The 117,037-nt window shown below is 43.0% G+C and overlaps 2 protein-coding genes across 4 annotated transcripts; both read left to right on the top strand.

The window, feature by feature from the left end:
- Nucleotides 1-9,416: 9,416 nt before the first annotated feature.
- NARS1 (asparaginyl-tRNA synthetase 1) lies at nucleotides 9,417-23,720 on the top strand. Its single transcript, XM_079717570.1, has 15 exons — nucleotides 9,417-9,463; nucleotides 10,514-10,596; nucleotides 12,823-12,888; nucleotides 12,989-13,081; nucleotides 13,167-13,256; nucleotides 14,175-14,253; nucleotides 15,106-15,176; nucleotides 16,582-16,668; nucleotides 18,110-18,331; nucleotides 18,437-18,636; nucleotides 19,065-19,200; nucleotides 19,799-19,912; nucleotides 21,999-22,130; nucleotides 22,436-22,567; nucleotides 23,371-23,720. Exons 1-15 carry the CDS (start codon nucleotides 9,421-9,423, stop codon nucleotides 23,500-23,502), a joined length of 1,680 nt encoding a protein of 559 aa, XP_079573696.1. The 5' UTR covers nucleotides 9,417-9,420; the 3' UTR covers nucleotides 23,503-23,720.
- An 11,893-nt stretch (nucleotides 23,721-35,613) lies between these two features.
- Nucleotides 35,614-68,709, top strand: FECH (ferrochelatase; the record flags this gene model as incomplete). 3 transcript variants are annotated; one of them, XM_079717385.1, is made up of 11 exons in its annotated part: nucleotides 35,614-35,680; nucleotides 40,536-40,662; nucleotides 45,181-45,300; nucleotides 46,845-46,993; nucleotides 52,966-53,100; nucleotides 55,703-55,809; nucleotides 59,712-59,810; nucleotides 63,198-63,305; nucleotides 63,726-63,890; nucleotides 68,041-68,100; nucleotides 68,575-68,709. In XM_079717385.1, the coding sequence occupies 11 exons, from the start codon at nucleotides 35,614-35,616 to the stop codon at nucleotides 68,707-68,709; spliced, it is 1,272 nt and encodes a 423-aa protein (XP_079573511.1). The 3 variants fall into 3 exon arrangements, with proteins under 3 accessions (XP_079573511.1, XP_079573513.1, XP_079573512.1); XM_079717387.1 differs by lacking the exons at nucleotides 35,614-35,680; nucleotides 40,536-40,662; nucleotides 59,712-59,810 and having other exon boundaries at nucleotides 45,188-45,300; XM_079717386.1 differs by lacking the exons at nucleotides 35,614-35,680; nucleotides 40,536-40,662; nucleotides 68,041-68,100 and having other exon boundaries at nucleotides 45,188-45,300.
- Between the last annotated feature and the right edge of the window lie 48,328 nt (nucleotides 68,710-117,037).

Raw genomic sequence — 117,037 nt, 5'->3', positions numbered from 1 at the left:
TGGAAGTGAACTTGTCCAAGGTCACACGTGCAGGAAGCAACAGAGGCAGGCCTTCTTTGCACCTTCAGCCCCTGGCATCCAGTCCCCTCCGTGCACACACACATCCTTTCCTCCTCCATACCAGCCCCCACTTCCCAACACAGATCTTGTCAGCTCCTCCTCTGCCCAAAAAGGTTAGTGGTTTCCCACCACATATCAACTGTCCTCCAAACAGCTCACCTGAGAGGTCTAATTCTTCCCACTTCGCTCCCTGCCAGCCTTTCCCACCATTACATGCCTCCCCCCACCCCCGCCCACATTCACGCATACAGACCCCTGCATTCCCCATCTGTTTGTCCTTCTCCAAAGATGCCCTGCCTTTTCTTACCTCGGAGCCTTTGCTCAGGCTGTGCTCAGATCTCAGCCGCCCTCCCTCCATCTGCGTCTTGCCCTACCCCACCCCAACTGCTCAAACCACACTGCCTCTAAAAATCTGTCCCCACGCCCCCAGCCAGAATCCAAAGTTGCTCCAAGGTTCCAGGAATGCTTTGCTTAACCTTGATCACAATGTTGCTCTCTGCCCGCGTGAGTTATTTATGTGCCTGTCTCCCTGCTAGAGTGCAAACACTGTGTCTGATCATCTCTGAAATCCCTGCCACACCCTCACCCAGTACCCTGTTCGACTGAGCCAGTTTCCATAAAAATCACAACAGCCACAGTGATCAACTCACTACGTTCTTGGGCAGTTTCTTCCACAGAATGCTCTGACACAGATGATCTCCATTAATGAATCCAATTTGTTAACTTAGTAAGTGTATTTGCTGCACTGCACTTCATTAAATATAAGAAAAACAGAACACCATCCATCCCCAAATATCTTCCCTATTAATGTTTTGTACTTGAAATTCTATTGAACAGTACACAGAAGGAGATTAAATACTGCAAAGGGTCAACCTTGTAAGGCACGAGCAGCCATTAAAACTTTAGCAAGGGGCTTCCCTGGTGGCACATTGGTTAAGAATCCACCTGGCAATGCAGGGGACACGGGTTCGAGCCCTGCTCCGGGAAGATCCCACATGCCGCGGAGCAACTAAGCCCGTGCACCACAACTGCTGAGCCTGTGCTCTAGAGCCCGCGAGCCACAACTACTGAAGCCCTTGTGCCTAGACCCCGTGCTCTGCAACAGGAGAAGCCACCGCAATGAGAAGCCCGCGCACCGCAATGAAGAGTAGCCCCTGCTCGCCGCAACTAGAGAAAGCCCGCGCACAGCAACAAAGACCCAATGCAGCCAAAAATTTAAAAAATTAAAAAAAAAAGACACTTTAGCAAGGACCAGCTTCTCAGATTATCCCTGGAAAAGTAAGCATCAAGACCTGGGCATAGTCAGGGACATTTTGAAAGGAATGAGAAAAGGCGGTGGGGGGTGGGGGGTAGAAGCTGCTCATAGTAAGAGTCCCCCAGTTGTGGAGGTGGGTGACACCTCCAGGAGGATGCAACCCATCACCAAAAGAGAGAAGGGTCAGGCACTTTACAGGTTACACTTATTTTTTCAGTTGAACACTGGGGAAGGGCAGGCAGGCATTGAAACCTGAACCTTGAAAACATTTTGCTAAGTAAAAGAAGCCAGTCACAAAGGACCACATACTGTAGGATTCCATTTATATGAAATGATGTCCAGAATAGACAAATCCATAGAGAGAGAGAGGAGACTAGCGGTTGCTTAAGGCTGGGGGAGGGTGGGGTGGGAGGAAATGGAGGAGAGGGACTGCTGAAGGTTATGGGATTTCTTTGGGGGATGATGAAAATGTTCTAAAATGGACTATGGTGATAGTTGCACAACCCTGTGAATATATTCTCACTGAATTTTACACTTTGAGTAAGTTGTGTGGCACATGAATTCCAATAAAGCTGTTGTTAAAATTAAAAAAATTTTAAAAGTTAAAAAAAGAGGTGGAGAAGGGTGGGAGAAGTTGGATGAAGGTGGTCAAAAGGCACAAACTTCCAGTTATAAGATGAATAAGTACTAGGGATGCATGATGACTATATGCATGATATATATGTAAGTTGTATGATAAATATATATAAGTTGTTAAGAGCATAAATCCTAAGGGTTCTCATCACAAGGAAAAAAAATTTTTCTTTATTTTATATTGATATGAGATGATGGATGTTAACTAAACTTAATGTGGTAATCATTTCACTATATATTTAAGTCAAATCATGCTGTACACCTTAAACTTACACAGTACTGTATGTCAATTACACCTCAATAATACCGGGGCGGAAAATGATAACACATATGGCAAAACAGCACATGAACAGATGCTCAACATCATTAGTCCTTAGGGAAATGCATGAGGAAGGATTAAAAGAGGCACGAGAAAACTTTTGGGGGTGACGAATCTGTTTACTCTCTTGATTGTGGTGATGGTTTAATAGGTATATGACATGTTAAAAAATATAAAATTGCACTTTAAATACAGTAAGTCCCCTACATACGAACCTTCAAGTTGTGACCTTTCAAAGATGCAAACGTGCGGTCCATCAGAGTCAGGCGTGAGTGAAACTGCAGCTCACCCTCCGTCTCCTATTGCTGATGATCCTTCAGCTCTACCACCTCCCACCTCCTCTCCCTCCTCCAGTCAGTAACTCTTCTTGCCTGTTCACTCGATGTCAGCCACTGTGTGCGAGCTGTTGTACTGTACTACTGTACTTTTCAAGGTACTGTACTGTAAGACTCAAAATGTTTTATTTTTTGTGTTTGTTTTTTATGTATCATTTCTGTGAAAAGTATTATAAACCTATTACAATACACTACTATTAACATATAGCCGATTGTGTTAGTTGTGTACCTAGGCTAACTTTGTTGGACTTACGAACAAACTGGACTTATGAACACGCTCTCGGAACGGAACTCGTTGGTATGTAGGGGGCTTACTGTATGTGTACCTCAAAAGAAGCTGTTTTAAAGAAAGAAAAAAAAAGCAAAGAAGTGGGGAGTGAGACTTTTTTTTTTTTTTTTTTTGTGGTACGCAGGCCTCTCACTGTTGTGGCCTCTCCCATTGCGGAGCACAGGCTCCGGACGCGCAGGCTCAGCGGCCATGGCTCACGGGCCCAGCCGCTCCGCGGCATGTGGGATCTTCCCGGACCGGGGCACGAACCCGTGTTCCCTGCATCAGCAGGCGTCCGGGAGAGGCCACAACAGTGAGAGGCCCGCGTTCCGCAAAAAAACCCACCACCAACAAAAAACAAACTTGAATCAAATCATAATGCAGCTGTTTACAATAAACATAGGAGGAAGGGAATTCTAACATGGAGAGAAATCCAAACCTCCCAACCAACTATGGTGGTTAAAATCCCAGGGTGCTCCTGCCAAATTCAGGATATGTTACTCACTCCAGATAACCTGCCTATGATCTCCAATTGGAGAGACGATCAATGTTCCTTTGGCCCCTGATGCTGTTCAACAACAGCAATCATTCTCGCGGTGCTGTCACAAGCCATGGAATGTTTCTGTTTCTTTCCACCAAGGGATTAAAGATATTGGATCTGGATTGTGAAGCCAAGGAGGGAAGGTTCCACTGTCTACCATTTCTCCTCAGGAATCAATTCTCCCAAGTGATAAGAATCAACCTTTAGATTAGAGGTCAATTAGCCAAATGGGAGTCATCTTGCAGGTTCATTACAAAATGGATGCTGAGCCATGTTGTATAATGAGTGAGCCAGTCTATGGAAATCCTACAGGAGGCTTCCAGGTACCACTCACTTTGGAATGCTCACCTACTTTCAGCTTCCTCATTTAAATTTTGTGTGACTGACATAAAAGTGCGTGCTTATTGAAGAATTTAATAGAGGTAACACTAAGGATTATTGATAAAAGTAGAGTTACAGTTCAAGTTTTTGGAGAATTTGCATCAGAATTTCACCATTGTAAACATCTTGAGTAAATGTGGACCAGAAGAGCTCTTTTCAGTTTACTGGGTTTATCCAAGACTGGGATATTTCTTAGGATTTGGTGGCTTTGGGTGAACATACCTTCACTTTGATCTGCTCCAACAGCAAACAACAACAAAACACCCCATAAACCAAGATATCATTAGCTGGGCCTCTAGAAGCCTCAACTCCTGCTAAACTGATACCATGATTGCTCTTCAAAATCACCTGGAGGAGGTCTCCCTCATTGCTTTCCGAGAACACAATTCACTCTGCTTTGAAAGTTTCCCCAGCTCCTTTCATTGAACTCTGCCTTCACCTTTCTTTAAGGCTACCCCAAATCCCACACTGTACCCAGGACAATTCAAAGAAACTACCCCCTGGCTACTGTGAATTGTGCTTTCAGAAAGCAACAACCAGCCAGAGCACACGCAGCCCGGTGAGCCTGCAGGGGGACTGGGGTGGATCCTGAGAAGAAACGAAGTCAGGGAAGGTCGCCAGCTGGAGAATGAGATGATGGAATTTATGTTTCTAAGTGTTGACCCTGGTTGAAGTGTAGAAATTAGAATGGAGAACTAAGGAGGATCCAGAACACAGGAGGGATGATACCACAGCTGAGCCCTGAACACCTTGGTTGGGGCGGGGGAGGTGTGTCAGGAGCACCCACTCGGCAGAAAATCCAAATACAACCTTATAATCAACCATCTGCAGATTCAACTAACCTCAGATGTGTAGTACTGCAGTATCTATTTATTGAAAAAAATCCACCTATCAGTTCAAACTCGTGTTGTTCAAGGGTCAACTGTACTTACATGGTACTAGAAGGTAAGGACGGGTGTTGAGGCTGAAAAGTTTGAGTTTTGAGGAAGGGCCTTCAGAAGGCTCCTATTTAATGGCTTGAAGCAAGAGATGGGTCATTTCCTGAGAAGTGGGGCAGTGGAAAGGATCTCCAGGGTCTGAGATACTTTGAATTCACTGGGGGTGAAGGAGGGCGGGGCAGGGGATGGGGCGGGCCCACCAGAAGCCCTCAGCAGCTTGAAGGCTTCAAAGTGTGATTATGCAGGATCGTGAAACAAAAGAACCATGATTAACTATCGGTATCATCTGTGCCCTAATTCAGAAGGCTCACTAGATGCCAAGCACACACTAGGTATTTCTATATAACTTGACCTCATACCAACCTCACAAAGGCAACCTTTCCAGAGGATGATTAGCATTTTACAGTCGAAAATTCTGTGGCTCAGAGAAGTTAAGGAACCCGACCAGGGTCACCGAGGCAGAACTTAAGAGCCCTGTGTCCTAGGGTATCTGGCTTCAGAGCCCCATTATTCACCCTCCTTAAAGGACGGCAGGACTTTAAAATAATTTCACTCACTTTTTAAGGGAGAAATTATAGATAAAGCTAGCAGTTGACGAACATGAAGGAGCCTGAGAATCACTGAAATAAATTAACAAGCAAACCTAAGTGTTTACATTTAACTCTGCAAGTTACGTTTTCAGTTCCTTAAATTAACAGTTTCACCGTAATGATAACCCACTCTTTTTGTCTGCAATTTCAAACCGGTTTTAAATATTACTGAGATTTTTTTTTTTGATTGCTTGACCAATTTGCTAATTAAGCAAACACTGGGCCTCCCCTCCCAGTACCCATTCCCCCCACCCCCGTTCCCGGCCCCGGGATGGGGAAAGGTGCCCGAGAGGCGCTTACAGTGATTTCTGCCTCTTCTCTCTTCGAAACTGTTTTCAGGAGCAAATAACTGAGCGCCTGAGAAAGCTCTAAAGACGCCTGTGAGGTTGCTCGGAGATGAAACGCTGAAAGCATCGCCCGAGGTCCGGCCCGCCCACACCTGAGAGATGCGCGCGCAGCCGGAAAAGCAGGACTAGCTGCGCACACGCGGAAGTGCCCGGAGACAAAATGGCGCCGCCGCCGGCGCGGGCCCTTAAGCGCTACGGTGGCCCTCGGGGGCCATTACAGTTTTAGGACCGCGACTCGCTTGTGGTTCCTGGTGGAGCGAAGGGGACGTTCGCCGAGAGACTAGAACAACCCTGACTGGGCGTGGGGCCGAAACATCGAGGACCGCTAGATGAGGGTGCCCCCAGCAGGCCACAGTCAGATGAGGAGAGAAGAGCAATGCCATTCACTGAATTCATTCATTTATTCATGCACTCATGAGCACCGACAAACTTCCGTTTGTTCTTGGAAATGACCCCTTCCGCGATGCTGTAAGGGAAGTTCTGCTTCCGGAGGGAGGCTGGACTAAACGAGATTGTCCCCCCAACAGAATGATACCAATCACTTACTGAGAGCAAGGCTCTGTGCTAAGTGCCCTGGAAGGATGCCAGGATGGCCTCTTACCTACAATCTGGTGGTGACATGTACGGGCCACCTACGAGACACAGAGCAGAGGCAAGTTCAATGCCGGCTGTGGGTAGATGAGGAGAGAACCGCCCTGGGAAAGAGGAGGTGCGACCCGAGCACTTTGTTTTTATTACTGGGGTAGAGGCTGAGGGTAGTGGGCAGAGGGGCTGGCCTGCAGTAGCCCTGGAGCAAATAACTTCCACATACTTCCCCACCAGACGGCCATACCTAATCTCTAGTCGTGTTCTTTCCAAGTCTCTGATCAACTGGTCAACCCTTTAGCCAGTGTCCCTCAGTCCCTCGGGCCATCTCTACTCATATAAGAAGTGGAAAACCAGTCATCCACTCAGCGTTCTAGCATCTGAGATGATTTCCCTTCGCCACTGTCTTTTCAGAGCTGCACCCAAGTGAGGCTGTAATACAATAGCTGCTCACGTCTGGCTCACGCCAGCATATTATGCGGGTGTCACGGACTGGACACGGGGAAATCCCCTGAGTCTGTACGTGTGGGTGGAGGAGTGGTCGAAGCAGGTGTTATGGGAATCTGTCATTTTCAGGCCCAGTCCTGTAGACCCACTTTCCTCTTTACAGTGGAATGTTTCTGTGTACATCCAATTTTATGGATCAGATGAAACTAAATTCATGAAGGGTAGTTCAGATGACTGTTAGTGCCACCTGACAGGTCCTGTGGCCTTCAGTTGAAGGCGCAGCCAGCCTGCAATGCGGGAGCTAGGGGAATACGTACCCCTACCTCACTCCTTCCTTGCCAGTGCTCCCCATTGGCTGCATCTGACCAGAAGCCAGAGAGCTCATTGATGTGTCCACATAAGCCAGCCTCTGGGGGCTCAGAGCAGGATGAAGGGGAGAAATTCATTGGTTGGGCTGTGGTGTCAGCCTCTAGTATGGCCCCCAGTGACCTCCACCCCCTGGAATTCACCCCCCGTGTAGTCCTCTCCCATATTATACTAGGGTTGGTCTGTGTGATCAGTAACATATAGCAGAAATGATGAAATGTCATCCATCGGTTAGGTTATGAAAAGGCACTACAGCTCGGGGTTTAGTTGTTGTGGCAGATAGCTTCCTAAGATGGCCCCATGATTCCTGCCGCCTGGTAGTCGTGCCCTGGTGTAAAACCCTTTCTTTGAGTGTAGGCTGGACCAAGTGACTCGAATCTAATGAACAGAATATGGCAAAAGTGATGGGATACAAAGGACCGTGGCTTCCATCTTGCCTGCATGCTCTCCTTCCTGCTCGCTTGCTCTGATGAAGCAAGCGGCCCACCGGAGAGGCCCACGTGGTAAGGAGCTGAGGGAGACCTCTGGCCAAGAGCCAGCGAAGAACTGAGGCCCTCAGTCCAACAGCCTGTGAGGAACTGAATCCTGACAACACCCACAGGAGTGTGTGGGAAAGTATCACCCAGGTGAGATTTACAAATCTTAGGCTGTGCTCACTTCAGCAGCACATATACTAAAATTGGAAGGATACAGAGATTAGCATGGCCCCCATGCAAAGATGGCACACAAATGTGTGAAGCATTCCGTATTTTTGAGTAATCTTACATACAACTTTCAAAACAAACTGCTAAAAAAAAATCTTAAATTAGCCCCAGCTGACACCTCGATTGCAGTCTTTTGAGAGACGCAGAGCCTGAGGTCCCACCTAGGCCTTGCCCAGATTCCTGGTCCACAGGCAATGTGAGAAAATGACTGTTGCTTGGAGTTTGGGGGCAATTTATTATACAACATAGGCAACCAATACAGCCTCTCTCCCTCTCTCTCCATCTCTCTCTCTCTCCATCTCTCTCTCTCATTATCACTTGCTTCTGTGGGAAGTCAGCTGCCCCGTCATTGGCAGCCCTCTGGGGAGCCCACCTGACGTGAAACCACAGCCGTCTGCCAAGAGCCACGAGTGCGCCTTGCAGCAGATCCTCACCTAGTCAAGGCATCAGGTGACTGCAGCCCCTGCCCACAGCTTGATTACGGAGAGACCCTGTGTCAGAACCCCCGAAGGCCTGACCCTCAGAAACTATGTGAGGTAATGAATTTGCCTTGCAGCAATAGATAACTAACACATGAGCAAAGAGAAACCATTCAGCAAAGAGGGAAAGAGGAAAGTCCGTGAAACTGGGGGAAATATTCTTCAAGAAAAGTATCTGGTTCATATTTTTGATAGATTCTGAACCTATGCACAGAATTATTTTTAGAGTTTCTTTCATAACAAGAGTATGTTTTCCTTTGATTCAGGGACAAACTCTGGTATTCCACTAAGCTGAGAATGATGATGTTACCTACCCTTTACTTAGTACCTATGACTGCTGGGCAGTGAACTTAATCACAACCTTCACAAGTAGGGAAATTGAAGCTCAGACGAGTTAGCTCATTTATCCCACGGCACACAGCAAAAGGCAGAACCAGAATTCCAACCAGCTTTGAAGCCCTAGTTCTTTTCACGTTATCACGGTCTCCATAATAGTGATTCTTGCAACTTAAAATAAAAACACACCCTATAGTCCGAGTGACAAATACAGAAATACATTCATTCGTTCATTGAAGTTAGAAAGTTAAAACATCTTCATATTTCAAATCAGTTAGTGAATGGGAGACAGGACTACCCTTAGCTCTGTCCCTAACCCCTACCTCCACCCCCAGCTTGTGGCTGGAGCTCAATGTATTTGATGACGACATTAATTCCACAAGCATTCCACCATCTGGGGATGTGGAACGCAATGCAGGATCCGGCTTCCGGAAGGGCCCTACCGTGCCCACAACGGGAGGTGGGGGGTGGCGCGGAACTGGAAGATTCAGCGGGAAAGTTGGGGAGACGCAGGCCGGAGGGATCGGGACTGCAGCGCCACCCGGATGTCGCGGAGCCAAGGAGTCCCAGTTGGTGCCCCCGGAAGCCCCCAGCTCACGGGGAGGGAGCGAGGGGAGCGGGGCGGAGCCATACCCGGAAGTTGCTTAGGCCCGGACCAAAGATGGCGGCTGCGGCGCCGCTCGCCCACGCTCCGTAACCTCCTGTAACCAATGGAGCCGCGACGCTCGGGTGACTTACTGCGACGACTTCTGCACGACATTATCTGATGCAACCTTCGAGTTGAGGAAGTCGCCGGTGCACTTTGCGGGTGATAAGGCGGCGGCGTGTTGGAGGCGATGTCCTTGGAGGTGACCAGGGCGACCGCGGGGATGGTGCTAGGTGAGTGAGGCTCGGGGACCCCGGGGTGTGTAAGTGGCGCGGCGCAGCGCTCCTGCTTGGGGCAGCAGCCTTGTTCCGGCCGAATACAGCTCTTACTTACCCTGGTGCCTGGCGCAGAGTGGGCGCCCCGTCGCTGTTTCCGTGAATGGTGGGAGGGAGGAGGGGCCAGGACCCACCCTGGGTCCTGGCTCGCGGAGCAGGCCCGGCTCCCCTCGAGCCCTGGGTGCCCCGGCTGGGGTGGCGGCCGCTCCCGGCCCGGCCCCACTGCGAGAAATCCCGTGATTCAGCTGAGACGTAGGCAGAGCGAGGCATGGCCAGACCTCAGGGCAGACCCCAAATATGTGACTCTTCCAAGTGACCGGCAGGAAAGGACTTCAGAATGCGAATTCTTTTTCACATATCCTCACTTATATTGAGATTTCCTGGGAGACCATCTGGTGCAGTAGGAAAAGGAAGAGATTCAGGAGACCTGGGTTGATGTCTCTGCTCGCTTACTCCTTGTGAGGCCTTCTTCAGTTTAACCTCAGAGCTTTGGTTTCCTTTAAAGACCAGAGAAAACCGGTATTTATTTGATTTCTGTGCTCTAGCACCAGCATATCTGATTTATATATTTCATTCTCAGTACTTCAAGATGGGTATTGTTGTCCTCATTTTATAGGCTCAGAAACAAGCCCAGAAAGGTTAAGTGAATTCTCCAGGGTCACTCTGGCTTTTAAGGTACAACATCCAAGCTTCCAGTTTGGTCTGGCCAGCTGAAAAGCCATTGCTTTCTGTTGGGGATTCGAGTAGATAGAAGCAGCACCACGAATGAAAATGATCAAAGTTCCTTTTGAAAAGCTAAATTTAACTAATCCCTTTCTATGGGATGGATGTCCTTGGATAGGGGAGTGGGAAAATAATTATGATATAATTTCTTTCGGACCTTGATAATTTTTACCAATCAGATGCTTGTTCTGTTTACAAAGATAAAGAATGGATAAAGTAGCTGCAGTATGAGGTGACTGATAATTATTGGCCAAGTGAGTAACTTATTCTCTTTTTGTGAAACAGCAGAGCTGTATGTCTCAGACCGAGAGGGAAGTGATGCTACTGGTGATGGAACCAAGGAGAAACCTTTTAAAACAGGCCTTAAGGTAGAGCCTCTTTCTCATTAGGAAAACGACTTTGCATTTATTAATGACTCATGTCAGTTATTACGTGACTTGTCAGGAGTTTTATTTAAAGCACTAGGTTTGAAGAGAACTTTCCGAAAAGGGCAAGTAAGGGGTGTATACAGATATGTAGCTTTAAGGGTATTAGATGATCTACATCTAAACTTTTTTGAACTTTTTTTTTTTTTTTGGCCGCACCTCAGAGCTTGTGGGATCTTTAGTTCTCCGACCAGGGATTGAACCTGGGCCCTTGTCAGCGAAAGCGCCGAGTCCTAACCACTGGACCGTCAGGGAATTCCCCTTGAACATTTTTAATAGGTGTCTTCTTTTCTTCCTTACTATATGGTATCGCATCTCGGAATTTTTCTCTCCAGTGAGTCAGTTGGCCAGTTTTTTAATTCTTGTAGAACTAAAAATCATCTTCCCTTAGTCATCTGAGTTTATGCTCACATTTCGTCATCTGAGTTTATGCTCACATTTCTTCCAAACTGACTCCTAAGAGTTCTCTCGGTGAATTTACCACTCGAATCCAGATGTGATCTTGAGCCTTGAGACTCAAAGACCTGATTTTTATCAGTACCAAGAACAGAGCAGACACTCAGGAACTCATGAGTCTGGAGCCTAAAGCCAGAATGCTAATTTAATAATATATTATTATTTCTCAGGGTGTAGAATCCTCCAATGAGTTTAGCATATTCTCTTTAAGCAGACTTACGTGGAATGCCAAATACAGTTCAGATGGGTTCTTTGAGAGCTTCGACTCAGGATTGAGTAGGTACCTGATGGCATCGGGTTACAGTGTGGGCTGAGAAGACATCCCTCTGCAAGTAGCCGTGGGCTTGCCTGTAGACTGGAATGGCTACAGCTGCTACATAAGGAAGTTGATTAAAGCCCTCTCCCAGGACAGCACCAGGAAGCGCACTGCCCTGCCACTTCTTTCTGTGTATCTGTGTCTGGCCAATCCCCCTTTCTTGTGAGCTTTGTTACAGTATTCATTTAGGTTATTATCAAGTGTTCCTGTCCTGGGACCATTCTCTCCTCTTTTAGCTCATACTCTGGTTATGTTTTGGTGTGTCAACCATGGGTCTTAATTTTTTAACTCTTAGAGGGAAATCTTTCTCATTTTGGATTGTTGGGGTGATTCCTGTGGCTGCCCAGAACTGACAGTAGTGTTTAGATGAATGTTTGCAAAACGTCGCTGTCAGCAGAAGTGTGCCATTCTGATTTGGAGAATCACAGTTTGACTCTTTAAATATCAGTGATTAACAAAGGAGGGATCAGTACAGACGGTCAGGTAGTAAATGAATTCTTAGTGATTTACAAACATCCTTACAAAGTCTAATTGTTAAAAGGAGGAACTGAACTCTCCTGGATGTTTCCAAAAGATCCAGGTTTCCTCCTCCTGTGTAGCAATAATTGAGTTGAGACTAGCGTTAAATCAAGATGAAAGGTATTTTTCAGGTTTGGAAACTAGGTCTTAAGAAAAGGTCAGTTTTCATAAGCTTCACATCTTACACAAGAGACAGTCATTCATTGCATTTCTTGGTTGATGATAACTTAGGAGAAAATTTGAAGGAATATTTGAAGCAGTTAATAAAACACTTATCTTTTACATACTTTCAACTATCTACTTTTTTAAAGTATACAAACTATAAAATATTAAATGATAATATTGATGTCTGATATGTCCCAGTATTGGTGAAAAGAGGTACATACATTCTACACACAGGGATTTTTCCAATTAAATGAAACTTAGCCTTCTGTGTACCTAACCACTATGCTCTTGAGAGTTTCAGACATGACTTCCCTCGTTTCTTCGTGAGGATTAATCGTCTGGATGTGCCCTGTAGTTGGCCTTTGCCATCAGCTGTCTCTTCTGTTTTTGTCAGCGTACCTCCTGTCGGTCCCCATGGCCACTTAAAATCTGTTGCTTCTAGTCCATTAGTATGGGAAACTATATACTATGTCACCGAACTTGCTAGAATTGTTTGGGAAAGGACGTTCTACCTTAAGGAAAATGTTCTTTGAATGTTCCGCCATTCCTTCTGTTGACATTGACCTTTGGCTGGTGGGGTCTTATGCTTTCTTCTGGGCTCTCGATTATGTTCTAGGTAATCAAAGTTACCTCATAATTCAGGTGTTATTTTGATTTTAAACATTGTACAATGTTAAAGAAATGTCCTTTTTCTTTGTCCCTCCCTCCCCAAGGCTTTGATGACAGTTGGAAAAGAACCCTTTCCTACCATTTACGTAGATTCACAAAAAGAAAATGAGGTAGGGTGGACCCAAAGCTTTACAGAATTAGATTTTGTGAAGAAACTTTCATTAGAATACAGCGGTCTTGAAAACATTAAATATCTGTTTATCCCTCCAGAGGTGGGATGTCATTTCTAAATCACAGATGAAGAACATTAGAAAACTGTGGCACAGGGAACAGATGAAGAGTGAATCCCGGGAAAAGAAAGAGGTGAGCAGTAGATTTGCTCTGTGAACCTTTTTCAAGTTGGGACACCAGAAGCCATGTTAACAAATTGCCCGGTTATTAAAACTAGGCAGAAGACAATTTACGAAGAGAGAAGAACCTGGAAGAAGCAAAGAAGATTACCATTAAAAACGACCCAAGTCTTCCAGAGCCAAATTGCGTAAGTGTGATGTGTATCGTTTCAAATATCATGGACTCACGGAGTCAAACTATTATTTCTGTGTCTGAGGGGCATGCCACGTGCTTTGTTCCTTTGCACTGTTTGTCTCTTCTTTCAAAAGGGAGAGAGCACAATAATGTTTGAGAGTTATGAGGCTGGTCCTTGCGGGGCTCATTTTTTGATAAAATTTAGTAATTGCATGTTGAACGAATTATGTCCCGACTAAAAGCTAGCAGCCCTGGAATCCAGGCCTGGTGGGCTGTGTGGTCTCAGACAAGTGATTTTACCCTCCCGGGGTGTCAGTTTCCTCACAGTAAAAAGAAGAGGTTGAAATCCAATATTTTCATGATTTCTTAAATAAAGAAAAAGGTTTAGAAATTTGATTATGTCTATATTCTTTCTAGACCAGAATGCTGGACCGTGAATGGACATGGTTAGACTGCTGCTGGATTGTCATTTTTTCTTGCTTCCTTAGTGAGGAAGCTGTTTTCTTGGCCACACCCACCAACCCCTTCCTCCCCACCCCTCTCTCCTCCATCCCTCAGAGGGAAAGCCAGCCTCGGTAGCTTCCACCACCCAGAGTGGTGGGAGGGATGGTGAGGTCAGGGAGAGGGCTCTGCGTGGACTAGGCTTGTTGCTATTGTGAATTCATTGATTTTATATAACAATATCTGAAGTTCTGGTTGTTTCACTGACAGTTTTACACTAAGAGAAAGAAGACTTGGATTTTTTCTTTTTTTTTAACCCCTCCAGTGTGGTGAAATTTTTTGGCTCTGACCTGTAGTAGAGTGACTGTCAGAAGTCTTACACCACTCGTGAATTTTTAACACTTTTCTGCCATCTATCTAAAATTCGTGACAAAGTTGGTATGTGATAAATGACATGCTGGGTCAAATGTTTTTTATTTTAACTTGACAGGTGAAGATTCGTGAATTAGAAGGATATAGAGGCCAAAGAGTAAAGGTATTTGGCTGGGTCCACAGGCTGCGTAGGCAAGGTAACTGGCATGGCTGTCCTTTTCTCTCTTTAATTTTCGATATCCCTGCTCTTAGATGATGAAGAACATTAAAAAAAACATTTACTTGGGGGTATTTTTGTTTGAGAATGCTAGCTTTTTAAAGGAAGTACTAATTTGTATCCTAAATTGGCTCTTATTTAATATGACTATTGAAAGTTTAAAAGTTATTTAAATGGTACTTAACTGTAAGCAGTCACAGTGATCAGGAGGTATCTGGGAAATATTTGTCTAATTGAATTGAATTCTTTAAGGAAAGCAGGGGGTATATTACCGGAAGTGCAGAGTCAAATCTGAAACTTACTGATGGCAGTGATGTTGATTTTTATAATTAGTATATTTGTACTTGGCCTGATGTTTTGCTTTCTCTTTCTGATTTTATTATTTTATTATATGTCTTTTACTGTAAGTGGTTGTCAAATCCTTCGTAAAAAGAAAGGGGGCATAAAAAACCAAGAGTGCTTCTGTGCGGCAGTATATATCACCCCCCCCGCTGAATGCGCTTTGCTAGGTATTGCAGGGGACTCAACAGTGAATAAGACTTAATCCCTCGACTCCCATGCTTACTGTCTTGCTTTCCCATGATCATGCGGGTCAGGAGGCTCACATAGGGTTTAAAAGTATGAAGGATTTGAAAAATGAAGAAGGCAAAATACTTTCCAGATACTGAGTAGTGATATTACTGGTGAACCCTTCAGAGGAATGGGGCCATGTGGGAGGTTTGAACTTTCAACATTTAACCGTGGCGGTTCCTTTACATAAGATTAAATTATGAGAAAGTGCTTTCAAGTGCCTCTCGAACAATCTAGCTAAACTTCTCTTTCTCGTTTTTAGGAAAGAATTTAATGTTTCTGGTGTTGCGGGATGGTACGGGTTATCTCCAGTGTGTCTTGTCAGATGATTTGGTAAATATTTTGATATTTACAATGAAAAGTCAGTTTTTTTCAATAGGTTACTTTATTGTTAGTTTTGGGAATCTTAGGGTCCGTACTTATTTTAACTGTTATTGTGGAAAATTTCCAACATCTCAAAAATGGAACAGTAGGAGGAAACCTCACATGCTCATCACTCAGCTTCAGTAACGTCTTAGTTGAGCTGCCGTAACTAAGTACCATAAACTGGGTGGCTTGTGAACAACAGAAGTTTATTCCTCATGGTTCTCGTGGTTGGAAGTCCATATCAGGGTGCCGGCATGGTCAAGTTCTGGTGAGGGCCCTTTTCTGGGTTGCAGACTACCCACTTCCTGTAGTGTGCTCATCCTCACATAGCAGAGAGCAGAGAAGGGTTTCAACATATGAATTTGCAGCAGATACACGTTAAGTCCATAACGAGTAATGATTAATATTTGGCCAGTTCTGGTTCACTGCTCCCCCCTTTTACCTCCCAGACATCAGATTTCATACAAACATACTTGCATATGCATCACCAAGAAGAAATATTTTTAATATAACCACACTACCATTATCACACACCCCCAAAATTAGCACAACTCCTAAATATCTAGTCAGATTCTCCCAATTGATTCATGATGTCTTTTTTACAGTTGGTTGGTTTGAATGAGGATCCAAACAAGATCTACATGTTGCATTTAGTTGATATGTCTCTGAAAACACTCTTAATCTATAACAGATCTCCCTTTTCATTCTCTTTTCTCTACCCCACTCCCCCTTGCCATTTATTGGAAAAAGTCTGGTCATTGGTCCTGTGGGACTTCTCACATTCTGGATTTGGTTGATTGCATCATAAGGTGTCATTTAACATGTTCCTGTATCCTTTGTATTTCTTATAAGCTGGAGGTTAGGTCTGGTCAGATTCATGTTCTGCTTCTTTTTCTTCTTGATATAACTACTTCATGGACAAAGCTGTATTCTTCCAATGACATCACATCATGAAGCACATAATTCTGGTTGTCTTTATGATTAGTGGGTTCAGATGTTGATGGTCTGATCCCTCCTTTATAAAGTTTTCCATCACTTTTCTCCTAATGATTTTAGCAAGTATTGATTATCATAGTCTAAGTGAACTCTGTGTATTATTTTAATAGTCTAAATTTTAACGAAAAAGAGAAATGAACTTTCCAGATATTTTTGAGAGATATGGGCTAGTGTTATTTATTCATGTGTATGTATGTAAAATATGTATTTACATATATATACGTGTATCTGTGTAAAGATAAATGTTTGATGGCTGTCTTATTTTACTAGTTTTGGACGAGAGAACTTGTTTGTAAATAATTCCCTTTGCTTTCTATATGGTAGACTATTTTAATGTAAATGTGAGTAACTGAATTTGAACTTGATCTTCTTACAGTGTCTGTGTTACAATGGAGTAGTCTTGTCCACTGAGAGTAGTGTCGCAGTGTATGGAATGCTAAATCTTACCCCAAAGGGCAAGCAGGTGAGTGCGTTGAGTTCCTCACTGAGAGAGGAGTTGTGTACTTGTTTGTTTTCCAGTGTCTTTATTTGTATCGATACTTTTGGTATTTGGCATATAAATATACAAATGTGATGCACTTGCTAAATTTAGAATGCCTTTTCCTTTTCTGGTGAGGTACATAGACTGTACAGGTTGTGTGCCCTTGTAACGATCTCAGGGATTTTGAACCTAAGGAATTCCTGAATAAACTTCATGGGTGAGAACAATTTGCTGTGTGTACGTGAATAATTTTTCAGCGAAGTGGAAATGAAAATTTAGTCTACCAAAAGTTTTTCAGGAAATAACAGTGATCTAAATCTGAAACTTTGGGGATTTCCCTGGTGGTCCAGTGGTCAGGACTCCTTGCTCCCAATGCAGGAGGCCCGGGTTCGATCCCTGGTTAGGGAGCTAGATCCTGCATGCTGCAACGAAAAGCCGGCGCAGCCGAATAAATATTTAATAAATAAAGTAAAATAAATCTGAAACTTTTAAAATAGAATTTGAAAGCCTCTTTTTTAAAAACTTAAAGCTAGGTTTGATAGTCAGACAGTTGTTTGTTCCCCAGCCAACAGGCATGTAACCTATACCAGTTAGAGTTACTTGTTGGTAATTATTGGTCAAGTAACAGTTGTGGTTATATTTGTTTGTTGGGAAAGAAAACAAACAGACGTGACATATCAACCACCAGAGGGAGTCCATAGTGTCCTCCTGATAGACTAGAAATACTGATAAAAGAGAGTCTCCCAGAGTCTATGTGAAGAACCTATGTTAAGAGTGAATATCTGGTTCAAGTTTACTGAATTTTCCTTGCAAGTAATGTGATTGCAAAATGGAATGGTTTTTGTGTTATTACTTGCTATCCAGTGTTTGGTACCAAGATAGCTATATATGGTTTTTGTGTTATTACTTGCTATCCAGTGTTTGGTACCAAGATAGCTATATATTTCATACTGTGTGGCTTCTAAAATGTAATGCTTTCAGTGGAATTAGTAGGGAGAGTTTGAATTTTTACTAGATATATACGTGTTCCAAAGAGAAACACCTTTTAGTAAAACCTTTGTATGTAAGGAGTTTTTCAATGTGCGTATTATGTTACTTTTAAATTATTGGGCAAAGGCTAGAAAGATATACCAAAATGTTGACAATAGTTAGTGGTTACTCCGAGTCGTGGGATTATAGTTTATTTTATTTTATGGTTTGTACTTTTCTATTTTTTAAAAATTGTGTATGTGTATTTAGTCTGAAAGAAATATTAAATAAGTATAAAATTCAGTTATTGGGTCTTCGGTTTAGAAGGGTAGGCTAATAATGATAAGGTTCTTAGAAATATGAGCTTACTAAACATTTTTATATAAATTAGAATCTTTCATACGGTAAATTTTCTGTTTCCTTCTCCCTCCCTACCCCTTTTTAAAAAATGTAGGCTCCAGGGGGCCATGAGCTGAATTGTGACTTCTGGGAACTGATCGGGTTGGCCCCCGCTGGAGGCGCTGATAACTTAATCAATGAGGAGTCTGACGTTGACGTCCAGCTCAACAACAGACACATGATGATCCGGGGAGAAAACATGTCCAAAATCCTAAAAGCACGTTCTGTGGTCACCAGGTGCTTTAGAGATCACTTCTTCGATAGGGGGTACTACGAAGTAAGTATGCGTCATCATGCTTTGCAAACAATGCCTTTTGGCATTTTTGAGCCTGAACAGTGGTGCTCACAGAAGGCCTTTATTTACTCCTTTACACCTGAATAGATCAGTCCTCCAACGTTAGTGCAAACACAAGTGGAAGGCGGTGCAACACTCTTCAAGCTGGACTATTTTGGAGAGGAGGCGTATCTGACTCAGTCCTCTCAGCTGTACCTGGAGACCTGCATTCCAGCTCTGGGAGATGTTTTTTGTATCGCACAGTCATACAGGGCAGAACAATCCAGAACACGAAGGCACCTGGCTGAGTACATAATTGTCATTTTGTTTTTATTTAAAAAAAAATTTTTTTTTTTAAAGAAAATATGTTTAGAGAAGCAACCTTGATGTAGGTAAATGATGTCTGTGTAAAAACCTCTGATGTGTTACGAGGCTATTTGAAGGGCAGTTGAGTAAACTAATGGAAACTGTCTAAGAAGCGTTGCCTCTTAGGCCATAACTCACTAAGGTCTGTTCATTCACTTTGTCTTGATCCTTTATGTGTTGAGGAATAAACAAGAAATGACTATTAAGGGGGAAAGGAAGGCAGGTGGGCTAAAACTGCTTTGGAGAGTTGGGAGTTGATTAGCAGGGTGGGAGTTTTCCCTTTCTGGACAGTTTCCCAGCATTAAAACCCTTGCTTAAGAGAAACTTTGTGAAAAGAAGAGAGGCTCTGAGCTACTGTCTTGTTCCTCAGATACACTCACGTGGAAGCAGAGTGCCCTTTCCTGACCTTTGAGGAGCTCCTGAACCGATTGGAGGACTTGGTCTGTGACGTGGTCGATAGAGTCTTGAAATCACCCGCAGCAAGCGTAGTGCATGACCTCAACCCGGTAGGTCTGCCATCGTATGGAAACACAAAATTAGGATCCTGTTCGGAAGGCAGTGAAGTCTTTTTTTTAGATTTTTATGTTTTTTAGGTTTTTTCAATAGATTTTTTTTTAGGTTTTTATAGGTTTAATAGCTTTGTGAGCTTTGAAATAAATGATTAATATATATATAGGTATAATTGATATATAACATTATATTAGTTTTAGGTGTACAGCATAATAATTTTATATATCTAAAACAATACAGAGTTATTAACTCTAGTTACCATGCTGTACATTACATCTTGTTAATGGAACTTACCTATTTTATAACTGGAATTTTATACTTTTTGACTCCCTTTACTCATTTCCAGACAGATTTTTTTTTTTTTTTTTTGGCCACGCCACATGGCTTGCGTGTCTTAGTTCCCCGACCAGGGATGGAACCCAGGCCCTCAGCAGTGAAAGTGTGGAGTCAACCACTAGACCGCCAGGGAATTCACCACATTGTTTTTAAGTCTGAAATAATATTTTATAATAATGATAAATAGTGTTTCTTAAAATGGAAATGTTAGTGTGAATGGTTTCTTTATATACACTGTATTTTTCCTTTCTACTGTAGAACTTCAAGCCCCCCAAACGGCCTTTCAAACGGATGAACTATTCAGATGCTATTGTGTGGCTAAAAGAACACAATATAAAGAAAGAAGATGGAACTTTCTATGAATTTGGAGAGGTATGTATTCCTTTCTAGTCGTTGTTTCAAAGGTAGCCTTGTGCTTAAGTGGATTGCTACTTCCGGTTAATTAACGAGTAATGCGGAAGGCATCTGCTGTTGTCAAATAAATGATAACCATGGACCCTTCTCCTTGGGGTTGTCTGAGGATCCATGGCTTAGTAGATGTAGAGTAGACCTTAGAGCAGTGCCTTTTCTGTGGTGTTCAGTAAATATTAGCAAGTTTGTAGCCTTCACGTCCCATCCTTTATCTCTTTCCTCTTCCATGATCACTCTGTGGTCTTGACTTACAAGCTCTAGCTGTAATTCTCTAGACTGGCAGGATGCTTAAGAACGTTATAAACTTTGAAATCACATGCAAAGTGTTGGTATGTGTATATATTTGTTTTGGTTTTCTGGAGAAACCGCCTGGCTCTTTCAAAAAGGATTCCTCCCCCCAAAACGGTGAATTATAACTCCTTCATATGGAGGCAATTCAAAGAAGAAAATCGCCACTGATTAAAATGCAAAACCAAGAGAGGAGGCTTTGTTGGGGAAGGTGGCCCGGTGCCCCAGATACACTGAGCATGTCTGTCTTGCCCAGGAGCACCCTCCCAGCATGTTTTGGGGGTATAGATTGTTAACGTTATTCTAAGCCCTCTTCCCTGTGCATTTAACCACTCTTTACATAGTATTTGCAAATCCGTTTTACAGATGAAATGTGAGTAATAGCTGCTAACTAGAGTTTTCTTTCGTTTTTAGAAAGAATTTACAGAGGACAGACAGTGTACTAGGTCTATGTAAATTACTTTTATTGTATCATGAATTCAGTTGATGATGTATAATAACCAAATTCTGTGCTGAAAACCTGAGAACTGTTAGCACCCAGCACTCAGCAAAGTAGTGTGGTTGAGTGGAAAGAACACAAGCTTTGGAGTAAGAAGCCCCCCAGGTGGGCTTTGCTCCCACCTCTGTCCTTATTGCTGGGTAACTTAAGGCCAGTGACCCCGCTCTCTGGTTCTCTATCTCTGCCTTGGAGGTAACGTCCACCTTGCAAAGTTATGAGAACTTAATGAGCTAAATGCTTAGCAGGGCCGAGGCGCAGCAAGTCCTCCATGTGTGTCAGCATTTCCTCTTTGTGTCAGTATCATCCCATACACACGAGGGCGCTAGAGCAGAGAAGAGGACTTCAAACTTTTCGGAATGTGCAGTACGACCCCTTTTCCCCCAGTTCAATTGTATGAAGGACTCTAGTATGTAAAGCAGTTACAGGCGGAGAGACCAGAGCTCTCCCACTCACCTCCCGTTTCCTCTCTGGACTTTAGACGACGCAGGGCTCCAGGGACGAGAGCTTGAAAACAGCTGTGCCAGGTGATGGCTAAGCTCCCTCTCAGGTTCTTACATTAAACAAATCAATGAGTCTTGTCCAATTCTCTCAATCTGTTTTTACTGGGACATGAGTTTTCACTTTTAACTTGAATTTATGTGTGGTTTACTGAAGGATGTTTGAGAGGGAAGCAGATTAACTTGATTCATCATCATCTAACCTGTCTTGGCTAACTACTCCAGGTGTGGTTCCACTTATAAACTTGACACTGGTTATTTGTCTTATGACTGTGTCTTACTGCCACTGAAGGCATGCAGATTTATTGTAACAGGAAAGAAGCAGAGAGAACAGGAGAGTTTAAAGATTGGTGTTATTAATAACATACTCTGTGTGTAGATCACTGATGTTGTAGAGCATTTACTGGTGATCTTATGCCTTGTGGGACTGAGTGGACTGCGTTTGCTTCAGACCTAGATAACACTGGCCACTGGAAAAAAAAAAAAAATAACTGAGCCGTATCTGGGAGGTTGTTTGTTTTTTGTGTGTGTTTTCGTTCCTCAAGCAATATGGCACAGATACACTGTAGGAGGAGGCAGATCTATTTACAGTTCGTTTTGCAGAAATTGTCCTTAGCACCCACGTGGTTATGGGTTATGGGTGGGTGTGTATTCTGGACTCTGTTGCATGAATAAGATGAAGGGCTGCTACTGGGTCAAAGAGCTGCTTCTGTCTCATTGCCTTTCAAGTTGTAAATGTTAATGAAGTCCTGTTTAACCTCAGGATATCCCCGAAGCTCCTGAGAGACTGATGACAGACACCATTAATGAGCCCATCTTGCTGTGTCGATTTCCTGTGGAGATCAAGTCCTTCTATATGCAACGATGTCCCGAGGATTCCCGCCTTACCGAATCTGTCAGTTTGGGATTCAAATAGTATTAGAGATTTTGCTTTTTAAAGGGGCGGGCACTGCCACTGGAATAAGATACAGCTCACAGCAAATATTTCATTATAAATCTACAGTACTTAAATGTTTTTTGTCCTCTGATTGGGTTTAACCTGTCTTGTTAAATTATAGAATTTGAATAATATCTGAATTTTGCATGATCATTGTTCTCCTTTAGTTATAGGAGCTTAATTGTGATTTTCATTTAAACTCTAGAGCAAAGCCGTGACTGAGAGCCTAGTAGTAACCGCATTTTATTTACTCATTTTGAAAGGTCGACGTGTTGATGCCCAATGTCGGTGAGATTGTGGGAGGCTCGATGCGTATCTGGGATAATGAAGAGATACTGGCAGGTTATAAAAGAGAAGGAATTGACCCCACTCCCTATTACTGGTACACAGATCAGGTAAAAAGAATTTTGTTAATCACTTTAACTTTTCTTCACTGTAATAGTTCTGTATAAATTGAAATTTTTAAAAGGGAAGTATTCAGGGTGATACTTTGACATTTGAATGAGCTATATTCAGTTTCATGGTTATAATAATGTGGCATGTGAATACTGCTAGTTTTATCTTTGGCCAATAATACGTTAACTTAATTTGAAAACCTATTAACTCCTGGCCTTGCTTGTAGCTACTGAATTTTTTAAAATGTCATTAGATCCTACCAATATCTAGTCTTTCATTTTCTTCTGATAAACACAGACATTAACTTAATTTAAAAGTTTGAAATCTCTTCTTTCCAGGGTGGCAAATCCTTGGTTTATTTTTCATACCAAATTATTTTTTCACATGTGGTCCATGAAGGAGTTTAGATTAAGGGTTGAATTCTTTTTGTTGTTTTGTTTGTTGTTGTTTTCAATTAATTTTTATTGGAGTATAGTCGCTTTACAATGTTGTGTTAGTTTCTGCTGTACAGCAAAGTGAATCGGCTATAAGGGGTTGAATTCTTAACCACAATAAGCTGACTCATTTTACAGTAGAAAATTTTAACTATTTCAGACAAAATTTATTTTTTTAATTTTCTTTTTTGGCCATGCCGTGCAGCTTGCGGGATCTTAGTTCCCCGACCAGGGATTGAACCTGGGGCCATGGCAGTGAATGCAGAGTCCTAACCACTGGACTGCCAGGGAGACTCTGGACAAAATTTTAAACTGAGCATTTATTCCTCTCTATCGCTCTCCCTCTCTCTCTCTCTCTTTTTAAACAGAGAAAATATGGCACATGTCCACATGGAGGCTATGGCCTGGGCTTGGAACGATTCTTAACCTGGATTCTGGATAGATACCACATCCGAGATGTATGCTTATACCCTCGATTTGTCCAGCGCTGCAAGCCATAACCGATTCCTCCTGGAGATTTAAGGAAAGAACACGGTTCATGGAAGGAACAGGCCGCCTCTTTAAAAAAAAAAAACAACAGCCAAAATCTTCCCTTTTTTATTCCACTGGGGTATATCCATTTCTGTTTTCTCTTTTTGTTTTTTATTCCTGCTACCATGAAAAGCAATCCAAATCATGTGAATATCAAGTGACATTGATGGTGTCATTTTAAGAAAAAAAACCCATTACAAAGTTTGGGGGAAAATATGTGGCATGTAACTCGGCAGTCATGAGTATATTTCAGCATTTTATCCAATTTTAGGTTGTAATCTTTGTGTCATATATACCACATATATGATTAGTTTTAACTTGTAGTCTGAGACATTCCAGTAACTTAATCTTTCTGTCCTTTTAAGTGTAACTGGGATTCTTTAATTTATATCATTTTATTGTATCAGTGAGTTAAAACAAACACCGTGGGGAAAAATTGACAACATGCTGTAAAAATCTGCTAGTATTAGAACAGAGTATAAATCAGCAGTAGATACAGGAATGAAATGAATAGTCTTTTGCCTCAGTTGTTAATCTTTTCTAAATCTGATAGCTGCTTATATAATTCTAAAGCATATGAATTTATTTGGAAGAATTTGTAAAAGAATGGCCTTAAACAGTTTGAAGTAAGAGCAGTTTGTTTTTTGGCACTCCAGTGAACAGCATTCTTCCTAGCATTAGTTCAAACTAAAGAGGCAGGGTGATCTTCACTCTTCCCTGGTAGCTCCTAAGTAATTAAGAATAAATAAGTTCCAGGGCTTCCCTGGTGGCACAGTGGTTGAGTATCCCCCTGCCAATGCAGGGGACACGGGTTTGACCCCTGGTCCAGGAAGATCCCACATGCCACAGAGCACCTAAGCCCATGTGCCACAACTACTGAGCCTGCACTCTGGAGCCCGTGAGCCACAACTACTGAAGCCCTCGTGCCTAGAGCCTGTGCTCTGCAGCAAGAGAAGCCACCGTAATGAGAAGCCCATGCACCGCAACCAGAGAAAGCCCACGCGCAACAACGAAGACCCAACGCAGCCAAAAATAAATAAATAAATAAATTTATTTTTAAAAAGTAAATAAGTTCCAAAAGTATTTGCAGCTGGAATCTTCATGACAGCCCTGCATGGCTTTTGGAGTCACCCCACACTGTGTCTTTAGGTCTAATCTGTGCTAATTTATTAACTTGCAGGCTTATTGAATGGCTTCATTTCAGATTTGGTTAATTTTCGCCCAAAATGCATGTCATGTATCCTCAATAAGCTCTATTCCCAGCAATCAATAAATGGATACACGTAAAAATTCTTTGCTGACTTAATTTTTTTAAGCTGATCGTCTCTGTTTCACATTAATTAGTTCATGTCTTTTGCATTTTTTAAAATCTTTATTTTTCATGATTTGTACATGTGAAACTAGATATTCCTGAATTTGGTAGGTATTAGTAAAAGTACATGGTAATGGAAAGGAATGGTTTTTAAAAATCAGATGTGGGTCCTAGTTACATCATTTTTATCCTTTTTGTATTAATTTTGGACACATTAGATTATATCTTATTTTGCAGTTAAGTAAAATGACAGATGGAAATGGGGCATTTGTAGTATATTTGGCCTCTATCTTTAAATGAAAAATACGTGTAAGAATGGGAATGAGCTCTAACTGGATGCAACTAGGCAGTTCATTTGATCAGAATTTAGATGACGAGGTTAGGCTCAATTAGATTAGATTTTAATTGTATAAATGGGCTAAAAGTTTTAAATACTGAGGGAGAGCTGTGGGATTAGGTGGGGGTTACGGAGTCAAGATTGTGTTGATGTCAAACCAAGAACCCGAGCAGCGCACCTCACGCACGTGGACTTGCATTCCCTTTTCTCTGGTTGTCCCTGTAATCTGAGCGTCACAAGCCCATCCCATTTCCCTGCCGAGTGTCCACCTCACAGACACCTGGTTCTGAGTTCCTCCTCTCGTGGGACTCATCTCACGGCCCTTTCCTGCCTGAAACCTCTTCCTGATAGGTGATCCTCATGCCAGCAGCCCCCTTCGCCTTTGGTACTTGTGTAGCTGACCTGCTTTGGAGACAGATGGCAGGCTAATACTGTAGCAATTCAAATGACTTAAATACTGACTTTGTCAATGTCCTACAGCCGTTTCCACCCACCCAGCTCCCCACACATGGCTGCCTCTAGCATTTCCTAAAAATTTCTTGTTTAGTGTATAGAGCAATAAGATTCTGTCATAAGCAACCTTCCTGCGCATTGGGGTCACTTGGGACTGTAAAAATTCTGGTGCCTGGGCCTCATCCCAGACTAATAGAATCCGAATTTCAGGGCTGGGCCCAGGATGCTTTTTAAAAGCCCGCCCAGCTGAGGCTGTGGCAGACTTAGTGTGACTGTCACTGAGTAGCTACCTCCCTCTTCTAAAGCCAGCCTTAAGCCTGTCATCATCATGACTGTAGGTCCTCATTCATCTCACATTAATCTCTTTTGAAATTGTTCCCAATCTCAATGTTAAAATGGGAACATTGGGGCAAGGTTGAGACTGTCCAGTATTGCCAGTGGCCACAAAAACACTACACCTGTGCACTCGTTAGCTTTCAAGTCATACTGGGAAATTCTCAAAATGATGGTAGCTGCCAATAATGGAGTACTGGTTTGTGTCAGCCATGTACTGTCACATGCTTTAATCCCCACAATAACCTCTTGTGATAATTACGTAAATTATAAATTTATACAATATATAAATTATAGCCCTATAATCCCTATATGTGGATAATAGCCCTATTACCCCTGAGGTAATGGTTGAGAAAAGTTAAAAAACATGCCTGAAGATGCATTGTTAAAAGTGACAGAATGAAGTTTGAAACTCCAAAGCTTGAATTCCTTTAAACTTAGAATCCTATTATTTCAGTCAGTCCTTCTAAGGAAAAAAGATATTATGATGTACAAATACTGTCATTCATGGTATTTGCTAATTGCTGGTCAATTAAATGATTCAGTTTCTTATGCTGAAAAGTTTCCTTCTACCTCATAGATTACTACTAACTTGATAAGATGAAGAATATTATCTTTGAAAAAACACTGGTGTACTCTGCAGTTCAAAGATGCTGGTTTCTGGCGTCAAAATTTAATACAGTGTAGCACCCTGGCTCAGAGAAATGGTGCTCAAAATTTTAGCTTATTCTTTAGGCATTTACTTCCATGTCATGAAGAAAAACATGCTTCTATTTATCGATTTTTCGGTTTTAGACACTCTCTACTGCTCTTCTGCAGAAGATTGCGCTTCTTCCTTTCCCTGTCCCACCCTTCACATCCATGCTTCTCTTCTCCCCCTCTTCCCAGCTTAGTTAAATCATTACTTTGGTTGACCATGTTGTATACTATGATTGCTTTTCCTTTTCTGGCCAACTTTTCATTTTGCCCATAATTAACAGTCATCTTATTTTTTTCTTTATCATTAATTCAATTTCCCAAGATGCTCAGACACATCAGGTGCTCATCAGTTATATCTTCCCATAGAAGCTTCTCTGAGAGCTTGTCTGCTGTAGTGTGAACCAGCCACACGCCAATCCTGAAACATGGTTGTCGTCCTGGGATCTTCTTTCGCTGTCATCCCAGGTATCCCCTTCACCTTCCTCCTCTATGGACAGCCTGTTTCCTGTATCCCATGTTTCCCTGTTTCTTGGTTTACTTCCTCTTTTTGGTGAAGCACATCCTCCAGTAATTTCCTGAGAAAGGGTGCATGGAACATCAATTCACTGAGAACTTGCCTATCCAAAAAATGTTTTTAGGGGCTTCCGTGGTGGCGCAGTGGTTGAGAGTACGCCTGCCAATGCAGGGGACGTGGGTTCGTGCCCCGGTCCGGGAAGATCCCACATGCTGAGGAGCGGCTGGGCCTGTGAGCCATGGCCACTGAGCCTGCGCATCCGGAGCCTGTGCTCCGCAACGGGAGAGGTCGCAGCAGTGAGAGGCCCGCGTACCGCAAAAAAAAAAAAAAAAAAATGTTTTCAATCTATCTTCACATTTAAACCATAGTCTCTATATAAAATTGTGGGCCAAAATGCATTTTTCCCTCAGAATTTTGAAACCCTGGCTTCCAGTGTTACCATTCTAGCTTCCAATGTTGCTATGGAGAGTTCCCAAACATTCTCATACATGGTCCTGTACATATGACCTGTCTATTCTAGAAGCTTGTCCCCATGTTCTGAAATATGATGATATTGCTTGGGACTGTCCATCCATTCTGTTGGGCAGTTGGTAGGCTCTTTAAATTCGGAAAGTCAGGGCCTTCAGTTGTGAAAACGTTCTTAAACTGTTTTTTTTAAAGTGTCCCCTCTTCTGTTTGTTTTTTCTTTCTTTCTACAACTGCTATTATTCAGATAGTTGACCTCCTATTATCTTTTTTATTTTTTTTGCTTGCTATTTTCTGAGAGCTTTCCTCAACTTTTCCCCAATCCTTCTATTGAATTTTTCATCTCTGTTAGCATAGTAAAATTTAAAAAATTTTTTATTCTGACCTCAGAAATTTCCATCTTTATGGTCTTTTACCCAAGCTTTTTTCTTCCTGTATATTGGCAGTTTCCTCCATGTTTTCTTCTGTTTGCTTGGGTCTCTGTCTTTCCTCTTAGAGGCTTTTCTCAGATGTGAGGTGATACTTGGTTTTCTGCTGAGAATTCCAAATAGCAGATAAAATGCTTTTGAAGTGTGTGGGAGGAGATGTGAGCCCTCCTGTAGGGTGAGCTGCCTGAACTGTTGAGTATGTGGAGTATGGGAGTCCCTGATGTCAACATCCTTAGATCTTTCCTCTTGGGCCGGTTGGATTCCACATGTCAACATCCTTAGATCTTTCCTCTTGGGCTGGTTGGATTCCAGACTCTTCCCACCTCCTGTGGAGGGAAAGGGGTGAAGAGGGCTATGTGTCCACAACTTTGGTAAGTCTAGTTCCCCAAATCTATATCAATGTAGCATCTCTCCCTTTCATCCCCACTTCCAGGGCTACCCGCTGCTGCCAGTCTGGAACCTCCTAGGGATTCTGTCATGTAAATCTGGATGGTTCTTGTCTTAGGATGGCCATTTTAAGATTCAGGGTTTTTTGAGTTTGCTAAATCATGAACGATTTATCCATCTGCCTTCCAGCTCCCAAAATTTGTTGCTGTCATTTCTTTTTCTTTTTTCCCCATCATTTTAGGTTTGTGCTTGAAAACAAACAAAACACACCATCACTGTCAACAACAACAAAACCTCTCTTGACATTTTAGTGGGGTTTGGGGGTGGGAGTGAAATTACACCCATGTGTTCAAGCCCCCATCTTAACCCAGAGGTCTTCCCTCTGTATTTGAAGATAAATCAAAAGGGAGTGGGCATAGGTGAAAGAGAATAAATGTTCAATTATTGTTAGCTATTAGGAAGGACAAATTAGCAAGGAGAGTGATGAATTCTCTGTAAATTATTTTGTAAAAAAAATTAATGATTAGGGCTTCCCTGGTGGTGTAGTCGTTAAGAATCTGCCTGCCAATGCAGGGGACACGGGTTCGAGCCCTGGTCCGAGAAGATCCTACATGTTGTGGAGCAACTAAGCCTGTGCACCACAACTACTGAGCCTGCGCTCTAGAGCCCGCAAGCCACAACTACTGAGCCCGTGAGCCACAACTACTGAAGCCCACACACCTAGAGCCCATGTCTGCAACAAGAGAAGCCACTGCAGTGAGAAGCCCGCACACCACAACAAAGAGTAGCCCTCACTTGCTGCAACTAGAGAAAGCCTGTGCGCAGCAACGAAGACCCAACGCGGCCATAAATAAATAAATAAATGAATAAACAAACAAACAAATAAATTTATTTTAAGAAAATGAATGGTTGAATGAATGGTCGGTAGATGTAGATGTAGATGACCACCACAACTTTCTGTTGGATGGCTGTACCTGTTTGTCCTTCTGGCAATGTAAAACATACTCAGGCAAAAACAAAGACAATATGAAAACAACAAATATAAAAAAGTGCCTTCATCTTTGCCTCAAACCAGCTGTCCTGCTGACTAATGTGTTTCTCTTCTTTGGTCTCAGTACTGCTGAAGACCTTGAATTACCCGATTCTGCCCTCCCTCTAATCTCCAGTGTGCCATTACTTGCCTATTTCTGTCTTCACTTTCCATGGCCACGCCCCTCAACACCTCTTTTGTGAACCGTGGCCACTGTCGTCTATTTGTTCTCCCTGTCTCTCCTCCCTTATAGCCTGGACCCTGCTTGCTCCATCCTTTTCCTCAGAGCACAGGCTACTCTTCTCCATGACTGTCATGACCATGCATGACTCCCACTCACCTACCAACAAAGATCCAATTTCTCAGCACATTCAGGCTCGGTCCTCAGCCTTCTCTCACCACGCTTATCTCTGAATCCTTTCCAGATGCTGTGCGGTGGCCAAGTGAACGTCTTGCTCTTGATAATTGTGTGCTCTTCTGCCTTCAGAGTGTCCCCTCACATTCAGTATACAACAAGCCTACTTTTCTTGTAAATTCTATACCACCCTGATGAAAAAGCATCCCTGCATCCTCTCAGCCTGAAATCACCACTCATTTTTATCGGGGAAACTTCTGCTCACCTCTTCCTCTCCCACTATAAACAGGTAACTCTACTGGATAAATATAATAATTCCACACAGACCCTCCTCTTAGCTGAGTGAAAGAAACACCTCTAGGCATCAGAATTGGAGAGGAGGGCATAGAGAGGGTCTCTAAACCAGAGCTGTTAGGTTGGGTATGGGAGTTAGAGGGAGAATTGAACCCAGATAAAGGCACTCGGGGGTCTTTTTAAAAGTTATGCTAGGGCTTCCCTGGTGGCGCAGTGGTTGAGAGTCCACCTGCCGATGCAGGGGACACGGGTTCGTGCCCCGGTCTGGGAAGATCCCACATGCCGCGGAGCGGCTGGGCCCATGAGCCATGGCCGCTGGGCCTGCGCGTCTGGAGCCTGTGCTCCGCAACAGGAGAGGCCACAACAGTGAGAGGCCCGCGTACCGCAAAACAAACAAACAAACAAAAAAGCCCCAGAAATGTATTGTCTTCCAGTTCTGAGGCTGGAAGTCCAAGTCAGTGTCAACAGGGCCATGCTCCCTCAGCAGTGTGTCGGGGAGAATCCTTTCCTGCCTCTTCCTAGCTTCTGGCAGTGGCCAGCAACCCTTGGTTCTCCTTACCTTGTAGCATCGCTCTGATCTCTGCCTCTGTGGTCATGTAGCCTTCTCCCTGTGTGTCTCTTTTCCCATAACCGTCTTCCCTTCTAGAAGGACAGCAGTCGTATTGGATTTAAGAGCTCACCCTATCGACCTCATCTGAACTTGGTTATATCTGCAAAGACCCTATTGGTAAATAAGATCACGTTTCCAAGTACCAGAGGGGAGGATTTCAACTATCGGGGTTTTTTTTTTGAGGGAGAGGGACACAGTTCACCCCATAACAAGGCCTTGAGGGACAGTAAAGAGACTGCGTGTCTTGAGCAGAGTGTGTGGGGTGGAGGGGAAGGAGTTTCGGCCCATTAGGTGATGAAAGACTTCTTCTTATCAAGTGATCTCCCTCTAACAGAATGATCCATGCTTACGGTTCAAAAGGTTCACTTTGCCTGCGGTGTGGAGAGAAACTGGAGCTCTTGCGCCAGTATTAAGACATGTACCACATGACTACATGAGTTCATTTTCTCCTAAGGGTTCTAATTCTTTTTGAGATCATATTGGGCAAGAGTGTTTTTCTCCAGAGAGGGCTCTGCCCCCAGGGTGGTGGGAGGGTCCCTCCAGAGCATTTCTGGTCTGCCTCTGCCTGGACTGCAGGGTCCCGCCAGTCTTAGATGGGGTTTATGTACATTTCTTGGCTTGGTAGTGCTGCTCCTCGCAGATACATTCAAACCAGGAAAGTTGACTTTTTCCAGCAAGCTTTCATTCCCTGTCCAGAGCCCTGGGCAGATGGCAGTCTTCCATGTCCTTCTCTGGGCTACAGGGCCAGTTTTCTAGATTCCACAGAAGGGCCAGCCCCTCAAGTCCCTGTTTCATGCAGGGAGGGGTCTATGGTCCACTTTCCTGTCTGAGTGTAGGGTGGGCATTGTAGGAGCTGCGTACATGATGTGCTCACTTTGTGAAAATTCGTAGTGTTGCACACTTATGATGTGTGCCCTTTTTTGTACGAATAGTATACTTTAGTATAACTTTTTTTTTTTTTTTTTGCGGTACGCGGGCCTCTCACTGTTGTGGTCTCTCCCGTTGCGGAGCACAGGCTCCGGACGCGCAGGCTCAGCGGCCATGGCTCACGGGTCCAGCCGCTCTGCGGCACGTGGGATCTTCCCAGACCGGGGCACGAACCCATGTCCCCTGCATCGGCAGGCGGACTCTCAACCACTGCGCCACCAGGGAAGCCTCCATTTTTGTTGTTTTAAGCAGCCTGGTTTCTGGTATTTTGTTCCAGCAGCCCTGGGGAACTAATACAAGCCTCAAATGTGTTGCAGCACTTTCTGATCCCTTTGCTTGCAAAGCCCTTCCACAGAGAACCTCCCTCACTCCCCACAGGCCCCTGTTCAACTGACACCTTTGCGGAGAGGCCCTGTCCCACTGCACCCCCGAAACTAACATTTCCTGCCTCTCTCCATTCCTTTGCCTCGTTTATTATTTTTCTTCATGGTTCCTAGTCATAGCTAACCTTACGGTATATATCTTTTGTTTATTGCCTGACTTGCCTTCTAGAATGTAAGTTGCATGAAAGTAGAGATAGTCCAATTCATTGCTGTAATGCTCAGTGCCCACCACGTGCCTGACCTGGGCGTGCCCTCCATACATATTTGTTTCATAAATGAATGAGCTACTTGAGAGTACAGTTTATTTTTTTTTATCCTTCCCAGTATCCGATATAACACTTTGCTCATAGTAGACTCTCAGAAAATATGTGCAGATGAACTAATAAACCCATCATCACTAGTGGGCTTAAGGCTCTGCGTGGTTAAGAGTGGCAGTCAAAATGCACATCGCATTGGCCTGCATTTGGTGGCCTCTTTGCTTAAAACAATTGTGGGGACAATCGGTCAGGTTCCTCTGAGTAATCATCAGAGCTCACCATTTGTCTGCTTCACGCAGCCACTGTTTCTCTTGCACTGAATGCCCCCATCCTCGCCCAGTTGTTCTGATTAAGGAGACAGAATTGAGTAATCTAAATTTAGTTTGTGTAGCTCAGAGGTGCCAATCATGGCAAATAATGAATTAGGGGATCTCACCCCCCCTTTCCTGAAGCACTGAGCTGAAACCAACAAATTCATTTTATTTAGGATCACAGGCTGAACTCTGAGTGCTGTCTGAGAAGTGCTGTCTGAGAAGTGCTGTCTGAGAAGAGAATGCTTTCTTCACTAATTAAGTCACCAGAGCTCAGGCAAACCCTCTCCCAGGTGGTGGGAGGGCTGCTTATCTGAGTTGGCCCAGAGAATGTGCTTTCTGTTTGTTAAGGGAAGTGGTTATAATTTTGGTACAGATATTTAAGCCAGAAAAAAATGCATTTATATACACATACATATGTGTATATATACATAAAAATATTATATACATATATATATAAATCTCATATAGTTTTATAAACTTCTTTAGCCTTTCAAGGGCTTTCTGGATTTCTTAGTAAAACCCATATTTAGAATTCACATCTTCTGATTTAAGGGCTGTGTTTTCCTATCAGTTTGGAAAAGGACGCATATAAAGCATATTTTATCTGTTTTCACTTCAAAAGAACATAAAAATTTAGTCACTGAAAAGCTGTTGTATTTGATGCTTTTTGTAAGAAATGAGCCATAGATTAGAAATAACAAATGTCACGAAGAGCTCTTTGGGGAAAAATAATGAAGTTCTGTTTCCATTTGTAACCTATGAGTCTTAATATGTGTGTCGGGAGGTTTTATACATGAGTATAATTTTGAATGAGTTTTTTAAGAGTCAGTAAAAGGAAAATGAATGAAATGGTGCTGATTCATTTTTTAAAATGTTATTATGTTGATATATTTAATAAAGCATGGTTTGCTAGTTCCTTTCTTTTTTCTGGCCAGATACAAATTTAACTTGCCCCAATGTTGATTACATGAGATTTGGCACCTTTATGCCTTGTCACTAATCATCAGCATATCCCTGGGAGGGACCAGTGCTATCTCCACTTAGCAGGAGCGGTACAGCACCCGGGATGGAAGGGTGACTTATCCTGAGCCTCCTGAGCCGAGAAGAGCCCACATAGCTCAGTCATTAAAAACCCTTGGCTTTTTCTACTTCTCTGGCCTTGTCAACACTTTTTCCAGCACAGCATTTCAAACTGTAGAGACGTTTTGTGTAGTTGATTTAAAAGCAATGGGTTTAGGCTTTAGGTAGAGGAGTATATTATCTATAAAGATCACCTCTTCAAAGGGCAAATTAAACTAATGTAATTTTCATTCTGAGAATGGAGAGCTAGCAAAATGTATAGGAAAGCAGTTGATACGAGGAGCAAGTTTTACTGTCTGTTTCTCAGGGGACACCTCTTGCCTGATTTGAAGATCATGTAGATAATATGAAAGGCAATCCATTTAACTTGACATTTTACACCAAGCTGACAACCAGAAAGAGGATCCACTTTAATAATAAATAAACGAATTCAATCAAGAGCATACATTTTAGCTACAGAAAACTGGTTTTGCACTCAATCTAGACTCCATTATCCTGGAATGTTCCACGTGGCTTGCCCCCTTACTTCCTCAGGTCTTTGCCCAAATGTCAGTGAGGTCTTCTCTGACTCATCTATTTCAAATTGCACTAGCCTCCCCTCCCTCATCTCCCTTACATAGCTTCATTCTTTCTAACGCTCATCATCACCCTAAATACTACATTGTGATTATTTTCTGTCTCTCCCCTAATCCCTATGTAAGCCCCTTGTCTGCTCTGTTCACTGCTGTTTTCCCAGTGCACACAGTAGGTGCTCAATACTTGTTCAGTGAATGAAAGTATGGTGCCTGACACCTTTCTATTCCAAAGGTTGGTCTTGTACTTCGAGACGCACTGAGCGTTAGGGCTAGATGGGCGGGCGGAGGTGTGGGAATGTAGCAAGGGCTAGAAATGAGGGGGGCACCTGTTCTGTGCGTGGGATTGGGGCCAGGCAGTCACCCTGCGAAGGTGCACAGACATGATACTGACGAACCTCACCGTACCAGCCCTCCAAAAAATGCGTTTGCCGGACTCGCCTTCACTTTTCCTAATGCTATTACGTTAGCAGTCTAATGTTTGCTTTCTGGTCCCAGCTGTCAAACTCTGCTGCATAGACATACTACAGAGGAACTTAACAAGTATGTCATGAGTGTCTGATATAAAATAAGTCCTTTTCTCATTCTGAAAACAAAGCAAAATAAAACAGGGTCGGGGGGGCTTCTTTGGGGGCGCAGTGGTTGAGAGTCCGCCTGCCGATGAAGGGGACGCGGGTTCGTGCCCGGTCCGAGAGGGTCCCACATGCGGCGGAGCGGCTGGGCCCGTGAGCCATGGCTGCTGAGCCTGCGCGTCCGGAGCCTGTGCTCCGCAGCGGGAGAGACCACAACAGTGAGAGGCCCGCGTACCGCAAAAAACAAACAAACAAACAAACAAAAAACCCGGGTCGGTACAGTTGTGCTGTAACTAGGCCACAAAACTGGAGAATTGAGGCAAAAGCATTGTCATATGTAAGTGATAGTAGTGGAAATGTCAAGAAAGTTCTTTGCGTTGTCGTGGCTGCAGTTCCTGCCTTGGTCAGGTGGGCGCATGCAACCAGGGCGTTCGTTCAGGGCGACCCGCACGGATTTTTGGTGGTTTGGGTGGAAGGTGCCCATTGCACAGCCTGGGACCCTTTCTTACCCTGGGGACCTCGCTGAAGCGGGGCGGGCTCCCGGGGAGGGGCGTGTCTTCACCTGGCCCCGCCCCTGAAGCCCCGCCCCGGCCCGGCACCAATGAGCGGGCGCACAGCCCGGGCGCAGGGCGTGGCCGCGCCTGATAAGGAGGCGTGGGTGGTGGGTGCTGAGGTCTGCTGTTAGCCGTTGGTGGGGCCCGCGTCTGGGTGTGCTGCAGCGGGAGGAACCCAGGTCCCGGGCCGAGGCTGCCCCGGGAATGGTTTTAGTCAGCACAAACATGGCTGCGGCCCTGCGATCTGCGGGCGTCCTGCTCCGCGATCGGCGTAAGTGGGGCTGTCGCGGCCGCCGCCGAGGCGGGGACAGCGGGCAGCTGGCGCCGGGGTCCCCGGGCCTGGGAACTTCCAAGGAGCGGCGGCGGGCTGCGCAGGAAGCTGCCCGCGACGGGGCGAGGGGCGGAGAAGGGATCCGGAAAGGGGCGCTCCCCTGGGAGGGGCGAGAGTGGGGTACGTTGGTCCCCCGAGGACCCTGAGAGGCCGCGGAGAGGGGTCCCGGAGTCACATCGGTCAGCTGGGTGGCCGTGAGCAGTGGCTGAATTTCTCAGAGCCTTAGTTCTTATCTGTAAAATAAGAATAATGATAGTCTCAGGATTGTTGTGATTTTGGGAGGCAGAGTGTGTTAAGGGCCTGCCACAGAGACAGTACCGTTGGCATCATTATCCTCATTATCACCATGGGCATCTACCCTGGGGTTCCCTCTCTGGTGGTGGAGGTCACACTGTGCCCACTGCTGCCCTGGCCCCTGGCATCACCCGGTGCTCACTTGTCCTTGGCAGCAGGACCCACCTCGGGGCAGCTCAGGCTAGTATTTTCTAGAGTTATTTGGAGAAGAAATAAGACCCATGGACAACCCCACACGTTTCTGATACAGACGTGAATGTAAGTTGTGTCCACAGGATGAGCAAACGGGACTCTGGTTCAGACACACCTGGCTGGGTCACTAGCTCTGCAGCATTCCTGTGACCCCCCTGAGTGAGGCATTCACCCCAGCTTGAACTTTGCTAAACATAAAAGAAGGTAATACCTCATAGGCTTGCCGTGAAGATTAGCAGGATACAGGTAAAGCCTGTAGCACAGTCCCTGGCACACAGTAGATACATAGATAACCTCAAAATGTTCAGTTATTAGTATGTAAAAGGCTGCCACCTACTAAGATGCTTAATTTGTATATTTGAATGATGACTGGACACAGACCTGACTTATTTTTCTAAGAAGTTCCCTAATTCATCAATCTGTCACCTACTGAGAAGGAGTGGAGAGTCCACTCTGAACCTCCATATCTTATTACAGGTGCCTTTGTTGGGAAAATAATAAGGACCCAGTGTCCAATGACAATCAGGTCACTAAGGGCATTGGGAGACGAAAGACATTATCTTTTAAGAAAAGGAAGCACAGTGCCAGTAATGGGGCTGAAAGAAGTATCAAATTAGTCTTTTCTTTCACTGACCCTTCCTGTGGCAAAGAAAGTCTGACAGGCTCTAGAGTTGAGGTCATAAAACAATATGAGAAACTTTAAATGCTTTGTTGTCCAGGTTATAAGTAACCAAGTGGAAGGATTCAGAAACCACAGCAGAAGTAGATTTGAAGTTCAATTGAATTACAGACTCTGATTTTAGATGTAGTTATAATACTTTAATTATCTTGTTTTATATGAAGGGATTAACATCTGGGTTAGAAAAAATTGAGTAGTATTTCTCAAAATGAATTCTCAAAGTAGAAAAGCAAAGTTTTACACTCTTATGTTTTTAGCATAGTACAGAATTAATAAGAAGCTCCCTAGTATATATGTATATAGTATATATGTGTATTTTAGAAAGTTAATAGAATAAAGAATTATTGTTTCTTTGTGAAGTTTTCTTTCCAGATTTTTTACGTTAGGCATATATGTCTTTTGTAATTGGAAAAAAACAAATCTAGAATAATAAAAAAGAAAATCAGTGTTTAAATTAATACACGAGAACATTCTGGCTCCATACTAGAAAAATAACAATTTTTTTCTTAAATCCTCCCCTCGCCAAGTGTTTATTAATAGTTACAATACAGAACCTTATTTCTGTTAATTTTTAAAATGATACTCATGTTTGTAAGGACCTTTTGAAATAATCTTCATCTCCTGTGTGATAGAAAAGGGCTTTATTAGGTACTTGTGTATCTTGTTTTCTACCCTCCCACGTACCACCCCCAAGCATCCAAAATATTAAATAATTGTTTTGGAGAATCACTTGATACCCATGAACTTCTTAAGTCAAAGGTATACTTTTGAATGATTCACCTATTGGGTGTGTCCAGGAATTAATGAAGTTTTGTTTTCTTACATCATCTTTTCTGCATATCCCTTGGTTTTATAGCTTTTATTGTTTGTAGGCCTTCCAAAGGTAGACCAGTTGTCCATGCTAAGAGTAGGGTTAGAATTACCTGGTCTTAGTTCATAAGTGGGCAGATCCTTACTATTGAGTGTTCTTACTTCATGTATTGTGCCAGACACTGTTCTTGGGGCTGGACATAGATCTTTAAAAATTTTCCTAATCTTTACAACAGCCCTGCAAGTTTGGCCTTATCACTATTTTACAGATGAGAAAAGTGAGGCTTGGAGTAGCTCAGTGAGTTGCCCAATTACTGTCACACAGCTTGTTTGGTCCTATCTGGAATTTCTGCTCAGATCTCTCTAGCTCCAGAACACACACTCTACACCACACGATGGTGCCTGTGCCTTCGAATTTCTCTTAAGCTGTGAGCTGAGTGTATTCAGGAGTCTCAATTGGTTCTTTGAATAATTACTTTAAACTCCTTTAGCTAGATTAATACTAATCATTTGGTAGGAGATACTCTGCTTTTCTAGAGTCTTCAGATCATCAAGGGAGAGGAGTGTTTTAGAGAAGTCCTTGAGAGGTGGGTGTGTTAACCCTATGTCCTGAGCAGAAAGGATCCATCATTAGCAGCATCACCTTCTTTGAGAATTTATTTAACCTCAGAGAAGAGAATTTTGTAAGTAGAGGGCATGGCAATAGTTTTCGGCAGCTTGAAAAGCTACCAGCTCCCAAACTGTACTAAGCAATGCTAATGTACTGGTTGGAGACTCTAGTCTCATCCTTATTCCCCAACCCCGCCCCACCCCCTTTTAAAGTTTGCAGGAGGAAATCTTATATTACCAGCAGTCAAATTATGTAATGCCAAAGTTCTATCCTGACACCCCATGGAATCTGATATAACCTCATTTATATAAGGAATTGCAGACATCGCAGCTTGATTGAGAACCTGGTTAAATCTCATCGTGCAGTTCAGAATTGAACTTGGCTGAAATAAGGAGATGTGTGTTGGTTTGAGACTTCATGTGAGCGGAATTGAAGTTCTTTATGTCAATCTTTGCACTTCCGTTTTGAGTTAAGGATTATTCAGCTCAAGCTCACGTAATTGGCTCTGTTGGGAATGTGCACAATCTGGATAGCTGGAAATCTAAGTGGCCTGGAAATATCATTCTCCTATATTTTATAGACCTGCTAGGTGATAAAAAAAAAAAAGAAAAAAATCAGAGAAATTGTAGTCCCTATGCTCTAGACACGTAGCAAGGAAAATAATACTGGTACCAATTATATGAGGCAGGCCCTGTGAAGAGTGCTTCACTGGTCTTATCTGCTGTAATCTTTACAAGGATCCAGATAGCAGGGTTCCACCATTTTACAGCTGGGGAAACTAAGGCTCAGAAAGATTACAACGCAGCCCCAGTTACATTACTAGTAAGTGGCAGAACTGGATTCAGAGTCGGGTCCGTTGGTCCACACCCCGGGTTCCTCACCAGGACACCTTTGACTTGTAAGTAGGAGGAGGGTAGGAGACTGATCTCAGGCTGGTTTCAGACCCGCTGGTTTGAGACTGGGGAAGGGAGGTTGTGTGTATACTGTGGGGCACGGTAGTAACTACTGTCCTGCATTGCCATCTTGAGTACCTACTGTGTGGTTTCAGTTTAATTTCACTCTGTGTTGTTTAAGGCTGAATACCCTTCATGCTATAACTGGGTATGGCCCATGGACTCCTCGATTCAGATAGGCTCTCCAGGCCCACAGCTAACTTTGTGGTGCCCAGGACAAGACCCGTATACAGCAAGCTAACAGACTGTGAATTATGTTCTGTTCTGCTGTGCTGACAAATAGAACTTGCTAACGGCCTGGAACGGTGAACTCTTGAACTCTTCACAGTTCCGACAGAAATGCCGCGGCCTTGAGAAAGTTGCCTCGGGCGGGCAAACTTCCTTTCTTCTCTTCCCACTCCTGGCCTGCCCGGCATGGTGAAGAGTCTTGTGCATACTCCAGTGTGTATGTATGTTCAAGCTCCATTCTTGACCCAATGAACAGCCACCAGTTGGCTACCCTTCAGATCAAGAATTGCTTATACTGATGGTGCGATCTGCCATCAGGAGGATGGATGCAGGAAAGAGGCCTGCGCCAGACCCTGGAAGTGGAGCTTTTGGGGCAGGGAATTCTGAGGTCCTGGGTCCTGGGAACCTGGTCAGGAATGGGGGGGCATGGACTCTGGGGGTCCATGAATCCTTGGCCATGCAGATGGCATACCCCATGGGGCAGGGGGCAGTAGGAGGCGGACCAGAATCGGCCCTTGAAAGCAGATCGCCTCCGTCCCCCGGCCCGTGTCAGAGTCCAAGGGCAGTTCTGGGGTTCTTAGTTCTGGTACCATATTGGAGAAGGCTAGGAGGCAGCTATGAGATCTGTGCAAGTGGTGGAAAACTGGCCCAGTTTCCACTCCTTAAATCAGTGGCTCTTGACCTTTTCTGCAGGCTCCTTACCTTTCATATGAGCAGTATGCTGCCATCATAACATGCAGTGATCTCATGAGGGGTCATATCAAAAGCGGCGGCCAAGGCAGTGAGAGGGGGTGTGTGTGGCTTCTAAAAAGGCTCCATGCGAGTCCTGTAAGCCATCCTAGGGGACGCCATCCCACCCCCTCAGAGAGGTCTTAAGAGCCTTCACCCACCTGCAGTGAAATGCTGGGGAAATCACCTCTGCTGTAGCATCTCTTCAAATTTTAGATCCAGGAATTATGTTCTGAGGGCCTCTTCAAAAGCAATTATTTTCCAGCTAGATTTCATGCTGCCACTTTAATTTTGTCACAGTGGTATATGGTGGCTCAAGGGCCTGTCAGCCACGGAGGTGCCAGTCGGGTGCAGCCACAGCAGCAGCCGCCACAGAAACAGCCCAACGTGCCAGAAGCCCCAGATCTCAAGTTCAGCCGGGGAACAGGTATGAGTCTAATTTTAGGTACTAATAAGGATTTCTCTTTCTTGATGCAAGCACCGGTGGATACCAGCTACCTAGGAGGAGAGGTGTTGGGAAAACCCAGTATGTAAGGAGTGGTATGTTATTTTCTTGGCTTCCTTTCAATAGCTGTTAAACTTATAGATTTCACCCCCAATTAAGGCTTTAAAAGTGTTTTTGAATTTTGACAGATTTTTACATTTTCCATTAAAATTTTTTCCCCAGCTTTATTGAGGTCTGGTTGACAAATAAAAATCCCACAGGGCTTTTGTTAAAGGACACAGAGTTGAGTACAAACAGTCTTCAAATCGTGTGGGAATTTAGTTTTGGAATATGTCCCATAACAGAAATTATGTGTATGCTGGAAATATGTTTATGAACCTAACATATTATACTTATGAAATACATCTCCTGTGCAGGAAAAGGAATAACTAATCCACCAAGAATTTCTGTAGTAAACTGTTAATGCAGTGAATATTATTGTAAATGACATAATGTGATTTACAGTTTATTAAAGAAACAATGTACGTTCCCTACCTCACCTCTGCTGTTTGCGGGTGGATGTCAGCAGGCATGGCGTTGCTACTGGGTGTCCTCTTCAATATCAGAGGCCACAGCTGTTTTCAAGTCTTCCTCTGGTACAGAGGCAACAGAAGACTGTAAAGGTCGCTTTTTAGATGAGTACACAGATAGGAGTAATGCACTTTAACACTGGGCAGAGAGAAAGTAGCTGTGAACTATTAACGCCTTGACCTTTCTGGTAGACCAGATGTTCCACGAGAGCTTTATAGCTTTGAAAATAGTCATATTTTGTGTTTGTTACTTTTCATTGTGTGACCCTGGGTATGATGATGGAGCACTTAGTGAACTGAGGTTTGTTGGGGATAGGGCAGTAGGGTGGGGTCCCAAATCATCTCCTTTCGACTCTCGGGCCTCCTGAAAAACCACATGTGGGAAGGGAGACAGGAAGCACAGACACTGTCTCCATCCTGGGGGCATGCCCAGCAGGACGCCACTCCTCCTTGCCCCCCAAGGCCCCTCTTTTCTCACCTCAGCCATAGTACAAAGTGCTTCAAGTATTTAGGGTTTGGGGTAAGTATTTGGTATAAACTGAAGAACTGATTGGATGTGGAACCCTGGGAGAAAAATTATTTCATTACTATGTTATCCTAGTGGCAAAAGTCAACAACATAAATCGCCTTAAGATTAAATTATTAAAATTGGATAAAAATCTAAAAACACTCCCAAATTCTAGTAAGTAACTTTATATCATATTTATACAAAAGAAATCAGTTCATTTTAGAAAATACAGACAGGAAAAAAAAAATCACTGATAATCTCACTACCCAGTATTTTGTCTCTATACCTGTATCTATTAATATTTACTCAGTATATTTTATCAAAATGTGATAATACTACATATATTATTTTTATAACTTCCTCTTTTTATTTAATGTCTACCACATAACTATAAAAAGTCTACATAATTTTAATAGCCTAAGAGTATTTTATTAAATCTTAATTTATTTATCCAATCTCATGTTATGGGGCACATAGGTTATTTCTGGGTTTTAAATATTAGAGATGATGAAGTGGTGAGTGTCTTTGTGAGTCATTCTGATGCCAGATATGATGAAGGCCTTGTGCTGCTTAGTGCTCAGACTACTCTAGACAATACTACACTACAGATTTGTCCGCAAAGGGCTGAATGGTACATGTTTTCAGCCTTTGTGGGCCATTTGGTCTTGTTTGCTGCTATTCACCTCCCCCATCGTAATGTGAGAGCAGCCACAGATGATACGTAAACAAATGAGTGGAACTCTGTTCCAATAAAACGTTTTTTTAAAAAATTAACTTGGGTTTCCCTGGTGGCACAGTGGTTGGGAGTCCGCCTGCCGAGGCAGGGGACACGGGTTCGTGCCCCGGTCCGGGAAGATCCCACATGCTGCGGAGCGGCTGGGCCCATGAGCCATGGCCACTGAGTCTGCGTGTCTGGAGCCTGTGCTCCGCAACGGGAGAGGCCACAACAGTGAAAGGCCCACATACTGCAAAAAAAAAAAAAAAAAAAAAAAAAAATTAACTTATTTTATTTATTTATTTTTGGCTGTGTTGGGTCTTTGTTGCTGTGCGTGGGCTTTCTCTCGTTGCAGCGAGCGGAGGCTACTCTTCGTTGCGATGCGTGTGCTTCTCATTGCAGTGGCTTCTCTTGTTGCAGAGCACGTGCTCTAGGCGCACGGGCTTCAGCAGCTGTGGCTCGTGGGCTCTAGAGCGCAGGCTCAGTAGTTGTGGCACATGGGCTTCGTTGCCCCGTGGCATGTGGGATCTTCCCAGACCAGGGCTCGAACCCGTGTCCCCTGCATTGGCAGGCAGATTCTTAACCACTGAGCCACCAGGGAAGCCCTGTTCCAATAAAACTTTATTTACAAAAGCAGGCAGGGGGTGTGTGGACAAATTTGGCCCATGGACTGGAGTTTGCCAAACCCTGTTCTAGAGGCAGCATAGATCCTCTGGCCAATTACATCTTGGAGATTTAATGAAGAGCTGGGATTTGTTTTTTTATCTTGATGATGACTATATATAGTAGAATAGAATTAATCTGTTCCTTTGTTAATTGATGAGCTTAAGTTTTGGTTTGTCCAATTAATAGTTCAAAGGAAAAACCTCATATTTTGAGAGTGCAAGAATATAAATGGCAAAGTGTGGCCACCTTTTCAAATGAGAAGCTTTCAATATGTTTGCCGTATACGCTTTTACATTCAAACAAGGGGAACTTGACCATTCAGACCTTGGTGTCAGATGTTCTGTGTCTGGAGGGGAGAAGAGACAGCAACCCTTGACTAAAGCTTTGCAGTTCACATTCGGGAATAGAGGGATGTTGGACTCGGGCTTCCTAATGCCCCATTCCTCATGCACAACACAGTTTTGAATTAAGTGCAAGCGTATTTAGGTATTTTCAAATCGTATGTTTCTTTCATGTATAAGATCAACACGGTTTGCAAAACATGGGTTTGCAGGGCAGAGGAACATCCCATTTAAAGCCACTCTTGTTCTGAGCTCAGGTGTTATAGACGAAAAACAGTTCTAAATCCCATTTGCACATTGATGCCCTCTGTGGCTTAGGTAAGTCTCTTAGCGTGGGGTTTCTTAACCAGTAATCTGTTAACTGGCAGCAATCCATGGAAAAATGCACTTAATTTATTGTGAGTCACAGCTTTTGAGGGTGAGACACAGAATCCCAGAACACCAGTGGCCTAAGTAGAAAGATTAAGGGAATATTACAATTTCACAATATAATGAATCTGGAATTTTCAGGTATCAAGAAAACAAAACACCAGTTTGTTAATTCATTGATAGGACTTCTGGCCCAAGGGGGTAGAAAAGTTATGGAACAACAACTTCAAAGTGGTTGCTTGGTTTAGTAAAAAGAGATTAAACCCCTTTCCTCTAGCACAGTGGTTCTGAACAGAGGGTGGGATGGGGGATCAATTTTGTCCCTGGGACATATTTGGCAATGTCTGGAGACATTTTTTGGTTGTCACAGCTGGGGTAGGGTGTGTGCTATTGCCATCTAGTAAGTAGAGGCCAAGGTTGCCGCTAAACCTCCTACAAAGCACAAGGCAGTCGCACAACAAAGGATTATCCAGCCCCCAATGTCAGCAGTGCTGAGGTCAAGAAACCCTGGCCTAAGACAATGATGTGAAAAGTGGACTTGGTTAATCTATATAATGGGGTCTAAAGTAGAAAATCCCTGAGTTCATTGTAATGCAGCACTTCCCTTTCCCCAGGAATTGGTTCTTATTTTGAAACTTAGGCTGAGAATTCAGATTTCTACTTCATCCACCTACACTATGTTTTTTTTTTTTTTTTACACGGTACACGGACCTCTCACTGTTGTGGCCTCTCCCGTTGCGGAGCACAGGCTCCGGACGCGCAGGCTCAGCGGCCATGGCTCACGGGCCCAGCCGCTCTGGCATGTGGGACCTTCCCTGACCGGGGCACGAACCCGTGTCCCCTGGATCGGCAGGCGGACTCTCAACCACTGCGCCACCAGGGAAGCCCTCAAAATAACTTTTTGAGGTAATTGGTGGACTCTCTAATTTACAGATGAGGAAACTTAAGCTTGGAGAGATCAGGTAACCTGTGTAGGCACGAGGCAGTCATATGAACAAGTGTTTCCGCCTCAGGACAATTTTAGGTTTACACCTTGACCCTCAGTCCCCAAAGAATGGGATCTTTGATCAGGGCTGACAGTTTAATAGAGGAATATTTGGAGCCCAGGGAAAGTCCAGGGATAGGCATGGAGCCAGGAGGTGAAGGTCAGAGTCTGAGCTGGGACCTTGGACTGTGCAGAGCTGGAGGCCTCATGTGTTTACTGTGATGGCAGTGAAGAGATCTGTAGCTTTTCATCTTTGCATTGAACAGATTAGATGAGAGTTTGCTGGAAGAAACAAAATTCTACCCTAGAAGTCTTACAAATCCACTGTTGCCTTTTGATTTACGTAGGAAGCCGAAAACTGGAATATTAATGCTGAACATGGGAGGCCCTGAAACCGTCGGAGAAGTTCACGACTTCCTCCTGAGGCTCTTCTTGGATCGAGACCTCATGACACTTCCTGTTCAAAAGTAAGATACATGTAAATGCCTATACTTATCCATAACCTGTGCAGTGCATTTTGCCTTCCATGTATCTCAGTTCTGTAGTGAAAAAATAAATAAATAAACGGTTTTAGCGCACATCTGGTAGTGCTGGAGCAGCATTATTATTTTCTATTAGTTATGAGAAGGCTATGATGTAAGAAGAATTGTAGGGGAGAGAGAAAGCAAGTTAGCAAGGATTCCCCTTGGGCCGTTTCCTCCCCAGAGCTCTGGAAATTGCAGAGGTCTGGACACAGCTGAAGGAGCCTTAAATATGTATGTGTACTTGGTACTTAACTGTCTAACACTCAGGGAAGCAGTGAGTATTATTCATTCGTGCTGTGAAACTGAGTTCTTGCTGTCCTTCCCTTCCTTTCATTCTTCCCTCCCTCCTTTCTCTTCTTTCTTTCTTTTTTTTGAGATATGATTGATATTTGTTGTATATTTTGATGTATAGGACTGAGCTTCACAATATCTTTTTTTAAAAATTGGAGTATAATTGCTTTACAATGTTGTGTTAGTTTCTGCTGCACAGGGAAGTGAGTCAGCTATATGCATACACGTATCCCCTCCCTCTTGGACCTCCCTCCCACCCCCCTCCCCTATCTCACCCATCTAGGTCATCACAGAGCACCCAGCATAGGGTTTTTTAATTAAAAAATTTATATATGCATATGATAAAAAATTGCAAATAGTTATTAAGTGTTTATAGTAAAAAGCAGGTGTTTCTTTCCCCTTGGACTCCAGCCTCCCACTTACCCACCCCGGAGGTAAGCACTGTTAGGTCCAGAAATAGTCCAGGCACATCCAGGTGTATATATACATACACACACACACACACACACACACACACACACATTCCCCCCTTTTTTTACACAAACGTGAATGTACTTATGTACATCATTTGGCACTTTGCTATTTTTTTTTGAAACTTAATTTTTCTTGGAGATTATTCCATAACAGATTATATAGATCTGGCTCATTCTGTTTTCATGACTGTATGGAATTGCATTGTATGGTCATACCTTAATTTATTTAACCAGTGCCTCACTGACGGACACTTAGATTGTTTTCAGTGTTACAGTGAACATCTTGTGCATACATCTTTGCTCACGTGGGCAAGTGTATCATAGGATTAACATGCATTTTCTTAAATAAGAGGGCTGCACGCTGCCTAATGCCTTGTATGTCCTAGTTCCTATTAGGTGCAGGATCCAGAGGTGGTAAGTTAGCAGCTAGCACACAGCCACGTGCTCTGCATAGGTGTCTGGGCTCCTGAATCTTCAGGGCCTGCTGCTAGAACAGCTTGTAGGGCAGGGTGGATACTCCTCAGAGACTGTCTGGTTCTCCCTCTCTAATCTGGGCCGAAAGAGCAGGCTGGTGTCAATGACCTCGAGCTTCTGTTTTTAAAGGCTTGATCTTAATAGGCTCTTCTTAAAATTTTGCTTATCTTTTTTTTTTTTTAATTGAGTAGAAAATGTTTCTGAGGTTGCTTAGCTGGAATAAAATGATTTCAATGTTCAATGATTTAGTAAGCTGGGACCATTCATTGCCAAACGCCGAACCCCCAAAATTCAGGAGCAATACCGCAGGATTGGAGGCGGATCCCCCATCAAGATGTGGACTTCTAAGCAAGGGGAAGGCATGGTGAAGCTGCTGGATGAGTTGTCCCCGCACACAGGTATGGTGTTTCTCAACTCACATCTCACTAGGTTTGTTCTTTCAAAGTATAGTTATGAAATTCACAACACTGTTGGAAGCCAAATGCAGTTCTGGGTACCAGCAGCTCTCGATTTGCAGGGGTTCCTACATGATGCCCGGCCACTGAACTCAGTTCTTGTGGCATTTTCCTTTGTCCCCAGATGTATACCTTTTCTATTACTTCCTTATGTTACAAATAAAAAAGCTAAAGTTTTGGAACATTAGTCTCAAAAGGAAGTTGGAGGTGTGTGTTAAATTGAGCTGGATTATAAGGAAGAGGCTACCTACCATGAAAAAAACGATGCATACATCATCGTCCTGGAAAGAAATCTTTGGGAAATAGGTTGAGGCTGCTGCTATTGTTGTTTCTTTCTGTGTGGATGACTAATTTGATCAGCATTTAGAACAGAATTAGCTACCTGCTACCGCAGCCATGAGGCTCTAAGCAACTTTCAGCACCTGCTTTCAGCTCTTGGCAATACTATGATCATGAGTCATTTAAGTGCCTCATTGTGCATGGCACTAAAAAGAGGATTGCACACATCTGGTGACTGTTCTCTGAGCGCCTCTAACGCAAATTATAATGTGCAGAATGAAACATTAACTACACAAAGGACTCTAAGTGCCGTATTTAATTGCATTCAAGACACCATTGATTGCAGGACGCACCACTGGTTTTTTTTTGTTTTTTTTTGTTTTTTTTTGCGGTACGCGGGCCTCTCACTGTTGTGGCCTCTCCCGTTGCGGAGCACAGGCTCCGGATGCGCAGGCTCAGCGGCCATGGCTCACGGGCCCAGCCGCTCCCCGGAATGTGGGATCTTCCTGGACCGGGGCACGAACCCGTGTCCCCTGCATCGACAGGCGGACTCTCAACCACTGCGCCACCAGGGAAGCCCACACCATTGTTTTTATATGATACGATGACACAAGACCTCTGTCAGTTAATTTTAAGACGGTGTCTGTTGTAGACCAATATAAGGTGTTAAAACAAATACTGTGCATCTTAGGACACATGAAATGTGTTCATTGCAGACAGTTTAGGGCTCAGGATCAGGACAGTGTGACACAGTGGGGACCCTCACGGAGAGCAGCCCCGCTAGGCAGGACCAAAAGCGTTTCATTGAGCATCAGCTCGAGTTGCTCTCAGAATCCACTGTTTGTGTCACACACGGGACAAAGGGCTCCAGCCCTCGGCAGAGCATCTCACTTGGAAAATTGTTCAATTGTGCTTTTGAATATTAGGTTTGCTCCCTGCCTTCACTTGTGGCTTCAGGGCATTTCTTATACAGCTCAGCCACATGGGACACAGTGTATCTTTTAAAATGTCGGGTGAGGGACTCTTGGCTGACCTCACCTCTCACCTACCTGATGGAGAACAAACTCTCTAGTCATGAACCGCTTATCACAATAAAATGTTTAGCGTGAACCAGATCTGCAGTTGCTATGCTGTCTTCGGTGGACGAAGGCAGCAGAAAGATGCCATTTTTCCTGTTGACGTCTTAGTCTAGCACCCATCACCATAAAAGCCCTAGTAGAGCTGTCAGCCTTGAAAAAGGAGTACAGATGCATCCTTCTTTCTCTGTGGTGAGACTGCTGGCTTGTTCAGACCAGACAGGCCAGCAGTGGCCTCTGCCTCCCTGGTTGGTCTGGAAAGAGTCCCGTGGAATGACCTGGATGTACAGCAGTGTCCCACTCGCTATCAGATACCTGTTGTTGATGACCCTAGGGCATATCACCAGCCTCTGTGGCCCACGCTGGGACCCTCTGAGGCAGGCAAGTTCAATTCTGCCTTCCTCCTGCGTGGTAGGTGACCACCTCATCATTTAAGCAAGCCTGCTTTGGGGGTGTTTAATGCGGCCCAAGACCACCCACGCATTCATTCATCAGTGGCCTACTGAGTGCCCTGCGCTGGTCAGTGCTGCTACTCAAAGTTGAAAAACATGGTTTCTACTTACAAGAAGCTTCTAGTCTAGTGGGGCCTTGCTGCTGCAGGCCAGTCTGCTCCAGGGGCAGAGAGAAAAATCCTTTGAAGACTTATTGGAGGGATACCCTACAAAACGAGTATAGCAGCTGATGATCACACAGAGTGTGGATACAGGAAACAGGAAACAGTCTCAAAGTTTAGCAGGTTCTTTGGGGGAACTTTGCATTGAAGAGCAAGAAGATTACCACATGTGGCTCTGGGGCCCCCTCGGGGCTCGCCCAGGTTACCCAGAAAGAAGTTTCTTGTTCTGCTGTTCATGCTTCGCTGAGTGGACCTGAAGCTCAGCAGTGAAGCCCCAGCTGCCACTGGGTGGGGCTAGCACTGGGTTCCCTCCCTCCCTCACCCCTTCCTGCTGCTTCTCCTTCCTGCTTTCAGGTTTCCTTTCTTTCTTTCTTTTTTTTTTTTTTTAACATCTTTATTGGAGTATAATTGCTTTACAATGGTGTGTTAGTTTCTGCTTTATAACAAAGTGAGTCAGCTATACAGAACACTCTGTGACCTAAATCACAGCAAGATCCTTTTTGACCCCCCTCCTAGAGAAACGGAAATAAAAACAAAAATAAACAAATGGGACCTAATGAAGCTTAAAAGCTTTTGCACAGCAAAGGAAACCATAAACAAGACCAAAAGACAACCCTCAGAATGGGAGCAAATATTTGCAAATGAAGAAACTGACAAAGGGTTAATCTCCAAAATTTACAAGCAGCTCAATATGAAAAAGCAAACAACCCAATCCAAAAATGGACAGAAGACCTAAATAGACATTTCTCCAAAGAAGATATACAGATTGCCAACAAACACATGCAAGGATGCGCAACATCACTAATCATTAGAGAAATGCAAATCAAAACTACAATGAGGTAGCACCTCACACCAGCCAGAATGGCCGTCATCGGGTTTCCTTTCTATTCATCTCTTTCTCATGCCTCCTCCCTTCTTATACTTTTTTTTCCTACAAAATTATAAAGTTTACTTTTGAACTGTGTCTATTTGTTTACATGTATTTGGAAAAGTTCTCTTTAGTCAAAAAAAAAAAAAAAAAGTGATGATTACAACCAGATAAAAATGTTTCAGACTCTCATTTTTGGGGCAAGTAGTTGTTGCTTGGTGGCCGGTATAGATATTTTGAGACTTGCACAGCCTCTGCATAGAATTACTATTGACTAATTACAGTGCGTTACATGAGGGAATGTGACTTGGAATTGGTTTCATGTAGTAATACTGCATTGCAGTCATTTAGTGGACACAGAAGGAAATAGATGAGAAGTGCAATCGTTTCACTTCATGAAAAGTCTAAATCTAAAATACATTTTAAAAATTATAGCTTAGTTATATATGGCTGCTTTTAATGAAGCTCTAAGTAAGTGCTACTTAGTAAAGTAATTTCGTTCTTTATTGGATGCAAAATGGATTCACTTCAGATGGAGCTGGCTTCCCCATCCCTGGCTGTATGACGTCAGGCAGATAACTTACCCGACTAAACCTCATCTTGAAAATGGGGATGATAACAGAACCCAACTCGTAGGATCACTGTGAAAATGAAATAAGATAATCCTGAAAGGCATTAGCATGGTGCAGCGTACATGATAAAAATTCAGGAAATGTGAGCTTTTATTATTCACCATTGGCATAGGGTTCATGATCTGATACAAATTACAAAGCATTATAATAACTTCACACCGTTCTCTCAAAGAATCATGTACGAATCAGACATTTGAACTATTGCACGTGCTAAATGAATGGACTGGAGATTAATGAAGTTTTACTGTTTAAAAAATGGCTTTTCTGTTTGTTCCTTTTTTTACTTCTTTGTAGTTCTCACCCAGGAGTGTTCACCGAGCAGCTGCTCTGAGGGTGGACGAGGCTGGGCCAGCGAGTCCTGTGTTTGGTGCTCACTCTGGCCAGATGGGCTGCCCACCAGATGTGGTGCTAGATGACATCCAGGAGACTCCTTCCTCTCCCCGCGCTCCTGCGGGAGGAGCCAGGAGCCTCCGTGCATGCTTGTTAGCTCCTCAGGATAGACCCAGCTGGAGACAGTGCGTTGTCACTTTTTCTAAAATATGTTTTTGCAGGCCGTCTTGAATTGGACCGTTTAGAAAGCATTATCTGTTCTTTCCAGAGTATTTTACTTTGTCTCACTTCCAGATATGGTCACCGCCCTGCCTTTATCTGTGAGGGAGGCCTCTCCACCTCTCTTAGTCTGTAACATTTGAGGAAGTCCCAGACCCCAGGCATTTAGGCTATAACTTTCAACTACCGGGCAGCTGAAAAGAAAACGGAAGAAGCTGGTTGACCCACAGCATTCAGGGGATCTTACTGTGTCAATCTGATCATTGGATTGTCTCAAGATAGATTAGAAAGCAAATTCCACTTCAGCCTCAGCTCAGAGCACCGAGAGCTCCTGAAAAATGGACTTGATGATATTGTGATAGTTGGCAGTTTTAGCACGAACCACGTAATCTTTGAACAATTGGTCATTTGGAGTTTGCTTACAGGGCCGTGCCCTCTGGGGTGTTTTAACTGCAGGTCGCCGTATTTTATGCAAGAGACCAAAAAATTGGTAGCCTAGAAGGGACAGGCAGCTGAGAATGATTTCATTTGTATCCCTTCCTTCTTCTTTTTCTAGTTCCCAACTGGAGAATATTGAATCAGACTGTCCTTCCCCTGCACAGACATGCTTCTCTTCCCCTATCGATATTCTGCTTCTGTTCTTGGCAGCATGCTCCATTGATTCAGTCCCCTGGGTCAAGTTTCTGAGGAATATTTTATATATATATATATATATATATATATATATATATATAGCACACACATATATACATATGTATAAAATATACACACATATGTATATACACACTCATATAGAGAGAGACACACGCAATAAACGTATTATCTTTTTCTTCACTTCAACCTAAATGTTTCTTGTGGCAAGTTAGTGTCATGTTCTTAGTTGCAACCCTGGCTTATGCCTGGACAGTAACGTCATCTCAGGTTTACTATTACTTAATGTTTATGTAGTGTATTTTCACCTTCATCCCTGAGTATAAGTTGAGTGTAATCCTATGAAAAGACAAGGAAATAAAACTGGGTAACTTTAGGAAACTTTCAGTTTTATGATTTTATAAATGCCTAAGAAATTGGTTGAGGATGCTTTTAAAATACAGGAGGATATTGGTAAAGTGATAGGAGAAGGAACGCAAAGATGTGCCGACTTGGGCCATTTAGGTGCCAGAATAATGATTTTTTAAATCGCACTTGGCGCCTCCAACTTAAGCATTGTTGTTGGTTTGTTCGTTGATTTGGTTTTCATATAAGTGAGGAGAATCATTGGAATCATTTGTTATTAGTGCACTTTTATCGAGTATCCCAGAGCTTTTATATAAACTAGGTGGCCTGGGGTCTGAGGGAATAGAAGGAGGGGACCCGGGTGTTGGAAGAGGCTGGGGGTGAGGCATGGAAGGGGCACAGGCTTTGGGGTGGGGAGACCCACGTTGCAATCTCATCTCAACCACCTGCTGGTTGTGACCTTGGGCAGGTTCATTAACCTTTGAGAGTCGGTTTCCTCATCTGAAAAATGGGGTTTAGATGAGAAAAAAAAAAAAAGCACAATGTCTCCCGTGGTATCTGGTACATAGGAGGAGGTTATACTTTAAGGATAAATGCTCTCTGCTCTTGAGTCTCTCTTATCTCAGCCAAGAGCAGAGAATAAGGCCCAGAAACTTGAGTTTTAAAAACCATATGCTACATAAAGGTGTGTGTGTGAGAGGGGAGGTTGAACACAGAAAATAGTGATTAAAAATCCATATACTAGCAGAAGACTGGCTAAGATCCAAGGACTCTTCTAAACTCGCTCACGTTATCAGCATCATAGGAAATTAGGTTAACTGTCTTTGTTCTGGACACTGCATTCTGTTTGGAATCTGTATCAAGATGAATGCTGTCTCCTTTCCACACATGCTTCCTAATAGCCCCTCACAAATACTACATCGGATTCCGGTATGTCCACCCGTTAACAGAAGAAGCAGTTGAAGAGATGGAGAGAGATGGGCTGGAAAGGGCGATTGCTTTCACACAGTATCCACAGTACAGCTGCTCTACCACAGGTAAGGCTTCTCTCTGACAGTGGGAGGGTAGATCTGGCCCTGGCAAAAATAACCAGGGAACCTGAGCGCAGAAGGAAACGATAAATCATTTTCGATTTGAATGGCAGGTCCAGTCTGTCTGTTTTAAACATGAGAGTTCAGGTCGGTCCATTGGAAATCTCATGGCTCATCTGTACCTTGAGTCATTAGCCAGTTGACTGAGAATTACAAATGGGGGGTGAAAGGCGGTGGCTTCCAGTGTTCAGTGCTTTAATGCAGCTGTATAATGGATCAGTAATGAACCTTAAGCTACTTTCTATGTTTGTGTAATAACCCTTATTTTTATGGCTACCCTAATATTCTTATTAATATAGCAAAGTTGATAGCTGTTTCCATTTTGCCAGCAGAAATGTCCATATAACATTGGAAATATTGGTATGTATTTTGGTTATGCTTTGGTTAGGGGTTGGTTCCTGGTTAAACCAAAACCCAGTTTAGGGTTTCCTTTGCAAACTTCTCTCAGTGTTCTAGACTTTGGGAAATGTTACTAGGTGTTGTTTCCTATATATTTAATTGGAGCTGGAGAATAATCTGTTTTGCCCATCTCTGTATCATGAGGTATAGGTAAATCTTCTACTGTCACCCACGGATACATTTGTTTACATCCTTTCTCAAGGCTTGCGGTCAGCACATTTTTACTCCCAAATTGCTTTTGGACATTAGTGCATATTATTTCTATAACTATAAGGAGAAAACAAAAGGCTACTGGAAGAAATCTTGGAAGCCTGGTGTGTGCCTTAAATGTTTATTCAGAGCACCTGTGACAATGTCTGAGTTCTCAGACACCCTCAAGAGTTTGAATTGTGATTTCTTTTGGACATGTACCTTGATAACTTTTAAATGTCTGGTAACGTTATTGGAGAATAAATCAGATTTTATAAATTTCTAAACGATACTTTGGCCGGGCTTTCAAAAATATAACTCAACATGTAAATGTCCGCTCTCAAAATTAAACAAGAAGATGGTTATTTATATGACAAAGGATTGACTAGAGTTTCACTTCACAGCTGGCTCTAACAGTGTGTTTAAAACAGTAGTGTCTGCAGCTTTTCCCTAGTACCTCTGGTGTAAGGGCAGGTACATCCCTACTTCAGAGATGTGAAAGCCTTTGGGAAGCATGTGCATTCTTTGAGGCCACTAGAGTGTCATTTATCTGTTGTTTTATTTAGACACATATTGTGGCAGCACCAGTATATTCTATGTATCAATCACTTTTTTTAATCATGCAATTTTTTTAGTTATGCTTTTCCCTTAATTACCACTTTTGATAGTTCATTGCATGTTTCTGAGTGATTCAGAAGACCTGCTGTGGCTTCCTGAAGTCCTTCTGTACATCTGAAGATGCTATTCACCTGTGAAATGTGGTTTGCAATGTGAAGATGGTGGTGACTACTTTGTGATTTCTGGAGAGATGGTTTTTGAACCTGGAATGGACTCAATTTGGATTTACCTGACTCATTGTTACTGCTCAGAGAAATGGAACTCCATTTATTTTTTTGAAAATTGAGTCTTAGCCTGAGAGTACATGTGATTTAAATATGGCTTTGTCCTGGCTAGCATTTTAATTTGGAGACCTAACTGATGAATAGTTCTCATGGAGAAACCAGTGGTGTTGGGAAGCGTGGCAGTGTTTTGGAGCATTTGCCCCATGTGAAGATTGAGGAGGAGGCCCCATGTCAGGGTTAGTTTCCTAGGATTAAGGCTTGGCTCCAGTGCCAGCTCCTCTAGGCCAGGAAAAAAATTGCACTGGGTTGGCACCATCTGCTTTCCCTTAGTCTTTGAATTTTCATGATTTCCATCTCTTGCTTAGAAATACAAGTTTTGTTAGATTACCTGTAAGGATTTGGTATTCATTTAACTTATTCTAAGGAATGATGATAATTTTATAAAGCAGGTAAAAACAGAGAATGCGCTTAGAAACCTTAATAAGCTGATCTTCTTATCAAACAAGCCATTAAAAAGGATGGTTATAAAGCTTTTATTGTAATGTGGAAAATATTCATCTCATAATACTAAGTAAAAATGCCCTAAATACTCAGGATACAAAACTGCACATGTCCTAAAAGTATAACTTTGTAAAACAAAACATCTGTAAAGAAAAATAATTGGAAAGAACTACCTTAGTATAAAACAATGACTGTATTAGCATGCTGGGGTCATGGCCAGTTTCTTTTTTGCTTTCTTTCCCACCCCCTACATTTTCTGTAAATGGGGTTGATTACCTTCATAATGGGAAAAAAATTTAACATGCTTTCAATTGTAAGACTTGGTCCTTGCAAATAATGACTGCTTGTATTTCATAAATCCGCTGCCATTGTGCTTCTCTAGAGAAGTGGCCTCAATACTCTTTGAAAGGCCATTGAAATTGATTGCTTTTTAGTGATCTTCATTTGCAGGGTAGTTAAATCTATATGCATTTTAGAGTATTGAAGTGATTGTAATTAGACTGATTCAGTGCAGAAGACTTACCTATTTTGAACTTATAATTACTGCCTTTACTAGTCTGTTTTTTATTTTCACTGTAGTCCACATGCGTGTACTAAGTGGCCCCTGTCTATTTCAGGCAGCAGCTTAAATGCCATTTACAGATACTATAATGAAGTGGGCAAGAAGCCCACGATGAAGTGGAGCACGATTGACAGGTGGCCCACACACCCCCTCCTCATTCAGGTAAGCCAGCCACTGCCAGCTGCGTCTGTCACCCCAGCTTCTGGTGTGAGTCAGGTTCTTGTCCCTGCCTGGTTTGTGGGTGTCCCGAGTCTTACTGTTCTCTTACTTAAATTGTGTGCTGGGGATTAAAAAAAGGTATTAGAGTCTTGATTTATTTATTTATTTATTTATTTATTTATTTATTTATTTATTTATTTATTTATTTTTTGTGCTGTACGCGGGCCTCTCACTGCTGTGGCCTCTCCCGTTGCAGAGCACAGGCTCCGGACACACAGGCTCCGCGGCCATGGCTCGCGGGCCCAGCCGCTCCGCGGCATGTGGGATCTTCCGGGACCGGGGCACGAACCCGTGTCCCCTGCATCGGCAGGCGGTAGAGTCTTGATTTATTATGACAGGAGGAAATAAATTTAAAGATTAAAGGGTAAACTCTTTTCTTTCTTCAGATTAATAGTATTAATTACAGACCATGGCAGAATTATGTTTTGAGTTTTGTGTTCCACAGTGACCAAAAGAACGTTAAAGATTATGCGAGGAAAAAAAAAGATTATGCAAGTTGTTTCATTTAATCTTCATTCATAGACTGAACAGCTGACAAATAGATCCTCTACTTTCTTTTGTTTGTTCGTTTTTTTGTTTTTGCGGTACGCGGGCCTCTCGCTGTTGTGGCCTCTCCCGTTGCGGAGCACAGGCTCCGGACGCGCAGGCTCAGCGGCCATGGCTCACGGGCCCAGCCGCTCCGTGGCACGTGGGATCTTCCCAGACCGGGGCACGAACCCATGTCCCCTGCATCGGCAGGCGGACTCTCAACCACTGCGCCACCAGGGAAGCCCTAGATTCTCTATTTTCTAAATCCTTTAAAATATCAAAAGATTAAAAAAATTTAAAGGTAATATATCTACATGTTCTGAGACAGAATAAATTTAACATTTCAATTGAGAAAGTTTCATATATTAAAAGAAATTTCAAATTTCTCCTACATAGTTTATATTTATAATATTTATAGTAATAGATGTTTGATTTTAGCAGAATCAGTTAGAGCTACAATTCTAAAGTTTTGAATTCGTGTTATTATGTACTTTTTCGCCCTTTGAATAGGGGAGTACTACTGGTTATTGTCCTTGATCAAACAAATATTATTTTGTTCTGTTGGCGGAAGTTTCTACCTTCGAGTTAGTTTAGGTAGAAGAAATACTAAGTGATGTGGATTTCATCCGTTTATTTTTTCATTCCTCGGACCGTCTCTGGCAAAATACCAGCTTAACACTTTTTTGAAGCCTGGAGTAACTTAAAATCGATAACCACTAGATGGTGGTAGACATCGTTGAAAGCAACCGGCTCGCCCCTGCGCAGACGGTGTTTTCCTTAGGCCTGTAGGTGCTGCCAAGGGTTAACGCTTAGGTTGAAATCCAGTTTTAAGTAAAAAGTGCGAAGTGAAAAGGAGGCACCTTCCCTCAGGGATGGGTGTAGTTTTGGTCTCAGTGTGGTGTCCTCCCCCCGACCTCCCTCCCAGTTTGCTCTTTGCTGGGTCCAGTCCGGACCGCCTGAGCCCCAGCCTGGCCTGCCTGTTCTGCTCTTGGAGGCCTGTGATTGTAAACGAGGGGGGTTTCAGGTTAGCACTGACATGTGGCCGCAGAGAAGCGAGGGATCTGCACAGCATCTGCCTGCCCTAATTGAGGGAGTAATTAGATTTGCATTAAAATTCAGTCCTTTGAAAAGGGGGGAAGCAGAAAGATGGAAAGGTCTCTTCACTGAGGAAGTCTCCCTTCATAAAATGAAAGGGAATTTTAGAGGCATTTATCTGCCCTCCTATATGGTGTGATTGAAGGCTCTGAGGGCCGCCTGCTTCTTTCATCCTGCAGAGGGATTGCGCATAGAAAATACCGCAGATGGATTTTAGATGATTTCAGGAACACTTCTGCTCCCCCACGGCTCCTCAATTTTGATGAAGGCTGAGTCTGTTGTAAGCTGTAACAAATTGTGTTTCTACTTGCAGTTATGCAAGATGATAAAAGGAAAAAATACTACTAAAATTTTGAGGAAACAAAAATTTATGGTTAGATTTTATTAGTATTATGACAAGTACGTGAGGAGATTTGATATCTAGTGGAAATAGAAAAAAAACCCAACTAAACAAAAACTAAAAGTAAAAACTGAAACTAAAAATTTTGTGTTTAGTCTACATTTCTGTCAATACATATTATAGGTAGTAATTACTCAAAATAGTCATTTTACTACTGTATCTAGCTGTTGGAATATTTGGTGTAAATGTATGTTCCAGGCTCCTACTTAAACTTTGCATTGGGCCTCCTTATTTAGGCTTTTGTACAAACAGTCTTTTCTGAGCATCCTTAGTCTCCAAACACTGCAGAGACCACCAGAAAATATTGCTTTTGTCTGTATCTAATCCTATCACATTGACTCTATAGGTAAATTATAAATTTTGAAAAGGGAGCTAACTCTCTAGGCACCGTTTTGTGCCTTAGAGCATTAATTTGTCAAATTTTGTGGGTTCTGGAAAGATTAATAATATCCCAATATTTATTAGGGAATAATTTGGTCATCCTATAGTATTAACCACTGATATATCAAAATGCCAACAAGTACACATTTACATGGTTCTGGTAAAGTGTCCTTTATCATTTTTTAAAATAATGCTTTAAAAGCCTTTTTATTTGGAAATAATTTCAAGCATTGGAAAAGTTACAAGGCTAAGAATAGTATATAAGGAACTCTCATCTCTTTGTTTAGATTCACATATTAATAACATTTATCCCACTTGCTTTATCATTTGCATGCTCTGTGTGTGTGTATGCATATGTATGTGTGTCTATGTATACATAATTTTTTTCCTGAACCTTTTGAGAATAAGTTTTATATACACACACACACACACACACACACACACACACACACACACATACACATACATACAGACTTATAAAACCACCCTTTACACCTAAACAGCAGGCATATTCTTTTCCATAACAATGATACAATATTCAACTTCAGCAAATTTAACATTGATACTTAAATCTATCTAATCTACATTCATATTCCAATTTTGTCAATTGACCCATTAATGTCCTTTGTAGCATTTGCTTTATAAGTTAAATGACAGAGTGATTAAAGAGTGGGATAAAAGAAAGCCTCTTCAGATCTGGTACTTCAGCACCTATTGTTGTGACTGGGGGATGTGCCAACTAAGGAAGGGAATTAACTGGTCTGGTGGAGAGAGATGTGAGGAGGAAGGGGGCTGCGTTCTAGCCCAGGTTCCGCAGATGCCAGGAGGCTGAGCGGGCTGAACAGGCCCCCCAGTCAGCCTCAGCTCCCCCCTCTGTGGATTTAACGAGAGTTGTACAACCTCTCATCTGTTGTTATAAAGGTTGTCATGAAGATTGACTCAGTGAGGAAAAGGTCGTAAAAATAGAATCATATTTTCTTATTCCTCTGTTATTTCTGTCTAATGTACCTTAATGTGATATGCCTGAAAGCCCAGCTAAGGGAGATTTAGTAAGACCCTATAAGCTGTTTTCCTGCTAGCCGAGCAAACGAGAGGTCTTAAAACAACTTCTCCTTCCCATCTGTGTTTCCCTTCCATCTGGAAGTGTGCCCTGTGCCTCCCAAGGGGAAGCATCCAGAGCGTTCGTTTTCAGTGAGCCATTAGTGAGCTTTAGAAGTTTCCCATCAAATTCCCCAGGCCCCTGAAACCGTTATGAGCCATTTTGATGATGAACCAAAGCAAGAGAGCCTGTACAGTTTGCAGTTTTTTTACAAAGACAGTTCTGATGTTTGAGGGCTTCTCTGAGAGCTTTGGTGTCACTCTCATTTAAAAAATATTTTCTTTTCCTTCCACGTCTTTCCTCCCACTCCCTCCTCATCCCCCTTTCTTGGTGTTCCCACAGTGCTTTGCCGACCACATTCTGAAAGAACTGGACCATTTTCCACTTGAGAAGAGACGCGAGGTGGTCATTCTTTTTTCTGCTCACTCACTGCCGATGTCTGTAAGTAAGAACATTCTGCTGGATGACCCAGTGGTAGAGGATTTCGAAACGTGTGACATGGACTCAGCTTCCATTCGGCCTAAGCCCAGGGCAAGGAGGAGCTCTAAAATCTCACACTGAACTTGGTGCTAATTTTAGACTCATTTCCTGAAGCCTACTAACAATTCATTCAGACTATACTATTGTGAATAGACATTGCCTTAATAAGTCCCTTTAAAATGGTAACTTGAAGATACATCCCTACATAAGAATTTTTAATAAGTGGGACAGTTAAAAGGAGACTGCTTTTGCTTGCCCCGTGGAAGGAACTCAGCCTGATGTTTCAGGGTGTTGGATTTAGAGCCAAGCACTCTCAACCCCATTCTTTTGTCCTCACGACTTGGGCTGTTTGAATTCCGGGAAGTGATTCGGTTTTAATTTGCCAAGGCTAGGGAGCACATTTTGGCCAGTGAATATAGAGCGTGTCAAATTATGATCTGGTTGCTCCTGAGTTTCTCGTATTACACTGGGTGTTCCTTAAGATACCGCATCTGTGCCATCACTGTTGCATTTGTGGAGACAAGCATGATGGGGCTGGTGTATGTATGATATACAGCAGTGCTTGGGATAAGCAGCCAGTTTCATCAGCTTAGAACCAGCATTGTACCCTAAAAGCATTGCTTTCAAAGCTGGAGAGGTAGAGAATTATATTTTCTTCAGTGTTATTAAGGTTTTAACTCCAGGGATCATGGAGTTAATGCAAGTGTCCTGTCTGGGGCCACTCTTCTAATTGGTCTGTGCTGCCACCTGGTGGTCACCAGGGGCAAGCCCTTTGCAGCTTCTCTCTCCTGCACGTCACCTAAGCGGTGCCAGGTTCAGCAGTAGGTAGCTCTGGAGAGAAATTTCTCTCTTCTGGAAGCCTGCCTATTCTCTTTTCTGGTCCCATGCAAATTCTCTTCACATGTCCATCCTCTTGCTCCGTCCTTCTCCTTTTTATAACCGTCCTGTATGTGATGAGGCCGTGTCTGAAGTGCCAGCAGGGAAGCTCTCTAGCCAGGAAAGGAGGAAGCACGTTTTTATATGTGAACGATTCCAGGTGCTGCCTTCTCTCCTCTCGTCTCTCACCTCACTTCCTGTTCTTCCCCTCAGGGACTGAACATGATGCTTCCTTGTTTGTTTATTTATTTATTTTGCTGCCCAGGGTCTTGGGTAAGACTGAGAAATACCATGAAGTCGGGAGGATAAGGATGGGGTAGGGAAGGCAGAGGGATTGTCGAGCAAGAAAACTGTTCTCACAGGCTCTTCCTTTTCCCCTGCATTTGCTTCTAATGACTTTTTCCCCGTAATGACTTTTTTTTTTTTTTTTTTTTTTTTTGCGGTACGCGGGCCTCTCACTGTTGTGGCCTCTCTCGTTGCGGAGCACAGGCTCCGGACACGCAGGCTCAGCGGCCATGGCTCATGGGCCTAGCCGCTCAGCAGCATGTGGGATCTTCCCGGACTGGGGCACGAACCCGTGTCCCCTGCATCGGCAGGCAGACTCTCAACCACTGCGCCACCAGGGAAGCCCTCCCCGTAATGACTTTTTAAAAACGTATTATGTTGAAGTCATTTTAGACTTACAGAAAAGTTGCAAAAATAGTACAGTGTTCCCTTAGCTTCTCCTAATGTTGACATCTCACATAACCAGAGTCCAGCGATCAAAACTAAGGACCGGATGGCGGTACAGTGCTGTTACCTGAAGGCCTTACTCAGATTTCACCACTTCTTCCTCAGTTGTCTCTTTTCTGTTCCAGGATCCAATCCAGGATCTTACATGGCATTTACTTGTCACGTCTCCTCAGGATCCTCCAGTCTGTGACAGTTCCTCAAACTTTCCTTGTCTTTCATGACCTTGATATTTTTGAAGAGTGATTTTAGTAGAATGTTAGTTATTTTGTAGCATGCTCCTCCATTTGGATTTGTCTAGTATTTTCTCATGATTATCAGGAATTTTCATGATTTTTCAGTGTATTATCAGGAAAAAAAACCCCTGGGGTGGTCTATCCTCGGTGTAGCATATCCAGGGAACACGCTGGCAATATGTCTTACTACTCGTGACGTGATCCCTGGTCATTTGTCTAAGGTGGTATCTTCTGGATTTGTCCATTATAAAGTCACTATTTTTCTCTCTGTGATTACAGATATCTTACGCAAGCTACTTTGAGACAGTGCAAATATCTTGTTGTTCCTCAGACTTTTGCCCACTAATTTTAGCCTCCATCAGTGGATATTTCTGTGCTGTTCTAATGGTGACTTTATATTTCCCTCATTCCTTCTGCATTTATGTTTCTAATGGCAAACTAACTTTTAGTAATATCATGAAAAGGTTCATCATTTTATTTCGACAATGTTTGTTGAACACCTACTATATTCCAGGCAGTCTTCCATCCTCTATCATAAGATGCGGGAATGAACAAAATAGACAAAAGTCTTTGCCTCCAGAGAATGGGGGAAGGGGGACAGATAATAAACATACTACGTAAGAAAACAATCTGGAATATTAGGAGGTAGTAAGTGCTATGGGAAGAAATAAAGCAGGATCGGGGGGTTAGGGAGTTAGTACACAACTAAATGTTAAAGAAGTAAAAGTAGCTGTTCTGGCTGTGAGTAGCATTTACAGACATTGTGCACAGAGCGTTGCCATGGTCCGCTGTTGTGGGAAGGGTGGGGAAAAGAAACTAGAAGGCACAGGCCACGCTCTTGAGGAGCCTGGAGTCTGAGCCCGCGTGCTGCTTCTTTCTGTTATTCCACTAATGTTTACCTCTGTGTCCACCGGGTCCCCATAGACTCAGTAGTTCTGTACATTGTCCATACAGCACTCTTTCAATTTCATTTCTAAAATCAGGGAGTTCCCTGGTGGCCTAGTGGTTAGGATTCCAGGCTTTCACTGTCGTGGCCTGGGTTCAATCCCTGGTTGGGAAACTGAGATCCCACAAGGTGTGCAGCGCAGCCAAAAATAAAAATAAAATAAAATGAAATAAAGTCAGCCCCTCAGGTGACTACCAAGAGTGAAGGCCCATCCCTTGTTGCCTCTTCCTTCCCAGCTTTTCTGTCTCATTTTCCCTATTTCAGATGGGGGATTGAAGAAACCCATCCTCCATCGTCACACGTTGTCAATCTCCCGTGAATAACATGGACATAGAATTTGACGTGTTCTTAGGGACCTTAGAGATGATTGAGAACAGTGTTCTCCTTTGGCTGATGAAATCGATCCAAGGAAGTTGGGCGTTGAGCTCAGACGGCATGGTCGTTAGCGCAGAAGACGAGGCGCGGCCTCAGGTCCAGGGCTCACGCCACCTCACCGCACAGTCCAAGGCTCTTGGAACCCTGCACGGTGTTGGTGACTGAACACCTGTGTCTCTGTTGCAGGTGGTCAACAGAGGAGACCCCTATCCTCAGGAGGTGGGCGCCACTGTCCAGAGAGTCATGGATAAGCTGGGTTACTCCAATCCCTACAGACTGGTTTGGCAGTCCAAGGTAGGTGGCTTCCACACTTCTGCAGGCAGTCAGCTCTCTTGAGGATGTGTAGTTTAGGACTTAGTTAGAAAATGATTAGATTTGGTCCTTTCACGTAGGCAGAATGTTCTGTAACCCGACTGCTCCCATGAGCAGAAAGAACTCTGCAAGCAAGTAAGATGGAGGGAAAATCAAGTGACTACTGGAATTCCTTGATTCCATTGAAAGAACAGATTATTTTTAATTGTAATCATAGACATTGTTATTTTTTATATTTTGCCCATTTCGAGAAGGATTCAAGCTTAATATAGAAATACCAGAACCCATTAGAGCAAGTGTAAAACGTGGCCCTCCCTCTTACAGGGAGGTGTGTGTATGTCCAGGGCAGTGGGCTGTGGTGAGACGTGGGTCCCTGTGTGCATTCATCCTCCTTTCTCATAGGTTGGCCCGATGCCCTGGCTGGGTCCTCTGACAGACGAGGCCATTAGAGGGCTTTGTGAGAGGGGGAGGAAGAATATCCTTTTGGTTCCGATAGCGTTTACCAGCGATCACATTGAAACGCTGTATGAACTGGACATCGAGTACTCTCAAGTTCTAGCCAGTGAGGTGAGTGTGGTTATTAATCCCATTGTGATTTGGTTTAAAGGGAAACCCTCTCTTCGGTGATCTGATTGTATCATTCAAAACTACTGTTCAGTGTATATGTTTGCAGGTACTGTGGCCTCAGTGTTGTGAATAATGCTTCATCTGAGCACTGCTCTGAACACATCAACTTAATTGCATGTTTGCAGTGGGAAAGCACTTTTGTGCCTTTGTAAAACTAGGTAGCCCAGGGATCACTGTGGGTGACATCACTTTGTTTAGTTGAGTTACTATACCCCTTGAAAGTAATAAAAACTACATTTCCGTAAGAAAAAAATAATTGTACTTCTCACCAGTTTGGAGGAAAAGAATTTTATTGTTCTATAATTCCTCTTCTTCACCTAATAGTGCCCTTTACTTGGGCCGTTACACTGCTTCTGGTTGGGTTTGGAGGCACATAGGAGTCATCGCCATTTAAGAGAAGGGCATGGAATGGACACTGGCACAGTATGTGTAACTTCCTTGACCTCTTGTATGCACTCACTTAATTAGCTCTTTGCTCCTGTGTTGTGATCAATCTGATTACTGAAATAACAAATACCATTCTGAGTTGTCTTGTAATGTAAGATGGATGTGATTGTCATTCACACGGAGAGAAACTATCGTTGACCCATCTCAGGGCTTCTGAGGGCCGGCCTGAAACCTGAGTCCACTTCTTAGCATTGTTTCTATGGGAATTGTGGAACCCTTGGGACCCAAGGAGCCCTTCCCTCTCGTCTTCCACCAGACCTCTTGGCCCTGGTCATCCCACGTGTGATGGATGGGGCCCTGGCCTCGAAGGATACTTCACCCTCTCTGGGACCAGGTGGCAGGTGCAAGGAAGGGTGGAGAGTGGGCTGGGGGAGAGCTTCAGCAGCACCCGGCCCCACAGGTTTTTGTACGGACGTACTGGTCATCAACCACACATTGATGAAGGTAGAGGGTGCCTAAGTTACTTGTCAGTAGTTCCGATAAGGAATTTATGGGAAAGTTGTAGTTGGCTAAAATGAGGTCGTAGGGTTGTCTATGGACTTCATTTAACGATGCCTTCTAGGGACTTCCCCAGCCGTCCAGTGGTTAAGACCCTGCACTTCCACTAAAGATACAGGTGATCTCTGGTTGGGGAACTAAGATCCCACGTGCCATGAGGCACAGCCAAAACAAAACAAAAAAATGATGCCTTCTGTATCCCAGCAATGACCTTGGCTAATGGTGACCTTGCTAGAAAACTGAAGTGCAAAGGTAGTTCCTACCAGTGTATTTGGAAAACAAATTTTTGTTTGTATTGCATGATAATTCATATTCATTCATATTACCAAATTGAGGTCATTCCTTATTAATCGAATGGATTATTAGTGACTAATATATTAGCCTAGATAGAGAATAAAGAAAACCATCTACTACAATTAATTTCATTATTTTGAAGGGAGAATACACTACATTTAAAATTGTTAACTTTCTCTAAAACGTAGTTTGAAATTTTTGCCCGAAATAGAAATTATTGCTTTTTGATAATAAAAATAATAAAGAACTCATTTCAGAGAAGTATGACATAGAGAGCAGAATTCACTCAGACTCTTACCCCCGAGAGATATGTTAATATTTTGTTAAAAATAAGTCCCCTTTTCCCTCTAAATGTGCGTGTATCTTAATGAAAGTGGTATTCTTCTACACATTTAATAAAAATGGTATTTTATTCACACTGTTTTTGTAACTTTTTTTTCTCTTAAAAATGTATTATGTATACATTAAAAGTATATTAGTATACATTTTTTTTACATCTTTATTGGAGTATAATTGCTTTACAATGGTGTGTTAGTTTCTGCTTTATAACAAAGTGAATCAGTTGTACATATACATATGTTCCCATATCTCTTCTCTCTTGTGTCTTCCTCCCTCCCACCCTCCCTATCCCACCCCTCTAGGTGGTCACAAAGCACCGAGCTGATCTCCCTGTGCTATGCGGCTGCTTCCCACTAGCTATCTACCTTACGTTTGGTAGTGTATATATGTCCATGCCTCTCTTTCGCTTTGTCACACCTTACCCTTCCCCCTCCCCATATCCTCAAGTCCATTCTCTAGTAGGTCTGTGTCTTTATTCCAGTCTTACCCCTAGGTTCTTCATGACATTTTTTTTTCTTAAATTCCGTATGTATGTGTTAGCATACGGTATTTGTCTTTCTCTTTCTGACTTACTTCACTCTGTATGACAGACTCTAGGTCTATCCACCTCATTACAAATAACTCAATTTCATATCTTTTTATGGCTGAGTAATATTCCATTGTATATATGTGCCACATCTTCTTTATCCATTCATCCGACGATGGACACTTAGGTTGTTTCCATCTCCTGGCTATTGTAAGTAGAGCTGCAATGAACATTTTGGCACATGACTCTTTTTGAATTATGGTTTTCTCAGGGTGTATGCCCAGCAGTGGGATTGCTGGGTCATATGGTAGTTCTATTTGTAGTTTTTTAAGGAACCTCCATACTGTTCTCCATAGTGGCTGTACCAATTCACATTCCCACCAGCAGTGCAAGAGTGTTCCCTTTTCTCCACACCCTCTCCAGCGTTTATTGTTTCTAGATTTTTTGATGATGGCCATTCTGACTGGTGTGAGATGATATCTCATTGTAGTTTTGATTTGCATTTCTCTAATAATTAATGATGTTGAGCATTCTTTCATCTGTTTGTTGGCAGTCTGTATATCTTCATTGGAGAAATGTCTATTTAGGTCTTCTGCCCATTTTTGGATTGGGTTGTTTGTTTTTTTGTTATTGAGCTGTATGAGCTGCTTGTAAATTTTGGAGATTAATCCTTTGTCAGTTGCTTCATTTGCAAATATTTTCTCCCATTCTGAGGGTTGTCTTTTGGTCTTGTTTATGGTTTCCTTTGCTGTGCAAAAGCTTTGAAGTTTCATTAGGTCCCATTTGTTTATTTTTGTTTTTATTTCCATTTCTCTAGGAGGCATACATTTAAGATGTTTCTAATTTTTTGCTTTCATAAACTGCTCTGTAATAAACATCATTTTTCCGATTATTTTCTTAGAAATAATTCCTAGCAATGGAATGTAAATGTTGATACATATTTTATTGGATTGTCCTACAGAAATACATCCTTTAAGTCTCCCATGAACAGTGTTTGAAAACACTTGGGACTCCCCTGGTGGTCCAGTGGTTAAGACTCCTCACTTCCACTGCAGGGGGCATGGGTTCGATCCCTGCTCGGAAACTAAGATCCTGCATGCCGTGCAGTGTGGCCAGAAAGAAAAAAACAGTGTTTGAGAACACTGACCAACTGGTTATCCTGCTGTTACTTCTCCATGAAGTTTTGGACTATGATCGATCTCTTTTTAAATTGAGAACTATGTGTTTGCTGAATCTCACCATTTTCCACTTTCCAGTCTTCTAACTTAAAAGATAAAGCAACAAAAAAGCCATCAGCATTTCAGAAAGGGAAAGAGAAGATCCTAGCTACCTGAGTAAATAAGAATTAGATATTTCTCAGTTATTTGGGGGATAATTAGCTGGAATCAACTGGATATTTTTGGAGAGTGGAGCAGGGATGGTTGTAAACAATCCTTAGGTTTTTAATTTAGATTTTTCTATGTAAGAATATATTTAAAAACCCAACTCTGCATATTGGATCCAATCTAGTTTCAATATACATTAAATTAATTTACCTCTTTTGGCACTTGGAATCAAAACATGTGTTAAAATTTAAGTCATTAAAGCAACATTCTGCTTAGGTAGAGTCTGTAAAAGTATGCATTAGAAAGGTAGACTAAAAAAAGAATGGTAAGCAGATTTAATTACTTGAGTATTCTATCAGATACAAACCTCAAAAATGGTTTGGAAACAAAGCACCCATGGGAAGGTAATGGGATGAGGGAAGGAATAGAAATTGAAGAGCAATTTTATGATAAAGGGGTGAAAATCAGCATCCGTGTCAGGTCCCGGGACTGTTTTTCATTTCTGGGTAGTCTGGGAACACTCTGGTACTAAGACTTTGAGTTGTGTTTGTGTATGTGTGTTTATTTATTTATTTTATTTTTTTGTAGCAGTTTCTTTAAAAAAAAAAAAGGAAAATAAAACATGTATGTGTTTTTCCTCCCTTTTCTCATTTGATTTCAGTGTGGGGTTGAAAACATCAGAAGAGCTGAGTCTCTTAATGGAAATCCACTGTTCTCGAAGGTACCTCTAGTGTTACAACCATTTTAGTAGAACATGTCGAAGAGCAGTCCTCTGAGAAACTCTTACAGAATATTGGTTTTCTCACATATTAGAACATTTTGAGTTCCAATTAATTACAAAAATAAAATCGAATTCCTTATGCTCTCGCTCTTTTCTCCTTTAGAGAGCCCCCGTTTTCTTATTTCTACCCACCTAGCACTATGTCTAATTAAAAATCTGCCTTTCAGAGACAAGATTCAGCAGGTGGGGTGAGAGGATTTCCTTTTCTAAAACCTGTATTTGAAACTTTTCTCTAAGCTGAGAATTCTTAAGAAAGGAAGACATTATAGAATTGGGTTCAAAGGTTTCATAGGTTTTGAATGAAAAGAAACCTCACGCCACAGTGCTCCTCTGGGGAGATGGGCCAGGGGAGGTGTGGGAAGCAGCGGCCGCTCTGCTGCTGATGGGTCTCTCCTTCTTGTTGTCTGTCTCCAGGCCCTGGCCGACTTGGTGCACTCACACATCCAGTCCAACGAGCGCTGCTCCACGCAGCTGACCCTGAGCTGCCCGCTCTGCGTGAATCCCATCTGCAGGGAGACCAAGTTCTTCTTCAGCACCCAGCAGCTGTGACCCCGCCAGAGCACCACTGGGATTTGGCAGGTGCCCAGCCTCCAGACGCCTCCGAGGTGGAGGAGGATGTATTTAGCATTAGGGAGGGAGTTACATTGGTGTGGGCATAGCCTTTGGCCACAAATTGTGTACCTTCTTGAGGAATGGACTCTGAAATCCTTATTGAGGGGTATTTTTATAGACCAAATCAGTAAGCATTTATAGTTCCCCTCTCTGGGTTAAGTTACTAGTTTGGAATGTCCACTAGGCTATTTTAAAAATGAGTTTTAAAAATTTGTCTTATGAGATGCACACGTATTTTCAATACCGATTTTGGTTTTATTGCCCCAAAAAACCCCTGCAGGGGTACAGAGAGTGCCCTCTGTGGGCTGTCAGAGTGAGTGAGGTCTGTTTACAATCTCATACTTGTTTTTTAAAGTGAACATAGTTGAGTAAATGAAATATAATATGAAAAAAGAAGGGGTACCTAATCTTCCCCTCAGCCCGTGGGTTACAGGATGCTGGTCCGGTGATGTGGTTCCTACAGTGGCTGCTCTTGCCAGTGACGTCACTATTAATCGGTCATTTTGGTCCTTGTGTGTGAATCTCAGTCTCCTCACCATGAAACCGAATCAAGTGTAGGTTCCAAAAGTGCTTTGAGATTCCCCAGGCACACAGGGCTGATAAACGTGTAGCAATCCTGCATCATGCCCACCTTGGTGGGAATCGTTGGTGCCACAGGAGAGCGGGGCTGGAAATGCTAATGAAGGGCTTCATGTCCAGAGCTCCTCTCAGGACCTCGTGGACCTTTCCATCGAGCATCTTCTTCATCTTGGTTGAATGTCCCCTTTCCGCATATTTGCTTGAAGGTTTATTTTATAAAGTCAACTATGTGTGGTAACCTCAAATTCTTAATTTACAATTTTTATTATAAAAATTATATAACCATGCTATAGGAAATTTAAAAAATAGAGAAAAGGAAAATAACCACTCTAATGCAACAAGTATTATTCGTATTATTGTATTTCATGTTAGTCTTTTCCTGTGGATATTTTAGATGCCATTGTAACCTTGAATTTGTGAGTGAAAAGTTGTCCTAAATTGTAAAAATAATGTAGGATCAGAGTCAGATCTTCTATACCTGGATTTATATGGATTTTAAAAATCTCTGATGGATCCATCGTGAATTTGTAATAATTACTTTCTCTTTCCTTTAAGCCTTATAACTTTGTTCTTTGAAAGTGCATTTCTTTTTTTTTGAAGCCAGTGAAAGTATTAATGGAGTCATAGATCTTCTATATTCAGTATTTACTATATTAATAAATATGACATCATTAAGGTTTTAACCAGTCTGATTCATTCTCTCTGTTAAATCAAAAGTAATCCAAATTCATTACTAATCAAAATTATTAAATAAGAGGAATTTACTTTGTAGTACAAGAAAAGAAACATGCCATCCACGTTAGTTAATAGTTTTCCCAAAATGATAACAGCTCTGAAATTTGAGTAGGATCTACACTTTTTTTTTTTCCAAATTGGCTTTCCTTTTAGTAGATTGTGTTTCCAGAAGAGGGTACAAGGCATAGACAGTTGTTTAGAATTTTCCTCTTCTGTTTCCACCCACTTTAGGGGGACTAGGTTCAAGGTAGGCTTTGAGTGACCTTGGCGGGATGGGGTAAGGAGCAACTCGTGTGTTAGCCAGCAGGCAGAGTTTAAAGCTGGCGGCCATAAGAAAGAACTGACACCTGTGTGTGTACGCGTGCGCTGGTGTGTAAGCCTAGAGCCCTTGACTGCACCCTTGGTACTGCATCTCTAAGCTCTCAACCCAGCCTATAAAACCCCTCCTGTTGGATCCTGAAGATGGCCCAGGAACATGCTTCCCAACATTGGGTGGAAATGGGAAATACATTGAGATGTTGCAAGCTGGAAAAAGAAAATTCTGAGTTGACCCCAAAACTAGTGTCCTAAATTAAGATCGTTCAGTTTCTCCATCTTAATATGGGAATCCTCAGAGAAAGACAAAAGCTAATCTTTTCTTTCCTTATTTCTAAAAATTATAAAATTAAAAACATTTCGTCAAGGTTGTACCCCAGACTTTGTAAATATCATTCCTAGGAGTGTTGTTCTAATTGCCTAATAATTGAGATTCCATTGTAAAAAACCCCTTCAGTAACTTCTCCCAGTCCAGGTGGCTTTCTGTGACATTCAGCTTTCTTTTTATAGAAGCTAGCATCATAAGGTTTCAGGGAACGTACATCAAATGAATTAAGCCTGAATATCGGATGGCTCAAGAAACCTGAATTCTGCTTAAATCATTGCCAGTTGAAATATTTAATCATGTCATAATTATATTGAAGTTTTGTGTGCTTGCTTTCTAACATTCCTGGTTAATTCAAACAGTGGCACCTGAAAACTTGATCTTTTTTTTTTTTGGCTAGATTTCTTCCAGCTGGACAGTTGTGTGGTATGACTATTATCTAATCTTTGCCTTAAAAGGCATGCTTCTTTTCACAACACACTTATTTTGGAAAGTATAAAGTGTGCCAAGCTATAAGGCACCGAGGTGAGTGGTGGATACCAGTGGGCACTCAAGAGAAAGAAGCTGATGCTGTCAGTATTCGCTGAATGGCACCAATATGACAAGCAACAGCAGTGGGCGCCCTTTAGTGGCACCGTGGCTCCCAGCGTGAGACGGGTCTTAGGAGGGCTCTGGGGAGTGGGTGACCTCCAGAGAACACATTCACAATCTAGGCTCCCAGGAGAGGAAGAAGTGCTTCTGCTTTTGCTGTGGGAATCATATTAAGCCTTTCTACAGGGAAGAGGAAGTGGAAAACAAATGCACCCGTGATAATCAGTTTCTTACAATACACTCTGATAGTGTCGGCTTAGTCGTTTTTAGCTGAAATCATTAGCTTCCATTTTTAGCATTAACAGCTCCTGGCTAAATTAGTCTACAGAAGCCATTAGGAGGGATGTTGGAATTAAAAACATTTTTGGAAAAAAGCCTGGTTTGAAGCTGTGTTATAAGCCCTTGGGCAGGAGTCACCGGGTCCTGTTTCTGGTTGTCTGACAGCTGTCACTCTGATGTTCCAGGTGCGCTATCAGCAGCCTCTTCCTGAAATGAAATCACGCAGTCCTGCTTTTTTCCTTCCACTCTCCCCAAGGGGTTGAAGCTTTACTTTCCTGACATATTAAGAAATAATAGATTTTACCCTGAGAATTCATGAGGTATTTTTACCTTTTCCTTATTTAAAAAAAAATTATATACATGAGATGGGATTAACTGCACAGGCATACAAGCAGGGGCTTGCTGGCCCATTGTTAAAATTTCAGGTTGTTACACATAGCAGTCATTAAAAGTGTTATATCTTACAGTTTAATTATATTTTAAAAAGTAACAGATACTCAAAAATCATTTCCCTATTATTTTACTATACTTTATCATCTTTATTCTAGAGGTTATTTATGTTTATGATACCTATATGGTGAAAATACTATATAATGATGATGAGCTACTGTAGGTCTCCAGCTTTGTTCAGTGACCGTGTTGGTAGCTTGAAATTGGCTACAGTAGGGCTATTTACATTTGGAAATCAGCAAATACTACAACTTAGGGCTTCCTTGATTATTTTGTTGATTACCTAGACTTAAAGTGGTGGAAAAAATGTTCATACATATTAAAAGTTGTCATGTCTCTAGCCATTACATCGTGAATAGCACAAAAATTTGAGGAAATATCCTCCCATTATGTGAAAACTAATAGCCGATTTATACAAGTGAAGTTTTGATATACAAAGTTGTTTTACATTTGTATTACTCATTAATGTAAATAAAAACATCAGCATTCATGTCAGAACTATATAGGTTGGCTACAGATGCAAGAGCTTGATAAAAGTCAACAAAAGCATTCTTTGAGAATTAATTGATTATATGGAATTTACAGTAAAGAGAATTATGTATTTTATTATTACTTGTAAATTGTGCATCCTGCATCTTTTATACTGGTAAAAGTTATAATAAACATACACACCTGTATGTATAGATTGTTTTTTCAGAGAGCTGGTTGCTGACCATTTACCAAAACACTCCTGCCTCAAACGGAACTTTTCTGGGATGATGGACGTGGCCTATGTGGATCGCATGCTTGCATTGTTCCCAGATTCATTACATAGAGAGAGGTAGCTCGCTCTGTAGATCGCTGTCTCTTTAGAATGGAAGCTACCCCATGGTTACTAGAAATTTTAATCTTTTTAGTAAGATGCCAGTTGTGTCCAACAAAATCCCACGGGCCTGTTGTACTAACAGGGGCCCTGAGAAGCGAAGGTTTGCTTATATTTGATAAACATCCTTATAGACAGAATCTTTGTACGTATTCTCAGTCATTTCCGCAGGAAATATCCCTTAGAAGTGGGTTTTCTGGATCAAAGGATGTTTATGCAGATTTTTAAAAGAGGATTAAATGAGATCACATGCATAATGTATTTAGTAAGGTGCAGTGTTTGTGTGGTGTGTGTGTGTGTGTGTGTGTGTGTGTGTTAAAGGCCCAATAAATGGTAGCTATTATTGACTTGTGTTACTCCCTTGATTAGCAGACGATGGCTGTCTTGTTCTCAGTGTGACTTTTATTCTAGGAGGTGGAATTTTACTGTGTTGTTTTTTCATGAAGATGTGACGGCAGAATGAATGTTATCCTCAAAGTTCAGAGCACTCACAGAGCCTCCAGGAATCAGGGATCAATTCTCTAGTCCTGCCTTTTATGTTCCTTGTTGCATTTACTTTGGGTCACTTGCCCCGAGAAGGTCACAGGTAGAGAGAGGAGAGACAGACTCTAAAGCTGTCGATCCTTCTTCATCAGTAACTTCGCAAACAGTTTGAATGTTGGGAGAAAGTTGAGTTTCAGGTTTAAACAATTTGGGGGATTATGTGTGGATTTCACTTACCCTTTACGGGTCTGCAGGTACCTGAGCGTTGCCTGTGTGTGTCCCGCCTGCCAGCCTGTCCCCGTGTGGCTCTCAGAGGGCAGAACCATCCACCAAAGCCGGGCCGGCCTCCAACTCAGGTAACCACTGCACTTACACAGTTGTCCCTTTAAGAAAGGTCAGCGGGGAATGTATTCCTTCCTGTTTCTGCGCTTCTGAAGGTTTTCGTGTCCATGCTAACCCACGGCGGGTCTGGGCCAAGGCCAAGTTGCCCATCAATATTGTAAAGTAGCAGCGTTATAAAATGTATGGAAGATGCACGAAGGACAGTTCCCTGAAGTGACCAGCCTGCTGAGAGGGGATATTGGATGAGAGGGGATTTCCACTTGGAAACAGTGTGCCATCAAGTGCCCAGCTGGGGAGACCCTTTATACTCGCGGGCTCGGAGCTTGGGGAAGAAGGAAATCTGACCTGGTTTCAAACCCCACCTACAACCGTTAATTTATTTGGTTATCTATTAACAGTCTCCTGGCAGCTTACTTTTATGTTTAAAATTAAGTGCTTGATTGATTATTTTCTGGAACAGCGATGGGCTGTTGTTCTATACATAAACCAACCCATTAGTGGGCTCTCTCATTACGGATCTCTTTCCTTCTTTCTTGGTTCATTTTATGTGTGTGTGTGTGTGTGTGTGTGCGTGTGTGTGTGTGTGCGTGCATGCACCTGAAGGTTGGGAGAGCTGGAGGAAAGGAGTCTTTGTTCTGAAAGTGGAGGAAAGCTGGGCTTGTATATATTCCCCAAACTACACATCCACAAGGATTTTCCAGAGTCTAAGGATTAATTCTCAGCATGATTCACAGGTACAGGCAGAGTCCCAGAGAATCTGTTATTATGCTGATTTCATTTTATCAAAAAATCTTAGCATAAGCTCTTATTTTTAAAAACCTCTACTCTCCTTTTATCTGCTTTTGGAGGCATCTTCAAATATTTCTGTCTTTCTAAGATTTGCGTCTGATGATTGGGACTCTATTATTAATTTAAATTGGGTTTATTAAGTATTAAATAGGTACTCAAAAATATCTGTAAGGAAGAACCTGCTGACTCTTGTGCTCGGGCAGGTTTCTCGTGGTCTGGCTGCTTACTGGTCTCTCAGCCCTTGCGGTGGACAGGGGTGGCCTACACCGGCCTGACCTCCCAGGATGTTCATCTCTGGCTGTCAGAACAGTGCTGTTCCAGGCTCCTCGGAGCAGCACATACAAAGCAGGAACTGGCCTGTGTTCTACCTGAAAAAGGTTGGGAAATGCTGGAAAGAAGTGTCAGGGATGACAATCAAATGCACCTCTGTGTCCACAGTACCGTGTAAGAAGTAAACTGTGTTGTTCTTTTTCTAAGCTGCCCTCATTTGGGGTAGATGGTCCTTCCGATTTATAGATGAGAAGAATAGGTACAGGGATGGATGATCCAGTCCATCAGCCCTACCTGCTGGTTTGCCTGTCATCTTAGAAGATCCATCTTAGAAGGAAGTCCAGCTCCCTTCATCTCACAACCCGAGGGTTCATCGTGAATAAACAAGCAATCTGTACCGTGGACCATACTTTAAGTAAGAAGCGTGTCCCTAAGATTTCTATGGAAGTGGGTTTTGTAAATCTAATTACACTTTTCTTTTCTTTCCTTCTTTTTTTTTTTTTTTTGGCCATGCTGTGCGGCTTGTGGGATCTTAGTTCCCTGACCAGGGATGGAATCTGTGCCCCGTGAAATAGAATCGCGGAGTCCTGACCACTGGACCGCCAGGGAATTTCCTAAATCTAATTACATTTAACATGTATTTGGGAGGCAAAGGAATCTAAAGGGAAGCATCAACAAAGTAAAGAATGTTTCTCTAACACACTCTCACCTCGGCTAATTTGTAAATCTGGGTTTTGGACTCAGGCTAGAACCTGTCTGGGGTCAGTTGCCAAGTCTTCCTGAGAAAGAAACTGGGCTCCATTAGGCAAAAAGTAGATGGAATAATAGTCCAAAAAACCATTATTAGAAGCTGTATAATGGTAAAGGGCATGAGGACGGCACGTTGGTGTCTGGGCTGGGGGGTGGTGTTAATTTACCAGGTGGCCTTTCCGTTCTCATCCCTCCTGCAAGAATAGAAATTTCAGTTTGACAGGACCTGCTGCTTTGGCCTCAGAAGCCTAAGTAACTAACTTACTCTGGCTTAATGAGAAGGGCTAGGATGCAGCACACAGATAGGGTCGGCTCCCTCTGGCTCCACAAGTCCTAAAAATGCACACAACTTTTCCGAGAGGAAATCCTTATTCCATGTCATCTCAGTTCGCGAGGGCTGCTGTAACAATGTACCTCAAACTCAGTGGCTTAAAAATCCCAGAAATTTATTCTGTCTCTGTTTGGAAAGCAAGTCCAAGGTGCTGGCATGGCTATGCTCCCCACAAAGGCTCTAGGGAGGACCTTTCCTTGGCTTTTCCAGCTTCTGGTGGCGCCAGGTGTTCCTTGGCTTGTGGCTGCATCACTTCAATCTCTGCCTCCATCTTCCCATGGCTTCTCCTCAGTGTCTGCATCTTCTCTGTCATCTCAGACAAGGAGATGTGTCGTTGGATTTAGAGCCCACCAGGATAGTCCAGGGTGATCTCACCTTAAGATCCTTCATTACATCTGCAGGGACTCTTTTTCCAAAAGAGGTCACATCCTAGGTCCTGTGGGTTAAGCCACAGACACGTGTTTTAGGGAGATCCCTTTCAACCCCCTGGAGCCCCCGTCTTGCCTTTCCCGGAAGCCATTCCCACACATGCCTCAGGATCTGGGATGCTCCCATCTCCAGCTTTATGGTCAGAGCATAGAAATGGGGTCTCAGGGCTGAGGTGGGTGGTTACAAGCACAAGCCTGGATTCCAACAGGACCTGGAACCCAGCCCTGGCTCCCTATGTACCAGACATGAGACCTGAGTAATCAAACCTCTCAGGATGCTGGTTCCTCATCTCTAGGATAAGAGTAATATCTACTAGCAGCTGGTTGTAAAGAAAAACCGAGATGACAGGTAAAAAGCAAATGCTGTGGACCAGAGTGATCACTCACTATGGTAGCCATTGTTATGGGCTGGGAATGGAGGAACCTGGGTGCTTCCATCTTGCCTGGTCCCAGTTAGCCACGAGACCTCTGGTGGGTCCTGCCCTCTCTGAGTATCAATGAAACAGATAAAGAGGCAGTGCTCTGACAAAGTGATGCCTAGCCCTTTCCAGCCACAGTGGCCTCGAACCCTCAACCAGGCAGAAACTACCCAGGAGTGCTCCGAGGCTCTGGCAACTCTCAATTTTGACCAGCTTTAGTAGAGTTCCTATATACTCTTAGACTGGGCTTCCAAAATAGCATGGGGGATTTTGCAGCCCATTTAAAAATAATGTTTGCTGCTCAGTTACCCTTTGGAAAATGGTTTTGGTGGGTTGTACTTCGCTTCCTGAGAAGGAAGCAGGTTATGGGATTCCTGAGTTAAAGAATAGGGTTAGAGAACCAGCTCTTTGGTCCATTCTCCCGTGTTGAGGTACGATTGTCCAGAAACAGAGGAATCATGACAGATTAGAGGTTGTCCTGGCACCTGAGCAGAGCCTGTGCTGAGCAGGCCCTAGGAAGGCACAAGTGCGATTTGAATTTACAGATGAAGAAATCGAAGCTCAGAGAGGTGAGGTGACCTGGTCAAGGTCACACAGAGCTGGTCTTCAACTCTTAGACCAGCATTCTTTCTTTCTAGGGTTCTTATTTCATCCACAATGACTTCTAGGTCCCACTGTTCAGGACACATTTTTATTCAACGCAGTGGTGCTCCTGTTCAGATATCATTAAAAATTTAGTCACCCCTCCCAGGGAAATGACCATCTGATGTGAAGTTAAAAGGAAAAGAGGAGGCTGTATGAGATAGAGCAGAGAGAAGAATCTTCCAAACGGAGGGTCTGCGATGAGGATCTGGATGATCCTATATAATGTTTCCATTTCACTATAGAAGAAGACACATTTTATTTGCAAACCAAATCTTTATTTAAAACGATAAGGCACATCTATGTTTTTCTCCCCATGGTCTAGTCTTTAGCTCATACAAGGTTATTGGGCAAAGTTCTCAAGATCTACTCATCAGTTTCCCAGCACCAGCATCTTCTCTGGCTAAGCTAGATATACTTTGGTGTATATTTTTTAAAGAAATAAAACTGCTATAGTAATAAACAATGAGAGCACCGCCTGTTCAGCTCCCCAACTATTTGAATTGTATTTCTCATCAATTCAGAAATTAGTCTGACCTTTGCCCAGGGGCATGTGTGCCAGGTATTAAGGGCTGATGAGGGACAATCTGTGTGGTATGGGAGGTGACATCTGTTCTGCAGAACATGACCTGCTTTGTGGGGCTAACCTTTCACTTATCTGACACGTCCTTGTCTTTCTTATTGGCTGTTTGATCCACTGCCTCTCAGCCTGTTTCTGAGGATGGTTCTGGTGGCCAAGGAGAAAGCCCTTGACCTTTGATGGGCCTCACACAACTGTCCACGGCAGGCTTTGCTGCTGGGCAAAACTTCAGAAAGGAAAATGCTTGATTTTCGAATGGTGGTGGCGTATTGACCAGCATGTGTGTGTGTGTATGTATGTGGATGTGGGGGGAAGGAGGGAGGAAACCAATTTGTAAATCCCATCTTACAAATCCTTCCATTTTGAGCAGGTTGTAAACTCACTTCTTTGCTCTTCTCAAGCTTTGGTTTATGTGTTGGGATCATGGGGTTTGTGTCCCTTCTCTGGTCTAAGTTTGGGTTTAGCAGGATGCTCCATAAAAATGTTTGGTAATTTGCATGCTCTGGGCTGATTGAGTTGCATTCTTCGTATGACCATTTTTAGATGGATTGTCGCTGTGGGCCTCTGTCTTTTTGTTTCCTGGGGTTCAGAGGTTACATCAAAAACCTCCCTGCCTGCTGCCTGATGTGACCTTTGAACTCCAAAGGGCACAAGATCATGAGGCCATAAAATCAGGCACAAACACTAAAGGTGTCATTCTGATTGTCCTCCGAGGACAGGAGTTTAGGGCTGGATCACATGATTCCGGGTGGAGGATGTACTGAGAGAGCAAAAAAGCAGGGAGCACTGCGCATCTGAATCTCGATCCACGGCCAGGAAGGATGTGAGGGAGCCTCGGGGGAGGGACATTACGCCAATTGCTAAAAATGTCAGCTGCATCTTTCTCAGCCGTTTCTGGAAGGACAGTCCCGAGAGTATGCAGCGTCCCCAATCCGAGCCTGCTGGGTGGAAGATGTTATTTTTTAATTCATCTTAACCAGGCTCACTTTTCTGTGTGCTGCCTGCCCTGGCCAGCAGGAAGGCGGCAGGAAGTTATCAGGAGAGGGTCTCTGTGCTGACATTCAGTGTTCAAGCTCTCAGGAAGGACAGCAAACCAAGGCTGAAATCTGAGAGCTGCTGCCTGCCCGGCATGGAAAGAAGACTTCTATATTAGCCGCTGTTTTTTTTAAAAGGGGAAGAAGCCCTGGCTCAGTGTCCAACCTCCCCAGAGTCTGTCATTACAAAGGGGAAAAATCTATTTGGAATAATGATAAAGGTCTCCTTGTGGCTGGCTAGCATTTCAGGGCAAACCAAAACAAACATGCAAGGGAAACGCAGTGGAGCCCTGCGGGGCCCAGGTGGAAAGTGAGGGTTCAGGCTCCTTGACACCAAATAAATTATCCAGAATATTCTAAAATCATAAATGAGCTGCTACTGATTTATGCTGAGGTTTGCAAGATCTTTCAAAAATGCACATGAGGAGGGTTTCCACTCCGCAGCAGCCTGGGAAGTGTTCCACAGCAGCAGGAAGGACCAGAGCCCGGCCCGGCTCGAGACCTGCAGCTGCAGATAAGATGCCGAGGTGGGAAAAAGCCTGTAAACGGGACCAGAAGTGGGTGAGGGGTGTCCTTGGAGAGAGGTCAGGGTCCACTCTGGATTGCACAGAGGGGGGGACACTGAGCCCCATGACGAAGGTGACCCCGAGATATCTGTCCCCAGATGTTGTTCTCACGCCCAAACCGAGTGGAGGGAAGGGACTTTTTTTTTTTTTTTGCGGTACACGGGCCTCTCACTGTTGTGGCCTCTCCCGCTGCGGAGCACAGGCTCCGGACGCGCAGGCTCAGCGGCCATGGCTCACAGGCCCAGCCGCTCCGCGGCATGTGGGATCTTCCCGGACCAGGGCACGAACCCGTGTCTCCTGCATTGGCAGGCGGACGCTCAACCACTGCGCCACCAGGGAAGCCCTGCAAGCATGCCTTTGATATGCAAACCAGCCAATCCCCAAGTCCATACACCACACCCACCTTCTTTCATCAGGCTCCGCAGTCTAGGACATTATCCTCTGGTCCTAAATCACCCCAGGGCTGGGTACCAGAGAAGTGGGGACCATCTCTCTATAGCTCAGAGCCTGTGGAAGTTCTTCAAACTATCCAATGCCAAGCTTGCTCCACTGCTCACCCTGCCTCCCCCATTCCTCCCCATGAAAACCACCATAAAGGACTTCCTTGGTGGCGCGGCGGTTAAGAATCTACCTGTCAATGCAGGGGACACAGGTTCGAGCCCTGGTCGGGAAGATTCCACATGCCACAGACCAACTAAGCCCGTGCGCCACAACTACTGAGCCCGCGTGCCACAACTACTGAAGGCTGCACGCGCCTAGAGCCCGTGCTCTGCAACAAAGAATATCCCCTGCTTGCCGCAACTAGAGAAAGCCTGTGCACAGCAACGAAGACCCAACACAGCCAAAAATAAACAAATAAAATAAATAAGTTTATTAAAAAAAAGAAAACAGAAAACCGCCATAAAGACACTTGCCCTTGCTTTCTCCTTGCTTCTTCTGCCTCCTGACTGACCCTGGCGCTTCCCTGTGTGGCCCTGCTATGGCATGGTGTGGTGTGGCATGGTGCACACCCTTCTCTTGGGAATTATAAGGATCAAACTATCTTTTCTTTTTCATGTTTGTATTCATCCATATAACAACCATGCAGAGCATCTTATGTAACACTTTTAGCATCCCAGAAATTTCCTTTGTACCCCTTGAAAGTCAATACCCACCCACCCAGAGGTAAACCCCTATTCTGACTTCTGTACGTTTTAGATGTTCTTGAAACTCATATCAATGGAACTCTTTTGCATCTGTCTTCTGACACTCATCGTTATCTCCAAGATTCATCTATGTCACTGCATGTATTTGTAGCTTGTTCTCTTTTTATTGCTGTGTAGTATTCCACTGCTTCAAGATGGAATCTATAGGACTTGCTGATGGGTGTCAGAAACTGTCTTTTAGGGACAGTTATCTCATGATCTGTTAGCCTCACTCAACCTGAACTAAAACCAAAATCCCCGGTACATTTGAAAACACCCCAGCACATGGCACAGTGCCTGTCACAGAGAAGTTGAGTGATAAATATTTGTTGAATTGAATGGGTTGACTTGGATGGATGCATGGATGGATGAGCAGACCCTTGAGAATTTAGCGGGGGCATGGCTGTGACGTTATATGCTTGATCCAGCCCTGGGTGATGGATGCCGCCTGCGCTGCTTCTCGCGTGGTCCCTTCCTCTGTCATAAGAGGAGCCATAGATAATTACAGTGGAAAAACAGAATGGAGGGACCATGTGGCTCCCTGGAAAACAGCAATCAGACTGAAGACCAAGGGCAGAAGAAAAGATGTGAGTTCAGTGTCCGTGATCTTGTGGGAGCCCTTCTCGGTGTTTGTAAATAGAAGTGATGAATGAGCATGTTCTGACATTTATGTCACTGTGCCGAGCTTTCTGTCCCCTTGTCCTCACACTCTCTCTCCAGGATAAAAGATGCTCGACACCAGAGGACTGTTTTCCCTTCCGGTCAAAACTGGGGAAACTGACAAACTCAATTCTGCTTCATTAGAGCCCTGGGTGAATTATGGGAAGTGGAGGGCAATCGTGACCGGAGCACAGTTAATGAACCCAGGACCTCCAGTGATGGATGGATGGATGGAAATGAACATTAATCTACTCTCACTTGCTCCTATGATGTCATTTTGAACCAGCTGTGAACATCACCCAGAAACCAACCTGGAGCCAGAGCAGTGATAATGGGGGGTGGTGTTGCTGAGGAGAAACGTTAACCGGATTTCAGGATTCTGACAGTTGGTCCTGCCACGAGTTCGTTTAAATGCTCCGTTTAGCTCTTGAATTAAAACAAGACAGGGCTAAAACTTTAATCAATCCAGTTCAGCCGCCACACTCAGGCCAGAGCAGAGAATAAAATGAAGGTCACAGGAGAAGTCTGGGAGACAGAATTTGACAGTCTGTGCAGATGAATGGGGGCATGCCAAGTGGCCTTTGAGATGAAAAGGAGGCCCAGGCGGGCAGTTCATTTAGGACAGGAGTGGCAATCTGTTGGTAGCTGGTGCCAGATTCCCGATCCCTGTTTTTCTAGAGCATGCAGATGTGTGTGTGTGTGTTCACCTGCCGAAGTGGAAAAATAGGTAAGAGACTGCTAAAAAAACCCAAAACAAAACTCCTCTTCCATCATGTTCACCTAATGAGAGACTTATTTATGTTATTTAGCAACTACTGTCCACGGAAGGTTAATCCATATTTTGATGTTCATGGTATTTCTCCACATAATCTGATTGCTTTAGTCTAAATTCCTGAGCTCAAGGAAGGGGTGGGGATTTCAAAACCAGGGTGTATACATGACAGGCCAGGCCCACGGCAGCATGAACAGCAGGGGACAAGGGTGAACCAGGGCCCAAAGAGCAGCTTCTCCTCTGGACTTTGCTTAGCAACCTTCAGGCACCCCTCCACAAGGTATGGGGAGGCCAACTGTCTTCTGTGTGCTTAGGAGAGGCCCAGGGGTGGGGAGAGGACAATGGGCTCAGAGGCCCGGCAGTGGGGAGCCAGGAAGATGCCGTGGAGGCCTTGGGGACCATCGGTCACATCTGATGTGACTGCAGCCCAGACATTCTCCCTGTGACACCCACCTCCATTGCCTTGGCCCTTCATAGTCTGGTACTTAGACACTATCCCGGGAAAGGAGGAGAGAGGCCTTGTATTAAGTATGGCTGCTTCCGTCCTGTCTGCCCAGATGGCCTGACTGTGCCCTTCCTCCTTGCAGCCTCTCTGACTTCGTCTCTCCCACCATCTCCCTCTCTCTCTCTGCTCTAGCCACACTGGACTCCTTGCAGACCTGTCTATGCCAAGACACACTTCTGTCTCAGGGCCTTTGCACTTGCTGTTCTCACTTTCTAGAACAGTCTATGCCCAAATACGCTCGTGATCTCCTTCCTACTTCACTGTTTAAATGTCACATTTTCAGATAGGCCTTCCCTGAAACCTTATTTAAAATAATACCACCATCCATCCTACTTAGTCCTCTTTTTTTTTTTTTTTTTTGTCTGCAGAGCCCTTATCACCACTGACATTATATGTATACACCTCCCCCATATATATATTTATTTGTTTGTTTATTGTCTCTTTCCCCCTGTTAAGATGTCAGCTCCATGACAGCAAGGACTCCATCTATTTGTATCCACGGTGCTCGGAGAGAACGGTGCCTTCCCGAATGAATGGGCGGATCCACATAACCCCCTACTTTACCACTCGGACACACAAGGAGCACAGGGGACTGGGCTTCAACCTGAACCTCAGGGGTTCTGTCACAGACCTCTGCCTTTGGGACCCACCATTTAAGCCCTCTCTTCCTTCTCTACTTCTCAGCTCCCTCAGCCCAGAGAAACTTTATCTTGCCTGGGGCAGAGCTGTCTGGCTCTGACTGATCACAGTATTCTTCCAAATCTATTATTTATGCCTCAACCGTATGCCCTGAGTCCTTCAGGCCTGAGGCTTCTTAGGCTCAAAAGCCAGGCTTTGAAACACATAAAGCTTTCTTCCCTCCTTAAAACTCTCGTCTCTGCTGTTTCCAAAAGCCTATTTTGTAACACAGAAGCAAAAGCTTGATTCCTTTTACTGCATTTTGCAATGTCATCACTTTCCTAATGCAGGTCTTGTGAATGTCCCTGTGGCTGCCTGTATCAGAGGGCAGGCCAAAGGGTAAGGAATAAGGTAAGGTTGGTAGAGCAAAATATTATCTGCCACATACTCTACAGTAGAGGAACTCCCACGAAGTGTTACAAGTGCAAATGACTCAGGAGAATCTCTTTAAAGGCACTTTCTAATGGGTGCTAAGGAATTAACAAACGAAATAAGAAAAACAGTAAAACCCAGTGTTGCTGGGAATCTGCGGAAACACAATACACTGCTGATGCTGCACTCATTTGCACCAGGATTTCTAGAGAGCAGACTGACAAAAGTATAACAAACAAGATCTATGAACTAGTTAAACCCCTGGTGATGCACTGGTATTGCCCCTGGTTGTCCCATCTGGGGAATATACTCAATGAGTATAAGCTGGAAGGAACAAATGAAACAGTGTAATTTGTTCAAAGATAGTCATGGCATTATTTTTGCAACAATGAAAACACCCAGGACAGGAGAGGAGGGGTTAAGCAGACTATAATCTGTTAAGATGATGGGGTGGTAGCTGTGTCTTCGGGGTCAGTGTAGGAAAACTGCTCTAACACACAGTACCAAGCCTTGGTGGCTTAGCACAGTAGACGTTTATTTCTTGCCACAGCACAACCCAACGGGGGGGTTGGTTGGAGGAAGGAGTTTCTCTACACCACATAGTCACTCAAGGACCCACGCTCCTGCCATTAATGGCTCCACCGTTTCCTCTCTGCATAGCATAGGTGGATGAGGGAACAAGGGTAACAGAGGACAGAGGGGGGGCTTCCGTGAACCAGACCTGGAGGTCTGGAGGCAAACTTCCTTCTTCCTACAGCCAGAGCTCCGTCATCTGGCTGCACTGAACTGCAAGGAAGTTACATCGGTACGTGCCCGGGGTGGAAGGGCGACAGGGTTGGGTGAACACGGCAACGACGGCCACATCTTAACATGATGTGCATGTGGACTCTGCTGACACGTGGAAATTTAAATATTAAATAATATTAAACAGAAAATGCAGAACACAGAAGCACCGATTAGGACTAATTACTAGTAAATATATAATTGCAACTATGTAGCTTCACCAACTGGGAAGTGATTTTAGAGTACTGTGAGCTTTTTAGCTCGTAGGGATCTTTTTTCCTCCTGTGAAATGAAAACGTGTGACAAGGTGGAAAGAACAGGGGATGTGGAATCATGTGACTGGAAGTTAATCATGTGACTGGAAGTTACGTTCCATTATGCTGTCTACCTTTTTGAGACTTTTTCACTAAAAACATGGGTGCTTTTCTCAATTATTTTTTTTTTACTGGCTAGAAAAATAAATGCCTTTCATTGTAGAAAATTAGAAATACATTTTTAAAAGTGTGTAATCATTTTTCAGCTCACTGGTAACCACTGTGGACATTGCTTTCCAGTGTTTTTTCCTAGGCCTATGTTTATATATTTAAGATCTTATACTATAGACCATTTGCAGCCAGCATTTTGTCACTTAACACTATCTCATAAATATTTTCCCTTGCCACTAAAATTATTAGAAGATTAATGTCTTTATATTATTCCATTCTGTAGCTATGCCATAATTTAAACCACTCTCCTGTTGGGGGGACATTGTTTCCATATTTTATTGGTATAAATTACTCTTGAAAGAATGTCTTTTACATACATCTCAGCCTACATTTCTGATCACTCTTTAGGATATTATAGAGGAATTACCATGTCAGAGAACATGATTATTTTCAAGGTTCTTGATACTCATTACCAAACTGCCTTCCAGAAAGGTCATACAATTTATATTCCTCTCACTTCACCTCTGTAGTGTCTAGTACTATAAATCTTTCCATATTTTACTAATTTGATAAGCAAGAAGCTGTTCTTTGGTGACTTTGTATTTAATTTCTTTGATTACTTTTGGTGGCTGAATAGCTTTTCTTAGGTGTATTAGGCAGACATATGTATTTTCTCTTTTGTAAATTGTCTATTCATAACCTTTGCCCATTTTTCTATTTCCTTTCCTTATTGATTTGTATAGATCTTTTAAATAGTAAGAATATTAACCTTTTGCCTGTCATGTATATGGCTAATATTTTTCCAGTTTGTTTGCTTTCCTTTTAATTTTTTAAAACTAGACATCAACATCTTTGTGTGGTATACTCTGTTAGTCTTTTCCTTTGTGATTTTCCACATTGTTTTATGTTTGAAGAATTCTTCCCATTTGGGGATCAGAAATAAATATTTACCTACATTTTCTTATAGCTTTTTTATAATGGGAGGGTAATATAATTTTAACACGTCTGCCATTTATTTTATTTTATGATGTGAAATGAGGATTTAGATATTTCCCACCACCAAGACAGCCAATTTTTCTAAAATCACGTTTGAATAATTAATTCCTTTTCCCCTGACTTGTAATACGTCCTTTATTAGCTATGAGGCTCTTATCAAAGTGCAGGTTTTAAAATCTGTAAGGTGGAAATAATCATCTGTTATTCAACACCCAGAGTTGTCATGAAAATAGAATGAGATAAATCTACGTGACATGGTTTCTCAAATCCTGAAACATTCTACAAATGCTTTGGTGGCTAATAAAACTTAAGAAAGAGAAAGGAAAGAGAACATCGATGCCAAAGTGTTTACCATTTTCCTAGAGCAAATGTATATGATAACATCCAGTCACTGTTGATTACCTTGGGTTTGAACCACCATGAGGATTATTGGACTTTTTTATCTTTCTCTTTCATAATTATGTCTCTCTTTGCTTGTAATCACATTTTGCAAAGCCAGGAGAGAAGAAAAGATAGACTGTTTTCCAGCCAAGTCTTATGAAGTTGGGAAGGAAATTTTTTGGGGGGTGGGGTGGGGAGTGGGAGGTTACAGGACAAGAGAAATGAACAACAGAAATGACATTTGGGTACTGTTTAGAGATTTCCATTCTCTCTTGATATCCTTATTCCCCAGGTCTCCAGATGAGAGCTGGCTGGATTCAACAGCTCAGTCAACCAAACAAGGATTTACTGAGGCTCTGCCATGAGCACTGCACTGGGTTTTGGTGAGAAATACACTGAAATGTAATGGACTACTTTGTGCTCAAGGAGAGAAGACTGTCACCCATGAAAAAGCCAACCTAACTAAGACCCTATATAGGCAAGGGTCAAATGGGATCACAGAAGAGCCAGTGAATCATAAATGCTCCTGGTGATGGGAAATAGAAAAAACAAACAAACAAACAGCAACCACCAATAAATATAGGCCATTTTGTGTGTCTGATCAGTTTAGAAAAGAAGACGAAGAAATGACAGCAGTGGGCAAGTTCAGAATACTATACAAACAAAGATGACCTGAAATCAAGTTTAGGTCTGTTCCCTTGGGGAGCTGATCTGAAAGGAGTTCTTCTGATGGAGAATAGGTACCAAAGGGGAGAATGATGTCAGTGTGAAGAGTGTGAGAGATGGTCAGATTTGTTTGTCCGCTCCTAGAAAGCTATTTCCCATAGCAGAAACTTAGGGGTGGGAATGGGTTTGAGAGGAGAAATTTGGGGGGAAAAGGAGTAATGGAGAAACAGCTGGACATTTTTGTGGCGTTTTATTTCATCATACCAACTATTAGACGACAGTGGTTTTCAAATGATTACATACTCCATGTGTTTAATCAGCTCTGGGCTTGTATACGCCTGGTAAACTTGATCTGTGATTTTGCTGGAACTTTGGTCTCTTTGGGATTTGGCAGCATGCCATGAATGGAAGAAGACTCTCACTCTTGCTTTCCTATGGATCTGACCAGGCCCATCCCAGTCACGCAGATCCCAGGGTTCTAGTGCTCACAGCCTTCCTGCATTGCCGACTTTTCTTCTTCTATTTCAAAACCAGATGAAGTCATATTGTTCCATATTCAGAAAGCTGAGAGTCTGGACAGGGTTTGTTTTTTTTTTCATGGAGGACAATGGTGAAAGATCTACTATCCACTCCACATGGCCTTTGGTAATTTTTTCTGTCGTCTTTAAGGATGATGCACAATGTGTGAATATGGCCCACAACTGAGGCCTAATTACGATTTTCCAGCAAGTGTGCTGCATTTTGGAGAAAGCCTTAAATGAGCCCTTAAGCAGTAATGCCTCTGAGTCCACCGCTGGGGATCTGGGGCAGAGTTCTGAGCCCTGTACCAGGAGCTGACGTCTCCCACGCTGCTCCCACAAGCACTTTTATCACCAAGTTATTAGACCATTATGGTCTACGATTGTCTTTTACTGCCTTTGATTTTTTTCTGTTGTCAGATGTGAGGAAAGTGATGTGTAATATGATCCAAAATGCTGTTGTTTGTTTTAATCTACTCTTTTAATATATTATGGCTTCCTGCTATTACCCTTCTCTGGCAGGGCCCTGGGGCCCCTTGGAGACAGTGGGAACCTGCAGTGTGCCAGGCACTTTGGTGCAAAGTGCAGGCACGCGTGCTGCTGCCAGGTGGGGACTCAGAGGTCACCGGAAAGGGAGGTGGCCTGGGGACGGGGCAAGTGGAAATGTCCCCCCAAGAGGTCTCTTACAAGCTGTGAGTTCCAGCAGGTGTTTGCACAGATTTGGGGTCCAAAGCTTTCCTGGGCTTGAACTTAAAGTCACTGTCCCCAAACCCATCTTGGCAATATTCAAGAAGACGCGCATCTCTGGGAAATGCTTCACGATGAGACTTTCATTGTTGGGGGATGTCGTATGTGACAATCACACACAAGCCTGAGAAACTCTAGTCTTGGCTCCGTCACTAACTGGGCAAGTCTCTTTCCCTCTCAGGGCCGCTTGGGCCCTCACTTCTAAAAGGAGAGTGTGAGACTAAATGACCACGGGCCCTTTCATAGTTCACAACCCTTTCCTGTGGACCCCCGTCATCTCCCCAGCCTTCCTGGGGGTGAATGAGTATCTTATACACAGGCTGTGTCTCCTCTTCCCCCTCGTGAGAAACTGTTGGCTTGGGAAGGCCGGTGGTCAGTGAACCAGGGAAGGCCGTGAACAGAGCTATCTGTGCTTCCTTTGCTTTTGTGATGAGCCCCAAAGTCATTCTGGAAAGTCCTCTGGGAGAGATGGCAGAGCCTGGCCCACTCTGCATGCCCAGCTGGATGCTGGCAGGGAGGCTGAGCAGCCCTGTTGGCCTTTAGCCACAGAGCAGGCAGGCTCTTAAAACGAGACATGTGCCTTAAACTCGTCATTGGATCAACCATAAAATTTGAATGAATATGTGTCAGTCCACTAGCTCTTCTCCTCCTCTATGGCCCCATGAGAAATGCAGGGAGAGTATTTATACCCTCTTTACGGCTGAGGCAGCTGAGGCTCAGAAGTGTTAGGGAACCATCGCCAGAACCGAGAGCAACTACACAGAGACTAGAATCCATGTCCCCTCACCATCAGGTCAGTGTTTTCCCCTGTATCGCAGATGACAAAGCACAGACAAACCCTTATCCCTCTACCAAAGCACTCATTGTTAGGGGAGAAGGAGAGGGGAAATGATTGGCAGAGTCTCTATACACCCCTTAAAAATGTTTCAACTTAAATCGTTGGAGATGAAAATTGGGCTGTGTTTAAACTTCCATTGAGACAGATCATTATTTAACAGTGAAAAAAAACTATGGCCAATAGAAGTTCTGCCATGAAAATCAAATTCAAAAGTCATACACTTGTTCATTATTTTATGGGAAACAGTGGCTTTAGGAGAGGAGGAATACTTCCCATAAAGACAAGTGGTCTTGGGTCTTTCCTGGGGGCGCAGTGGTTGAGAGTCCGCCTGCCGATGCAGGGGACGCGGGTTCGTGCCCCGGTCCGGGAAGATCCCACATGCCGCAGAGCAGCTGGGCCCGTGAGCCATGGCCGCTGAGACCGCGCGTCCGGAGCCTGTGCTCTGCAAAGGGAGAGGCCACAACAGTGAGAGGCCGGCGTACTGCAAAAAAAAAAAAGACAAGTGATCTTTTGGTTCAAGATGGCAGACGAACACAAAATCCCAGTGAAATGACAGTGAAGAATAAATCTATCACAGAGCAAGAATGGAACTGGGGAGGCCCTCTTAAGCCCAGAGATTCTAATTTCTGTAAGACATTCAGTTAATAAACCCAGAGTTATCTACAGGAAGGAAGCGCGCTGTCTGGAGAAGGCTAGGGCTTCTCCTGTGTGTGCTGGTGCCGTACAGTAAAACTCTTTTAAATTTTTGGCAATGAGTTAGGGAGGGGGTATAAGGAGGTGCCAGCTCTCAAGAACTGAGTTCTCCATCAGCCACCACTACTGCCCTGAGTCAGGTAAGAGCCAGGTGATGTGTGGAAATGTACATCTTCTTAGAGGAAACCCATCATGGCTTCCTATACTAGTCAACTGAGCTTTTCATTCGTAAATATGAATGGGTAGTCCAAGATCAGCAGACAATAAGGAAAACAACAACACAGGAGAAGACTAACATAAACAAAACCCAAAGGAAAAAGGTACCTCAGGAATGGAAAAAATTTTAATAAATCTGATTAGAATCCTCAGAGAGATCCAAGATCTTATACCCATAAAGTGGGAACAGGTGACTATGAAAAAAATCTCCAGAAAAACCAAAAGAATCATTGGAAATTAAAAATAAGACTGCTAACATAAAAGCAATAAAATGGCTGAAGATGCATTTGATGAAATCTCTCAGAGCACAGAGCAAAATAATGAAAAGATGAAAAATACGAGAGGAGAATTGAGACAAAAATCATTAGTCCAGAAGATCCAGCATTCAAGTAATGAGAGGTCTGGAAAGAATGCGTGTAAGGGAGAGAAAATGATGACACAAATTGTAGTAGCATTTGTCTAACAAGAAAAGAAAAACACAAATTTTAAAAGTCAACAGGCACGCCGATTTCTGAGCAGGAAAATGAAAAACGACCCATATTTTTAGGTGAAGCCATACACCACAAAAATAAGATTTTAGACCTGCACTGTCCAACAGGGCCAGCTGTCACATGTGGCTGTTAAGCCTGTGAAATGTAGCTAGTCCAGACTGAGATGTGCTACCAGTGTAAAATGTACACTAGATTTCAAATATTTAGTATGAGAAAAATAATGTGAAGTATCTAAATAATAACATGTAAATTATTCACTACATGTTGAGATTCTATTTTGGATATATTGGATTAAGTCAAAATATGCTATAAAATTAATTTCACCTGTTTCTTTTTACTTTTAAGTGGCTGCTAGAAAAATTTTAAATTACATGTATGGCTCACATTATATTTCTACTATACATTGCTGTTCTAGAATCATCTAGAGAAAGAGAGAGATAGGAAGGGGATACTAATAAAAGAATGAGTATTACAGGCATAAGACTTCTTATCAAAACACTGGAGGACAGAAATAATGGTCTTTAAATTTCCGAGGGGAAAAAAAAGATCTTAAATCTAGAATTTAATATCCAGCCAAACTTATCAATTAAATATCAAGGGAAAGGGACTTCCCTGGTGGTCCAGTGGTTAAGACTCTGTGCTCCCAATGCAGGGAGCCCAGGTTCGATCCCTAGTCAGGGAACTAGATCCTGCATTCTGCAACTAAGAGCCTGTATGCCACAATTAAGACCTGGGGCAGCCAAATGAATAAATACTAAAAAAAATAAATATGAAGGTAAAATAAACACTTTTCCAGCCATGTTGGATTCAGAATGATTTCAGAATCCTTATCTACCAAGCAACCTTTCTTTTTAAAAATTTACAATATTTGAGGATGTACTCTATCGAGAGTACAGGAGAGAGAGAAGCAGCTCATGGTCCAGGAAACAGTGGTGGAATTCTAGGTGTGAAATGGAAAGGATGACACCTCTGCAGCAGCCCGAAAACCACAGCTCAAGTTAAAACACCAGATCAAAAGACTCTAAACGGAATTCCTTCAAGAATAGAAAGAGGGGGCTCCCCTGGTGGCGCGGTGGTTGAGAGTCCGCCTGCCGATGCAGGGGACGCGAGTTCGTGCCCCGGTCTGGGAAGATCCTACATGCCGCAGAGCGGCTGGGCCTGTGAGCCATGGCCGCTGAGCCTGCACATCCGGAGCCTGTGCTCCGCAACGAGAGAGGCCACAACAATGAGAGGCCCGCGTACCGCAAAAAAAAAAAAAAGAAGGTGGGAGCTCTTAGCCCAGTGGGGAAGAAGACTTAGGTTTTTTTCCCTCTCAACAAGAAAAAAGAAGCCCAAGAAATTAGAAATGCCAAGAAAACAATTGAAAAATTAGAAAAGAAAGTTTTGATTCAAATACAAGACGAGCAAAACTGTGGCCTGATCACTTGATGGAATATAAGAGAGGTCATTTGACTTTAACCCTTGGGACTTTCTCCTTTGAGAGAATCAGTGACAAATCATATTTCATTTTCAGTGGACCTAATCACACTACTTCTGCAGTGACAAATAGTTGAATGATCACATTTACATAATTATAATTAGATGGTTACTAGTTTCAATTTCTATAATCAAAACATAAGACCTAATTTTAGTTATAGAATAGAATGTGCATGTCATAAAAGACATTGTAAAGGTAACGCTCCAGCTGGCAGAAGTCAAGTTGAGAGCAGGAGGAAGGGCGAGTGTAGGGGCGAAACTTTCCTCGTTTTACTTTGGGATGATGCAAGAGATACTGTGTAAAGAAGACGGAACGAAAATACAGGATTATGTATACATCACTTAAAAGTATAAAGACAACTGATAGAAAAACCACACACGCTCATATAACTAGCAAAACTCAGGGGAGAGAGAGAGACAAGTGGAGATGTGAGCTGAAATTCTTGTCTATCAAAGAGGATGGAAATGACTTGATTTCTACTGCTGGTAAATTAAGAAACTGAGATCTTAGCATATCATTTAGAATTATGGTGGTAACTTATCAGAAGAATTATAAACAAATGTTTGAAGGGGCTTCCAATGACGTGTGGGACTTGGGTAGGTGAGGTGATATGGAGTTTTTATTTAATAACAGTACAGTACATGCTGTTTGAATTTTGAAACTGTGCACACGTTTTAAAATGTTTTTGAAAATACATTTATAAAAAATTGGTGTTAATAGGTATAAGGAAAGCCCTAATTAAAGAGTAATTCTTCCCTGCTGGTGACATTTGCTAGCTTCGGTCTTTAGCTAATGATGCATCTACTTGTCCTTTGGGGGGGGTCGCTGCTCTGCGGCTAAGTTCTTGTTCTTTGTGTTGACACACTCCATCATTCTAAATCAACATGTGCACTTAACAGTGCTATTTCAGCCTTAATAAATATTGTATCAACATTTGCAGGAGATGGTATGAAAAGAGATGGGAGCTCATGAGAAACAGATTTTTCTTATCAGGGCCATTGTGTATATATTTGTCAAAGAGATGGAAACATTTTCACTGAGATTTTGGAAAACTGGATGGAGAAACTTAGTGTCTTTATACATTTCCTCAGGAATGGGAGAAAAGCCAAGGGCTTTCTAGACTGCTCAGGGCTCATCTCCTGGCCCCAAGTACGTTAATCTGTTTCTTCCATTTGGTTTGCAGCCCCTGCGTGTTGTCAGCTGCATGGTCACCCAGAGAACACAGTGTCTGGGTGCTTCTCAGAGCCCTTCCATGGAAAGTAAAGCCCCCGTCCTTCTACTCCAGCTGATACCAGGACTTGCCCCAGCCAGGGAATGGTAGCCTCCACCAGAAGCCATCTCTCCCCGGCTCCAACCTGGGGCTCAGGACCCCTCTTCCCAGCAGAGCTCTGCTTACCCCTGCTCTGCTTTTGTCAGCTCTCTGCCGAGGAAAGGGTGCTAACACTTGGCCAGTTCCTGACTGCACTTCTCTTGCTTTGTTGGGTGGCTCCTGGCTCCTCTCCCCCGGGACTGACCCTTCCCGTTTTCATTGTTGCCCACTTGCCTCTAAATCTCCCATCCCCCTTTGTGAAGAGATCAGTGATGCAAAAATGAGTAAAGTTCAGCCCTGCTTCCAAGCAGCTCACAGGGCGGTAAGCAAGGTGGCGAGTGATGGTGAGTCATGAGTGTCGACTCTCAGGCTGGTAGAAACACAGGGCTGCAGGGACGTGCACAGCAGAGACCCCTAATCCAGATATGTGCCTTCAAAGCTAAATAGGAGTTCATCAGCCCCCCCAAAAAGGTGTTCTAGAAAGAGGGAAGAGAGGGTAAGAGGCAAGAAGTAGATGGAGCCTTTTAGGTACCTGTGACCGGCACTCTAAGATTAGGATCTAGGGAGGGAGGCTGGAGGGCAACGCTGCCGAACCAAGTTCATTGTGCCTGACGCACCGCAAGCCCAAAGGCTGAGACACAGGTCTGCAGCAGAGAGGGCTTACTGAGCAACGGTAGCTGAGCAAAGAGACAGAAGAACAAGCCCCAAATCTGCCTCCCCAGGGCAACGGGCTGGGGGTATTCATAGGATAACGAATAAAGAGGCAGGGCGGTCTGAGGCGTGGGGAGCGCGGCAAGTACGGGGAACGCGGGAAAGGTGATTGGAAAAAGGTGTGATCGTCATCGTTCTGCACAGGTATAACTAAGTTACAGGCCTCTGACGTCAAAAGGTCACTGAGCGGACACTCGCGCATGCCCGGTTGAAGCGTCGGTGGTCCTAACCTGTCTCAACCGGCTCAGCTCCAACTAGACACAGCTGATTTCAAGTTCCTGGAAAACAACTCTTATTGTTTAGGCTACATACTGCTTGGAGGCTATGCAAGTCTTAAAATGACCTTGATTAGTGAAGGCAGGTGAAATAGATTTGACTAATTTCCCACGTTTTCAGTAACAGGTAACAGGTGAGGCTGGAGATGTGGGCAGATTTCAGATCGAGAAAAGCCTTGAAAGACATGCTATAAAGACTTGGGACTTTATCCTAGAACATTGGAGAACCACCGAAATTATTTAAGTAAGGAAGGGACAAAATCAGATTCATGATTTAGAAAAAGTGATCTGGCTGCAGTGTAGACAATGAATTTGAGGGAGACAGTCCTGGAGGCAGGAAGATTAGTCAAGACACTTTGTAACGATCCAACAATGAAATGATGGGTGTGAGGCCTTGAACCAGGGCAGTGAGACAGGGAGAGCGGCAGATCTGAGAGATACTGAGCAAGCGGAATTGTCACCAATTAGGTAAGGGAGAAAAAGGATCCAAGGATGACTCCCAGTTTCTGGATTGGGCGACGGAGTGGCCATTCACTATGATGGAGAAGACAATTAGGGCTGAATTTGGAGGAAAATGAGGAGTTGAGTTTTAAGTTGGTTTTCTGAGTTTCAGATAGCTATGGAATATCTATATAATATGCAATTAGATATATTTATAAGAAGCCCAGGAGAAAGATTTGGGCTATAAACAAAGTTTTGAGAGTTTTGAGAGTCCTCAAATAACATATGGGTGAGATCAGTCAGGAAGACTCTTTAGAGAAGACAGAACACTAGGCGCTTTTTTTTTTTTTTTTTTGCGGTACGCGGGCCTCTCACTGTTGTGGCCTCTCCCGTTGCGGAGCACAGGCTCTGGACGCGCAGGCTCAGCGGCCATGGCTCACGGGCCCAGCCGCTCCACGGCATGTGGCATCTTCCCGGACCGGGGCACGAACCCGCGTCCCCTGCATCGGCAGGCGGACTCTCAACCACTGCACCACCAGGGAAGCCCCACTAGGGGCTTTTAATGCTTTGGTCTGAGGAAGATGAGCGTTGGGAAGAGACTGAGATCAGAGGTGTAGGAAGGGCCAGGAGAGATGATGTTTGGGGAGCCAAAGAAGAAGAATGTTTCCAAAAGGAGGGAGTGCCAGGTGCTGCATAAAGGGACAGGAAGAGGAGAATTGAAAGGGTCCACTGGGTTTACCAAGCAGGAAGTCTTTAGATTTCTTAACAAGGCATGTTTTCAAGATGGCAGTCCAGATGGACATCAGATTGCAGTGGGTTAAGGACTGAATGCATCTTGAGGCAGTGGTGATTGTGAGGCAAAACTACTGTTTCAAATGTCTTGATATGTAGAGAAGGAGAGGAAGAGGGTGATGGGGGAGATATAGGATAGTTGGGTTTTAAGTTTTTCATTTATTTTTTAGGAAAGGAGAGTAGAGGCAGACATGTGGAGGACAAGGGAAAAGGCAGGGGCCATTTGCTAAAGGCAGGACCCAGAGAAGGAAAGAGTGGTGTCCAGACCTCAAGGGGATGGTGTACGTGTAGAAAGGATGGGTAGTTCTTTGCTGAGATGAATTAGTGGAATGTAAGAATGGAGGTTGGCAATTCGTTGAGAGAGTTCTTAGAGCATATGAGTGAAATTGAGAGTGGGGGTAGGTGGGGAAGTACAGCAAGCCTGAGAGGAGTAAAATTATTTGTAAAACCTGGGCCACAGTGCCGGAGGTAGAGCTGACCCAAAGTACAGTGAAGGAGAGGGCTTCTGATTTTGGAAAACCCTGCATGTGTGGTGGCACGAAATGCACTGCTCTGTGATTTTCTTCTTGGGTCTGAGCACCCAAGGGTGAAGCAGAGGCAGCAGAGAGTAGGATGAATTCCAGGCTGGGGTGTTTCATGGTATGTGGAATGGAAGTCAGCAGAGGCAAAGGAGCATCGCTAGAGAGTAAGTTCAGTGCTCTAGACTGGATAGGAAGGGAACTCAAGATGGCAGGAGGCTGGTAGACTGAGAGAACAGGGCAGGTTGGGAAAACCTCCTTTGAGAGTAGATATTATTTGTGATTAGAAAGTCATTCCTAGTCAAATCTGCTGAAGAAGGTGGGTGATCAAATAGGAAGCTGTAAGGTTAAAAGCAACAACAAAAACCAAGCTCTAATGTAGAAGTAGAGAAGTTGGTTTTCTTTTGTGATCGTTAAACTGGCATTGGAGTGAACCCTATGAAAGCGCCAAACACATGTGAACCATGGCAGTGCTGTTGGTATGGACGTTTTGTCCCTCAAGTTGATTGCTCTGGATATGTACATGTGCTATTGTGATTTATAATAAGAAATATATATTTTTCTTCATCCCACTTCTGGCAGAGCTCATAAATCCCTTGGAATTTCCTAAAAGTGTCTCTTATGTTAATTAGGTGACTTTTGGAAGGCTCCTGAGGTTGGGGGTTAGTTGCCAGGAGAACCAACCATGTGATTAGAGGGTTGGAACTTTCAGTCCCACCCCCAGACCTCCTGGGAGGGGAGAGGGGCTGGAGATTGAGTTCAATCGCCAATGGCCAATGAGTTAATCAATCATGTGCATGTAATGAAGCCCCCTTTAAAACCCCCAAAGAAAGCGTTCAGAGAGCTTCCTGGTTGGTGAACATGTGGAGATCCTGGGAGAGGGGTGGCTTAGAGAGAGCGTGGAAGCTCCGTGCCCTTTCCCCATACCTTGCCTAAGCAGCCCTTCCATTTGGCTGTTCCTGAGTCCGGTAAGTAAAATGTTTCTCTGAGTTCTGTGAGCCCCTCTATCAAATTAATCAAACCTAAGGAGGGGGTCTTGGAAACCTGACATCAATAGCTGGTTGATCAGAAGCACAGGTGGTAACTGGTGTCTGAAGTGGGGTTGGGGGCAGCAGTTTTATAGGACTGAGTCCTTAACCTGGGGAATCTGATGCTATCACTGGGTAGATAGTGTCAGAATTATGTTAATTGAAGGATACCCAGCTGGTGCCTGAGAACTGCTTGCTTGTTGGATGTGTGGGGAACCCCTCTCCCCGAAATTAGAACTTAAGTGTAGAACCCCATTTGCACGTCTTAGAGTATTTGTTTAAAACACATTCACGTTACTTTACAATGTTATTTAAGCATGTTAGGTATGCATCTCGACCCCCAGTTGGATTATGAGCTCCTGAAGGAATGTGGATAATTTTACACTTTTTGTGTGCTTTTGGTGGCTAACATAGATGCTGGGCCCCAGAGAGAGTACTCATAATTATTTGGGAAAGGAAAAAGAAGACGATGTATTTGTTCTGAGGATAAATACACAGTAAATGCTGGGCTGCCTGGACTTTTACTGTCGGAAAAGCTCTGGGAGTGGGCGTTTTTGATACTCTCTGTTGCAAATCATTGAACGCGATCATTGAAATTCAACCACAGTGCCAGTGCATTCGAAAGAGTCCTGATCAAAATGCAGCGTTTATGCTGTCTCCAATGACTTCAGCTAAGTCAAAATAAGGCTAGAGGGGAAAATAAACTTTTTTCTAAAACTTCACACAGTGAGAAAGCAGAATGTGTCCCAAGTTTCTGAGAAATAACTAGTACTTCCAAAATTGAGTTTGATTAGGAATGTGAGAAGCCAAAGGTGGTAGAAAAATAATGAGGCAAATTGGAAGCACAGGTTACCTTCATCGGGCTTGGAGGGAGTGATAGAAACTCAAATCTAAAGCCCAGGCTGGGTTGAAACCCCTAGAGGCAGAATCAATTTTACTGTTAGATGAAGACTGCAGTTTCTAGAGGTTGAAAGCACAGAGGTAGCTCACTTTCAAAGTTCTCAGGAAATGACAGGTAAATGGATTAAAAATCACTGCGTTTGCCAACTCACCCTTCCTGTTCTGGATACATTTACAAGCCCAGATACTAATTAGCTTGTGATTGTATCTGGCCTAGTGAACCAGAGCAGGTCCCTGTGGTCCTTCCCCCTCTCCAATGTCCTTACCTGCCTTTTGTCTGTGGAAAAACTTTAGCCAAAGAATAAGTTTAATCAGAGAAGTGAGAAAATGCAGAAACAGAGGAAAACAGTCAAATGGGACCAAATAATAATAGTTTAGTCCTTAAGCATAGTCAAGGACCTTTTGTTCCTCCTTAAGGGCTACAGATAATATTCTGAGCTGTATCCTGTGAGCTGTGTTGTAGATACTGAAACGCCCACCAGGTGGAAGAAGTTAACTACATGGTGACCAGGCTGTAGCCATGACATAAGCTGCCACAATTCTAAGAATTGGCCTCAAGGAAATGGGAACAAACTGACCCTGGAACTGAAGACCAACTGTACCTAAAGCGATCAGGATGATGCTGGTCAGACCACTGATGACCAATTTCAAGATGACTGTCAGAGCCGACTGTGCTGTTTCTGCAGGCAGCCCCCTCCCTGTCTATGAAACTCTTGGCCCCTGATAGTCAGTGGTGGGGTGGGCGGAGACGGCCTTTGGACAGGTGTCCGCCCTCCCCCAACCCCCTGGCAACCGGCGACCTTTCCACCCACCTGGCCTCTTCATTGGCTTTTTTTTTTTTTTTTTTTTTTTTTGTGGTACGCGGGCTTCTCACTGTTGTGGCCTCTCCCGTTGTGGAGCACAGGCTCCGGACGCGCAGGATCAGCAGCCATGGCTCATGGGCCCAGCCGCTCCGCAGCATGTGGGATCTTCCCGGACCGGGGCACGAACCCGTGTCCCCTGCATCGGCAGGCGGACTCTCAACCACTGCGCCACCAGGGAAGCCCTTCATTGGCTTTTGAGCGGCGAGCAGCCGGACCCCACTTTCGGTTACACTAGGAGGTAGGAGAGGCAGAGATCTAGGACGAGTCGGGAGCAGGCCAGAGCGGGGCACTCAGCATGAGGGCATTGGACGGGGCGGGGTGGGGACTCTGGAAGAGCCTGAAACCACAAGAGAAAGGACATCAAAGGAAAATTTCATCTGCTTCATTATTCTGTTGAGGGCCAGCTCTGCATACACACTGTGTGCATGTGTGTGTTATTGCTCTGATGACTGCTTTTTTTTTTTTTTCCTATCTGTGTTGAGGATTAAAACATGTTTAGGGAATGCTGTACCAAACTGCTGAGACTGGAACTTTCCTGGGAACTCTGGGACGGTTGTCTCTGCTGTATCGGGAGATGAATAGACAGGTAACTCTTCTCGAAGGTAGAGCTGCTTCTCCGAGTCCAAACTTGGAAAGGCCTGAAGGCAGAAGGAAAGCAGGTTTGCAGCTCTGTGTTGCTGCACATAGACTCTGAGCCCTCAGTCTGGAATTGCGCTGAGCTGGAGATTCTGAAAAGATGGGAAACTGGGGGGAGGAAATCGGGAACAGGAAAGGTACCACACTCCTTAAGTGTGGGCTGCACGCAGTGATTGATTTCCTTCCAAAGAGTATGGCATGGAAAGGAGGAAAAAGAGTAACTTTATTGTGGAGAAAACTGACAAACACTAACCTCAGCCAGGTGATCAAGGTCAACATCAACAGTGGCAAGTCACGCTGATAGTATAAACCTTTGATTTAATGGGATGAGAATGGCACTTTACCTCTGTGGTCTTCCTCCCTCAAACCCATAACCTTAGTCTAATCATTAGAAAAACATCAGATGAATCCCAATAGAGGGATAGTCTACCAAATACCTGACCAGTACTCCTCAAAACTGTCAAGATCAGATCCAGCAGTTCCACTTCTGAATATTTAACTGAAGAAAACAAAAACATTAATTTGAAAAGATATCTGCACTCCCATGTTCAATGCAGCATTATTTATAATAGCTAAGCTATAGAAACAACCTAAATGTCCATTGATAGATGAATGAAGAAAGAAAATGTGTAAGGTAGATAGATAGTGGGAAGCAGCCGCAGAGCACAGGGAGATCAGCTCGGTGCTTTGTGACCGCCTGGAGGGGTGGGATGGGGAGGGTGGGAGGGAGGGAGATGCATGAGGGAGGGGATGTGGGAACAGATGTATATGTATGACTGATTCACTTTGTTATAAAGCAGAAACTAATAAAAAAAAAAAAAAGAAAAGAAAATGTGGTATATATATATTAAATGGAATATTATTCAGCCATAAAGAAGGAAAAACTTGCTATTTGCCACAGCATGGATGGAGCTTGATGGCATTATGCTAAGTGAAATAAGTCAGACAGAGAAAGACAAATACTGTATGATCTCACTTATATGTAGAATCGAAACAAAAATCAAAATAAAAAAGTAAATAAACAAACTGAGCTTATAGATACAGAGAATAGATTGGCGGTTGCCAGAGGCAGGGGTAGGGTGGGCCAGATGGGTAAAAGGGGTCCACAAGCACAAACTTTCACTTATAAACTAACTAAGCCATGGGGACGTAATGTACACCATGGCGACTAGAGTTGTGAATACTGCATTGCGTATTTGAAAGTTGCTAAGAGTAAATCTCATCACAAGAAAATTTTGTGGGTTATTCTCTGGTGGTCTGGTGGTTGGAACTCCTTGCTTTCACTGAAGGGAGCACGAGCTCCACCCCTGGTTGGGGAACTAGGATCCCACGTGCTGTGCAGTGCGGCCAAAAAAAAAAAAAAAAAAAGTTTTGTAACTACTTATGGTGTTGGATGTTAACTAGATGTACTGTGGTGATCATTTTGCAATATATACAAATATTGAATCATTATATTGTATACCTAATATAATGTTATATGTCAATTATACCTCAAGTTTTTAAAAAAAGGGAAAAAAATTGTCAAGTTTATAAAAAATAAGGAAGGTCTGAGACACTGCCTCAGTCTAGAGGGGAATCAGGAGACATGATGTCTAAATGTAATGTGGGATCCTAAAGCAGGAAAAGGATATTAGGTAAAAACCAAGGAAATCTGAAAAAAATATAGACTTTACCAATGTGCCATTATTGATTCATTAATTGTAAAGAATGTACCATACTAGTTTAAAATGTTAATAGCAGCGGAAACTCGTTACTGGGTGTATGGGAACTCTTAGAACTATTTTCACAATTTTTCTGTAAGCCTAAAACTATTCTAAACTATAAAAATGAAGCTTATTTAAAAAAATTAATGTCTACATGAAAAGATTCTCAGTATTGTTAGTCATTAGGGAAATGCAAACCAAAACCAGAATAAGATTTGACTTCATACCCATTAGGATGACTACAATAAAAAAGATAATGTTTTTTAATAAATAATTAAAAAAACAAATGTTGGTGATGGTGTATAGAAATCGGAATCCTCACACAGTGTTGGTAGGAATGTAAAATGATGCAGCTGCCAAACCAATTCATGTGGAAAGAATAGTCTTTTCAACAGATGGTGCTGAGAAAATGAAGAATAAATGAAGAAGGAAGCTAGACCATACACCAAAATTCTATGGTGTAGAAGCTACACCATATCCCAAAATTAGAGTAGATCAAAGGCCCACACATAAGAGCTAAAATTATAAAACTCTTAGAAGAAAACATAAGTGTCATGACCTTGGATGAGGGAATGGTTTCTTAGACATGACACCAAAACACAAACTGTCAAAGAGGATGATGTCAAGTGGGAAAAGCAAAGATGAACTGGACCCCATGGGGTGAGCAGGAATCCACATCTGTCTCTCACTGTCTCCGGACCAACTTCTGCAATGCAAGTGGTATAGGAAAAGCTAGCACCCTTCATCACTAGGCTGTAGTCACCAGCCCAGCATCTGGCGCAGCTGAAGGAAGAGCTGCTTCACGCTGGAGCAGGTGCTGCAGGAGCTGCAGGCTGGGCTGCTGCCCCGCATCAGCATGAGAGCCAGCAGATCAGTGACTTCACATTTGAGTTGCGACAGTCCCAGAGCCCTGCACTAACCTTCCTAGCATTAAAAAAAAAAAAAAAAAAAAAAAAAAAAAAAAAAAAAAAGGCAGCAGCTTTACTTCTGTTTTCCAAATCTTATGCAAAATGTCTCTATGGCTCACCCTAACAAGAACTAAGCAAGGAAGAAAATCCTGGAAAAGAGAGACCTAAGTAGACACAGTTCAAATCCACCACAAGGTTTTAGCATCTCCTCAAAAAGCTCTTCTCCACCATCTAATCCCTGTTTAAGCTCCCTGTATCATCCTTATTCTTACATCATCTCCCCCAGTCCTCTGTTTGTTTCTTCCACTACATTTTAAAAAACTTTTAATTATTGTTCTGCATGTTGATTGGCTTAATGGCTTATCATGTGTTTCCATACTACTTGTCTATCTAAAAGCAAGGACTGTGTGTTATTTGCTTCTGAATTCTCAGGATCTAATGATGATGATGATAAACATAATAAAGTCAGTTACTTATATAGCTCATATCATGTGCTAGACCTGGTTGTTGTGGTTTATGTATGTTAGTTTTTGATTACTGAACATGGAGCCCAGGACCTGGCAGACAGCAGGTGGGTTCCTGTGGGGTGCCCACTGGGATCCCTAGGGCTCAGCTCAGTTGCCTAAGGACAAATGGGAGTGGATGAAAATGCATAATCTAGCAGCTACCCCTAGTTTAGAGGGGAAAAACTCACTAACAAGTAATTTGGAGTTTTTGCAGAATCCACCTCCCCTTTTTTTAACCTGAAGAAGCTGTTTATTCTAAAGAAGGTTTTGTCCCTACCCACCTCTGAGAACACTAGCCCTCAAAAGCACTGCCATCGGGAGCATAATCCCCTCTGGGGGGCTCTCTGCTCTCTGACCAGCCCCTCTGACATCCTTAGATGACCTTCCCTGCTGCTTGGTCCCATCCATCTAACAGGTGGGCTCGTTGTCCACCACCTGCTAATGCTGAAGGGGTGGGGCATTGGAGATGACCAACTTCAGCAGAGAATGCTTTTGAATCTTCTTTAAAAGTTGCTTTTAGGGGCTTCCCTGGTGGCGCAGTGGTTGAGAGTCCACCTGCTGATGCAGGGGACACAGGTTTGTGCCCCGGTCCGGGAAGATCCCACATGCTGCGGAGCGGCTGGGCCCGTGAGCCATGGCCACTGGGCCTGCGCGTCCAGAGCCTGTGCTCCGCAACAGGAGAGGCCACAGCAGTGAGAGGCCTGCGTACTGCAAAAAAAAAAAATAATAATAATAAAAATAAAATAATCCTGTTAGGAGATGTATTTGTAGCCACTGGTTCATACCAACACCAGCTACTTTCTTTGTGGTTTCAATTTTGCAGCTCTTAGTATCCTTTAAAAATTCATTTTTGTGGGCACGTTGAGTAGCCACAGCCAACAGTGAGATCTTACCTGCACTTCTATATACTTCTCTGTGGTCTGGGAAGTCCCAAATCATTGCTTGTCAGCTCCATGGAGTTCCATGCACATGTCCTGGATGGAGTTCCCCAAGGGCGAAATGAAGACTTGGAGCTGTGAGCAAATTCTGAGCCATAACCTACAGCATCCCAGCTGTGAACACATCTGGTGGAGATGTTGGAGGGACATTTGAACTGTTTGTCTTCGCTTCCACCCACCTCTACTGCTTAGTGATCAGGACCTCCTGTTGGAAGAACCCAGGAGGAGGAGTCCCAGCTGTGAGCACTAGTCTAAGCTCTGCCATTAACCCAAGGAAACTCTACACAAATGAGAGCTTAGCCCTGGAGTCAGGCTGCCTCATGCATGACCTGCAGCAAGTTACCCAATCTCTCAACACCTGTTTTCATCTGTAATGTGGAGAGAATTATAGTACCTGCCTCATGCAGCAGTTGGTAGAACAAGACGAGATAAACCGCACACATGGTAAATATCCATCCATGTGAGCTGTTATTATTAGGTGACTTTGAAACCCTTTGCACTTAATTATTCCATGGGAATAATAATACCTGCACTACTGGTTGCAGGAAAAGTGAGATGAATAAATAAAGGAATAGAAAAGTAGTTTTTAAATGCCAGTGTAAAGTGTCATTATTTATATTGAAATTAACACATGCTCTCTGATCATTTCTAACATAGGATGTGGATAAAGCCTGAACTGCTGTTGTAATGACCGTGACTTACTACAGGCCAGAGCACAGAGAGTGTGGTGGAATGTGTGTGCTGGTTTGTTCAAGCTTCGATCTGGGGGAAGTAAGTTGTCCTCATCAAGGGTGTGCAGCCCTGGGTGGTCAGGGAACATCGTTTCTGAAGGGTCTCACTCCGGGGCAGCCACCTCTCACACTAGTGTTTCAGCCATCTACGTCTCAGTCAACGCCAGGCTCTGCTAATTAGCACACTGAATACCAGAAGTGGCATCTTAATGGTGAAGATAGTAGCCTATCAATTACCATGAGAAATGTGACCAATGGACTTTGGTGACGGTAAGATTAAAGGTGTTAAGATAGGTGGGTTGGAGAGAGAATACCTCCTGCACTCCCTTGTCTGCACAGAATGTAAGAATCTCTGAAACCTTTCGCCAGAACCCTTGGGGAATGCAAGGGAGGTCTGATCCCTAAAGGATCCCATGTTCCATCTTTGGTTTAGGAGGTTGCCTGTTGTCTGATGCTCATACGGAATCTGTATAAGGATAAGGTTAGGATGGGTTATCACTAAAGTTTTAATGGGTTAAGAATAAGGTAATCTTTACAGGGGCACCCCTAAGCTTTTGCAACCGATGGCATGGATGACAGATTTGGTGATGATAAAATGTGCCTTGCATCCTGTCAGAGGTAAGAAGTTGCAGTCTTACTAAGCAGAGCAACTTTACTGTTCTTTATGAAACCACAATGAGATGCAGTAGGGAGAAGGATGCTTAATCCTTTCCATGGAAAGAGAAAGAAGCCAGCTGAGACATGGTCGATGAATGAAAGCAGTTTATTTGACATTAATTGCAGAATTTACAGCACTACCATTTAATGAGAGGAATAAAAATAGAAAGAATCCAGTGTAAGCAATGTTGCAGACAAAACATCAGGGTGGGGAATGAGCGAAATTGAAAATGCAATTAACATTCAAAGAAATCTTCCAAAGGATTGGGAGCTTAGCAAGGGGTGAGCAGCCCCCTGAGAATGGTGTGTGATCCTCCTCCTTACCAGGATTTCAGGGCAGCCACTGAACATTTACCCTGTTGACCATCCCTGGAAAATCTTTCAGCACAGTCTGACTTAACATGTCTGAGATGGGGCAAAATCTGGGTTATATGTTTGGAAATATAGCTTAGGGTGAAAAGAAAATAAGAATGTGAATTAACTAATGTGTGGGGTTTTTCTTTTTCAAAACAGACGGGAGTACAAATTTTAGGGGTGTGTTTTCCTGATTTTAAGTAGGAGAGGTGATGTCAAAGGGATTGACTAAAAATAAAAGTTTAAAGTTTTCCCCTATGATTTTCTTGGAGATAATATCTGCAAAAGCAAGGAAATAGAACAAGAGGTATGCATGTGACTCTTTGGTCTCTTATCTTGGAATCTGGATAGAGACCTATGAAAGGTACCTGGACTTCTACTAAAGGGCTGGGTTTCTGGAAAAGCTTACTGAGAAGCCCCATGGTTGAGCACGGGCTCCGACAGGGATGGTTAACCATGGTATAGCCATTTTCCCGTGGCTTATTGAGTCTTTTCTTTCCCTTTTAAAACTTTAAATAGAGCTGGGGCAAATTCTTCTCACTTTCCATCTTCTTCCTTCCCTCATTTTAGTCACTTTCAAAACCATAAAGCAACCAACAGGTTGGAAAGGATTCAAGCCCCACAGGCCAGCATGTGAAATTAAAAGGTGTTTTTAACACCCCAAATGAATACATCTGAGGTCATCAGGGTCTAAAGTGAGAAAATAGCCCAAACTGACTCAATCCTGAGAACAAAAACCAATGAAAGAAAAGATATTGGAACTTGTTCTCACTCACTTTTGGTGGGAAGATAGTTTCTCTAGTAAGAATTCATTGACCAAGAAAGAATCTACAGCACCTGTACCAATAAAATATTAATTTGGGTAGAAATATTAGAATAGGAAGGATGCAAAAATTGGCCAGGCTCTTCCCCTGCAGTCCAGGAAAACACCTTCTTGGAGAAAAGCAAAGGATGAAGAAGAGAACTAATGGGAATGCTGGTCAATCCCGAATCATCTTTGCCCATGAAATTCTTTGGCATCTGAGACCAGGAGAGGAGAGACTGAATGGTTCTAGCATTGAGGGGGGAAAAATAAGAGTTGGTGATTGGAAATATGGATTAAAAGAGAAACCAGCACCAAGATTATGTCTGTATCACCTCAGCCCTTGCCTGCCAAACTCAGACGTTCTTTATCATTTTGTCAGTGTGAAGGTCGTCTTCTTGCTTCCGGAATTCCAACTTGCCAGGTGTCTTATAACCTTTCATGGTAAGAAGTTTGCTGGCCCCATTTAGACTTGTGTAACACAAAACGACATAGTAAAGAAAGGAAGTAATATTCTAGCTTCAAGGAAGTATCTGTTAATGGTATGACTAGGTAGTCATTGAAGAGTTACCCTGCTTCCCAGGTAGCAGGTTTCCTGTCATAATTTGAAAATAACTTTCCTAGACAGTAACCAGACTCTGAAGCTAAATGCCAAATTGGGTCAAAGTAAGGGAGACAGGGGAAACCCCCAAGTTGTATAGCTTTTAGACTTGGACTTTCAAGCAGAGATAAAGGAGGCATTGATGGGCCATGTTCTTGATTGGCTCAATAGCTATGGTTCAGCCTGTCCTCTAAGAAAGACCAGTAACATGGGCAGTGTGCACGGCCCCCTGAGAGAGGAGCCAGGCACAGAGAGGCACTGGGGTCTCCTCTTCTCTTGTCTATTTTCCAGATCAAAGAACTAGGAATAGCCAAAATATAAACTAGAAACAAAATGACAGAAAAACCCATTCACACCTTTCTTGGTTTTCGAAATACTTATTTGCCAAAGCTACAGATGGACTCACTAAACCAGGATGCAAAGGAAGAGTGATGAGGGGGGTTCTGATTTAGAAGAGCCCCACTGCATTGTGGGGACCTGGAGCCTTTGCAGTAAAGGGATGGCGCAGGTGAAGCCAAGCAGATGGACCGCCCACAACTTTGACTGGTGGAGCCCAGCTTGAGGATAGGTGAGTGCCTGGTGGGCGACAGAAGATTCAGGATGGCTATTTTCTCTTCCTTGTCTTTCCTGTAAGAATCGGGGTCTGCCTTCATGCTGGCATGTGCTTAAGGCCAAGGTATCTCAGAGAAGTGCTGGGGTCAAGAAAGTGAGGTTAGAAAGTTTGCACCCAGCTCTCTTCAAAGCTGATAGTTACGGAGATTTCCTCCTAGAGCCAAACTCTACCTTCTAGCCCATGACCTTTCATTTCCCAGGCCAGGCCCATGTGTGCCCATGACAGCGAGAGTGAAATCCAGGCCAAGCTGAGGTAATTCCATAGTTCTGTGTCTCCAAGGAAAAGGACATCCACCAGCACAAAGCATTGAGTAAAAACCCTTTAATAACAAAATAACATTCACGATGTAGCTACTTCAGTTGTCTGGAAAACTCAGCTTACACTTGATTCAACATATCACTTTCCACAAAGTTTGAAAAAAAAAAAAGGACATAAAATGGCATAACAAAATATACCTCGAGTTTCATAAGACAAGTCTTCTTGGCAAACCTAGTGAGCCAGACCCATGCATCTCTCGTAATAAAAATTGTTGGGCACACTCACGTCTCAGACACTCCTCTGTTTACTTTGGATCGAAAATACATGTGAACTTCATAGATTCTACAACATCTGCATTGTGTGTAGGTTTGTGAGTGTGAACAGAACTTGACTGAAACAAACATCGATTTGGTTTATTGCAGAAGAACATGTAAAGCTTTCTGGAAGATGAAGCACTACTACAATCATTAACTGTCTTACAAAAGCCAACTTAAAATTCTTGTATCCATTCCCATCTTTGGCAGATTAATAAGGGGAGAAATAAAAAAGACTGTATCTTACAAAGCTTTCATGATCACAATCTACTTTATAAGGCCAAATAAAATACGTTCCCTTGTATTATGAATGAAAGCGCGTTCTCAATATATTCTCATTGACAGGTCATGTGAATGCTCTACCGTTGATGATTTCCAATATTTTGCAGAGCAGCCTGCTGCTTTCCCACCACTTTCCTAAGCTGCACTCCTATGCAAAATAAAGTGTGCTGGGCAATTGATTTGGCTTTATGTCAAGCATATTGATTTGGGGAATAGGTATGAAACTTGAGAATGGGTCTGAGAACCCAAATATAAGAAAGAATGAGTTTGCCCAATCCACTGCAGGTGAAAGATACTTTTTGAGATATAGGGGCATCAGATAATTAGGGAGTTTAAACAAAGACGGTTTTCCTAAACGAGATTTCAAACCTTCTTATACCCCCTTTAGGATAGATGTAACATCGTTGGACAGAAAAGAGTAAATTAGAATCATCTCTCACTCTAGGGAGGAAACATCATGATATGGCTGCACAGGTTATGTTTTGGGGAATGGCCATCTATTTTTGCCCCAAAGACTGGAACAGCTTGTGGAGTTGTCCAGGAGAATGGACAAAAAGCCAGAGAATAATTATTGATATCGATGCCATTTGAATTGACCTGAGAGCAAAATACTCTAGTATTCTTCCAAGAAACCAAGCACAAAGTGGCCATTCCCAAGCAAAGATCCAGGAGAGGCTAGAGCTGGATGAATTCGCATCTCCATACACGTGGCCAGTTACATCTGAGGTCATGAACATAAAGCCAAAATGACTCCTTTTCATGGAAACTTAAAATGCAGAGTTGTTTTTCAATGCTTGTTTCCAAACCCCTCTCGCATGGAAGTGAGACAGCTGGGTTCTGAGGATCTAACTGCAGAATGTGAGTCGGCGAACTCAAACTTGGAAGGACCCTTTTAATAACGTTTGAACTCGATTTAATCTGACTCCTTTTGAAATCCCAACAGAGGTCAAGGTATTTTCGAGGTGAGACATCTCCCAATAAAACCAATACTACCACTGTCTGAGGCTGAACTGTGTACATTTTCACAGTTTAATGTATACACAACTGTTCCACAACCGCTAACGAACAATTGGCGCCCATGCATAAATAAAGTCCATTGAACCAAAGGGGAAGATCTAGTTCAAAATGAAAAATGTTGCTATTAAGACCACAATGCATCACACTGCTAAATTTTTAGCCTCATGCATAAAATTATAGCACTGATTGGCAGTTGCTAATTATAATACTACACTGTTAACACAGGACAATTAATTGTTCAGACCAAGTAGCACAAATGTAGAAAATAATAATTTTCTTTTTCAACAGAGCAAATGAACACAGATTGTTTCTTCAGCAAAATATGAAACTGTAAACTTTGGGCTCATTCTGCAACTTTCCCCAATCCAGAATAAATAAAATCCAAAGGGGAAAAAAAAAAAGAACACACATTTTTTTTAAGCGCACCTTTTCGTCTATTACAAAAGCACAACCTAAAACGTATAAAGCTTTTTTTTCTTTTTTCTTTTTTTAAATCACAGTTACCAAAAGAAACAGTGAATAATTTATTACATACGCTATAATAACATTACTCTAAACACTATTATCTATGAGGTATATCTGAGAAAATTCGGTAAGGAATTGCGCGGTCTGCATTGCCAACATGCCCAGGTTCATATTAAAGCTTTGGAACCGTGAAGAAATAGAAAAGGGAGAACAACAGGGAAGGCAGAGGAGGAGAGATAGAGAAAAAACCTTTGGTATTAGTACAAATCTCGTTCTTTGCAGGGTTGCATTGCAAAGCACCACAGTACAATAAGCCCACCAATGTACTGTATGGAGGCCCAGTGGAAGCTGAGGTATTCACAGAAAGGATTAAAAAAAGCATAGAGAAGTCCAGACTGGCTAAATCGTTGCTTTGGTTCAAGCAAGGCACTCGTCCCGTGGTTACGTCACACTTTGCAAGTGAAGCATGAGGCTGAGGGGGGATTGCTGAGGAGAGGTCTGCCGATCGGGGATGTTTTCTGTGTTCAGGCTGCCATCGGTCTCCCTAGGTTCCCTCTTCTAGGGGCTCGGTGGTCGGAAGGCTGGGGAGGGCGGTGTTGGCTTCTATATAGAGGAGCACTTCGCTGCTCAATGAAAAGATCTTTGTTGTGTCTCCCAGGTATTTGGAGAATTCTACTTCCAATAGGAATTTGGGAAGAAAACCAAAACAATTTGCTGTTTGGCAGGCCTTACATCTCTGCCTGGTATGGAGGGGAGATGAAGCTTTGAGCCTGTTTGGACAGGAGAGAACTCTCACATGTGTCAGTACGGTGCTTGCAAACTACAGGAAGGGGGTAAGTGAGGGTTTCTTAACATCTGTCAACCTAGCCTCTGATTTCTTCCACTGGCTGTGCTCTGGATGCAGGGATCGGATGAGTTGACTGGTCTTTTCCCTTCTTAGCTTCTTTGTCTAAATTGTCTCTTAAAAAGCTAAAAGAGAACTACGTTATGTGAAATGCAAAATACTAGTACTCAATAAGGAAACATACGGACCAGAGGCCGGTCTTTGCATATGTCTGAAACCCATTTGGTCAAAAGCTGAGAATGATTCATTGGCTAACATACAAATCACAGTGATGACTGAATCTCAGTCGTGACTTAATCATTTAATGGAATCGGAAGAAACTTAAACAAGACCAATTCATTTCATGAGTAAGAAGGGAAAAGAGAATCAACTTTAAGTAATCATGTCTTAAACTGGCATATTGATTTCTCTGAAATTTTGAGGTCATCTTTTGTTTCCAATGAGTATTTTTTCAGCATCCAATGAGATAAGGCTTAAAGAAGTTCTCTCATAAATACAAAAAGTTGCCCTAGAAATGATGTATCAAGTCAAGGGGAAAGGGAAAAAGCTGAACAGCTTAAATGTCACGTGTGCAGTGATCAAATTCCCTTTCTCTGATAAATACTGACCTAAAAATATACGTAATAATTCAACTCAACAGACCAAGAATGCACTTTCTCTTCTCCCTAAATTAGAAGTTTATATATACAACACTCTGGAATGGGGAGGTTTTACAGTGATCTCACTGGATCAGTGTGTACTTCCAGGCTGAAAACCCCTCTATGAGCTCTCATAAATCAAGGCTGGCCACCTTTACAAGCAATTGATCATATGTGACTTTACGTTGAGATTCTAACTAGACAGATACTGAAATGCCTGTGACTATTTTTACAGAGTAAAAATGTTCAGTGACAAGCCCCAGGCCCCCTTCCTCTTTGCCAACGTGTGGCCTGTCTCAAGGCAGAGGCAGCACTGAGCAATGGGCACAGACTGGAGGAGAAGGCAGGAGGCTTGTCTGGGCTTTGCCTCTAGATAGATACTTGTGTTGGATAACTATTTCACTCCCCCGGGCCTCCAGGGACTGGACTAAAAGATTCCTAAGGTCCTTTCCAGCTCTACTAGTCAATGATTAGAATTTCTATGGTCCAATCATTGGAAATCTCGACTGCGATAGCTCCAAAGCAGGGAACAGAGCTGGGACTGAAGGCCACTTCCAACCAGTCTTCTTCACCAATTTGGAGTTTGAATTTCAGGAATCCAATTACAGCAGCATCTGAACTTGCATCCTGAACATGTGGAGGGGACAGCGAACAAATGAGAGAAACACAGAAAATATCCCTTTCCAAATTAGCAGCCACTGTCGCATACGTAACTATTTCTTTGGGGTATCTGAGCTGTGGCTGTACATACCATATGTCAGAGAGAATAGTTTTATAAAAGAGCACAAGCAAAATGCAGACCGCACAGAGAAAGAAATCTTTGGTATCTTTGGTGTCATCAACACGATTAAAATTACAAATGGAAAAAGTCAGTGAGGTAGCCTTCTTTGGTTCTCACTAGAAATAGAAAGTTTTTCCTTTTTTTTTTCTTTTTTCTGCTTTTTTTTTCCTTTTTTGTTTTGTTGTTTTACACGCACACAGAGTTCATTCTTGGAAGCAGCTAGTTTAAGGGTTTCCCTCTTTTTGCTGTTCTGATTTTTTTTTAATTTATTTTTTCCAGTTTCTGTACAGAAGCCCCAAAATCCAGGCTGGTGAAGCAGGGTCTCAGCTTAACGTTTTCTGAATGCACAGGTTCGGGTTGAATAGTCATTGCTTGTCCACAAACTTTGCTCTGTTGTTCTGACAGCAAACAAACTGCAGTGCTCTCTGTTGTTTTAAATAAAAAATATAAACTATATCGTGCACCTTTTGCAGATGCTGAATAAGTTAAATAAATAAGTTACAATATGAAGGCTCTGAGGGCCCCAATAATTAAAAGGTGAAGTTCGCCTGGTACCAGGTGGGGCTGTGAACTTAAATTAAATAATTTAATCACTGTTACTTAAAACTATTTTCAAAGTTAATTCAAGAAGGAAAAATACCTCGATATTTTTTTTTTTGTAACCTGTATTTCTTCCCTGTCTGTAACAGAACTTCTCTGCTTTATAAAGCAAAACTTTAAGGGAATTCTAAAAGGGATTGTGCATCTCTGATGCACCACTGGTCTAGGGTTTCATAAATAAGCACAAAGAGTAAAACCAAAGTAAAGAAAGATGATTAAATAATTACTAAAATCCTATACATTTGTGTGCTAAAAACTAATTTAAATAAATTAATTACATTAATGGTACTTAGCTTGTTGGTCATAACCCAAAGAGATGAAGGGGAAAAAAAAAGGTTTCTTTTGACTGTCTTCATTTTTTGATGGACAAAATGTATAGCTTCTTTCCATAGTCTAAATGAAAATAAAGCAGGAAATTCTAACGTCTAAACTTTCTCACGTTCATGAAGACCATTTAAGTGTGACAAGCATGAAAACAAATCACCACGTTCCCTGCTCTAGCTAGTGCAGCACCCCAAGACCATGTCACCATTTTCTCCACCCTGGAAACCAGAACTCACTTTTTCCTTATTAGTTCACGCTTTACTTTGCTATTTTTTCCTTCTTTTTCTTTTTTTTTTTTTGGTGTGAGTCCTTTTTCAGGTCTTTGGATTTAGCTTTAGTTATGAGAGATCCAGAATAAAGCTATTCAACCGAAGTCATCAAGCACATGTGTCATTCTTACACAGATGATTAAATAATATCCAAGTTTTCTTGAAAGTTGAGTTTATCTTGGATGTGCCCAAATGAAGGTAATTCCAAGTGTACAGAATGAAGATGCTGGGATACTTTTTTTTTTCCTGCACTTTCGTTTTCAATGTTACAATAAATAATAGAAAACAATGTACATTGTAGAAGTACCACATACATGTTAAATGATCATTTAAAATGTATTTATTGTAACAGATGACTATTTATGTACATATGAAGGTGTCTGTGCACACGTGTCTGTGCAGTCTGAACACTCAGAGGCAATGTGTGTCGCTGTGAGGATGTCTATGAGAATACATGTTGAAAGGTGCATCTAAATCTGTATACACCCAAGCTGACAGACTGTATAAGGTTTAGGCAAACTTATCTACCAAGGTTTATGCTGTGAGAAATGCCTCTGCTAAAGATGGAACAGAGTGGAAGACTTCCATGGAATGAACAGACCTGTAACAATGTGTCTTTTTTTTTTTCCTATACACATTTTCTCCACGAAAAGGGAATTAGCTGGTTAATTCCAGGCAACCAAACTCAAAACTGGTAAGGAAAGCTTAGGCTCAAGCTTCAACTTGCCTCAGACTGTCAGAACCTTTTTGGCATCTGAGAACAATGAACACTTCCGGTCCCCATGGGATTCATGGAATAGCCCATCAGCTTCAACTGTAAGTTCTGTGTCTACCTATGTGAAGCCCTATGTTATTTTAATATATATATATGTATATGTATATACACACACACACACACACACACACACACATATATATATATATATATATATATATATATATATATATAATTTTATAACCCATTCTGAGACTTTCTAAAACAAACAAACCCTCCCTTTCCCCTGCCCTTGGAAAGAAACAAATCAAAGGTAGAAAATAGACACTGGGACATCCATATTTAAAGCCAATGTCATTAACTTATGAGATTTATACAGCAAACTTGGGTGCACCTTCTTCCTTTAGTAAGGATTTTGTGGGCTTATTTGAAAACTAGAATCTCCTGTTGTTTTAGAGGTGACTTAGTCTTAACTAAATGTACAAAAGTATTAAGTTCTCCAGTCTTACAGGTAAACATCCGAACGTTATAGACATAACAGCTCTATCCCTTTTCTGTCTACCATCTTTCACTCTCTCTTCCTGGTTAGGCTAACAAGTCTGAATCACAAGGCATCAGCAGCAACAGCAACAAAAAATCAGCTCTGATCTGTTAGGAATCGTGACAGTTATCATCACAGTACTTGTGTCTGGGCTTTGGGGTCAACCTTGACCACACGTATCACCTCTTTTTCTCTACTTCATATACTCCATTATTCTTCAACAACACTGGAACCCAGCCTGTTCTTCTTCTATGTTTAAAAATTCCTACTATACAACCTCCTGAAAAACAGACTTCACCACAAAGGTATACTGTCATGACATTTCAGTAATGGTAATCAAACAAATGCTTCTATAATTCTACCAGCATTTTTAGAAGTGGGAAAATGTTCCCCCTGCACCCAGTAATATTTTAAAAATACATATTCAACTTTAATTTATTGGCATGAGTAGGTGGGCACCCAGCACAGATAAAGTAAAATGGTTGATCATCTAAATGGTATTTATGACAACATTGTAAAGCAGTTATACTCCAATAAAGATGTAAAAAAATAAATAAATAAAAAATAAAAGGTATTTATATTTGGCTTTGAAATACATTGTTTGATTTACAAAAATGTATGTATGTGTGTGTGTATCAGATTTATTCCTAATTTTATTTTAGCTAGTAATAAAAATTAGCTTGAATTTCCAAAGCCCATAATTGCCAAGAGCCTGCAGGAAAAGAGACACTGCAGAGGTGATGCTTTGATTTCTTCAAAGTGTCACGTTGGTTCCTTCATGCCTCATTCCCGCCTGTACTGTTAAGTGGTACAACCTACACATTACTTTACATTTTAGAAAAGCCTTTAAATATTGTGGACGAGTTTTTATTGTTGTTGTTGTTTTCTTTTAAAAAAGAAATATATTGGCTCTATTTTTAATAAAAATTTCTTGGAATGAAAGAATTATATCCCCAGGACCAAAATCACATTGAAAACAAAAGTAAGCAAGCCTACTTCCCTAAAGAAATAAAGAATTTTCCACTCGATAGCCTTTGGATTTCTGTTGCTTCGAGCATGTGAATTTTGGGTCAGAACTGTCCCTTCACACTGCCCCTTTCATTGCTGATGGCTGAGGCATGCCTGAAATTTTTCTTGGATTGAGGAAATGGACCCCCAATCCAACAGGTTAAACGCTGAAGTCCAAAGAGTTATTTTTTTCTGAAATTATTAACTTAAAATAAGGTTTAAAAATGTTTGAGGAAACTTACTGGGTCAAATTCCATTACCTTCCGGTTTGCAGGGTTTTTTTTTCTTTCACCTTTTTAACAAATTGAAATTCTGTAGGGCTTAATTTTTCAATACACAGACATATAGATACACACATGTATTTATATATGTACGTAAATAATTGTTTAGAAGCAAGCACTTCTCTCTGGTATGGCATTATCTGGTATGAGATTTATCAAAAGTCCCTAGCGGGAAGTTCTTGCCTTTTTTTACATTATGACATCTTCCTCTGGTCACCGGGAGCACTGAGGGTGTACGTGACTACACCTGGTTTGACCAAGGTTGAAATCTCAGGCCACTAAGGCAGACTTTTTCAGTTTAGACATCTTCATAGGATGCCAGAGACCCAAATGCTGGCATTAGCATGCCGAAGGATCACTAACCAAAGCAAGCAGGCTTGGTTCCTCAATCCAATCTCTAGAAGAACAAGCATTTCCATTGGCCATGAGTCACAAGGATTCATTTAGAGATACCCAAGTTGAAATTCATTTTGATCAACCCATAGGAGAGTTCCCTTGCTGAAATATGCTCTTTTCTTGGTCATTTGACAAAGGAGACATGGAGAATGAGCGAGAGACAAAGTGACACAGGGCAAAGTCAAGGAACATCCCCAGGTAGGATGAATTATAGAAGCCATGGAAAGTCGCCTTCTTTAGTGGCTACATGGCTGCTACCCCTGCAAAGGGAGACCCACACAGTGGGAGGGAGGAGGTGGCATAATAGACAATGGGATTCCCAAGGGCAGGACTCTGGGGTTCTCCCCAAACCCTGCCTTGTGTTTTCTCTCTAGGACTGAGACACCTGCACCCCCCAACACTGCTGCCTCACCCCAGTGCCAGCCGTGGCTGCACACAGGCTTGTCTAAACTAATTGGTCACTACCACCCTGAGGAAACCTGACCAACCCATTGCAGCAGGAGTTGGACTTCCCCTGTGAGAAGTCCCTTTGGTGGATCTACTTACTGAGGGGCATCTGGAACACCCTGATGGGACAGGGCGGCTCCTGGAGAACACACCTCTGGGCTGGCCTCATCTCTGTAACTGGTGGGAATGGACCACTGAGCTTTCCCAGCAGTTAGAGAAGATGAACACTCCCTGGCCACGGCCCAGAACTGGTGGATGGACCTCACTCACCAGCCTGATCATGGTTGAGACATAGAATAGAGAAGACTCAAAACACAAATAAAACTCATTCGTCCCGTGGATCCACTTAGCAACAGGTTAACTGCTGAAATGCTTGAACTTGACTTTCAACCTTTCCCAGGAATTTTCATAGAAATCTGAATACTCTAAATCATCCACAGCAGCAAATATACTCTGGGATGGCATGAGAAATGAGCAAAGTTCTGAACTGAATACTTAAGAAATGAAGCACTTGACAAAAACAAGACGTGAATTTGAACAGCAATAACTTTGGGTTATCACCAGTGTCAAGTTGAATCTATATATGTATTCATATATTATATATATCTCTTTCTTTAGAAATGCAAC

The sequence above is a fragment of the Hyperoodon ampullatus genome (genome assembly GCF_949752795.1).
Source record: "Hyperoodon ampullatus genome assembly, chromosome: 13".
Classification (NCBI taxonomy): domain Eukaryota; kingdom Metazoa; phylum Chordata; class Mammalia; order Artiodactyla; family Ziphiidae; genus Hyperoodon; species Hyperoodon ampullatus.
Note: the sequence above shows the minus strand (reverse complement) of the source record. Positions and strands in the feature narration are given on the sequence as shown.

Coding starts and splice junctions, on each gene's coding strand:
- NARS1 (XM_079717570.1), top strand. CDS start 9,421: ATGTCCTTGGAGGTGACCAGGGCGACCGCGGGGATGGTGCTAG. Junction 12,889..12,988: donor ATTCACAAAAAGAAAATGAG/GTAGGGTGGACC, acceptor TTATCCCTCCAG/AGGTGGGATGTCATTTCTAA. Junction 19,913..21,998: donor CTTTCTATGAATTTGGAGAG/GTATGTATTCCT, acceptor GTTTAACCTCAG/GATATCCCCGAAGCTCCTGA.